This window comes from Meleagris gallopavo, chromosome 23 (genome assembly GCF_905368555.1).
Source record: "Meleagris gallopavo chromosome 23, MGAL_WU_HG_1.1, whole genome shotgun sequence".
Taxonomy (NCBI): Eukaryota; Metazoa; Chordata; class Aves; order Galliformes; family Phasianidae; genus Meleagris; species Meleagris gallopavo.
Genome location: NC_139426.1, coordinates 6,403,768 through 6,506,636, shown reverse-complemented (window position 1 = coordinate 6,506,636; position 102,869 = coordinate 6,403,768). Strand labels below are relative to the sequence as shown.

Here is a 102,869-nt window from a genome sequence, read left to right as displayed (position 1 = left end):
CCGGGGGAGCCCGTCGGGAGCCCTGGGCAGGTGCTGTGCGGATATGAGCTGCCCAAAGGGCCGGCTGCCCCACTGTGCTCTCCTCCTCTGTGCTCCATCTTCTGGAAGGGTTTTCTAGGAAACATCTCCTGGTGGTTGCTGCGTTGCTGTCGGCGCGGCTCAGCCCTGTGGTGGGCCCTGGGGGCTCCTTCCCATGGGGAGCACTGTTGCAAAGCCCCGTGGGGAGGCTGGAGAGGGCTGCCGAGCTGCCGCCCCCCATAACCGCCCATCTCTCCCCGCAGGATGGCGGAGCCTCGCTTCAACAACCCCTACTTCTGGCCGCCTCCCCCCACCATGCCCAGCCAGGTGAGACGGGTGTCTGGGGAGGAGGGAGAACGAATGGAACAGGGGCACTTCTGACCTTTCTGCCTCCATCCCTGCCAGCTGGACAACCTCGTCCTGATCAACAAAATCAAAGAGCAGCTGATGGCGGAGAAGATCCGGCCCCCGCACTTGCCCCCCACCTCCGTTGCCTCCCAGCAGCCCCTCCTGGTGCCCCCCTCTCCTGCTGAAAGCAGCCAGTCCATCATGTCCCTCCCCAAGCTGCAGCAGGTGCCAGGCCTCCACCCGCAGGCGGTCCCGCAGCCTGACGTGGCTCTGCACGCTCGGCCGGCCACCAGCACCGTCACAGGTACCGGCGCTGCTTCGGGGGGGATTTAGGGGGGTCTGCCTTGGATCCTGCTGCCTGAGGGCCACTCGAGTGTGGGGGAGGGCGTGGGGCGGGCAGTGTGTGCCCCACTGACACCCGCCTGTCTCTGCTGCCAGGGTTGGGGCTGGCATCCCGTGCGCCCACAGTCAGCACCTCTGAGTCCAGCACGGGCACCACCACCCCTTCCACACCCACCTCCACCAGCCAGAGCCGCCTCATCGCTTCCTCGCCCACCCTTATCTCAGGAATCACCAGCCCGCCCCTCCTCGACTCCATAAAGACAATCCAGGGCCACAGCTTGCTGGGGGCACCCAAGACGGAGCGGGGCCGCAAGAAGATCAAGGCGGAAAACCCTTCGGGGCCGCCCGTCCTCGTGGTTCCCTACCCCATCCTGGCCTCGGGGGAGACGGCCAAAGAGGGCAAGACGTACAGGTAGGTGGGCGCCAGGCGTGGGAGCCGGGCTGCGGCAGTGCTGTGGCGATGGGGCAAGGAGGAGGGGTGCAGTGAGGCGTCCTGCCCCAGCCCGGCCCCCGTGGGCTCTCCCTGCAGGTGTAAGGTCTGCCCTTTGACGTTCTTCACCAAGTCGGAGATGCAGATCCACTCCAAGTCGCACACAGAGGCCAAACCCCACAAGTGCCCCCACTGCTCCAAATCCTTCGCCAACGCCTCCTACCTGGCCCAGCACTTGCGCATCCACCTGGGCGTGAAGCCCTACCACTGCTCGTACTGCGAGAAGTCCTTCCGCCAGCTGTCCCACCTCCAGCAGCACACCAGGTGCCAGGAGGGGCTCTGTGGGGCTGGGAGTCCCCGGTGGGGTGGGGTGGGATGGGGTGGGGTGGGGTGTCCGCTCGGCACCACCTTCTTCTCCTTGGCCATCTCCGGCTGTGGTCTCCAACCCATGCAGCTCTTCTGGGTCTCAGCCCAGGGTCTCCTTCCCCTTGTGCCCCATCACTGGGTCCCTTCTGTGCACGTGGCTGTCATTGCTGAGCTCGGTGGCCGTGTGGGTGCTGGGAGCTTTGCAGGGTTTGGGGCTGTGTGGGTTCCCAGCCTTGCTGGGGCCGTTGCCTGACACGTTCCCCTCCCACCATACCCACATCCTGTGCAGAATCCACACCGGTGACAGACCCTACAAGTGCCCACACCCCGGCTGCGAGAAGGCATTCACACAACTCTCCAACCTCCAGGTCAGCAACTCCTGGGTGACGGCGGGGCGGGGGGCACTGAGTGCCAAACCGCACAGGGGGCGAAGCTGGGGGGACTCAGGGCTCTCCCGGCCCCGTACCCCCGTAACAACCCAACCCTGTGCCGCTCTCTGGCAGTCTCACCAGCGACAGCACAACAAGGACAAGCCCTACAAGTGCCCGAATTGCTACCGGGCCTACACGGACTCGGCCTCGCTGCAGATCCACCTCTCAGCGCACGCCATCAAGCACGCCAAGGCTTACTGCTGCAGCATGTGCGGCCGTGCCTATACCTCGGTGAGCGGGCGCTGGGGGCACGGCCCGGTGCAGCCCCCCGTAACACCCAGCCCCGCTGCTCACCGTCTGTCCCTCTGCCCCACAGGAGACGTACCTGATGAAGCACATGTCCAAACACACCGTGGTGGAGCACCTCGTCAGCCAGCACTCTCCTCAAAGGACCGAATCCCCCGGCATCCCCGTGCGGATCTCGCTCATCTAAGTGGGCTCTGTCCCACCCCGCTGCTGTCGGGGGGTGGCACCGTGTTGGCCCCCCCCCCGACCCGGCCCCCCCCCCCGGGGGGCTGCAGGTTTGGTGACATCCAAAGACGGTTTCAGAGCACTTTGAATCTCTGCAGTTTTCTTGGGGGGGAAGCGTGCGTGGGGGTTCAAGGGGGGGGTTCTCCTTCGGTCAGCCCCCCCCCCCTCCGCCTCCTCTCATTTTGGATACAAATATATATATATATTTATTGGCCAAGAAGTTGGTGCTGCTAACACAGAAACGAAATCAGACGTGGAACGGAGCGCGCCGGACCCCCTCCTCCCCCCCAGGACTGTGCCGGAGCAGAGCAGGGGTCAGAGGGGGCTTTGTTTTGGGGGGGAGGGGGGAGAGCTGCTCCGTTTGGGTCGCGTTTGATTTTTAAAGACGTTTTCCCCTCTGTTTCGCTCCCCCCACGCCGGACTCCGTCGCCGGGAGCAGCCGGGGGTGTGCGTGCCTCTGTGTGTACATAGCCCCGTGTACAGAGCGGGGGGCTGCACCCCGCGGAGAGACTCGACAGAAACTCATCTATATTATGTACTCCTTGGTTCCGTTTTGGATATTAACTGTGTTATTTTTTATACACTTTTTAAGCCTTAACTCATTGTTTTGCCAGGGTGTTTATTACCTTCTGTTTATTAATTTGAGTTCCCACAGCCTTTTCCCCCCTCCCCCACCTTTTAACCCCCCCCCCCCCCACCCGTCCATCTACCCTTTGGCTCCTCGTTTCCCCCTTGGTGTTGTACGATACTCAATATTGTAACCTTTTTTGTCAGCATGTTAATACCGTGTAAATACGCCTCTTATACACACTGTTAACGCCTCCCCCCTTCCCCCCCCCCCCCAGCCCCGTTTGGGGCCTTTTTTTTTAATTTTCCTCGATGGAAATCCAGGCCACGTGTCCCTAGAGCTAGCGATTACCTTATTAAAAAAGGAGAAAAAGAAAAAAAAAAAACACCACACCCCTCCTCCCCCCCCTTCCCTCCCTCCCCCCCCCCCCACTGTCTTGCATTGTGGCTCATGGAGAAGCCGGGGGGGCCGTGGCCACACGGAGCGTTTGCGGGCGGTTGGAAACAGCAGGGACCCCCCCGGACCCCGCAAAGCAGCGCCCGTTTTGGAGCAAAAAAAAAGAGAAAGAATAAAAGAAAACAAACGATGGGCTCTGCGTGGTGTCACTGCTGATGGGGGGACGGGGCGAGGGGCAGCGCGGTGACAAAGGAGCACTTGGGGGAGGGGTGCACCAAAAAGCCCCCCGGTGTGGGGACGGTGGGTGATGAAGTGGTGGGGAAGGCAGCAGCTCTGCTGTGCTGAGGGGGGCGAAGAGCTGTGGGAGAGCTGGCACTGCTGGGGCAACGTCACCGGGTCACAGCGCCACCAGCGCGCATCACCACCGCAGCCACCAGCTCCGAGGACGGTGTTTCCACAGCCACCATCTCCAGGGCCGCATCACTGCCGTGGCCACCAGCTCCAGGGCCTCCTCCCCATTGTGGCCACAGGCTCTTGGGATGCCATCCCCAACCTCCCCACCCCCCAAAGCTTTCGGACCCCCCTAGCCAGGCACAGTGCTGGGCCTGGGGACCTCACTGCTCCTCAGCCTCACCTCTGGGTGCCTACTGGGTACTGGTGCCAGCAGGATGGGGGGTGGGGGGGGACGCACGGGGGCACAAAGGGAACAAAAGGTGTCCCGGTGGTAGCAGTGTCCCCCCAGGGCGGCCACCAGCAGCACACAGCAGCCAAGTGTGTGACAGAGCTGTCCCAATGGGGGGGGAGGGGGTAGGGGGGAGTGACACAAAGCCCTTCGCCAGGACCCCTCAGTTTACCCAGAGGGGATGGGGGTGTGTGTGAGGAGGAGGCAAAGTAGGGGGATCAGTTTTCTTTTTCAGTGTTTATTAGAAACAAAAACGGGAAAAAAAGGGGTTGTGGTTTCTGTGTTTTTTTCCTTTTTTTTTTTTTTTTTTTTTTTCCTCCTTTTCTTAGAAAGACCGTGGCGGCTGACGGCATCCGTGTGGGCTGAGGGGAGGGGGGTCCTTACCTGCTGGGGGTATCAAGCCCCCACCACCTCCATCCTTTACCAAGGTGCCCCTGGAGCAGCCCTGCTGGGGGCAGTGCCATCTCTGTAGGCACCCCCCCACGCCCTCCCCCCACCCCAGGGCGGGCAGCCGGGCCCCGGCGGGGCCACGCATTAAGGCAACCATCCTGCTGTGCCCCACCGTGCCGGGGGGGCTCCCTGCCACAGTGGGGCCACTATCGCTACGGGCTATATGTACACACCCTGCAGCCGAGGGGGGGCTGCCCCGGGGCTGTTTGTGCTCAGTGATAGATTTCCCCACCCCCAGCCAGGACAGGCAGGGCTGGGGGGGGGGGGCGTGGGTCTGTCCCCCCCCCTCCCCACCCGGCGGGAGGGTCTGTGTGAGCCGGCGGCGCGGCTCTAGGAGTCCTTGAGCATGCTGATACGGGCATAGATCTTGAGGGCCGGCCCCAGTTTGATGTTCATGGTGCTCATCAGGTGATCCTCCTTCAGCAGCAGCAGCGCCTGCCCGTCGATCTCCTGCGCACGGAACTCCTCTGCGATCTCCTGGCAGCCTACAGAGTTGGGGAGGGAGGAACACAACAGGTCACACTCAGCACAGCCCCAAAGCCAAGAGAGCCGCTCTACGGCGCGACTTGATGCTCCTCACCCGGCAGCGAGCGGATGAACTCGTAGACATCCTCCACGTTCCACTTGCTGGGCTCGCTGGGCAGGAAGCGGTGCCCAATGCCCGCCAGCTCCCGCACGTGCATGTCGGGCAGCTCCATGTCACGCAGCTCCATGTCGTGCAGCTCCAGGTCACGCTCAGCCTGGCGCCGGCGGGAGGTGGACGAGCTGGCCGAGATGGGCGACAGCGGCTCCTCATAGCTCGAATTGTCCGAGCAGCGGCTCGAGTCCTCCTGGCTGTGGTTGAGCTGCAGCGACGCCGTCACCGAGAGCGGCCCCGAGCCCGGCGGGAGGGACACCGGCGTCTGCGGGATGGAGCCACCGGGCAGCACCGGCCCCGCGGCTCACTGCGCCCCTCGGGTCAGACCCACACCCCCCCCTCACCTGCTTCTTGGTGTCCTTGCTGAGCGTGGGCACTTTGCAGGTGCGGCGGCGGCTGTGGGGGGGCCCTCCAGGCTTCTGCAGCTTGTTGCGATCGGGGTGGAACAGCCCCACGCGCTTCGTACAGCCCACGTTGTACCTGCAGGCAGTGGAGAGGGGGTGGGCGGGGGGGTGAGAGCGGGGCCAGGGAGGGGCGCAGGGCAGGGGGTCGGAGCCCGGTACCTCTTGGCACACGCCATGGAGCAGAAACGCTTGGAGCGCTTGAACTTGTAGGCGAAGTCGACGCGACCGCACAGCTCACACTTCAGCTTTGGGGGAGCCCCCTCCTCTTTGGACACTGCTGAGAGAGCAGCGGGCAGCTGAGCCGAGGCGGGTCTAAGTCCTCGCGGGGCTCCCACCTCGGGATGCCCCCCTCACCTTGCAGGTAGGGCTCTTCCATCTCGGAGTCGGTGGTTGTGGTGTTGTCGTGCTGCGGGGCGCGCTCTGCCAGCAGCTCCTGCGCATACTGTGGCTTCAGGCCCCCCACCAGCAGCGAGGAGCGGCCCACCTGCGGGCGGCAGCGGTGTCAGCGGGGCCGGGGGACGGCCGGGTTGGGGGGGTGGGAAGGGGGAGCGCTTTGCGTTAAGGAGAGAGGGGATGGGGAGGGGGGGGGGACGTACCGGGAAGGGCTCGGCGCCCTCCTGGATGACGAAGCCCTCGATCACGTGCGTCAGGATCTGCGGCTTCACCACGGCCTGCGGCGGTTTGTTCTCACCATTGTGCGGGGCGGCGCCGGCGACGGTGGAGGCAGCGCTGCCGCTGCCCGAGGTCATGCCGGGGGCGGGGGCGGCGGGCGGCGCATCCACGCGCTCCGCGCCCGGCTCTGCGGAGGAGGGAGGGGGAAAACGGGAGGGGGAGGGGGGGGAACCGTCAGCTTCCACGCGGCACCGCCCGCCCCCGCCCCGCTAGGCCGCCCCGGGCCCGCTAGGCCGCGCCGGGCCGCACCGCTCCTCCCTAGGCCGCGCCGGGCCCCGCCGCCGAGCCCGGGCCTCACCTGACCGGGCCGCGGCGGCTCCGGGCCGGGGGCGGATGCGGAAGTGAGGTCAGCGCCCGCCGGGCCGGGCCGGAGCGGGGCGGCTCGCACTCACCGGCGGCGCTCAGCGGCGCGGCAGCCCCATGGCGGGGACAAAGGCGGCGGCGGCGGCGGCGGAGCGGGGACAAAGGCGGAGCGGGGCCGGGCCGGGCCGGGGCGGCGGCGGCGGCTGCGCGGGGCGGGGCGGGGCCGGGCGGTGACCACGCCCATCGCCCTCATTGGCCGCCGCCGCGCGCGCGCGCTCCGCTCGACGGGCGGGGCCTTGGGGAGGGGCGCGGGCGGGGCGGCGGGAAGGGGGCGGGGCCGCGCGGCGCCGCTCCCCGCGTGCCTCAGTTTCCCGCGCTTACCGTGCGCGGCGGCGCGCTCCCCCTGCGGCGCTTCGGGGCCGGGGGGCGGCGGGGGGGCGGCGGCTGCGGCGGCGGCGGGCGGCGCGGCGGCGGGGGGGCTCCTGGCGGCGGGCGGCGCGTCCCGGCGGGCGGCCTCCGCGGCACCCAGCGGCGGCTGCGGCGGGGACAACGTCAGCGCCGCGAGAGCGCATCCCGCACGTGGGCGGAGGGGTGTGAAGGACGGGGCGTCTTTGTGCGCGGGACACGCGCGTGTGCGCCAGATGCCCGGGTCTGGGTGACGCTGCTACACGCGCGCGTGGGCCAGGTAGAAATGTGCACATGGGGGCAGCCTGTAAGCGCTTGCATGCACTTGTGCGTGAGCCATGGACGTAAGCCCCGTGGACAGCCGTGCGTGGGCCATTGCACACACATGCACGTGGCGCGCTTGGACGCGGAGCAGGCACTGGTGCACGGGTCATGCACACATGCAACACGTGCATAGCTCGGGAGCGCACCGGCCGTGCATGCACACACACGTGGTCTGGTGCAACAGTTGCACACGTGCACAGAGCTGACATGCACACAGCACGTAGCGCACCCTCCCGACTGCACACCGGTGCCCCCCGTGCACTTCGCCCCCCAGCACCCTCTGCTCTCTGGGGCCGGGGGGGCCCTCACCGTGCTGCTGGCGGGCTGCAGCTGCAGGATGACGGCGGAGGCGTGCTGGAACTTGCGGGGTGCCCCGTAGCAGCCGGGGTGCCCGTTGGGGGCTGTGCCCTCTGTCCCCGTCCCGTGGGGGGTTCCTGCTTTGGACGGGGGCGCTGGGCTGGGGCTGGCAGGGGGCAGTGGCTGGAGCTGGGGGGCAGCTGGGCCCGGGGGGGGCTGCCCACGAGGTGCCAGCTGCTGCTGCTGCTGCTGCTGCTGCTGCTGCTGCTGCTGCTGGATGACAAACTGCTGCTGCATCGGCTTCAGTGGTTGCTGCAGGAACTGGGGCTGCTGCAGCGGGGTGTAGGCTGTGGGGGGGAGTGCAGGGATAAGGCCCAGGGGCTTTGTCAGCGATGCCATCCCTGAGCCCCTCCCTCCGAGGATGCTCCTGACCCTGGCAGCATTCACTCTTGGCTAGGGTGAGGCTGTCCTGGGAGGGTAGCAGCAGCACCCTGAGGTTGGGTAACCCCAGGGGGCTGGTGGGTGCTGGGGAGGGGGACAGCCTTCACCCCCAGAGCTGAGCTGTGAGGAGGAACCTCCTCCCCCTCTGATCCTCCAGCACTGGCACTGTGCACTATACAGGTCCCTGATACAGATGGGGTGCCCAGGAAACAGCAGGGAGGGCCATCATTAGGTTTCAGAGTGAACGCCTGCTGCCCTTTGCAGCACCTAATGGTCCAAGACCCCCCAGCACGGTGCCTTACCTGGGGTGACGAGTGGGTGGGCGGCAGCAGGGGCAGCGGCAGTGCGGGCCATGAGGTGGGTGCGGGCATCGGGGCCCTCAGCCTTTTTGAGGTGGTCACCGGGGTTCTCGGGTGGGGGGGCCCGGGGGGGTCCGGCCCGTGGAGTGCTGCCAGGGGGTTTCATGGCAAGGGCAGGGAGGTGGGGGCCGGCGGGGCGCAGCGCCAGGCTGTGCACCTGCAATGGCAGCATGTCAGTGGGGTGGGGGGACGGGGGATGTGGGGTGCAGGGGGGGCTCACCTGGGGGGTGGCGGGCGGTGGGGCGGGCGGTGGGGCTGGCGGTGGGACAGGTGCAGGGCTCTCGGGCCGGACGGCGCTGACGGGGCCCGTGGGCGTGAAGATGAGCTGGGGGGAGAGAAGGGTGAGTGTCTGTCTCTCAGGGTTGTTGGGAGCACCCTGAGTGTCCCCCCATGTCCTCATGTGATGGCAGAAGTGTGAGGCACACGGGACACTTGCCCATGTCCCTGCTCAGTGCTGCTGTTCCCCATGTCCCTTGGGTGACCCAGTGGGGTCTGGGCACTCCATATCATAGCAGCGGCCTTCTGTGGGGTCTGGGCAAACACTCCATAGGGTGTAGGTATCCCATGGGATCCAGATACCCTCCTACCCTAGCAGAGGGTACCCTCCTGGGGTGGGCCTCCAGCAGTGAGGGTGAGGGACACTCTATAGGTCTGGGCATCTCTTGGGGTCTGGGGACCATCCACTGGGTGGGGACACCCCATGAAACCCACACAGCCCATAGGATGGACAACCCATGTAGTCTGGGCACTCGTAGGGTGGGAACAGCGGGCACTCAATGAGTCTGAGGAGATCTCTGAGCAGTGTGTGGTTACCCTATGGGGTCTGGGCACCCCACAGTAAGGTGAAGCATGCCGTGTGGGTTTGGGCACCCCATAAGACCAGGGCACCTCAAAGTGTTCACCCTATGGAGTCAGGTGTCCCTTCGGGGGCCTTGCACCTCGCAGCCTGGTGATGCTTTGGGTCTGGTCACCCTAAAGTGGAGCAGTGGGCAACCTGGGAGATCTAGGCACCCCCCAGCAGCACAAAGGGCCCCCTGTGAACTCAGGCTCACCCTACAGGGCTCAGCTACCCCACAGCCAGGTGACAGGAAACCTACGAGTTCTGTAGGCTCTGGTTACCCTACGGTGGAGTGATGGATTCTGCATACATCCAGCCCACCCCGCAGCACAGTGATGGGCGCCCTATGAGCTGTGGGGCAAAGGGGACCCTATAGCATCTGCTTCCTGTGGGAATGGGCCAACTTGCTGCAGGGTGATGGCCAACCAGCAGCTCCCAGCTGCCCCACAGTGCCGTGGGGATGGGCGCCTCTTACCATCTGTGCCCGCAGGTACATCTGTGCCTGGCTGGCTGTGAGGGCAGGCGAGGCGGCGTTGCCCAGCAGGACAGCTTGCTGCGCGATGCCCGACGCCCCGGGGTTGACGCTCTGTGCCCGGTTCAGGAGCTGGGCTGCTGCTGGCGACGTGGCCAGGTTGATCTGCAATGGACAGTGGGTTTTGGGGCCGGGGTGGGGGCTGCGGGCTGCTTCTGGCGAGCCAGGGACTCACCGTGGGCTGCTGTACAGGCGCCTGCTGTGTGCCATTGCTGCCAGAGGAGCCGCTCTGCCTGTTGGCTGCCAGGCTGGCCTGGGGACGGGAGCAAAGCGTTGTGTGCGCATTGCACTGCAGCACCGATGGGTGACCCCCGGAGGGGGGTTTTACCTGCTGCACGGCCGCCAGGCTCTGGAGCTGGGCACTGGTGAGGTGCTGCTGCTGCAGAGCGGCCGTCTGCAGCATCAGGTGCTGCTGCTGCGCAGCATACATCTGCTGCAGGTACTGCGCTGCCGTGTTGGGCTGCCGGTGCAGGGCCTGCTGGATCACCTGTGGGACAGCAGCAGGACCATGGGACGCAACACCCCAAAGCCAACCGGCCACAGCACCCTGAACGCTGCTCTGCCTCACCCTGTATCCAGAGCTTCCCAATGCATGCAGCGTTTCTGCTCTAAACCCAAGGGGAGACCCAAGCACCCCAACCACAGGGCGAGGGGTAGGATTAGGGTGTGCAGCACAGCCCTACCTGGACGGTCTGGCGGTCAGGAATGCCGCTGTAGACGGAGATCTGTGGTGCGGGTGGGCGCGTGGTGCCAGTGCTGCTGGGCGTCGTGCCGGTGCCGCCGGCGCTGCTGGAGGGTGGAGGTGCCGGGAGCTGCTCGTTCTCCATGGTGGTGGCAGGGCCACGCGGGGCGGCTGGGGTGGCCTAGAGCTGGAGGAGAGCGTGGAGGTGGGCACGGGGGTCCCGTGGGGTGGGGGGATGGCAGATGGGAGCAGCCCCGCGTGCCCCCGGCCCACCCCTACCCACACCCAGCACACAGTGGCACTTCAAATCCTCAAGGAAAGGAAGGAAGGATGGATGGACAGACAAAGGAAGGATAAATAGACAGGCGGATGGAGGAGAGGGATGAGGGGAGGAAGTGAAGGATGGAAGGAAGCGGGATGGACAGAATGATGGATGGGAAGTGCAGCCAGGAAGGGTGGAAGGAGGAAAAGGGTGAAGGGAGGGAAGGAAGGAAAGAAGGAAATGGGAAAGGACAAAGGGCAGGATGGACAGACAGAGGGGACACAAGTATATGAATGGGATGGATAGAGGGATGGGTGGAAGAAAAGATGGATGGATGGAGGTAGAAAAGGGATGAAGGAACGAAAGAGGATGGAAAAAGAGGAAGGAAGGGAAGGTAGAACAGTTGGAAGGAATGAGGGGACAGACAGAAGGGACAAAGGGACAGAGGACAGAGACAGGAGCAAGTAGGAAAAGGATGGAAAGAAGCAAAGAGGTAAGAGTGAAAAATATAGGGATAGGTTGAGCAGAAGGACAAACAGAAGGAATTAGGGAAGAGGTGAAGGACAAGGGGGGAGAGAATGATAGAGCAAAGGAAGAAAGAGAAGGATGAACAGAAGGATGGGAGGAAGGACAAAGGAAGGGAAAGAGGACGGATGGAAAGGTGGATGCAAAGGTTGAGAGGGACAAGAGAGAAGGGAACAGAAGGAAAAAGGAAAGCAAAGGAGTGAGGGAAGGATGGACAGACGGTGAAAAAGTAGACAAAGAGGGATGAAGAGAGGGAAGGGTGGACAGAAAGATGACAGAAGGATGGAAGGAAGTAGGAAAGGTGTGAAAGAATGGATGGATAGACAAAAATACAAAAGGAGGAAGAGAAGGATGGACAGAAAGAAGTAGGAAATTAATAAGGGAGAAGGAAAGATGGACGGAAGGGAGGACAGAATAAGGAAAGGAGTGTAGGGAGGGAAGGACAGCCAACAGGATGGACGGGAAGAGGAAAAGGACTAAGGGAAGGGTAGGAGAAAAGGGTTCAAGGGTGTGACGGAAGGACAGAGGGACGGAGGGACAGAAAAAGGACAAGAATGGAGGGGGAAGTGCTGCATGGTGAGTGCCACTGGGGTTGGAGGTGAGCAGCAGGAGCACCACCACCACCGCCGCCACCACCGCTCCCAGTAAGGGCCGTGCCCACGCTGCCAGGCCATGCCAGCACCAACGTCTCTGTGGGCACACAGGCTTTGCTGCTCCCATGTGAGCCCACTGACCTCCGATAAGCAGCAAGAAACCCAGGGCCCCGTGCCACCATGGCGGGTGGCACCACGGCGGGCGCCACGGCCAGCACCAGGGACAGCAGCGCCGGGCGCTCCACCATGGACAGCAGCCGCGGTGCCCACAGCAGGTGGTCTTGGTGGCCGCGCCAGGTGACCCCGGAGGCCAGGCCACAGTCTTGCAGGGACAAACACAGCACGAGGCGCCAGCAGCGGGACAGCAGGACGTGGCAGCGCGACGTCCCCGTGCTCAACGGCGTGAGGCCGCGGGGCCGCATCCCCGGAGGGCGCTGCTGCGCCGGTGCGGCGGGGGGACACGCACGGGTGGGACGGAGAAGCACGCTGGAGGTGGCTGCCGAAATGCCCGCCGGTGGCCGCGTGCCCGCGGCGTGGCCGTGACATCCGCCGTGCTCCGCTCTCAGCGCCGCAGGGTTTGGACGCGTGGGCCGTGGCTTTATCCGTGAGCTGTGCCGTGACGTCCCGGCGGCATCGGGGCGTCCTCACGCGTGGGGTCGCGACGGAGCCGTGAGCGCAGCGAGGAGCGTCCCCGCCGGTCCGCATTCGTCCCCGTGTGAGGGACAGGGAGGCGGCGGGGCGGTGACACGCACGGCGGGGCTCCGCGGCCTCGAACCCCACGCGGGGAGGAGCGGCGCGCGGCGCCCCCGCAGCCCCGGGCGGCTCTCGGTTCTCCTACCGCCGCACGTGGAGCGGCCGCGCGGGTCCGGGCCGAGCCTCCGCCCGGGGCGGTGGGAGCACGGAGAGGGGGCCGGACGCACGGCGGACATCGGTGCGTCCACCTCCCCCCCCGCCCCCCGCGGCGACGGGGAAACTGAGGCACGGCGGCCGGGACGCGCGGACACCCGACACCCGGACGCGTGCGCGGCCCGCCCCCCCCGCCCCCCCGCGGCCCAGACAAAGCGGCGGGGCCCGGCGCTCGGTACCTGCGGCCCCGCGGCCCGGCTCCCGCCGGCCATGACGGAGGCGCCTCCCGGGGTTGCGGCCGCGCGGGCCGGCGGGGCGGGGCGGGGCGGGGCGGGGCGGGGCGGGGTTACCGGGGAGGGGCGTGGTCAGGGCGGAGGGGCGTGGCCTGCTTCCCTCCCGCCGGGGCGGCGCGGCGCTCCCTCGGGCGGCGGCGCGGCCATCGCTCATTTGCATTCCGCCGCTCGTCACGTGCGCCGCGCGGCCAATCGGAAAACGGGCCTGCCCGCCGGCCACGCCCCCCGCGCCAGCGGCTCGCGCTCGCTATAGCAACGGGGAAGAGGGAGGGGGAGGGCCGGGCGCCATGGCAACGGGGGGCGGGGCTGCCCGCGCGCTGCCCCGCGACGGGGCGGGGCCGGAAGCGGGAACGGCGACCCCATAGGGCGCGGGGGGCGGGGGGGCGGGGGGTGCAGCCTGCAGCAAAGCACAAGCTGACTTGCAAAGAGCACGGTGCCCGAGGTAAGCCTGCAAAGTGCAAAAAGCAGGCGTGCAAAGTGTGAGCACGAGAGAGCAAGAAATGGGGTGCAGGCTGCAAAAGTGGAAAGGAGTGGCGATGGTGGTCTCGCAGGGAGCGGGGTGCAAGAAGCTAGCAGGAAAAGAAATGGGTGCAAATAGCAACCCTGCAAAAAAAAAACGGGGTGCCAAGGGGAAGAATGGAAAAGATGGGGTGGATGGGGTTCAACGTGTAAACCCACGAAGAGCAGGGTGCACGTGGCAAGCTTGTGGAAAATGAGATGCATACAGCAAATCTGCAAAAATTATGTAGCCCTGGAAGCATGGAGCCTCAAAAACCACGAGCAGTGCATGCAACCATAGTGCTCCTAAAGGGCTCTTGGAGTGCAGTGGGACCCCGGGGTTTGCACGTGGAGGATTTGCAGGTGGGTTTGTAAAGGGGACTTGTAGGTGTGCACATGGGGCCTGGGTCTGCTGCAAGATGCTTCGATTTGCAGGAAGGGGCTGGGAGTTTGCAGGTAGCCACGAGGGCTTGCAAACGGGGCTCACAGGATCAGCTGTGACCGCAGTGTGCTCTTGGTGCTCGGGCACAACAGTGCTGCTCACACTTGGGGACGCTGCCAACCCTCAGGGCTTGGGGATGGAGTTTTGCCCGGGGTTTGGGGAACACTGGGGCTGCATGGCTGGAGCCACCAGAGGGCAATGGCTGCCCTGCAATGGAGCCCACGGGATGGGGCTGGGGCTGGGGCTGAGCATTATCCCTTTTCTTCCCTTTTTTTTGGCTCCTTTTCCTATGCAGGGAGCCAACAACTATCTCTGCGCAGCAAGGAGCAGCGGGGGTGTGGCCCCTAGCGACATGCTGGGGACGGGCTGCCACAGTCTCATAGCACTACATGTCCTAAACCACACGCTTTTCAGCCCAAAAAGGAGATGACTCGTGAGGCCATCACCAGTGTGGACACCAGGAGCCAAATGGCCGTGCTGTGCCGGCACATGGCAGCGCAGGGTCGGTGTCCCTCTGGTACCAGTCACCTTGTGCTGGGCGTAGCAGCAGGCCTCACTCTTGTCCTCAGGCCATGGCTGCCGTCCCCACCACTGTGCTGTGCGATGCCATTGCTGTGATGACACCCTGGGTACAGGGTGGCATGGAGATGTGGCTCCGTGCTCAAAGATGTACAGCATGGCCTAGCACCAGGCCTAGCACAGGACCCAGCACCAAGTGCAGCATGAGGCCTAGCACTGGGCCTAGTACAGGAACTGGCACCGGGCCTAGCACCAAGGCTAGCACGAGGCCTAGCATTGGGCCTAGCACAGGACCAAGCACTAGGCCCAGCACCAGGCCTAGAACCGAGCCCAGCACCAGGCCCAACATCAAGCCTAGAACCGAGCCCAGCACCAAGCCCAGCACCAGGCCCAGCCCCGGGCCCAGCATCAGGTTCAACATCAGGCCCAGCACCGAGCCCAGCACCGAGCCCAGCACTGGGCCAGGCCTTGTGCCTGATGCCGTCTCCCTTCTCGCACCGGGGAGCCGGGCGGGAACAGCTTGAAAGCCCAACTGCTCATTGTCTGCACCCAGCGGGGCGGCCATTCAGCCTGAGACGCGCCGAGGGCTGGGTTTCCACTTGGAAATTTCCCTCCGGACGCGTTTGGGGGCCGCTCGTCCCTCCCGCCGCCCCGCGCGTGGGCTCGGAGGGCACAAATATTTGTGTGGACACAAAGGCGCGCGGGTGCCGGGGGGGAACAAAGCACGGACGCGGCGCATCCCCACGAACAATGGGGCCGGATATTTGGTGATGTGAGCGGGGCCCGCTGCCGGAGCTGCTTCACATCCGCCTACCTGCAGCCCCTGGGTGGGCCCGCGGCATCCCGCAGCCTGGCAGCCTCGCAGGCAGTGTGTCAGCTCCGAGGGGGGGACAAAAAGCCCTTCTGGGTGGTCTCAGAGCATCCTGGGGTGCCCCCGTGCCTGCCCCGATGTGGGGTGCTGCAGCGGTGGAGAGATGTGCCGCCACGACCCGGTTCCATTGAGCACCATTTGTCCTCCTTTAAGAGGGCTGTCTCCCTGCTGTATGACTCCCAAAGCCCTCCCCTCCCCTCGTGAGCCCTAGAGGATATCCTCCCATGGGGATCACCGTGCTCCTCCTAGGGTTTGTGTTTTCCCTGACCTCTTTTCTGGAGCAAATCACTTCCAAATTCTTCCCTTTTGAGCTTCTTCCCCTTTGGGCTTCTTCCCCCTTGAGCACTGCAGTGGGTGCTAGTGGCATCCCCAAAGCAGTGCCAGCCCCCACATTCCCAAAGCATCACCCTCTAGGAAGGCTGTTGGAAGAGGTCCAGAGACAGCAGAGCCTTGGCGAGAAGGCAAGAGAAGGGAACGAGTGGGTTATGCAAGCGTGCCTTGTCACATTTTGGGTTTTGTTGTATTTCTGCACCTTGGATGAAGGTATTTTTCCAAAGGAAATCGCCCGGTGACGCAGCTCCTCCTGTGCCGACATCTCCGTCCCCGGCTTGTGCTAGGTCCCGGCAGGGGGCTGGAAGGAGCGGATATCCCGCTGGGGTTTGGAGCTTCTGGGGGGAGTTTGGCAAATGCTGGCTCTGAAAGGGCTCTGTGGGACTGGGCATTGAGAAAAGCCCCCCCGGGAGTTTTTATGGGGGTGCTCCGACTCAATGCGTGGTTGGAATGTCTGCAGGATAGGCTGTGGGAGAGGAAAGCTCGCCCTCAGGGCTCTGCATGGCCAAAACTTGTTTTTTTTTTGCTTTTTATTTTTATTTTTTATTATTTTTTTGCACGACTTCAGTGGGCTATGAGATCTGCTGACAGCTGGGGAGTTTTCTTGCAGTCCCCCAGCTTTTAACTCAAACCTTCTGTTTGCCGTCACTGAGCAGAACTTTCAGCTTCCATCCACTTGGTGTCAGCTCCAGCCTCTGCTCCAGCCCCGCTCGCCATCCCAAATCACTCCAGGCTTAGCCATGTTGACCTTCCTTGGAATGATGATTTAATCTCACTGCAATTAAAGCCTTCTTTTACCCGTAAAAATCATTGCCCCATCTTCTCCTCGCCACGAATATTCACAAGCCCACACTGGACCAAACAGTTCTCATTTGCTTGCAGTCGAGCTGATGCACATCCCAACCCCGTGCGCTGTCGGGTTATGCAGCGAGGTGGCAGGAATTGCATCTTGTCAGACGAAGCCTAGCTGATGCAATGTGAATTTTCTCCAGCACATGGAAGCAGGATGAGCCCTGTGCTCTTGGGGATGTTTGTGCACCTGTGTCCATGGCGGGGCACTTGGTGCATGTGAACACCTTGAGGTTGCAGTGATGGATAATGGGCACCAACGCTGGGCAAAGGCTTGCAGGAACTGAGAGAGGATCACAGTGCTGTGGGATTGTGGCTGCCTGCTGCCCATAATCCTCATCCTTGCCATTCCCTTGCCAGCTAGCAACAGGCTTTCGGTGTGCTGGAAGCAGAGATGTGGGTTTTGCCAATGATTCTGGACTGAACTGGAAACAAAAATTGCAATGTTTTTGCCTCATGGTGCAGCTGGGAAGGGAGAGGGCAGCAGAGGGGCTGAGGCAAAGATTTACGGGCAGAGTCAGCACCGGTAAGAGCAAAGAAAAAAAATATACTGTAAAAAAACTGGGTAAGCCTCTCTATTAAATTATTCTGCCCCACTGGAGCCGGACACTCACCGCCTTTGATCCTCCCAGCCCCGTCCTGTTCCCAGCCCATAGGACCCAACTCCTAATGGGCACTGACAGCTCAGGCCAGCAGCCCTTGCAACCGTGGCGAGACTGACGCTTCGTTAATGAGCTCTAACGAGGCCTGGAGAGGCTGTCGGTGGGCTCTGCTGACCCGGCCGGGTTGGGTTGGAGTTCTGCAAGTGATGGGATGCAGAAAGAACAGCTTTTATTTTCTCTTTCTCCATCGTTCTTCCAACATCTGGCAGCAGGAGCACAGCTGCACTGCAGGAAGGATTCATCCCTTCTCTCCTCCCCCCCCCCTTTTTTTTTTTTTCCTAAATTACTATGGATTTAACAAACTGCTGGCCAGGTCATAGGCTGGTCCATGTTTTTTGTGCAGCCTGGATCCCATTGGGCAAGGCTCACATGGAGAAAGGGCAGATTTGGTGCCCTGGGGGATGTTTAAAGTGGCCAGAGCCTGCTGGTGGCTGTCCCAAGCCTCTGCCTTCCTGGTAGTGTTGGAGATGTGGATTGGTGGGCTGGGGTCTTGGATGTCTTCTGCAATAGGTGGGATACAGGGAACTGGCAACACACCCTTGCATTGGGTTTGCAATGAGTTTACAATGGGTTTGCAATGAGTTTGCAACAGGTTTGCAATGGGTTTGCAGTGGGCCTTCAGTGAGCTTGCAAAGGCCTCTATTAGTCCTTGTCCTGCCGTTTTGATTGAAGGCAAAACAAAGTCTCAGGAAGCCCAATCCTAGCCCCTGGTTTTGGTGCAATGCCCTGAAGAGCAGCCTGGGCAGGGTGGGCACCAAAGCTGCTCTGGCATTGCAAAACCATCAAATAGGCTGAATCCTGACAATGTCTGTGATGATCTCAGCTACCTGTGCTGGGACAACAGCACTGTTTTGCACTGGAGCTGGGAAGATTTGCCTGCTCAGTCAGTCAGGAGCACCCAGCCTGACTGCAGATCGATCTAAATTGCATCTCTCCAAGTATCTGTGGCTGTGTGCAAGCTTGGCTATTAATAAAGCTCTTCCCAAGAGCAATGAGGTTTTCCTATTTGATGCAGCAGATTCCTGGAGGCTCCAGAAATTTATTTTCCTGTTCCCTCTAGCCTGTGGCATTTCCCAGGGATGGATGCCTCTTCTTTCAGGCCATCCAGGGGGAAGTTTTGCTTCGTGTCACCCTGGAAAGAGCTCTGCGTCAGCTCCCTGTGCCTTCTGCTTTGCTTTCAGTGATTTAAGGCAAACCAGCTGCAGGAGGGGCAGACGAAAGAGCTGCCTGGGAGCGGGGGGTGGGAGGTGCGATGCTGTGCGGGGCTGCGCCGGGGAGGCAGGACGGCCACGTTCCTTCCCCATATGAATGAAACCCTGCAGCTTCCCAGTAACTTGAACCAGCAGGGAGGGGGAATTGGGCCCAGGGAGGTGGTGTCTTTGCTCCAGGCTCCATGGGTCCTTTCCCAGCTTCAGCGGTGGGAAAGCGATGGGCTTGTGATGGACATGAAAGGGCTCACAGGGGGCTCGTAATGGGCTGGCAGGGGGTTTGTAGCAGGTTTGGGTTCTGGGTCTGCCTAGGATGGAGTGATCCTCCTAGCAGCCTGTGTGAGGACACACAGATCTGTTGGTGGTTGGTTTTCTTCTGCTTAAGAACTGCATGGGCATTGGTCTGTCCATGGGAGGTGGTGGGAGCTTGCCTTTGCATCCCTTCTTTTGTTTTGCTTTGCTTTCTTTCTCTCTCCTTCCCCTTCTTCTTCACTTACCCAACATTTGCCTCAAGCTCCAAGTTTTCCTGCTGTTGCTGTTCCCCTTTCTTTCCTCTCTCCCAAGCCAATGTGCTCCAGGGGAAAGCAGCAAGTGGCTGGGCACTGTTGGCTCTGCCAGGGCTGACCCACAGGAGCTATTTGGTGCCCAGTGGGGGGCTCTGAGATAATGGCAGAGTGTGCTGGATCGAACTGCTGGCTGCTACGCTCAGCCGGGGAAGTCGTTGGATTGGCCTCGTGATGCTGGCGTCTGTTTACTTTGGGTGCTGACGTGTCTGCTTCCTCGTGTGTTCTGCTACTTGATCCCTTTCTTGCCATACAAGGGCAAGGAGGACTCAGTTTTAGGGCCAGTTCTCTTTAATGTATTTATAAATGATCCGGTTGCAGGCACTGAATGTGTGCTAAGTAACTCGTGGGCAACCCAGTCAGGAGGAGCTGCACACTCCCTCGAGGACAGAGGGAACAAGGGGAAGGAAGCTGTGTCCCAGAGGGCAGCAGGCATGGCACAGCTCCCTGGGGCAGTGGGCACAGCCCCACACTGGGGACGCTGAGCACTCAGCCATAGGGTCTGTGGTTGGGCAGTGCTGTGTGCAGCCAGGGGTTGGGCTCAGGGATCCGTGTGGGTCCCTTCCAACTCGGGATGTTCTGTGATTCTAGGCAGAAAACTCCAAGAGCTGTTGCTGCCTGTTTTTGATGTTTGCTGTGTTGCTTACTGCACTGTTTTGCTTTGGGGGAGTTTTGATGGAAGCGCTGCCCTTGGGCCTTATGTGGCATTTGGGTCCTGCAGTGCTGCTGTCTGTCTCCTCTGAGAACCATCTCGTGGAGAAAATCAGCAATTGCACCTTTCCTCTTTTCTCCTCAGAAGGACTCTGTGGACAGGAGTCGCACAGAATTGTGGAGGTCCCTCTGGTCCCACCCAGCCCCAGCAGAACCCGGCTGCAAAAGCAACCCGTGCCACCACCCAAACCACCATCCTGTGCTTTGAAAAGCAAGTCTTGAGACCCTGTGGCACCCCAGAAAGAACAGGGTCAGTCAATGGGACTCATTTGCAAACCAATCTCATACATACCTGGGCTGAGGAGCACAGTGCTGCTGGGGTGTAGTGCATTCCATATCACACAGCTGCCTCCAGAAAGACCAAATGATCCCGTGGGCTGTTACCACGATGATGCTGAAGGTGATGGGTGCTGGGTCATAGAAGCAGTGAGATGCAAATCAAGGATCAGATAACCAACCCAGCCCTGCCCTAACAAAACCCCCATGCGTTGCTGGAGATAAGACTTGAGTTGTTCCTCCATTGAGAAGAGAGAAGCCTGCTTGTGGGATTGCTTTTGCTCAAAGTACTGCAGGAAAATGGGGAAATCCAATGTGTACTTAAAGCACGTATTTCTGTGTGTTGCATTGCAGCTAGAGGAAGCCAGTCCTTGCTGATCACAAATTGCTTTTTGTCCGATGCAAAAGCCTTTAGGGCCCCACTGTGACCCGGCTCAACGAACCATGCCCATAGTGCCATTGGCCTGTCTGGCTGCCAGATTTGGGTGAGAGCAATCCCAAATGGCCACAGTTGGGCACTGAGACGAAGGCTTTTCTTCTCTGCATTTCAGGATGCTTAATACATGATCAGTTTGTTTTCTGACAACTGTTAACTGATTGCTACGTGCACCAGCTGGGCTATAATCGAGCTGCAGCTCATGCTGATGATGCTGCCTTTTCTCAAAGCTTTGGTGTAAAGACAAAGTAGAAAAACTTCCCGGGCCAGAAGACATCTCCCCAACGCCAAATTTTCCATTACATGGATTTTCCATGGCCTCTGGAGCTGGTGAGGTGGCTGCCAGTCTTACAGCATCTCCTCCTGTGTGCAGAAGTGCCAACTTGGGGCTGGGGCAGCCATTCCCACTGAACCAACCCAACTCCCAAGTATTTTGCAACTGTTTCCTACAGTTTTTCTCTCTTTCTCCCCCCCCCCCCCCCCCCCCCCCGCCCTTATTCCCTGAACCAGTATTTTTGTGTAAAATTCCCCCCCAGCTTCACATTTCTCCCAATCATCTGTGCTCCTATAAGGATGCTGCTGCAACCATCTGTAATGCAGCTAAGCAGTAGCCTTCATCCTGCTCTAAAATGTTCATTAAACCTTCGCAACCCCACAGAAATAAAGGGCATCAACAAATTCAGGTGCATGGGAGTTTGATTTATCCAAGTATTCCATTTGGCTTCCACCATTTTGTCCCTTGCAAGGAGTTTAGTGCTTCTCTTCTAAGTGAATAAATGTGGCTTAGCCAACATTACAAATGCCCAGGATGGAGAGTAACAGGCACCGAGTCACTGGCAAACCCAGGTGAACGTGTTGGCAGGGATTTGCCCAAACTGGCAGGGTCACCTTGGGTTTTCTGAGGTTCTTTTCATTCTGGAGCAAAGCTGCAGCTGTGACGATACCAGCAAGAACGCCTGTAGCTAATGCTATGCATGCACTCTGTCCCTTTACCCTGGCTGTCCTGAATTTACTGCCCGATCCGAGGCTCCAGTTTACTGCTTTTTCACCTCTTTCATCATCGTATCACATCGACCACCACCCACCCAACTGCCGCGTCTCCATTTTCCATTGTTTTGCTCAGATGAGACAAAGTAAAGCAAGCAACATATTTAATAATAATCCTCTATCTGTCCATCCATCCATCTATCCATGTATCCATCTACCTGTCTATCCATCCATCGTTCAATCTATCCATCTATCCATTTATCTTTCCATCTATCTTTCCATCTATCCACCTACCCATCTATCAATCTATCTATCCATCTTTCCATTTATCTATCTATCCATCTATCCGTCCATCCATCCATCCATTATGCCTATCTTATCAATCTATTATCTAACATATGTAGTTGTGGATTGTCTCTATCAATGGATCTGCTCTACCACCGAGATTTCACATGAACTTCAAGCTCTTTTTCCCTATTTCCAGCAGGACCTGGTAACGTTTTCAGCTCTGACATTCCCGATTTGCTCAGTGGGAAAGGTTGCCTACCACTCTCTAGGAGTGTTATAAACATATCCAGATCTAGGTTCCATGGGTCCGGGGCAGCAATGCTTGATGCTGGGAATCACCTGCTCTGAGCAGCCCTGAGACCTGAATGCGAGCTGCTTTGCAGGCATTGCAGCAGCCATCCCAAAAGCTGTTGCAGGAAAATAAGCAGAGATGGAAGCATGGGGATCACTTTGGGGAGGGGGTTGGGACGAGGAATTGCACAGGCATTTGCATGGTGGCAGAACTGGTCTGAGAGGTTCTCGGCCCTTCCCAAATACGTGTTTTCATTCCCAAGATCCAAAGTAAAGGAGGGATGGGTTGTCTGCGATGGCTCTCACTCATAGGAAAATGCAGAGATTCCTGCGCAGCTCCACAACCACTTCTGTTGTTCCATCACCGTGAGGTGGGTGCATGGGGCCCTTGGGGAAGCCTGCCTGGCAGCCTGCTGCTTGGGAAAAGAGAATTTTATTTCCTAACACTAACAGATCAAAGAGTTCATCAGCAGAACAGAGCAGTGCGGCCATCCATGTTTGCTTCCCCAGCCTGAAGCAGCCTAAACCAACAAAGGAGTAGGAGGTGATGCAGTAAAAATAGAACCCCTGCAGCAAGACAGCCCTCGATTTATTTACACTGCGGGGACAAGCATCCAGCTTGGATAGGGAACAATTTTGGGAGGATCCCAGGAGGGTCAGAGCTGGGGCTGAGTCCCTGCAGTGGGAACACCCCGCCGACCCCAGGCGTGCTTCTACCTGTGTAAAACCCAGCACATCCCATCCTGCCCATCAGTAGTTACACAGACACCACCACCTCCAGAACACCCGCACGCTCCCAGCCTGGCTCATGCAGATGCCAGGAGCCCGAGAGGTGCTCACACCAAAATCCCAACCGTGTGCCTATTGCTGGCATCTGTCCTTGCAGCCCTTCCTGGATGGGAGCACCAGCAAGGGAAACAAACGTGGGGAGAGATCATCCCAGGTTATTTAGCGTGGCAGCGGGCCAGGCTCAGCATCACCTGGGCTGGCAGGAGCGGATCCGGATTCAGGCTCTTATCTCCAATTACAGAACGTAAACAGTGGATTTGGGCAGTAAGCTGGGCTTAGGTCAGCTGAGGCTGGTCCTTAGCACCAGTATGGGCAGGGCGACGCTGTGGTTAGCTGGAAATGCATCTCTGCTCTGCCAGGATGTGCATTCAGGCTTGGGAAAATGGGGCTGGTGAGAGGGCATGGTGAGCATCAAGCCTTCCTCCGTAACACCTCCAGCTGGGCAAAGCTCTGGGAACAGCAGAGCAACGGCCGCTTTGCTCAAATATTTGTCAACAGCTGAAGTGATAAGGCCAAGGGGGAAGGTTTCACATTGTTTCACTGTGAACTGAACTCTTCTAGCGGGGGCATTAATGTGGGCTGGTGGGGGGCACCCGTGGCAGGGGTTGGGTCTGGGGGCTGTGACGTCCCATCCAACCCAGCCACCCCATGGCTCTATGATCCCCATTGCACAGAGGTGAGACCCAGGGCTGGTGCAGAGCTTCTGCTGCCATCGCACACGCCCAAAGCAATGTGAGATGGCAAATGCCAGCTCTCGTTTTCCACGCTCTGGTTCTATGGCCCAACCTCACTGCGAGGTGCCCACGCCAGGAGCCAAGAAATGGGGCAGGGGGCTCCCTCAGGAGGGCAGCCCCATTCCCAGCACCGCATCCATGGGGCTCACATCCTCCTGCTTTGCTCTCTCTCTGACGGTGATTATTTGTGCACCACTTGGCTTCTTCCTCTTCCTTCCCTTTGAAACAGAGGGTTTGCTTCCTTTCGAAGCAGCCGGGGGAGTTTCTACACTTTCCCAGCAAAAGTGAAAAAAAAAAAAAAAAACCCCACAAAAACCCACCGAAAAACTCAGTTCCAACATAGTCCAGCATGTGATGGAGGCTGAGCAAGCGCCAGGCAATGCTATGCACCGAGCCTGAAGGCGTCATCTCATCTCCGGTCTCCTCACCCTCAGCTTTGCATTTTGTATCCGAGCAGTGATAAGGCCCCAGAAAAGCGGGTAACCCATTGAAGCCCCACGGATGATGTCAGCCCTGCAGGTCGGCAGGAGGGCAGGACGCGGCTGCGCGGCGCTGGGCCGGCAGAGCTGTCGCTTTGCATTTTCCAGCCCTTTGCACCGGCGGGAGAAATGAGCCTGAAAAAAACAGAAAGAAAGAAAGAAAGCAACAAAACCCACGTCCAGCTCAGCCTGGGGTGGAGTGCCACGGTGCAAACAGCAAAGCACAGCGCCAGACCCCACGAAGGTGTGCAATGCATCGGGTCCACCCCAGCATCAGAGTGGGCTACGAGGGGATTTCACTTCTGAACATGAATATTGCAGGAGTGGAAAGCAGAGCAGCAGAAAGGATGGGAGTAGAATGGGCCAGGAAGGGGAAAACTTGGGGAAGCAGTTTGCTGAGGGCAGAGCCAATGTATGTTGGGGCATCTTCATCTTATCGATATAAATTCCAATATTGATCTCAACATCACCTTTACAACCTCCTTCTCTGGTCTCCACAGGAGCTGAGCTGCCTTCAGCCTAATCCCTGCCAGCTCCCCACAAAGAAAGGGCTTCTTATTCGCTAAAGGGAGAAAGAAAACTGCAGATGCTCAAAAACATTTCCTGCTGACACCGCCGGGCCGACAGTGCGCCTGGCGTGGGGCACGTGCCCCCAAATCCCCATGCTTTCAGCTGGGGTTTGGGGCTTTTAAGGGTGAAACAAGCTTTCTCCCTTCCTGGAAATGACAGGAGAGCCTGCGTGCCCTCTGGGAACTGACGTGCATAGTGTGAAGTCGGTAAATAGCTTTACAGTTTTTAAGCTTGGCCCCATAAGCCAGAGTGCTTTGGGGGCTGTGGGGTATTTAGAGAATGACAAATGCCCCCATGGACACCTGCACTGGGGGGTCTCAGGGACAGGGACACCTCTGAGCCCCCTGCAGCTGGTACCAAGCGTTGGGACCCCCTTGGAAACGGGGCCACAAACCCATCCTTTGCAGTCCTGGAAATGCAAACGTCCCTCTGGGGCTGGATGTGACCTTTGTGCTGGAGATATTCCATGCTGAAGCCACGAGACATCCTACGGAGAGTGGGGACTCACAATAACTTTTGCTTTTCGCAGAGAAAAAGAACTGCTTGGCACTTTGCTTGGCCAAAGAGGAAGAGCTGCGCAGCGCTAGCAGAGGGGCTCCTGTGAGCTGCAAGAGAAGCAGGAAACTTGGAGAGGCAAAAATCCCCCAGGCTTTGTTCCCCATCTTACCAAATCCAGTGACGGTCTTGCATAAAAGGGCCCTGAGTTTGCAGAATGGGGTCCCACATTTGCCAAAATGTCTCCAGCTATGCAAAAAGGGACCCCAGGTTTAAGAAAAGGAACAACTAGGAGACAAACGGGGCCCTGGGTTTGTGCTAAGGGGTCCCGGGTTACCAAAAAGTGGGGAGGCCCCTCTTCCTCACACTCATCACCCTGCCCTACCAGGAAAACGGGTATTACCCATATTTTTAGCCCCGTGTGATTTCTTCCCAGCTAATCTGCTAAGAACTTGATCCCTGGGCTGGTATTTCAGAAAAAAAAAAAAAAAAAAGGCAGTTTTTTTGCAGCGAGTGCTAAAAATCTCTCCCTCTGGAGCAGAAACAGCTTTGCTGGGGCAGGGGAGTGCCTGTGCATCCTCCCGTGCCCTGTGAGGGGATTCTGATGTGAGGAGGGCCGCATTGGGAAAGAAATTCAATAGCAGGAAAACTGCTTGTTCTTCACTGTGGCCATGGAGCTGGTGAGGAAACATCGCCCTGCTCCAGCCCGGCACCGTACAGAACACTTCAAGATGGGTTGGTCCATTGATCCAAAATATATGAAACAGAGGAGAGGTGCTGTCATTCTCTCATAGCTGTCAGCAAAGCCTTCTCGATGCAAATTGAGATCTCTGGGGCTGGGCCAACCCAATTCTGCCTTGCACAAACAGCCAGGTTCCACCTCGAGATGTTCCATGGTTCCATGGTTCTGTGGTTCCACAGTTCTATGATTCTTTGCTTTCATGGTTCTATTATTCTATGATTCCATGGTTCCATGATTTCATGGTTCTATTGTTCCATGTTTCCATGATTCCTTGATTCCATGGTTCCATGATTCTGTGATTATTCGGCTCTGTGATTCTATGGTCCTATGACATCATGGTTCTACAGTTCTATGTTTTCATTTTTCCACAATTCTATGGTCCTATGATTTCATGGTTCCATGATTTTTTTTTGTTCCACGATTCCATGGTTCCATGGTCCCACGATTCCATGATTCTTTGGTTCAGTGGTTCTATGATTCCATGATTCCATTATTTCATGGTTCCACGCCTCCATGATTCCACGATTCTATGGAATGATTCACTGGTTCCATGATTCTTTGGTTCCACAGCTTCACAGTTCCACAACTCTTTGGTTCCATGGTTCCACGATTCTTTCATTCCTTGGTGCCATGTTTCCACAGTTCCAAGACTCCATAGTTTCACAGTTCTATGACTGCAGGATTATTCAGTTCCCTACTACAGAAATCTGCAGTGAGATGTCCCTGGCTGCATGTGCAAGGTGGAGGTGGGCTCAGGGTGATGCCTCTTGCTGGGGATTTTCGCAGCATGAAATCTCCAGCAGACACATTTTTGCAGCAAGGGGCCTCCAAGGATCCCAATGTTCTGCAGCCCTGAGCTCTGGATAGAGAGATGCTTTTGCAACACAGGGCCCCCAGGGAGAGGCCCTCTTGCAGTGCTAAGCCCCCACACAAGGCTATTTTTGTATTGCAGGACCCCAGAATGAGCAACTCCTGCAGTGCTGGGCCCCTGGACAGGAATATTTTTGCAGCACGGTGCAGATAACAGCAGCCTGAAGATATTTGACCTAAAGATAGTCCCAGCTCGCAGCTTCCTTCCTGCCCAGCAGCATCTGCGCAGGTCTGTGCAGAGCTGTGCTTCTTGGGGCTCTTTTGGAGATGTTTATTGCACCCTGCTCCTCAATAGTGATATATTTCGGACGTGTTTCCTCCATCTCCCCATTGGTTGGCTCAGAAGGGCCATTTGAGTTGCGTCGTCATTTTTTGTTTCCTCCTTCTGCTGCTGAGGATTCCATCCACTTTTGTGCAACGACAGTAATTAATTACGAGGTTTTTAAATACACGCCATCCTTAGGCTTACCTCACCTCCTTGGAGGAAAGCCACCCCATCCTAAACCAAAATTAAGGCCTTGAGAGCGTTTTTCCCCATTTCTGAACCAATATTGCCCCTTGCACGCATCGCCACAAGCAAGGTGTGTCCCTGACACAGCCCATCTTGAGCAAGCGGCGTCTTCCAATTAGTGCCCGAGACCCATTTCATTCCAGGAGGATGAAAATATTCATAGAATCACAGAGCCATGGAATGGTTTGAGTTGGAATGGACTCTGAAGGCCGTGTGGTCCAACCCCCTGCACTGAGCTGGGACACCTAGAGGTGCTCAGAGACACTCCAGCCTGCCCTTGGGTCTCCAGGGATGGGGCACCACCACGTCTCTGGGCAACCTGTGTCATATTCCCAAGCGCACAAACCCACTGCGCATCGCACAGTGCAGGAGGACGACCACCAGCACGTCCCATTGTGATTCATGGAAGCATCTCTCTTGGGCGCCCAGAAAATTCTTATAATCCCAGAAAAAAAAAAAAACAGCAGAAAAGGCATGAAGTAGCCACATCGTATTGCCAACCCCACGTGTTCCCATGGGCTCTTGTAAGAGCAGTGCCCAGGAGACGGCTCTGTGCTACAGTGCATGGGGAGCATCGCTCCGCTCCTCCTCACGTCGGGTTGGCATTTTCCACGCAGTTTCTCCACTCGGTGCTGATGGGGCTGAGCCCGGTGGGGGGCACGGCTGCTTTGTTCCCCCCCTTAGCGGGAAACCGGAGCAGCGAAGCGGGTCGGCACAAAGCACATCCCGGCTTCAATGGCACCGGCGCTTTCTCGGCCGGCGTTTCCTGAGTTAAACAAACAGCGGCTCGGCGCTTCTCCCACCTTTCTGCAGACCTGGAATTTTCCTCGCCCTGTGAATGCCCCGCTTGTGTGTTTTATTTTGTTATTGAGCTATGCACTATTCCGGGAAGAGGAAAAAAAAAAAAACAACAACCAAGACCAAAAAAAAGAAAACCACCGTGCAGGCATCAAAAAACGCCTTGGAACGTCTCTGCGGGTCAGGTGACAGCAGAGAATAATATCTGAAAAATGTTAATGCTTGCAGAGAGAAGAAATCCTGCTTGGATTAAAGCTCGTTAGCCTTTCCCGAGGAGCTCGGCCACGCGAACCCGCTGTGCTGGGATGCAGGAGGATGCTCGGGCCATTGGCCAACGCCACCTCCAGCCCTGCTGCCGGGCACAAGGCAACAGGAGAACTCCCAAAATGAAGGGAGAATTCCCAAAATGAAAGGAAAACTCAACTGCCTCTTACTAACGGCTGGGCCACCCTCGCATCCATGGCACGCCTTCAATCGGGGGCTGCGGTCGGTGCCACTCTGGCCGAGCAGTGATGCTCTATGGGATGAGGGCAGCTTTCCCTTCACCAAACGTTTCCAGCTCTCGTTTTTCCCCTTGCATTGGTGCAGTGATGCTCTTCCCACCCAACTCCATCAGCTCCTGGAGCGCTCTCTCGCATGGCACCCACACCTGCGCCCTGCAGCCCAGCCCTCGCTAAGCAAACACAGCTGGTGTCGGGCACGGCCGCCAAATATTTTCTCCCTGACGTGGGTTTGGCTCTTGAAAAAAAAAAAGAAAAAAAAGTAAAAAATAATAATAATTAAAAAACAAAACAAAAACCCAAACCTCGACAAATGCAAGAGGAGAAGCAGCAAACGGTGCTGCTGTGCCCAGTGCGTAGGGATGTGGCAACACGGGCTCAGTTCTGTTGGGAGTGGGAAGCTTTGTGTTGGGTGGAAGGCAATTCCTGCTTGCATCAGCCTGTGCCCACAGCAAAAAGCAAGGAGCGGTGCGGAAATAACCTCTTAACCCAACTTAACACCCTATTTCCTTCCCAGAGCACAGCCTGTGCGCAGCACTCGCCCACTGCCTGTTGTCCACCTGTGGATCTGGATTCTGCAAGGCTGTAGTTTCATGTCCCTATGAACTCCCCTGCATGACTCCCCATCTCCCAGCCAAGGGTTCCCATCTCCAGGATGTTTTGCTCCGTATCCCCTCAGAAAAAGTGCTGACAAGTCCTTTGCCATGGGAAGGGTTGGAAATATGGAGCGGGAGTGATGCTGGACTCTGGGAGGAACAGAGGAGGTTCTGGCAGAAGTGCTGTTCCATCAGTATTTGCAGAAGCACCCTGCCTCCCTCCCCAGCAGGCTCTGTTCTGCTCCTGGTGGGCCTGAAGCTCTTCCTTAGAAAGCCAAAGCTCTTACAAGAGAGAAAAAAAGGAAAACATCTCATTTCTAAAACCTACGGATCCCATGAATGATGTTCTTTCGTTCCATCTCATCTACTGAATTAGCAGGACCGACTGCTGCTGCTGTGGTTGCAAATACAGATTGCCCCAAGTGCTTATCTGGCTCATGTCCAGTCCTTTTAGAGCAGGGCACAACAGGGCTGGGTGGCAGTGGGTAAATACTGAGGTAAAACCTCCCATTTGGAGAGCACGGAGGCACCATCACACCGTGTGCAGAACCACTTGAGGTAGAGCCCTTTGGATTTGTTCTCCTAGATTTAGGGTTGGAAGTGGATGATCTTTGAGGTCCCTTCCTACTCAAGCTGTCCTATGATCCTGTGATGCTGTGATCCTGTGATTCCACGATTCAGTGATTCTGAGATTCCATGGTTCCATGGTTCCATGATTCTATGATTCTATGGTTCTGTGTTTCCATGGTTCTATGGTTCTATGATTCTATGGTTCTATGATCCATGGTTCTATGGTTCCACGATTCCATGGTTCTATGGTTCTATGAGTCCACGGTTCTATGATTCTATGATTCTGTGTTTCCATGGTTCTATGGTTCTACAATTTCATGATTCTACAGTTCTATGGTTCCATGATTCCGTAGTTCTATGACTCAGCAATTCCATGACCTCTACAATTCCATGGTACTATGGATCTATGGTTCTATGGTTCTATGATTCCACGGTTCTGTAGTTCTACAGTTCCATTATTCTACGATTCCATGATTCTATGACTCCACAATTCCACGATTCTATGGTTCTATAACTCTATGATTCAATGTTTCTATGGTTCCACGACTCTACGACTCATTTCCCCATGCAATAAGGGCAAAGTGCCCATTTGCAACCCAACATTGCACTCTTTGGAAACCACTGGAGGAGGAACTATCAGTGGACAGAGGAATGCCCACCTGGCCAAAAGCAGGACCATGATTTTTGCGGGATGCCAACCACGCCGTGCGGTGCCGCGAGGCGTCGGTGAGCTGGATGCAGCGGCAGTGATGGAAAATTACCAGGGGCTGAACAAAGAAATCAGGGGTTTGGGAGCGGGAAGCGAATAAACAGGCGGGCCAGGAAGCTGGGGCAAGGCGGAGGAAGTCTTGGGCAGGGGAAGGGAAGAGAGAGAAAAGCTTTCGCTGCGGGGCGCCGTCAAAATAGGCTCCCCCCGAGGGGCCGGAGCCGGGCCGGGAGCGCGGCCGTGGGAAGCGGTGCGGGCCATGCAAAGCCAGCGGGGAAAGTTCCACCTTTGGACATTTCTGCCCCAAAATTCCCCATCTGGGAGCTGTTGGGTGGGGGTGAGCCCTGCCTGCAGCCCCCAGCCCCGTTGTCTCCCCGTTCCCGGTGCAGTTTGAGGCCAACCAGGATACCAGCGTGAGAAACCACACCAAACTGGAGCTGCTCGCTTTGTTTTTGGCCTTCGGGTGGAAATGCCAATGGGGGCAGATGGCTTTGGCACAACGGGAGCGCACCGAAACACAGCAGTGCTGCCAGACAGCCCCGTAGCACCATGCCCACGCTCGAGGCTCCGGATGAGCCACGTATTTCCATTCTGGGGGCTGCACACCAGGGCTACACGTAGCCATGGGGCCCTCTCGCCCCCCCAGGACCCATTTTGGGGTGAGCACCGCGGTGCCCTGGGGCCACGTTTTGGGGCCAGGTTTTGGGGCCGGCTCTCCGGCGGCGCACGTAGGCAGGAGCTGAGCCTGCAAAGCAAACACAGACGTATAGCACAGCCCGGACACCCTGACTCTGCAAATCCAACACAAACACTGCGAGTGCCGGCCTGCAGGTCCCACGGGCTTCTGCCCCCGAAGGCAAAATATAGACGGGATTCTTTTTTTTATTATTATTTTTAACTCTTTTGGAAATATTAAAAAAAAAAAAAAAGAAAGCTGCTTTGAAGTCAGGCAGGCACCCGGCAGACACTGCCAGGGCTATAAATGCACCTTGTGGGGCTGTGGGTGGGCGAATCTTGGAATTTTGGGGGTGAATCTCAGAATCCAGCTCTCGGAAGGGCAGTGCTGAGCGCTGGGGACCCACACATTTGGTCAAGGGGAGGACAGGGCACAGAGCACAGAGTTCTCTTCTTGGCTGTGGTGCTGGGATGAGTCCCCTGAGTGGTGAAACTGAGGCATGGGGACACAAGAAAGCAGCTCCACATCTCTCAAGGAACAATGAGCAGGTTGATGGATTGAGCCGTCAATGTGCTGCGACACGTGTCTGTCGCCTGGGCCTCCCACCTCAATAGGAAACCAGGACAGGGAACCCGCTTGGGAGCATCCCTGGAGGTGGGAGATGGGGGTGCTGAGGGATGGAGGGAGGGAAAGAACTCTCCGTGCCCCAAACCCCACACGGAGCTGGGATCAGGGCACCGTGGGCCGGTTGGGACGCGGCTGCCGCACCCAGCGTGCCAGAGCAGAGCCGGGGTATTGCATCAGGAGGGACAAGCCCTGGCCTGAGCCAGCAATTCGGGGCTATTGGCCAGGCACGGGACCGCAGCGCGGGGTGCGAGGGCAGGTCCCTGCAGAGCCAGGGAGCAGCACCAAGCGGCAGGCGGGCGGGGAGCCACAGGTATTTGGGATCAAAGCAGCTGCGTGGGAACGCCGCAAGCCCCGGCAGCGCCGCGTGCCCGGCTCCGGCGGTGACCTCGCACTGACATCCACATGGCACCGCTGCGTGCCCATCCCATAGCTCAGCATCCCCGCTGACCCCATGGAAGCACCGCTGTGTGCCCATCCCATAGCTCAGCATCCCTGCTGACCCCATGGAAGTATCGCTCTGTGCCCATCCCATAGCTCAGCATCCCCGCTGACCCCATGGAAGTATCGCTCTGTGCTCGTCCCATAGCTCAGCATCCCTGCTGACCCCATAGAAGCACCGCTGTGTGCCCATCCCATAGCTCAGCATCCCCGCTGACCCCATGGAAGTATCGCTCTGTGCCCATCCCATAGCTCAGCATCCCCGCTGACCCCATGGAAGCACCGCTGTGTGCCCATCCCATAGCTCAGCATCCCTGCTGACCCCATGGAAGCACCGCTGCGTGCCCATCCCATAGCTCAGCATCCCCGCTGACCCCATGGAAGCACCGCTGTGTGCCCATCCCATAGCTCAGCATCCCCGCTGACCCCATAGAAGCACCGCTCCGTGCCCATCCCATAGCTCAGCATCCCCGCTGACCCCATGGAAGTATCGCTCTGTGCCCATCCCATAGCTCAGCATCCCTGCTGACCCCATGGAAGCACCGCTGTGTGCCCATCCCATAGCTCAGCATCCCCGCTGACCCCATGGAAGCACCGCTCCGTGCCCATCCCATAGCTCAGCATCCCCGCTGACCCCATGGAAATATCGCTCTGTGCCCGTCCCATAGCTCAGCACCCTCCTTGACCCCATGGAAACACCGCTGCATGCCCACCCTATACTCAGCATCCCCATCAACCCTATGGAAGCACCACTCTGTGCGCACCCAATAGCTCAGCATCCCCCACTGACCTCACAGAAGCCCCCAGGCCCATTGGTTCTTTGTCCCCAGCGACAGCTGGAAGTGCTGGGAGAGCCTGTTCTGCACGTGCAGTGAAGATATGGGGGATGCATGCTTAAGATAAAGGGGAATATTTCACATCCATGCAGTTTTGAGGCTGCCCCATTTGCAGCAGCCCCTGGGCGAAGAATATTCAGGGCTCTGCAGAGGTCCTGTTGCGTTTACAGCCCCTGGGAATGAGAAATGAAATGAAAATCAGCCCTCGATCGCTGGGGAGATATTGGAGCCAGTTTGGCCGTGGGGGACTTTCAAGCTCCATCGGAGCCTTTAAATTTGGCTTACAAGTGTAAAACCTTGAAAACGGTCCCGATAAGGCACAGCCCCGGGGTGAGGGACGCCCTGAGCACCAAACTCAGCAGGAGAAACCTCAAAATGTAGGGAATTCAGAAGGGAATGGCTCAGCTGTCCCTGTTTTGGGGCATTTCTCCCAAAGCAGACCCTCCAGCACGCTGCCCCAGCCCCGCATCGCCGCTTTCTCCTTCTAATGAGCGGAGAATTTCCCTCCGCCTTTGTGCTTCATCAGCCACTCATTAAAACTTTGCCTTTAATTGCTCCAGACAAGGTGCAGCAGGGCTGGACGCATTTCCAATTTCCTTTCTTTCATTCTTTTAATTGGGAGAAGCGGTGGGATGGTGACCCGGCTTCGAGGGCGGCCGAGGGCTTCGGGGTGCGTTGGCTGCCCAATGCAGTGAGCTGCTTCCCACCACCCCCAAAAAGGGGGTAAAACCCCCCCAGCCGTGGGCTTTGCAAACAGCAGCACCAGGATGGGGCGGCAGCGATGCTCCCTGCCCGCGCCTGGGGTTCATATTCACTCCTTCTGAGTTAGCAGAATCCCACGTCGGCACATTTGATGCGCAGGACCGCGTTTCCAACATGCCTCTGCAAAAGAGCTTTTTCATGACTGAGGACTAAGAATACCTGACTAATTATTATGTGGGGAGTTATTTAGGTAATGGGTATTAATCCGTCTTCCTGCATGGGGTAATTGCTGCAGCAAGCTTGCCACAACGCATCCCAGTGCAGGGAGCGCTTCCCTGGTCCATCAGGGTGAAGCCCACTCCCAAGCCTCCAGTTGGCCCCAAATCCCCTCCTGGCCCCATTTTCTGCTCCCCGTGGTGGTTTGGGCCAACCTCAGGTGGGACGGCACCGGCACGGCATTTGGGGACGGCATCGCCCAGCCCTGCCCGTGAGCCCAACTCCCCGCTGGATGTGGAGTTTCATTGCTTGAGGCCCCACATCGGTCGGTTTGACCCAATTCGCTGAGGATTGCGGATGGGTTGCCGAGGCTGCAGCTGTCAGCAGCTGTTGTGCAAGCAGCGATGGGAGAGGGCGTTGCATTCGGGTGTTGAAGCGCTGAAATGCGACATTGCAACCATGGGGTGACCCGGATGGGGTGAGACCGTGCCAGTATCAGTGTGTGGAGCCGTCCCTGTGCCGGGAGGGTTGGGGTGGAGGCACCGGGTCTGGGCTGGGGCGCAGCGCACACCCATGGCTGAACACCCCAAACACCCTTTTGTGGCAGCCCCGAAGGCCCGGATGGATGTGCAGCCTCTCTCCGTGACCTCCACCCCAAGGAAACCCGACGGCAAATCCCACAGCCCCCTCCCCACCCTCTCGGGGCTTTATTTACTCCGCCTCAAAGGGAAGGGAAAGGCAGAATCTCCCTTCACTCCCTTCAGCCCCTCAGGAGCACCGTGGCTGCTGTTCCCAGCAGCCCATTTCCTTCGTTTCTGTTCCATCAACTCTCGCTCCCAGACTTTTCCATTTGGAGCAAAACGTCCCTTCGTCTCAAAGCCCTTCGCTGGGATTTGGGGTTTCCATTCACAAAGAGGGGGAGAACAGAGCGCGGGGCCGCCGGAATGCGGGGTCTGCGCTGCTCGGACGCGAGGGTTCACCCGAATGCCCAAATTTGGAGCAAAGGAGGATTCCGGGAAGCGAACCTCCCCCCCTTCCAGCCCCCCCGCACCGATCGCGACTTTTTGCACAATTCCCACTTTTCCCAAAGCAAAAAGGCGAGCAGCGAGCGGCCCGCCGCCCCCAGCGCTGTTTGGGGGGAAAACTGCGCTTTTTGGCCTTTCTGCGACCGTGGCCGCGAAAGGGGGGAAGGGGGGGCTCAGCCCCGGCCACACAAAGCCCCCGGCCCCGACGCGGATGGAGGAGGGGCGGAGCCGGCGGACGTGCGCTGCCGCACATCGCCCCGCGCCCCTCCCGGCCCCGTCCCGCGGCGCACCGACACACGGGGGTGTGCGCGCATGGGGGGGGGCAGGAGCGCACGTGTGCACTCGGCCAGACGGACGCACGCGCTCGTGCGCGCGGTTCCATGTGCGCTCGTGCACGGCCTTGCGCGCACCCCCCACTTCCACGCGCGCACCCCGCACGTGCTCCCTCCGCTCCCCCCCCCCCCGCCGCCCCGCGCTCCCGCCCCCCGCACACCCCCGCCGGGCCCCCCAGACCACGCCCCCTCCCGAACGCCACGCCCCCTGCGGCCACGCCCCCTCTCCCGCTCCACCAATGGGCGCCTCCCCGCGCCGTGCCGCGCTCGCCCCCCGCGCCGCCTCTTAAGCCGCTCCAATGCCCCCGCGGCGGCCGCGCGACATCGCTCTGCTGCCCCGCGCCGATCCGACGCCCCCGGAGCAACATGGAGAGCGGCAGCAAGGTGTGCGGGGCCGGCGGTGGGGGGAGCCCGGCTCGGAGCGGCAGGGGAGGGAAGGGAGTTATGCAACGCGGAGCGGGGGGAGCGCGGGATGAGGGAGCGTGGAAAAACCCCAACGCGCCGCCGGGATGGGGGGTGGGGAGGGCAGCGCCGCCGGGATGGAGCTTAAAAAGGGTAAAAAATAGGGACGGAGCGCCGAGGGGAGGGTGGGTACGGAAATAGTTCGGGGTTTGTTGGGGGAAAGCAGCGCGGAAAGGTCGCCGTGCGATTCCCCTTCTGGGCTGAGCCGAGTTGGGGCCGGGAAACGCGGAGCGCTCCGGTGCGGCGGATCCTCGATGGGGGGGGAACGTGAAACTGACGCAACTTTTTTAGGAGAGGAAGAGAGCCGATGGCGGCGGCGGCTGACGCTGTCCCGCGTCACCGAGCGGCGGATCCCCTATTGCTGCTCTTCTGGGGTCCGCGGTAGCTGCCCCTGCGATGGGGGTGGGCGGGGGGGGCTCTGCTTTCCCGACCCCATTCCGGACCGGAATGGGCTCTGTGGGTTCAGCTTGTGCCGTGCTCTGATCCGCCTTTGCGCGGTGGTCCCGGGCTGTGCTGGTTTGGGGGTTGGAGGGGTGAGAGAGCCGTTCTTCGTGCTCGGGGCTTTGCGTAACAGAGCTCCGCGGGCTGTTCAAGCGGCGATCCCGCGCTTGGGAAAAGCCGAGACATCCGTCCATGTCCCCGGTTGACCTCACTGAAAGAAAATGTAACAGAGAGCGACGGCGCTGACCCATTTTCCTTTCCGTCGAGGAGGCCTTTCAGCAGCAGGAGCCCCCGAGCAGGAGCCTCCGTGGTGCCGCGGGGGGGGCTGTGGGGACCGCTGTGTCCCCGCATTGCTGTGGCTGAGCCCGGTGCCACATCCCGGCCATTGCCGACCCCAAATGGGATCTGAGCGCGGTCGGTGCTGTGCTGTGCTGGGGGGGCTGCGAAGTCTCCGGGCAGAGTTATTTTCTGCTGCCCACTGCTGTGCTCCCATCGCCCCACAGCCTCACTCTGTGACCTTGCTGGTGGCCGCCGGGGACAGGGGGGGATTTACTGCACTGGGAGGGATTTGTGGGATGCCGGGTCCCGTGGGACTGCAGTGCGTGGTGCTCCCGATGGCCGAGGGCGTGCGACAGCCCTGCCCCTATGGGAAGTTCCAGTCGAGATTTCTGTGCCATTTCCATCTTGGGACTTCTTTATTTTGGTTTTGTCTTAGTTTTTGAGTTGTTTGGAGGATTATTTGCTTCTTCATCCCGTAGTGCTCCCAGCTGCTCTCCAGTGCTCCATGCAGGGCGCACACCCAGGTGTTGTTCCCCGGCTTCTCTGTGCAGCACGCAGACCCTGTGCCCATAGAGGGCACGGGGACAGGAGCTTGGTCCCGCTGAGGGTTAACAAAGCAGTGCTCTCTGCGCAGCTTGACGAGAGTTTCCCACGCCAGGCGGCCACTAGAAACTGGCTTTCTTTTTTTTTTTTTTTTTTCTTCCCCCATGTTGAGCCTCTCCTTTCATGGCCAGGCTCTGTGCAGCACCCCTCATGGCCACTGACTCACGGCTGCCTGGGACCACGTCCAACAGTTGGGCTCCTCCTGAGCACAAATCCCATGATTTCTGCTGAAGTGTCTCACTCATTCAGGACAGTGAGTTAGGATCACTCTGGTTGGTTGGTTGTTTGTTTGATTTGGTGAACATTTTCCCTGCCTGGTGCAAGCCGGAGACTTTCAATCCTTGAATGCAACTGAGGCTGCGTGCCCCACTTCTTCCTCCTAGACCCCATGCAAATGCAGTGCTCTGAGCAGCACAGCTTCCTGCAGCACATCCCAACCCCCTGCCACAGAAACCCTTTGGGGGCTGCCAGCATCTTCCTGGAGCAAAGTTCATGGTGGCAGCCGGCAGGCAGCGCATTCAGCTCCTCTCACTCCCTTCCCAAAGCCTTCCCTGCCAACACAACGTGTGACTCACCGACGCTTCCTGCTCGTCGTGACATACGTGGGACCGATGGCACGCATTGCTAGACGTGCAGACTGGTGCTCGCCGGCCTGCTCCTGCTCTGGGAGAGCACTTCACTGTGTCAAATGGGTTTGGAATCGCCACCTTTGGGAGGGAAGGAAGCAAAGCACAGAGCGTTGTTTGCTTTTTTAGGTGTTGATTTGAGCACAGGGTGCTTCTTGCGTGTGCTGTGGTTGCACAGAGGTCAGCGCTGGGAGAGGCGGTGGCACCACATTCTGCTCTTAAACTTGTTGGCAGTGCTGCTCAGCCCACTCTCACCCCGTGTTGCAGCTCTGCAGCCTGGTGCTGAGCTCCTTTTGCCGTGGCTGCTGGGAGCTGGGCTCGCTCTGTTCAGATGTGTTGAACAAAGCCAAGTGCCCAAACCTCCCCGATTCCCTGGGAAGCCAATTGTTGCGTTCAGGCCAATCCTAATTAATGAACTTAATTAACGGCGTGTTGGCTTTATTTCCTGAGGCAGCCTGGGGTCCCGTTGCTGCTCTTCCCACTGAACTTCCTAATTCCTTGTTATGGCCGAGAAGGGCAGGTTGGCAGGGGTGCCGGTGAGCTGCTGCCAACTGCTTCGTATCACAGTGTGCACCCCTCGGTGTGTCTGTGTTCCCATCCTTAGGTGGGTCCTGCAACACCAGGCGTTGCTCTGTGCTGGAAGTGCGCAGGGCTGCACCTCTCTCGCTTGCTGGGCGTGTAGCAGGAGCTGGGGTGGGGATCCAGGGAGTGATGAGCAGCAGAGGGGTATGGGGGAATCTGTGGGAATGCCCAGCGCTGGATGGCTGCTGTGCTGGGTCACCTGTGGTTTGGGGACTTGTCTCAAGTGCACTCGGTAATCACAGAACCACAGAATGTTGTGAGTTGGATGGGACCCGCAGGAATCCCGGAGCCCAGCCCCTGGCTGCACACAGCAATGCCCAAATCTGACGGCTGCAAGCAGTCTCTGAGTGCTCCCAGCACGGGGCCATGCCCACTGCCATCTGCGGCAGAGCGCTTCCCTAACCCCCAACCTGACCCTCTGGGTGATAGCAGAGGGGAAGCCAGCAGGCTGACAGCTCTGGGGATGGAAGCAGGGGAAGTGGTCAGTCGGAGCGTGGCATGAGCTGAGCTGCTGGGGTTGTGCCAGGACAGCAGGGGAGGTGCCCATGCAGGAGGCGGATGGCTCCCACAGGGCGCTCACTGATAACCCAGAGATGGGTAGTGGCCAGCGGGAAGGAGGAGGAAGGCTGCTGTGGGTCCTGGGGCTGCGTGCTCCCGTGAGGCCCCTCGAGCCCTGGAGAAGGGGCTTTAGGTTCACGTGAACGTCCCTAAGCTGCTTAACCCACCCTGGGAACTTCAATCCCATTTCTCGGGGCACCGAGGCTGGGCTGAGCAGCGGGGAAATCTCCTGCCTGGATAATTGGGCCATTGATGGAGGTGTCCAAGTGCTGGCCTGCCCTGACCTTGCTCCAAGACAAGCCTCCGATTGTTGCCGAGCTTAAGCAGGAGAAAGGGGAGGTGGGCGAGGGCTTGCCAAACAGCCAGAGGCACTGAGGTGTTGGATAATTGCTGGGAAACGATGAGCTGGGCTCTGACAATGCTTTGTTAGTGGCAGGGCATCCTCACGCGGTGATGGGGTGGAGGTGTGGGGTTGACTCCAGGTTTGGGTGGCTCTGCTGCCCTCGGTCAGTTCGTGGGAAGCGCTTTTTGCCCCAGATCTGAGAGAGCAGGGGTGCAGAGCCTTATAGCACAGCCCAGGTGCTTGGGAGAGAGGCGGAAGCCACGGGCTGCTGCCATGTCCCCAGGAACGGAGGCAGGGACGGGCCAAGCCAAGCAGTGCCGAGCCGGGGACGTCGCGGTGCGCTCGGTCTGTGGTTATCTGTGCCTCTTGGCACGTGGATGTGGTGGTGCGTGCGGTCATGCCGACAGGGCTGTGCTTCTGGCCCCAATCAGGAGGCAACAATAAGAAAATAAATAAATCCCTGGGACCCCAAAACGGCGTCCGTCGTTCTGTTTGTTGTTCAGCCCACGTGTGTGTCAGGAAACCGTGAAAGCTGGGGAAAGCAGGGGTTGGGGAGGGGGGGGAGGGCTTTCCCTTTCATTTCCTCGAGGGCTGCGGGGCGCACATAACCCTCTGCTGCTTCTCTCTGCAGATGACAGCTCGCCTGATGCTGGCCGTGGGAGGAGCGGTGCTGGGCTCGCTGCAGTTTGGCTACAATACTGGTGTCATCAATGCCCCACAGAAGGTGAGAGCGGAGCGGTGCTGGGTGTAAAAACAAACACACCTCCATCCTGCCTTGTGCATCCGCCCTGAGCCTGGCCGAAATAGTACATCCTGCTAGGAAGCTTACCGCCCTAATGGGATTTGTTAAGGAGCTATTTAGCTCTTGTGTTCCTGGGAGAATTAGTTTCCTTTTTGCTTACTGTTTTGCCGGCTGTTCTTGGGAACTACATGCCTGTGCTTGAGAGGCTCTTGGGGTGGGTTGGTGTAACTTTTAACCTCAGCCTTAGCAAAGATTTTGGAAGCTAATTAGGATCTTGGTCCTGTCGAGCAGTGACTCCCTGCTGGGCGGCCGGGGGAGCTCCGGTGGCTGAGAGTCAGAGTCCGGACACGAGGCACACCATGAGAACTGCAGCACTTTCTCTGGTGTGGCTTTGCTGGGCGAGCAATGGAGGAGTTTGGGACAAGTCAGCCTGGGAGCACTCACCCACACGGCCCCACAGGTGCAGATAACAGCCCCGGTGGGCTGCCTGCGTGGGGAGGGGCTGATAATTACTGCTCCGGCAGAGGCTGTGGGATACCGCTGGGTTGGGGTTGCAGGAGCTGCCCAACCTCTTCCAAAAGAAAGTGAGGTGCCCCCGGCCTCCTGTGCCTGCCAAGCCTTCACCCTGCCCCCCCCAGTCCTCCACCCCCCTCCCCCACCGGCTCCAGGTGAGGGCTGCAGGAGGGCAGGCACCCGGCGCTTCCTCTGCCCGCACCCTTTCACCGCGGTGGGGGGATGCCCAAGAGCTGCCTCAGCCTTGACTCAGCAGGCGCCGGGCGGTGGCGGCCAGGGAGGGGGAAGGCAGGGCTGGCCGTGCTCTGGGTGTGGGAGCAATAACTCACCTGGGCTGTGGCGTGCCGTGCTCTATCCCGCTGCCGGGACCTGAGCCTGTCCCCCAGCTGCTGGGCTCTGTGGGGCGGTGGCGGTGGTCACAGTGGGGCGAAGTGAGATCCTATACCCTTCCCCCAAAGGGAAGCTTGCATTACCAACTAATCGGGGTCTTAAAGGGTGAGAGTGTCATGATGCTTGGGGGAGCTGATATGGGGGGAGGGGGGACTCTCCGCAGCCACCAAAGGCCAAATGTCCCCAGGAGGTGAATGTGTGTTTTGGGACAGACGAAGCACAAGCTGTGTGCAAAGGATGAAGAACAGCACTAGGAATTTGCTCCTTCCTGTACCACAGTTAGCAGGAGCCAGGACCCTTCTGTGGCCAGGCATCTGGTGGGGATCTGGGGGCCCTGAGAAACTTGGGCTCCCCTGAACTGCCTTTTGAAGTTTTATGGCCCTGGAAGTGTGAGCTCAGAAATTCTCTATTGTGCTTGTAACATGCCCTGGGCAAAGCTCGGTTGCCAGGGCAAGGTGTTGAAAGACAAACTGGGCTTCAGCTGCTGCTCTGCTCGAAGGAACTGGCTGTTCCTGGGCTGTGGGGAGAGCTGAAACATCCAAACCTCCAGTGCACAACCCCGAATAATTAAAACTCCAAGGCAGAATTTGTGCCATGAGAGGATTAATCCTATTACTGGTGGGATTGGTGGATGGGCTGCAAGGTCTTCTGACGTTGCATTGGAGCACAAACAGCAGCGTGACACCTTGAGCACTGAAAAATGTGTGAAGGGGAAAAGACTCTACGCAAAAAAACTTGCCAAACTCTGCATGTGTGGAAAGAGGAGTCCTTTTAGTGGAGGCGAGTGGCCTTGCCATTGTCTCCAGGCACCTCAGCCCACCTGTGCTGGCTGATGGACTTTATGTTGTGTGATGGGCTCTGCAGGGCAGGGGCTGGGGAGCACTGTGTGCCTCATGCCTGAGCCAAAGTGCAGCGGTAGGAGCAGCGTGGTGAGCTGAGGAGCCCTGTATGACATCTGCTCTAATTTCCCTATCCCCAAAGCCCTGCGCAGGGCGGCTCTTGATGCACTGCTGAGTGCTCAGGGACCTCGGGGAGCAGACGTGCTGTAATTACTGCATTGCATCAGTGCCCTACCTGCCTGCCTCGGTGCCTGGGACGGGGATGCGAGTCACTTCCTTACGTCTCTATCTTCCTGGTGGCTGCAGGGGCTGCTCTGCAGCCTGCCCTGCTGGCCTCCTGCCGAGCGGGTGTGAGCGCATCCCAACTGTCCTGTGGGGTCTTCCCTTGGAGCAGCACCAGATTTGGGGGGAAAAGCAGACAGATGTTTGGCAAGGGATGGGTAAGACCTTCTCACAGGATGTGCTCCCCCATCTTACAGAGCCTGGGGGATGGTGCCCAGCTGTGCCTTCAGTGCTGGGAGCTCTGCTTCGTGCAGACCTGTGGCACACAAAGGTCTGTGTGCTGTTTCAGTTTCCCGGGGCTGTGCTGGGGGTGAGCCTTCCAGCAAACTTTGGGATGCAAAAGAGCTGGGGAAGCACTTTGGGATGCCCTCTTACTGCAGAAATTGTGCACCAATCTCTTGGCTTCAGCAATGCATGCACACATGGTTTGCTTGCACCCATTCCCGGTGTCCAGCTGCCTCACCAAAAAACAGCCAAGAAAGGGACCTTTCTTGCTGCAAGGGCTGAATGCTGGTTTTGTGGTCCTCCCAATATAGTCCATGCTGCTGAAACAGCTGCTTGTTCCTTGCGGGGCGGTGGTAGAGGTGATGCGTGGAGGGGATGGTGTGAAAGCAGGTGAGGGCTGGTGAAAACACCCATCTGAAACGAAGCGGGGGAAGGAGGAAGGCAGGGAGGCACAAACAGCCTTTGCAAATTGTAATGCCCCCCTCGTTCTTCCTCTCCTGTTAAGCTCAAAAGGGTTTTTCATCCCCTCCCAGCAATCGGCTCACGGTAGGGTTCCCCACTGGCTTCTTTTGCACAGGGAAAGGGGCTGGGAGGAGGGATTTGGAGTGCTGTTTGTTTGACCCCTTGGGCCTTCACAGTGCAGGGAGGAGCAGCAAAACCACAGCCCAGAGGAAGCCGGGCTTGGCCAGCTCTGGGGCATCGGCCATCACTTGAATTCCTCTCTGCTTCTGGGGAAGGCAGGCAGGCAGGAATTTGGTGCGGCCTCTCCCAGTCACGTTTGTCTTCCCTGTGAGGCTGTAAAGCAATGAATCGGGGCTGCTGGTGATAAAAATTCCACTTGTGGTGTTCTGGAGAAGATCCTCTGCAACCTGATCCAGCTTTGTGTGGAGCTGCATCCCAGGTCCCATTGCAGGCCCTATTTTTAGCCCACATCACGCTGGTGCGTTCATTACATAAATTGTTAAATAACTGCAGCCACTAAGTTCCTGCTAGAGAAGGCAAGCTTATTGCTTCTCTGCCCAGCTTGAGCTTTAAACACAGCTTCCCTTCAACCATCTTCCTCCCTAACGCAATTTTCAGGTGTCTAATAATCAGGATTTGGAGTTTCAGGCCCTCCTTTATCATCTGGGAAGAGAAATCAAGATCTTGAAGGATGAAACCTGCTCTTTGCCCTGTGCATGGCAGGGAGATGGCAGCTCCAAGTTGTGCTGCTGCGTGCAGCTCAGTTAAGGCAGTGGGTTTTTCTCTTTTTCTGGTGCGTGCTCCAAATGTAGTTACAAATGTTTTGGTGACCTTAGGTAGGGAGAAGCCTCAGGACCCATCGCTTTGTCAAAGAGCTGCATGAAGCCCTTCCTCCATGTGGCCAGTGGAGCTCCCTATTAGTAAGGACAGTGTCGGGGCCCTTATTTCTGCAGGGCACACGTGTTGCTCTGGGAAGGAGCTAGCGTGGCTCTCGCTGGCTTGCTTGGAGCTCTCTGGAAGGCTGTGTTTCTTTAGAAATACACAGGGACCCAAGCAGCTCTTGCAGCCCTGCTCAGCCCCTCTCTCTCGCTGTATCCCTGTCTGCCTGCGGTGACCCGAGGACGGCCCGACCTTCCTGCGATGGCTTTGGAGGCGTTTTGGCAGCGCTGAGCCTTGGCAGGACGAGCCCAAACCTGTCTGGCTGCATTTTCGCTGCGCATCCCGTCAGGTTTCCTCCCAGATCCGAGCCGTGCTATCAGCTTGCTGCCAGCCTGCAGCTGGGTGGCTCCCAGCTAGTGGAAAGCAAAGGAGCACTGGGTTTAATGGGAACGTGCCGGCAAACCAGGGCTTGCTCGGTGACACATTGTCTTGTGATGGGGAAGAGATGGGCCAAGCCTTGTGACTGAGGCTTGCAGGGCGGTGGGGAGCTGCCCGCAGTCTGTAGGTGGCTGGGCTGAGGCTGAGGAATTCATGGCACTGGTGATGAAGATGAAATCTCGAGCAGCAGGAGTGGAGGAGGACTTGCCCAGCCTTAGCAGAAGGGTGCGTGGGTAATAGCTAGGGAAAGCTTTGAAGGGCGCTCGGCTCTGTGCCCACGCCAGCCTGGGTGTCAGCAGTGAAGGTGCCCTGCTGCCAGGCAATCCCAGCCTCCTTGTTTGTGCTGCAGCACCGAAATCATGGCAGGGTTGCTGCCCCAGGTGTGGAGGTACAGCTGCCTGCGGGGAGGAATTAGGATGGCAGCGGCTGTGATGAGGCCAGGAGTCTCACTCCTCACCGAAACTGGGAATGGGAATTTCAGCCACTGGCGGAGGATGTGAGGCTCGACAAAGTCCATCTGAGCAGCCGCATGTGGCTGTGGTGTAGGAGTTATGCCTGGGCTGACACCAGGCTGTGCAGCCAGGGCTGGAGCCTGTGGTGTCTGCTCCACTTCAAAGCGAGCCTGGGCAAAGCTTTGCATCCTGCAGCTGGTGAACCCTGCCCTACGGTGCCAGGGCGGTGGGAAGGGCCGCAGTGTGCCCGGACCAAGGTACCTATGTTGGGCTGTCACATCCTTCCTGAGCTGACAGTGCTTGGGGTAAGGTGTGCTGGGGGCTGTGCTGCATTCACCGCTGCAGTGGGATGCTGTTGGTGCCGTGGGTCTGGCCATATGCTGCTCTTCCTCAAGGAAATGGTGTGTGTTGGGGCAGGCTGTGAGCGTGGACGTGCCCAGCCCTGCACAGCACAGCCCTGTAGGCAGATGTACCTGAACCTCTTGGCGTGATACAGCCTTACCCTGTGGTTTCATTTCTACCCCCTTGCAGGTGATTGAAGACTTCTACAACCGCACCTGGCTGTACCGATACGAGGAGCCCATCAGCCCTGCCACCCTCACCACTCTGTGGTCCCTCTCTGTTGCCATCTTCTCGGTTGGAGGCATGATTGGATCCTTTTCCGTGGGACTCTTCGTCAACCGCTTTGGCCGGTGAGCACCAAGCGTGTGCCACCTCCCCTGGTGGCAGAGCCTGGCTCTGGGGCTCATGCCTTGCTCATGAGACCATTCTTCCACCCTCTGTAGCTCGTTACTGCCTGTGCTGGGAGTTGGCAAGCCTTCTTTCCTGGCCTCCCCAAGGCTTGGCCTGCTGCAGAGCTGAGCCCTCTGAGCGAGCCAAAAGCGTGTAGTCTGTCCCTTAATAGCTTCCCTGTTGGCCTTTTCAGAGTCTGCTGTTTCAGCTAAGCGTGTATCAAAACGGCACCGTGTTGTGCTCCTTAGGGCAGCATCTGTTTAACTGTCTGGCTGTCACGGGGGAGCATCAGCCTTATTCTACCCAACTCTGTGAGTGTCTCTGCTTCCCAGCGGTGTGTGGCCATGTGCCTGCACTGCCCTGAAGGCTGCAGAGACAGATGGTGAGCCCTGTGTGGTGCTTACGCTTCAGCCTTGGATGCTTTCCTGCATGGGGAATGACTGTGGACACCTCCCTCATGCATAAGTGTTGGCGTTTGGTTTCACGTGGCTAAACAACCCCTCCCAATACTCCCTTCAGCCTGATGTTCTCATCGCGTTCCCTCCTTGCCTCCACAGACGTAACTCCATGCTGATGTCAAATGTCCTCGCCTTCCTGGCCGCCGTCCTCATGGGCTTCTCCAAGATGGCTTTGTCCTTTGAGATGCTCATTCTTGGCCGCTTCATCATCGGCCTGTATTCCGGCCTCACCACTGGCTTTGTGCCCATGTACGTGGGCGAGGTGTCACCGACCGCGCTGCGGGGCGCGCTGGGGACCTTCCACCAGCTTGGCATTGTCTTGGGCATTCTCATTGCACAAGTAAGTGCTGTCCAGGGGGTCTGTCTGTCTGCAGCACTGTTTCTGGACAGTCAGTGGGTTGTTGATGCTGCTGTGGTTTCAAGTGGCCCAGGAGCATTGCTCTGTACCTCTGTACAGCTCCTCTGGAAGAGCAAGGGCTGGAGAGATGGAGCAGGGCTCAACAGGCACAAGGATGAGATAAGATGTAGGGTTTGAATGCCCACCATGTCTATAGGCTACTTGGACACAGCATGGTGCTCTGCCCCTCTGGTAGGCACGCTGTGAGGCTTGAGTGTCTGTGTATGCCCCACAAAGCAGAGCTGGATTGGGCTTGCAGTAAACTGGATTAAAGGAGAAGGGGAGACTCTGCAGCACTGATGAGGCTCAAAACTTCTTGTTCTCAGGTGTTTGGCTTGGACTTGATCATGGGAAACGAGTCGCTCTGGCCGCTTCTCCTGGGGTTCATCTTTGTCCCTGCCCTGCTGCAGTGCATCATCCTCCCCTTTGCCCCTGAGAGCCCTCGCTTCCTCCTGATCAACCGCAACGAGGAGAACAAAGCCAAGAGCGGTGAGTGACTCTCATCCCTGGGCTCATCTTGCCGTGCATGGGGCCCTCAGCCACTCCTGACCTGGACTCTCTGTCCCCCCTCAGTCCTCAAGAAGCTCCGAGGCACGACAGATGTCAGCAGCGACCTGCAGGAGATGAAGGAGGAGAGCCGGCAAATGATGAGAGAGAAGAAGGTCACTATCATGGAGCTCTTCCGCTCTCCCATGTACCGCCAGCCCATCCTCATCGCAATCGTGTTGCAGCTGTCCCAGCAGCTCTCAGGGATCAATGCGGTGAGTGTGGGGCGGGGACCCACTGTGGGTCAGCTTGTTCCACCCAGCCACAAGAGCATGGGCTCTGCTGGGTGCAGTGTACACGGCTTGTGGGTGGGTGCCAGCCCCAAGCTGAGGCGGCTCCTTTCCTCATGGCACATCCTTTCTGTTTGTAGGTTTTCTACTACTCCACCAGCATCTTTGAGAAGTCAGGTGTGGAGCAGCCTGTCTATGCCACCATTGGCTCTGGGGTGGTGAATACAGCTTTCACCGTTGTTTCGGTGAGTTGAGGCCTCCACCTCGCCTGAGAGCTTTGTGTCGGGCTGGTGGGCTTTGTGGAGGTGGGGAGTGGTGAGTGTGTGATGTGCAACCTGAGGAAGTACGTGCAGGTAGGGAGGGAGAAGGGAGGAGGAGATTTTCCCCAGCTGGAGGTGCTGACAGATGTCTTCCCACCTGACAGCTCTTCGTGGTGGAGCGAGCTGGACGCAGGACCCTTCACCTCATCGGCCTGGCAGGGATGGCAGGGTGTGCAGTGCTCATGACCATTGCTCTGACGCTGCTGGTGAGTGGTGGGGGCTGGGGGTGGGTGGGAGGGAGGATGCCCTGCACACCACTGCTCACTGTGGTGGCTTGTGGGGAGATGGGGTTGGAGATGAGGAAGGATGTCCTCTCCCCAGGGATCTGTGTGATCTTCTCTGCAGATCTCTCTTGGGGTCCCGGAAACGCCATTTCCAATCCAGAGAAACCCCATGGCTTCTGCTAGCGCCGTGCTTGTCTGCAGCCTCACCTGTGCTGGCCGCACACTTTGTCGATCCCTATGAGCCGCACTCACTGACCTGTTTTCTCCTTCCTTTGGATAGGACCAAATGCCCTGGATGTCCTACCTCAGTATCGTTGCCATCTTTGGGTTCGTGGCCTTCTTTGAGATCGGTCCAGGCCCCATCCCTTGGTTTATTGTGGCAGAACTGTTCAGCCAAGGCCCTCGTCCTGCTGCCTTTGCTGTTGCTGGGCTGTCTAACTGGACCTCCAACTTCATAGTGGGCATGGGCTTCCAGTACATTGCGGTAATCATCTCCTGTTCTCTGGGGGAGTGGGTCTGGGGGTGTGTGCAGGCAGCCTAATATTACACCAGTTGGATTATGAATATAGACAAGATTCCTGAGCCCTAAAACCTGTATTAGGATTGTGACATGGGTTTGCTTTCAGATTGGTATGGGAAATGCTCCTAGGGATGAGGCATAGGGAAGCCACGTCGTGGAGCAGGCTGGCACTGTTCTTGAAGCAGTGGGTAGGGGCAGGACGGTCACTAGATGACAAGTCCCTCGGGTGGGGAGGGCACAGGCTGCGGTGCATTGCTTCGTGCCTGGCACTGGTGGGTGGCTGCACTCTGGCAGCCCCAGAGGGCCCCAGGCTTTGCCGGCTCTGTCCACGCACTCACTCCTTCTTGGCGCTCTCCTTTTCAGCAACTCTGCGGCTCCTACGTCTTCATCATCTTCACGGTGCTGCTAGTCCTCTTCTTCATCTTCACCTACTTCAAGGTGCCGGAGACCAAGGGCCGGACCTTCGATGAGATCGCCTCCGGCTTCCGTCAGGGGGGTGCGAGCCAGAGCGACAAGACCCCGGATGAGTTCCACAGCTTGGGTGCTGACTCCCAGGTCTAACCAGCTGCGGCGCGTCCCGTCTCCTCCGAACCTCCTAACTTCTCTCCTGAGTGTTTTTAATACTTGTACAGAAACGAGGAAGGAGGGAGCGGGGGGTCTGGGCTCTTCTGCATACGCTCCTTCTCCAGACTCCCCCACCGGCCGCCTGGCTCATCAGTGACTGACTGTATTTTTGCTAGGAACGATTTTAGCTGGTTTCAAGTCCAGGATTTCAAAGCCGATAGATTCAGCAACAATGACTAATGTTTTAAAACCAACCAAGCAGCGTCCTCCAGCCTCTGCGAGCAGGAGGGTGGCTCCCTTTTTAATGAAGAGATAGGTTATTTCATGCGAAAAATCACGTAGAGGAAGTTTTTAAAGCTGGAAACTTTTTTTTTTAACATTCTAATCATAGAGAATTCGTGTAATTTGATTAAGTCTAAACCAAGAATTTTTTTTAAAGTTATTTTTTAAAGCAGTCTAAGATTTCAACCCCCCCATTGGGATGGTGGATGGGGATTCCTTGCCCTCCGGGAGCGCCTTGGGGCAGCACTGAGGATGAGAGGTGTGGGCACAGCCCTGCTCCTCTGCGGGTGCCGGAGCGGAGCGCTTCCCCTGGAGCAGGTTGGGGAGGTCAGTAGTACTGGAGCAGGTGGCAGAGCACCGTCTCCCCTTGTGCAGGCTCCTGGAACAGCTTCTCACCTTTCTGAGCAGAGGGCTGCGTGCGCTTCCTCGCCTGGATTTCATCCGTTCTCGTGCTGGCTGTGCGCTCGGGTGGGCTGAGATGGGAGGGGAGGGGATCTCTTGGTGTATTGTTGGCAATATTTGCCTTACTGGTCAACCGTGGCACGAAGTGCTGGCGGAGAGGAGCAGGGGTTCAGCAACAGCACAGAGCTGTGGCCTCAGCCTTCCGCGGCACCACGCTGTCCCCCGGAGCCCCGCGGAGCCGGGAGCGGGCGGCGGTCCCACGCTGCAGCACACCTTGCCCATCGTCACCACATGGATCCCAGAGTCACCGAAAGTCACCACGCGGATACATACATTTCCTGCTCTGTGTATAGACTGGAAGATATTTATATTATATATATTTTTGTTCAATGGTGTTAATAGTAGACGTTAAGTTATAGTGCTTCTGATTGACAAGGAACTGTACTGTAAATATTCTTGGAGTATATTCACAGTGTATAATGTATACAAAAAGGTACAGATGCAAAGGTTTAGTCTCTATAGCAACTCTAAGGAAAGCTTGTACATGGTTAGGATGACTTTTGTATAGTTAATTACCTGCACTGTAGTTGTATCTATTGCACTGAATTTTAGTCCTTAGTATATTAAAAACAAGAAATACTGTCCTTTTAAAACAAAACTTAAAAAAAAAAAAAAAAAAAAAAAAAACCACAAAAAGCAGCCCTTCTCCCCTGAGTGCAACTGTTGTAGGAGCTACTGGCACATTCCCAAAGCCATGTGCAGTTATTTAATAGTGTTTTTTTTTTTTTTTTTTTTTTATATTTATTTGTCTGTTTTGGAAGTGAGTACATTGAAAATAAAGGTAGAAAAAAAAAAAAAACCATGACAACTCATCACATATCTGTGCAGCATCCCAGAAACTGCACGCACTTTTTTTTTTTTTTTCCTATGTGCATAAACATAAGTGCCAAGAGAATGGAGAAAGGCGTGTGGCGTGCTACCAATAAACAGGAATGTATGCAGCGACCCAACCTGCTGTGCTGTGTGCCTTTATTTCTGGGAGGAGTGCTGGTGGATGGAGTGCAGCGGGTCAGAGCTTCAGCAAGGCCACCCCTGGGTGCAGCTCAGGTGCTGTTCATGGGGTGTTTGTGTCCTACCCCTCTTCTGGGAGTAGCAGTGAACTCCCCAGCGTGTGCTGCTCCTTGCCAAAGCTTTCCCTCACAGGGATGCAAGGCTCCTTGTTACAAAATGCCCATGCTATGCTCCTGGCTGTGTTGTTGCCATCTCCTGGCTGCTTCCTGGGGGAATTTCTCCTTTACCTAACCCGGTGCCAAGGGCTGCAAGTCTGAACACTGCTGGGCAAAGAAGTGCTGAGCTTGTTCGCTTTGGCTTTCTGCTCTTTGTCGAAATAGCTCTTTGCCCTGAAGTGTATACAGTGGAGATGGCTGTTCCAAAAGGTCATAGAGAAAAGCTCCTGTAAAAATCTTCCAACTTTCCCTAAAATATTCTGTGTGTGGGACATTGGGTTGCTCTGATCACCCTTACTGGTGCTTCCATTCCCTTCTGGTTGCTGTGCAGGCCCTGCTACCAGAGATGCCCAGCCTGCAGACCTGTGAAAAATTAATTTCCATACTGCTTTAAGCACCCAACAGTGATGCTGTGCCATTGGCAGCGCTGTGGAAGGGACGCCGGTCCTGGTGTGTCACATAGAGCCAGCCTGGCCATGGCATGTCTTGGGGGATTACTGCCACAGCTCCAGATCCTCAGCCACAGTGACCCAAATCCTCCACATCCTGAGGCACTGTGCCAGCAGGCGCTGAGCATCCCGGCAGCCAGCATCCCCTGTTCCCACATGTGTTCCTACAGTCTCAGGGAGCTGTTCTGGTCTGCCACGGGGCCCTTGTGTGCACCAATCACAGCTATTCCGCCCTGTGCAATTAAAAATCAGTTGGATTGGAGTGAGCAACTTTCCTTTTAGCAGCATCATCAATCCCTTCTAATTGCTCAGGTCCCAGCTCGACGAAGCATTTAAAAGCGTACTTGACTCCAACCCAATTCAGCAAGGCAATTAAATGCATTCATAAATCCTCCTGAAGTAAATGAGACTTAATCGCAGGCTTAAAGCTCAGCTGAATCCAGACCTTAGCAGCAGGGCAAGTTTCCCTTAACCTCTTTCCCAGCGGTGCAAGTCTGTCACATGCTCCAGAGTCTGAACCAAGTTCACTGCACAGCTCCTGCCGGCCTGCACCCATCCCGTTCCCAGGGACTCCTCTAGCCCTTCTCTAGTGCCTCCTGGCCTTCACTCCCAGGGCCGTGCGTGCCCTGTGCCCTGCCTTTCTTCCTCCTCTGCTCCCAGGGGCGTTTGAAACCTGTGGGGGCTGCAGGGTGGCAGTCAGCTTGATGGAGGTCTGCAAAAAGCGAGTGTGGATTTGGAAGTGGAGGGGCACTACAGAGAGGTGCAGCGCCTGAACAAGCCCAACCAGGTTCTGGGGAGCAGGTGTCAACCATCCAAGCTAGGAATGTAGTGGACACATTCCCCAGGCCTCTCCCATAGCCTTCCACCCTATCTTACTCATCAAAGTGAAAAGAAAATGGAGGAAAACAGTAACAAACACATTTCAGCTGGTCTTAACTTCTTGTTAGACAATGTGAAGAGATAAGAGGCTGTTACCCTTATTTACATTAGCAAGTAGGCAACAATTTATGCACTGGTAGTGCTTTTGTTTCCCATCCTCATGTTGTTACACCGTAACAGCCTGCAGAGGTGGACAAGCGTGTAACAAAATAGCACGAGTTTAGCTTTCAAACTCTTCCAGACGGAAAGGGACACTTCTAGAGAAGTGACAACAGCAAAAAGGACTTACAGCTTGCAATGCATTTTCAATGTTTTCAGCCACCTAGTTAAATAACCTGGCCAAGCACCTGGCTCTGGTAGAAAGAGCTCCTTATTTTGTGCAGGAAGCCCGGGAGTCAATCAGCTTTAACAAATAGCCGATGGCTTCCAGAGGCTCTTGCTGGGGTAGTTGTTTCAGCAGGTCAAAGGCTTTCATCCCTATTTCACAAGCCTGGAGTGAAACAGAAAAGACAATGTAATTGTGAAGAATTTGGCTTTTCTCAAAGGGTACTTAAAATACTTGTAGAGACTCATTGAAATGGCTGCGCTGGATCCGATCCAGGCTCCAATTGCTCAGCCACCTGTTTCAGAGGGTGACCTGTACAAGCTGCTTTAGAGGAGAGAGTAAAGCTGCCCACAGATTCATATTTAGGATCCAGTGGTGCAGACAGAAGAGATTACCAACCCCAGCTCCTCCTGCTGGAGAGCATTACCTGCCATCTGACACACCAGTTCTCTGGACATTCTGAAAGCTATTTCAGGAAAAACCAGCTGCACCAACTCTGAACTAAATCCCTCATTTTCCTTGGTAGCCCTTCCAGTGACTAGACATTCTCACATTTACAAAGCTTTGCTTTTTTTTTCCTTTTTCTTTTCTATTTTGAATTTCTTCCTTTGTGTCTTCCAAACACTTATTTGTACTATAGCTTTCTCTAACACAACAGAGACCATTAATAATCTGTACTTCCATCCTTCAAATCACATGCAGAAGAAACCTGAGATTCTGACTGCTCAGCCCAAACAAAGAGGTCTGATTTCCAGACGGTTAAAGCTCAGCACTTTCTCAAAATTAATTCTCTTAAGTGCAGAAAATTGCACGCTGAAGTTTGCAGTTGCATCTGAAATTTTTATCCATAAACTCTCAAATACAGCAGCACAAATTCAAAACTGAATTACAGGGTCCCACTGTGATAATTACAGGGAGCCTCGCTCATGGAGGCATACATGCAAGGCCTCTTTCTCACTGCATAACATCCAACCTGATGTCTAAATGTGGCTTGTGAGAGGCACCTACATTGCCAGGATGAAGGACAAACCTAGAAAACGTGAGTAACTACAGGATCTGCTTTGGATGATGAGGCAGAGCTCGAAAACCAGTGGGTTTTTTAGCCCTGACAGAGTGCAGAGCACAAGCTGGCTTTGTGCAGAGCTACCGAAGCAGCTTTGCCTTGAGTCATCCAGTGCTCCAAGGCAGTCGAGCTCTCAGGAGAGGAGCCAGTGAACACAGGCAGCTGGCTTACCTTCATGCCTTTGTGGAATGGGGCCAACACCTTCCTGCACCCTTTCAATAGGTGAAACTTACCTTTGATAAATCCATGATTAGGTAATAAAGCATTGCAAGAGCATGCAAGACTCTGGCAGTTTCCCCAGGTTGTTGCTTTGGTGCCTTTTCTCTGATATCCAGTACTGCATTCAGGACCTGAATTGCTTCTGCTTGCTGGGCTTCAGCTGCATCAAGAATGAAATAATCTTGTTGGATGCATGTATACAAGATAATATAATCAAAACTGCCCAATTATCTCTTCTAGACATCAAAGCACTTCTACAACAAGCATCAGCGTGGCATTCCAGCTCCATGCAAATTCCATACCCATTAACAGATATCTTTTCATCCAGTCTGTAATAGTGTTGATTATCCTTTAGTAAAGATGTGAAGTCATAACAGCTGCATGAAAAGAGCAACTTTCATACTCCTGTCACATCTGAAGATGGATTCATGTAGACCTGCCTTGTTTGGTTCCTACTGCAGCAACTTAATTGAGAGAATGCCAGCTAAAGGGATTTGCAGAAGCATTTCTTCTTCTCTGGCAACATTCTTATGAGTGTAGATGGTAGAAGGAAGACAAAGAATGGAATCTAGACTGACTTCATGGACTGCTGAAGTCATACCATGCACACTAGCATATTTCCCAATGCTTCATGCACCTTCCCCTAGTGCATTCTCCAGATTAATACATCCAGTTATCGACACATGCTATTTCATTGTGTCCCACTGCTTCAGATGGTAGAGCTGGAATTACCTAAGTGAGATGAAATTTCACCTAATTAAATGAAAGGAAAGGAGCTGCTGAGAAACGAGAATGCTGAAGCGGAATTGAATCCTGAAAGGCACCATCTTGTATTGCTGAAATCACTGCCAAGGATACTGTGAAAAGGGAAGGGTAAACCAAAAGGGCAAGGCTGTGTTTCCACTTGAACACTCTCATTTCTAAAGTGGCCTCATTTGTTTCATCCAGCACTACCTACTGGGCACAACTATCAGGAACACCCATGACTCTGATTAAATTCGGTCTACAGAAAGACAGTGCAAAATCCAACACAGTAAATATGAACACTAAGATAGATGGATTTTTAAAATTCCTGTCTCCCAAACACTCCTGCACAATAGTGGTGCTTACTCATGGTGTCTTCACCGACTTCCACTTCCTTGTCCTCAGTGAACGGAGACTTTTCTGCTCTCAACTTGTGAATTTGCTCCTGTGTTTGGACTGACTTCACAAGAAAGGTGTGCCAGATGTCAGTGACCTACCAGGAAGTGAATGAATTATTTCACGCATGTGAACACGTGGTATTTAGCAACTGGCTGCTCTATAAGCAATGCATTCTGCAGTGCACGTCCCTTCCGCAACAACCCCAGCGCCTACTGCTTGGTGGGCAGGCAGCTGCCAGCTGGATGTTTTGCATGGAGATCTGATGGCTCTTCTCCCAGTGGGAGCCTGAGTTGGAAGCTCATTTCTCTATCTGAATATTAATTTTCATCAAACTTGAACAAAACTAACTCAACTGATAACTCAAAGCAAATTTGGTGGACGTTTGTGAGTGGAGTGGAGGCAAAGCCTCATTAAATAGTCAGGCTAAACAACTGGAAGTTCATTTTTTCCCCAGTTGTTATGGTCATTAGACAACTGTCACTTCCTTTGTCTGACAAGCAGTGTGACTTTTCACTGATATTCTGCTTAAATTTTACATGGCTTGTTTGCATCCCACCACTGCTCGGCCACTCTTCCTTGGTTATGGAAACTCCCTGGCCACCTTCTCTGCCTGTGGGAATGTTTTTAGCCTTTGGTGTGGGGCTTTGGGTAGTAAAACTATTTTTTAATGAGGTTTACCTATGAAAACTACAACTTCAATGCCTTTTCCAGAATTTATTTGTTCTGGTTCTAACTCGGGGAAATGTTTGGATATGAAAATGTTGATGCTAAAACAATGATATGGTTGCCATCACATTAAAGGCAGTCAGAAACAGGGAAACATTGAAAAGCACACAGGAAAAAAAAAAAAGTTAATTGAGAGATGGAAAGAGGATGAGTTTTGGATTTACCAACCTCAGCGTACAATGAGTTTGCTATGTCCATTTTGTTCTGGTGAAAAAAAACATTAGCCATGTGGAAATACCCTCCAGAGGCCTCAACAGATTTTACTCCAAATGTAGAACTAGCGAGGTAAATCTGAAAACAATATTAAAAGAAAAAGCAGGAGTTCAACATTCATATAAACCCTGAGAAATTTTTCATTATTATGGATTAATAGTACTGCAAAATTCTGTCTTTTTCTGGGTAACTACAGCATTAGTTACACTTGATTGTAACTGTACAACAGGGTACCTGAAAGCAGCATTTTGTGTGTTGTACACAGGAATGCAACACGCCCAAATGCCCTGCTAGCTGGTGCAGAAGGTTCCTTCTCATGGTGTGCTGCCCTGTTGAGGCACGGGGCAGATTCCTCACACCTCTTCCTCTTAGTGCACATCCTGCAGGTCTCTCGCCTTCAAGTGAACAACTTGCTGCTGCTTTTCAGAGCTCCAGACGTGCCTGTGGAGGCTGCTTCCTCCCCAGAGCCCCAGCCAAAGCGAGGGGAAGGTAGTGGGAAGGCAGTGGCACATTCCAGCTATTCTGAGCTGGCATGTGACTCTCAGCAGATCTCAGACACTCAGTCAAAATCCAAGCAGGTCCTGCGCTGCTCTGATGCAGCCCAGAGACTCACTAGTAGTAAAAAACCTACTGTGCTGCTCCTTTTCAGGCACCAGACCAAGGCAAGCTAAAAAAACCATAAAAGTGGCATAGCAGGGAATCTCTCCCAGTAGGTTTACAGTAGGTTTACAAACTAAATGAAGACAGAGTTGTGTATGTTATGATAGAAAGCCTCTAATCCTCCTCCATCGTATGTCACCGCTTACGCCCACAGAAAGCTGTTGTAAAAAGTGACTATCAAATTCAACAGCAGTGGGTATGCATCACTCTGCACTGGGTAAATTTAGGCGACGTGGGACATAAATAGGAAGTCACAGAGTTCATCTGCCTTTGGGCTGTTAAATAACAGGCGAAGCATTCCCAGGAACACTGCTGGCAGTAACCACTTCGCATTTCTCGAACCACTGTTGTGGCTAAAAAGATTGAACTGGGGAAAAAGGCACTGAACCAGACACTTACATAGTTAAGCGAGGCGTTCATTAAAGAATGGATGATAGAAAATTGCAATTGAACAGAAAAGTATTAAGGAAAATGACAGCCAAAATATACAGTCACTTATCTGCTGAACAAAAGGCTGCTACAGCAGTTTGTGGCAGGAATGTCTGTTGATCTTAACAAAGCGGCAGAAAAAATTCTAAGCAGATGTAGAAAGACAAATTATATATCACTTGAGAATAACCAGAATTGGAAAAACACAGCTTTGGCTAACACATACAGGTGTCTAAGACTCATGCAGTTCAGGTGTTCTTAATGTGTACAGTCCTGGTTCCTCAACTCAGTGCCACACCTGTCTGTTGGGGTGTTCATATTGCTCAGAGCAGCTGCAGAGGGAAGGAAAACTGAAAGGCTGCTGCATGGTTACTGGCTTACATCATTGGCCAGGTGATATAAAGCCTGATCGAAGTTTCCACCAGCAGCACAGAGAAGCCCCAAACTGCGATGCAATCTATGCTGGAAGGCACCGCTGCAATCTGGAGTTCTGAGGACAATCCACTGAGCCTGGGAGAGATAGTTAGATGCCTGCTGAAGGTTGCCAACACCTGAAATGACATACAGAAATAAGCAGGATGCAGAGCACTTTCTGTTTAGAAATGTAGGATATTGCCTGCTATCCCTTCGCAGCAGTTTGACACAAAGACACAGTTTGTGGATTCCCCACTTCTGAGTTAAGCAAGTGCTCAGAATGTAACTTACAGACAGCTACAAGAGAAACCAGAAACTGCATTGCATTCAATGCCTCTGACACACGTGTCCAAACCAGGTAACATCCAGGCAGAAGCTAACAACTGCTGTATTATCACACTCAAAATACTGATGGGATATTTTTCCTTCCCCATTTTACAACAATTTTTGACATTGCTCAATTTCACCAGCAGAGCATTGTGTCTACTCCTGTAACAGCAATGGTTTACAATCATTTCTCAGTCATTTATGTGGCAGCTGAGCCATACAATCAATGAGAAAAACCTTTGCTCCAGGCAGAACTTGCTTCTGCGAATGAACAGAGGTGCTCCTCTGATGGGATGGCCTCAAAAGTGTGCTGGCTGGGAATTTAATGCTTTTGTGAGCCATACGAAGCCACAGAGGTAAGGAGCTGAACTTCATACCCCTTCTCTTGGGAGAATCAGTTAGAGATGGAGAAAACGCTCCATTTTGCACTGATCTCTCACCATCGATGAGAAATCCTTTTCCCTGGCCAACACAGAAAACAGGAGGTGGCACCTTGAATCTCCCTGGATGCCCTTCAGGCTGGGCATAGAACAGACATGGCACAATGACTGCAGAGCTGGCCTTTCCCTGGAACGCTGAGAGGAAACCAGAAACCTGACCCAGGGGAGCTCTTGCCCTTGCCAAAGTTACTGTTCAGACCAGTGCTTACCAATGCAGGCCTCAGCCAAGAGGAGATAGGCAGGTACCAGTTGCACAGAACTTGAGCCATATACTTTGGTGCTGAAACGCAACGCATGCAGAGCTGCAGGTAATGCTTTTTTATGCTCTCCATCGAAAATAAACTTCTGGGCTGTGCTGGATGTAAGATCGATGATGTATTTCTGCCAAGAAAAATAATAATGGGGCAAGGTGAGCAAGGGATAAGGAGAAATAATATGCTTGGTCTCTTTTTACATTCCAGTTTGCGCTGTTAACAATCACTGTGTAATTTTATTTGTGTCTGTAATTAATAGATGGAAATTAAAGCTGTCATATTAGTGCCTGGATTTCATTCCTACTTCTGGTAAGAACAGCTCTGGGCATCCTCTTAGGTCATGTGCTGTCTTATGAGACAAAGAATCCTTCAGGCCTATGAAAAAGGACTAACAAGGTTGTAGCAATAAAAGCTGTGAAGCACAGAAAACGATCATCACAAGACCATAGAAAAGATCAGACAAAGGGGTTACAGCAGGATTTTGCTGACGATAACAGTGACTCATAGCAGGCAGCAGAGCGTATGGTTTACCAGGCTGGTGCCAGCATGGCACATCTCCAGTTGCAGGAGACACTGTCTGGAAGCAAGGAGAGAGCTCGTTACATCGTGCTGCAGCACACTGCCCCACAGCACCGGGTAAGGGCAGGTTCGGGGTGGGACAGCAGTGTACCGCATGATTCCTGCGGCTTGGCAGCTTCCTCTCACCCTCTGCTGGCCAATTCTGGGCTTTGAACGGCTGACGGTTTGGATGCAGAGGCTGGAAAGTTGGTCAAAATCAGAAAACTCCAATGCACTGCATTATATTCCTGTATCTCGGATGGGGCCCTGGGCAAACTGACCTAGTAGCTGTGGCGGTCTGTGACAGAAGGTCAGAAGGGGATGGGCTGTAAGGTCCCTTCCAACCCAAACCATTCCATGATTCTGTCATCTCCATAACGCAAGCTGAGTCTGGTCATCAAGCAGCTTTGTAGGATTTCTGCTTGTCAGAAACCATAGTGTTTGCCATAGGTACAACTGCTTCCTGCCCTTTGCTGCTCCTAGCAGTCCACACCACATTTGGTCCTGTCACCCTTTGCAGTACCTGATCATCAGCCCCAAATGTTTCTCTATTTGAATGCCTGCTCATTGCCAAGAACTCTACAGCAACTGCAGATGGTGTGCTCTTACAACGTGCTACGGGATGCCAATGAAAAAGAGCCAGGATGCTTACCTATCTATTTCTCTTAGCTTTCATCGCGATTGTTGCCAACTCCCAGCACTTCTCTGTTGGCTTTTCGCACAATGCAGAGCAGAGGGAAGGCTGCCTGCAAACAAATCTCATTGCTGGTATGCCTAGCAGGGCTGCATGGTAGGTAGCAAAGCACTCTTCTTTGGCTAGAAGGCACAGACAGGCCTGTGCAGCGAGTGCCTGCAGAAAATAATGTCGTACCTCTTGGCAGGCTGCACTTTGTTGCCCGATGTTTCCCAGTTGCAGCAGAGCAGAGGGCAGAAAAAGCAAATTTCAGTGCCTTTAGAGGCCAGGTTATGGTTTTAGCATTTTACTGAACTCAAAGTGCTCAGAAAGGCAGATAAAAGTGAAGGAATAGCTCAGGGGCAAGGAACCACAAAGGACAGGGCATGAGTGCGTACCGGAGATCCTGGCTGAGATAAAGGAACATGCCTTCCAGATAAATGAGAGCTTCACAGAATGCATCCCAGAGTGACCTGCAGCAGCAAGGACATCCAGGAGCGCGGAAGCACAACCATCATCCTCCTCTCCTGCACCTGTGCTATCAGCACATACAGGAGGAGAAGGACTGGAGACAACAGAAGCCCTGCAGCATGGAATATTTAAGACAGCGCAGTTGCAAGCCTTGGAGGCATCATTGGCTTTGGCCCTGCACTGTTTTGCTCGTAGCGCTCTTTTCACGTGTGCAGCAATTACAGAAATTTCTCTGAAGATGCTCCCATGAATTTTTCCCCTGGTTGGGGTTTAAGGAGGCAGAGGAGCACAGCTCTGCTGCAGGTGGGAGCAGGGGGTTGGGCAAACACCCGGAGCTCTGTGTCACATCCATTTCCACACTTGCAGGCACCCGTCATGACGGCATGCTTAAGGAAAAATAGTTTAAAGAGGAAGAAGGGCTTTCAGTCAGTCTGAAAGTGGGTCCTTGGAGCTGGCATTGATGCTGGAGGATGGCTGTAGCTGGCCAAGGTGCAGATTTTTTCCCATCCCCAGAGGCTGTGGTAAGCTGACATCATGCTTGGTGCAGGCAGTGAGGCTATTCCACAAACAGAAACTTGGAGTTTTTTCAGTTTGGAGGTATTGTCTGTAGGCACCCCCACGGCTATGTTGACAAAAGCAGATTTCTATCAACAAAGTTTTGGAGCACATCTGAGGTATGAAACTCATAACCTCCTGGCTCCCAGCTTAACGCACCTTCCCTTAGGCCAAAGGGCATTCCAGTGTGCACAAGCTTTCCTGTGTCCTGACAGAGGCTTGAGTTCCATGTTTTCCAAATAAGCACAGCACAAGAATTTGTGAAGTGCAATAGAAAAGTTCAGAAAACAATAAACCCACGTGCAAGGGCTTTTTTCTGTGAAGAGGCTGCGTAGCTTTTCCCTGAGCATCAAAGACCTTTCAAGCATTTTTGTTTGCCCTCTGAATAGGAAAGCAAAGATGGGGCATTGAATAATCTCACCCTCTCCATACTGCTCTTCTGATGCTCGTCAGTCAGTCTAGGCCAGTTTCCCTACACCTTACTGCACATAAAAGCAGACTAGGAGGTACAGTCTTGATGTGTAAGAAAGCAAGTAACAAACAAAATGTTTCTTATGGGAGAAGAAAGACAACATGCCCCTTCATATAACACTCTGAGAATCTGCTTTGTTTAAACAGTTTGGAGTATATACTAAGATCAAAGAACAAATGCAAGGAGAGTTGTTAAAAATCCTGTAAAAATCTTCCTTTAGAAAAACAACTGGAATCTGCTCTCTGTACCTTTTCCTATGAGGTCAATCCAAGCCTTGACTCAAGCTGCAGTTCTGTAGTCACTGTGTGCTAACCTAGAACTCCAATCAAGAGCAGTGACTGCTCCTTTGCCTACTTCTCTACCAGTTTTATGTTCCTGGTGCACTCCGTAGAACCTTATAAAAACAAATGATTAGCTTCCAGCTGAAGTACTGCCTTGGTTCTGCAGTCATGTGCTGTGTTGTAATGTATATAGCATAGTTTTAGTTGCTACCAAATCAATAATGTAGTAACAGATGCTTTTGACAATGTTTGATTTGTAGGCAAAGTGTTTTGGAAAAGCTTTAAGCTGTAAATAAGCACAAGAACTGCCACCACTCTGCATTATTCTTGACACTGTGTGATGGAAATACTCCTGACATACAATTGTGAAACTTAATGGCTTGTGTGTAACATGAGCGAAGCCCGTTTTTCCTATATTCAGGATGTCTTTCCCACTTCCAGACTCCTTCTACATGTTTAGATAATGAGCCACAGCCTTCACCTCATCTCTACCACCCTCTTAGCTTTGACAATATATTGTCATAACACATTTTTTCTGTACTTTGATCAACAATCTTGTTTGTGATTTTCCATCAGGTGACATTTTCAAAACAAACTTGGGTGCCAGTGCCTAATTGCTACAAATCTGAAAGGAATCTGTTGCCTAAAGCCTCTCACAAGCTTTCACCATGCTCAACTTTTGTCCATGCAGGTTCCATCTCTCTTAGGCTTTTTCCTTCTGCGTGCTCACAAGAAAGGTAATGACTTCAGCAGTGAGCCAAAGTGCTAACACCTGACCCAGAAACAATTTTAAAAACAATACATGATGTAAAGCACCGAAGATTAATGATCCTCTCAGTGGCACCCTTTGTTTGTTACCATTTCACTTTCAGTTGTTCTGTTGTCCTGCTATTCTGCGATTAGGAGTTTTGCAACGACAGAAGGATGATTTATTTTTATGGGAAAGATCGTTCTAAGTAACAGAGGTATTTGGGTGGGTTACTTTCTTTTATCAACACCGTGGAAAGGCAGATCCTGCATCCCATAAACAAACACAAAAAAACCAACCCACAACAGTTCAAAACTTCTCTGACTGGAGCTGCACATCTGCACCTCCAAGGAGGCCAAAAAGCAGAGATAAAAAAACCACACTTAGTGGGAAAGAGCATTTAAAGTTGTTGAGGTAAACAAGGGGAAGGGTTTTATTTCTTTGCTCTCTGCTTTGAGAAAGGGGAATCCCTCTCATCAGTGAGGGATGAGGACACTCTCGTAAGAACCAGAACTCAGCTGGATCCCAATGGACTTACTGCTGATTGTATTGCAAGGTAGGAGATGCAGGACTGCTGCTGTCGGGCCAGCAAAGATAAGGAAGCTCAAGATTTGGAGAAAGGGCTGCCAGATGGCAAGAGACTTTTAGAATTGGAGAGAGAACATTCCTGCTCCTTTCATTGGGAAGTTTTAGTTGCAGAGTCTTTAATACACTTTTTTTTTTTTTTTGTAAACAAAGTACTGATTAACAAACTACATGCCCTCTCAACACGACGCACATCAAAATACAGAAAGAGATCTAATCAAATTTCATTGGCAGCACTTTGAAGTGGTATTCCTTCTTCTTGTACATACCTGCCTCTTCACCAGCTGTTCCATTCCGTGTTTTCTTTCTTCTTCAGAAATGAGAGAAGGGAGAGATGTGCGGACTGGAATCAGCAGTTGGCATATCTTCTCGTGGATACTAAGCCAGTCGGCTTTCTGATGATCTACATCACTAACAAAATAAGGAAAGAATGATATTTTTGTTTACTTGGAAACAACATAAAGAAAGATTATTGCTTGTTGTTTCTTCTGGACTTTCACCGCAAGAGTTACAACAGCCTCCACTCCATAATTTCTTAGAACTGCTGAATCATTCAGGTTGGAAAAGACCTCTAAGGCCATCACTCCAGCCATTAACCCATAAACCACGTCCCTAAGTGCCACATCTCCATGCCTTCTGAGCACTTCCAGGGATGGTGGCTCCACTACTTCCTTGGGCAGCCTGTCCTAAAGCTCCACAACCTTTTTGGTGACAGAATTTTTTCTGATATCTGACCTAAACCCCCCTGAGAGCAACTCCAAGCCGTTTCCCTGTCCTGCCGTTGTTTGGAGGAGCCTGACCCCAGCTCACTGCAGCCTCCTGTGAGGCATCCGGGGGAGCGGTGAGGCAGCCGGCTGATACTCAGCCTGGCGTCAGAGGGGCACACACAGCTGGCGGGATGTCAGCACACTCGCGTGGCCCGCAGGCGGTGCCGCCGTGCTGTGCATTAAGGCCTTCACTCGCGGAGCCCCCCGCCCCACTGGGCTCCTGCGAACGCCTCACTTTCAGCACCAGAGCGAAAAGCCCACCGAAGCCAACCCAGCCCCGAGCCCGACTCGTGACACCGGTGAGATCTGTCCTTAAGCGTGGCCGCACCGACAGCCCCGGGGGGTGCGGACAGCCGAAGGCCCTCACCAGTAATGCGTGAGGCGGCAGCGGGAACACCGCAGCCGCGCCGCCGCCCCGCACAACTCGCAGCGGCCGGACCGCTCCAGCGTCCCTCAGCGCGGCGGCCGCGTTGCCGTGGCGACGGGGCGGCGCGTCCGGCGTGGGCGGTGTTTCCGGCGGAAGTAGGAGAGGGCAGTGTCGTCATGGCGGCGAAGGCGCTTCCGGCGGAAGTAGACGGAGGTAGGGCGGGCATGGCGGCGGCGAAAGAGGAAGCTGCGGCGGCGGCCGCGGCCGCGGCGGAGGAGCGCGTGCGGGTCTGGGCGGCGGCTCAGGTGGCGAGCGGGCGGCGCGTGGCGCTGGTGACGTCGGGCGGCACGCAGGTGCCGTTGGAGACGCGGGCCGTGCGCTTCCTGGAGAACTTCAGCAGCGGGCGGCGCGGCGCTGTGTCGGCCGAGCGCTTGGTGAGCGCCGGGTACGGCGTCTGCTTCCTGCACCGCGCGCGCTCCGCCTTCCCCTGGGCCCGCGTGCTGCCGCCGCCCGGCCCCGCGCTGCTCGACGCCCTCCGCCTCACCCCGGGGCCACCCCCTGGCGTGGTCGCCGACCCCGCCGCCCTGCCCGCCCTGCTGCCCGCCCTCCGCGCCTACCGGCAGGCGGCCGACGCGGGTGCGCTGTTGTCGCTCGAGTTCACCGGTCTGAACGAGTACCTGGCGCTGCTCCGCGCCACCGCCCGCGCCCTGGCGCCATTCGGTACGAGCGGGGCTGGGATCGGCGGGAGGGGAGTGGGGGGGCAGCGGGACCGAGGGGACGGAGGGATCTGCTGTGTGGGACCCCTGCGCTATGGGAAAGGAGACCCCTGCGCTTAGGCGCTGAGGGGCTGGGCCCACCTCACCGATCAGCTCTGTGCTGTTCTGAGCCCCTCTCGGAAGTGTGTGTGAGGGGCTGCAGCTCTCATGGCATCAGGTGGTGTTGGCAGCGCAGCCTGCTGCAGAACGGCGGTGCGGAAGGGCCTGGCTGCTCCGTGCAGGCTGCCAGCAGTGATGGTTGTGTCTCTTGCAGGCTCCAGCGTTATGTTTTACTTGGCAGCTGCAGTGTCTGATTTCTACATCCCTGCCTCGGAGATGTCTGAGCACAAGATCCAGTCCTCAGAGGGAGCCCTGCAGGTGAGGTGCACCTGGGCAGAGCTCCTGCCCTTGCCCCACTGTGATGTCATGGCTGTGGTGGCAGGGGACTGGCAGTAAGATCTGGGAGAGGTTGCAGAGCACTGGTTCATTAATCAGAAACGTACATTTTCACAATTAATTCCTACCACAATTAAGACCCTACCTGATTCCCAGTGGCACACCCAGATGCAAAGAGGTTGGAGAGTAAAAAGGCAATTACTCCTTTTCCTCATACTTTGGCATATGTATCTTTCACATGCTTTAAAGAGGTGATAGAAGGGTTATGATTTGATAAGGTGCTTGGATTTTTGAGAGCTGAAAATGCTGCATTTTGCAGTTCATGTTCTTCTCTTATCTAACTTTGCTGATGTTTACAGTAGCGGAGTGGACTTAAACAAAAACAAGCTCATGCAGTTACTGCAGGCCTGCTTCATGGCTTAAGAACAGCCTGGTTATTGTTAGCAGCGGGTAGGCATTTGAATTCAGTTTTGCAGTACATGCTAGTGACATTTTACCCTGTTAATGAAATCTGACAAAACAATGTCTTGAAAATCCTTCCAGTGTAAAACTCACATGAAGTGAAGTGGAATTTCCTTACTTCCCTTGTTTCAGTGAGTTTTTTTTTCTTATTGTCTTTTCCTGCTGTAGATTACTATGAAGATGGTGCCAAAAATGCTGTCTCCTCTCGTCAAAGAATGGGCTCCGGAGGCTTTTGTTATTTCCTTTAAATTGGAAACAGATCCCTTGATCTTGATCGATAAATCACGCCAGGCTCTGGAGAAATATCGTCACCAGGTGGTGGTGGCAAATATCCTGGAGTCACGAAGAACCTCTGTTATTATTGTAACCAAAGACTCACAGACTCCATTGACTCTTTCTGAGGAGGAAATAGCGCAAGGCATGGAAATAGAAGAAAAAATAGTGAGCTATCTTCAGGGCCAACATACCTTATTTATGGAAAAGAAAATCTGATGAGCAGCTCTGGATGAAGCAAATGAAATTGTACTAGAGAGGACAGAATTGGAGCAACTCGTTGTCCCATGTGAATGGAATAATGATCAGAGCAACCCTACGGAGAAGGCTGCCGTCCAAAACTCTGCACTTTTCTACTGCTTGGTAATAGTTGCTATAGCTTGCTTTAAAAAAAACAAAACAGTAAAGTGCACTGAAGTGAAAGCATTCCAAAGGATGGTATTTTGTCTAGTCTGTAAAGAAGGAAAGGTTATATTGTATTTCTGTCCCATGCCCTGGGAGAGGGAGAAATGGTACATATAAAATGTTTTCTCAAATCTGCTTCTTCAAAGTTTCTTTCTGGATGGAAGGAACAGAGCTTTGTGGTGCTCAGTCACAGGCTGGAGTGGAAGCGCAGCGCTGCCAGTCAGCTGGCATTGAGAGGGATGGGGAGACTGCCGGGGCACATGGAATGAGAACAGGGTGGTGACACCACTGGAGGGCATCTGTTGCTCTGGGATGGATCCTGTGCACCTACACTGCGAGAACTCTGCTCACAAATGCAGTCAGAGCAACATTGCAACACCTGCTGCTGTGATTTATTTTCTTTGAGTGTATTCTTCTTGACTGTCTGCTGTCTGTGAACTGGTACCTGGTGTAGGAGGCACCCGTGTGAGGCTTCAAGAATCATAGAATGGCCTGGGTTGCAAAGGACCACAGTCCTCATCCGGTTCCAACCCCCTGCTGTGTGCAGGGTCACCAGCCAGCAGCCCAGGCTGCCCAGAGCCACATCCAGCCTTGATGGGGGCATCCACATCCGCTGTGGTTGACAAGCTGTGGGCTGCGAGGAAATAGAGAATAGCTGCGGTGAGCAAAGTAGGTTTTTGTCGCGGTGTCCTTCCAGCAGCCGTCGGTCGGTCTGCGGTGGGATGGTTTGCGGTGGGGCTCCGTGCAGCGCTGTTTGACCCGAATTGGGGGAGATGCGCCCGGAGCGCTGTGTGACGGAGCTGAAAGGGACGCTGCAGGCGCAGCCCTGCTAGAGAAGAGCGCGATCCCCGGGCTGGGAACGTTCCTGCAGCTTCCTCGGGGAGTCGTGCGGTGAGGAGCCGCCGGGACGCGGGCGGCTTGGGGAGGGAGCGGGCGGGGCTGTGACCCCTGGGCCCAGGTTACGCGGGGGCGGGGCATCGCGGCGCCATGGCAACGGGCAACGACGAGCGCGGCGCCGATTGGCCGACATCCGGAAGTCCCGCCCCAAAGGTCTGAGTGACGTTTCCGCAGCCAATCGGCGCCGCGCTCGGGGCAGCCCGTTGCCATGGCGCCCCGTCGTCCCGCGGCGCGTGGAGGCGGCGGCCGCCGCGCCGGTGGGTTCCCGGGCTCCGCGGGCGGGCGCCGGCGGCGCGCCGCGCGTCGTTCACGGCGGGTATCGCGTATCGCTTCCCTGCAGGCGGAGCCGCCGGTACCGGCGGAGGACGTACGGCGCTGGCTGCGGGCGGAGGGCGCGGATCCCGGCGACCCGGCGGAGGAGCAGCTGGACCTGGCCTGGCGGCTGCTGCGGCGCGCCGAGGCGCGGCTGGGGGACGCGGAGCGGCGGCGGGCCGAGGAGCTGAGAGAAGTAAGGGGTGAAACTGCAGAGCTCTGCCCCGAGGGAGCCGGCGGGGAGAGGAGAGGCTGGGATTGCGGGGCGGCCGGGGCCGCAAGGGGCTCACGGAGCTGCGTCCGCAGGTGGAGCGTTACGTGGGTCACGTCCGCGGGCTGAGCCGGGAGCGGGATGCGGCCGTCGCGGAGTGCGAGCGGGACAACGAGCGGCTCGGGATGGAGCTGGCGCGGCTGCGGCTGCAGCAAGGTAATCCAACGCAGAGGTGCGGGCGGCTTTCCTGCGGGGCTTTGTGAGACCGGTGGTGTTTGGGCGTAGGGGAATTTGATGAGGTTCAAGAAGAGCGAGCGTAAAGTTCAGCAGATACGGAGGAATAAGTGCGTGTACAGCTCCTGACCTGCACTGACATGGCTGGGGAGGAGCTCTGCTGAGAAGGACCTGGGTGTCCTGGTGGCCACAGGCTGATCGTGAGCCAGCAGGGCGTTCTTGAGCTGATGGGACCCGGGATGCATTGCACAGAACGTAGCCTGCAGAACGAGGGAGGTTCTCCTCCCCTCTGCTCTGCCCTGGGGAGGCCATGCAGGGCTGCCCAGTTCAAGGCAGGCAGGGAACTGCTGGGGAGAGCCCAGGAGGGCTACAGAGAGACTGGGGCCTGGAGCTTCTCCTGTGTGAGGAAAGGCTGAGAGCCCTGGGGCTGTTCAGAGGATCTCATCAATGTTTGTAAATATCACAGGGCAGGTGTCTAACGAATGGTGCCAGGCTCTTTTCACTAGTGTGCAGGTCATCTGGTCCAACCCCTTGCAATGAGCCGGGGCATCCACAGCTCATTGTGGATGGTGCTCAGAGCCCCTCCAGTCCCTCTCCAGGGATGGGGCACCATCACCTCTCTGTGCATCCCCAGCCCTGAGCTAACTGACAGCAAACTCCTCTGGTAGCCAAGTGCTGAGCTGTGTTCCTGCTAGAGGTGGTGAAGCAGCTTTGCCATTGGATTTGGTTTAGAGGAGGCCCATAGATTTGAAGACAACTTTGTAGGACACTGTTGTATGTGCATTGGCAATTCAAACTCTGTGTTTTGTGTTTAGTTTAGTGCCATCATTTTGTTTGGAATATAGTCTCTTCCTTTAAATAATTTGCTTTTCTCTCAAACATAGGGTCACTTCATTCTTGACTTAGTCCCATCTTTTGTGCGCTGAGCGCTGCTCAGAGCATGTTCTTGCCATTAGCTCTTTCTTTTGTGCTGTGCCTTATCCTGGGTCTGTGGTGCAGGTAAGGGTGAGAAGCACAGCTGGAACAGTTTCTTTGTTACATGCACTTCATTTTGGGCAAAGAATAGGAGCTTGGGGAAGTTAATTGCTGTTTTGAGAATTGGTTCTGTGCAGCCTGCAGATCTTAGGGAACATGTAAAGTCACACTGACAGACAAGACGGGTGAGTTTAAGCCCAGTCTGAACATCTCACTCCTCTGTGGCCCCTTTGGTTTCCTGGAGCCACTTGCTACTGCAGCCACTTGCACAGGGGTTTGTAATGATGGAGTGACTTCTTGCAAGCATCGCTGTGGTAGAAAACTTTACTGATTTTTTTTTTTTTTTAATTATTTTTTTTCCCTTCATTTTCCCCACCAGGTGGCAGGCAGGAGATGGAAATGTCCCCAAAGCTTTGTTGGAATTTATTTCTCCTTGGTGGCTCTGCTCTTTTCCACTTTTTGTGTTTTTTAAGGATTCTCATGGCCGTTGGGCAATGATTAACACTCAGATGAAAACTGAGTTCCGTGCCCATTGGCTTGCTATTTGAGAGCAGGTTGCTCTCAGCCTGCCATCCATGAGGGCTTTCTCTGGTTGTACAGCGCTTTTATGCGCTGGGGGGCAGTTGGAGGACTGGAGCTTTGCTGTCCCATGCGTGGGAACAGCTTTGAATTGGAGGCTGTGGAATACCTCAGTAGCTGTGTCCTGGATCCTTGAATGTTTGTGGCTGCATGTCAGCCTTTCCTCTGAAAGCTCAGCCTTAGGAGTGGGTGTTCATGTTCTCATTTGTCAGTGCTCGCTCCAGCTGGACGTCTGTGGCTCTGGACAGGATGTGCCCCAGCTGCTTGTTGTTCATGCAGGTCATTTCTTGGGCTGTATTTTTTTTTCTACCACTTTTATTTTTCCCTCCTGGTCCCTCCCCAATTATTCTTCCTCCTTTACAAAGAACACTGCCCATCTCTGTGCCTCTGCTGCCCATTGTGTGGCTGCAGGATTTGGTGCTGCATCACTGCTGGCTCTGTTCCCTGGGCCTCTGCTTCTTGCTGGAGTGTGTGCAAACCAGCCCAGATGATTCCTCCCAAGTCCTGTGGGCAGGCAGAGGGTCTGGACCTAGAGGCTGGCTGTCCTCCAGGTCTCACTGTGCCTCTTGTTTTGTTTTGTTTTTCTTTAGAAGGCACAAGATGATACTGCAGATCAGGCTTTATCAAAACAGGGCTGGAGAAGGGGTCTTGTGAAAAGGAAGACCCCCAGCCCACTGGGATTGTTAAGCAGAAATGTGAGTAAGGCGAGTCCAAAGGGCTGGGCCTGGAGGATCACTGTAGCCATGCCTGGTTTTATGTTGAGCTATTGATGCAGCTTTACCTCATTTGGTACCTCTGCCCAGATTGAAATTTTTCCTGTCCTCGAGGCAGCTCATAATCCATTTCTGATGGTTCTCATCTCGTGTGCCTCCGTGTTTTTGGAGGGCAGATCGATAACTCATGCACTGAATTACCAAAGCTTTTATGAAAAACAAATGTACCAGCAGTAAAACGCAATGCAGTTGGAGCCTACAGTGATTTAAGAACGAAACAAAAAAGAATAGTTGTAGCCTGTTTGTTGTAATAGCTGTACTGCTCACATGTAGGCAGCATGGATGAGTTCCTGTTGTGGGTGTGATAGCTGTGAATTGCTTGTCCTGTGTGACAGGGAGGGAAACCTTGTGAAAGCATATACAAAGCTTGTTTCCAAAGAAGTGGTTGTGCAGTGGGTACTTGCTTGTGGGAACTCATCAGTGCGCTGCTGTGACATTGATCATAGAGGATGTTTGCTGTCCTCGAGCGTGGGTATGTTGGAGAAGGGTTTGTGAGATGCTGTGAGAAATCAGGAGGATTTACAAGCAGCAGTCTGTGCTGTATACAGCAGGCTGCCCTCATCTTCTCAAATCTTTCTTCAGCCTATGCAAAATGTCTAGATCTTCTTGCCACAGGCTAAGTCATGTGGTGTCGTTTTTGCAGATTGGGTGGAAGGCAAATTGGTGCCCCATCCCTGGAGGCATTCAAGGCCAGGCTGGATGTGGCTCTGGGCAGCCTGGTCTGGTGGTTGGTGACCCTGCCTGTGGCAGGGGGGTTGAAACCAGATGGTCACTGTGGTCCTTTTCAACCCAGGCCATCTATGATTCAGATACCTTCAAGCAAGACTACCAGCCAAGAAGCAGCTGTGGGAGGTCAGAGCTGTCAGTCCCTTTGACCTGCTGTCCTATTGCGGGCTGTACTCAGAGCAGCTTTCAGAGGAGCTGTAACCCTGGCTGGGAGCACAGGTGGGATTTGGCAAAGCCAAGGCAGGAATCTGTAAGGCAGGTTGGTGTTAGGTGGGCTTTTTGATTCAGTACGAACTGTGGGCTCTTCCTAATGCATATGGAGCAAAGGGGGAGTTAGTTTTTCAATTGCAAAATGCAATATTTTGTGGTTTGCTTCAAAGTGGGAAGCAGCAAACGAGCTGTATTTGACCTCTTTGTGGAACAAGCTGTAATTCATAACCACAGGGAGGGCGAAGGGGAAACCGCAGGGTGTTTTCCATTCATAGGACTGAACAGAGCTGGCTGCAAAATGCAGAGTGGAAACATGGCATTGATCTGAGCCGTAGGGTGCGATTGCGTTGGGTCCCCTGTTAAACCCAGAGAGAGGCAGTGTGGAGCAGACGTGTCCAGAGCAGTATAACTATCCTAAGAGTACTAGAAATGCTTGTTTCACTTCCAGTGCTTAGTTTTTTAAGCAGCACAACAGTGTGAAGATCCCTTCTTCCTCCATACAAACCCACAACTCCCCTTGATTTCCATCCGAGGGCATGTGTCAACTTTTATCGTCTAGTTTGGGCTAGAAATTGGGAGAGGTGGTTGTTTTCTTCATATTCATCACATTACTGGAGCAAAAGTGATTGTGAGGCTGATGAGAAAGGAGCAGTGAAGTCAACTATGGCCCTACACACCACAGTACTTAGCCATAACCAAGCACCAGCTTCTCTTGGGAATGCCATCACTTTCCATTTGCTTTGAAAGCCATTGAAGTCTTTCCCAGTGCAGTCTTCCTAGCTGGAACTTTGGGAGAAATGGTGAAGAGCTGTCAGTTTGATTCTAAAAGGGATTTTTACACCTTTAATCCTACAGGAGAGGCCTTGGAGGTCTGTTACTAGAAGAAGTCTGTGGGATTACAGCTGGTTTTGGATGAATGTGCGTGGGGGAAAAAGTGCTGCTCAGATCCACCTCCTCACTGCACACTGAACGATATGGCATTTTGTCTGCTCTTTCAAAGAAAATGTTTGTCATCGCCTGCCCCTCTGTTTTGTTTATCTCGAGGCCTTTCTAATCTGTTGTTTAGTTCCCACTGAACTGTGTTAGGAGTTAAGAGGCTCAAGGATGATGAGGTTGGTGAAGCTGAGCTGCTGGGTAGAGGGAAATGGCCTGAATAACTCGCCCCTCTTAAAGGTGAGAAAACTCAGATGCAGACAGTCCTATTGCTTGCTTGACAGGCAGGGTGGTGGCTATGAGCAGGAACACCAGGACAGTGGGATTCGGGCGGGAGCAAGGGATCTGGAAAGCAGGTGGAGAGGCTAAAAGTTCAATGAGCCTTTGAAGGGTACGGGGAGAAACTGGGGCTGTTGTGAAGGGGAGTAGTTGGTGAAGCTGGGATGAGATCTGCAAGAGATCGGTCGGGCTTCCTTTCTTCCTTTGCTCACAGAAGCCTTGCCTTGCAGAAGCCCAGCTGAAGGAGATTCGGGAGATGCTGGAACAGGAGGGCTTGTCCGAAATAGCTCACAGTAATGCCAGTGAACAGATTGCTTATTTACTGGTGGAAAGAACGGCGCTGCTGGAGAAACTGCAGGTCGCAGATCAGAAATTGAACTCGCACAGCTGTGTAGACAGGCTGTGTGCTGCACAGCTTCAGGTAAGCCCTGCTTCAGCTGCTGAGGAAAGCATGCTGGGGAAGAGGATGTCTTTGTGATCATTTCTTTTTAAGTAAAATTCTGCAAATTCTCAGTGCTCATATTGACTTTTTTTTTTTTAGTAGGTTTTCACACTTGTGTTTTTCTGTTTGATTTGCTCTCACATCTTACACAGGGTTAATAAGCAGGGCTATCTTATTTCTAGTTAGAGTTCCTGTCTTGCTGTTGTGGGGTTGGTTGTCACTGCTGGTACAAAAGCACCTTCAGATGTAAGCATCTTCCTCAGAAGCAAAGAAACCAGCAAAGGAGAGCTCCCTGAGGTGCTGCCTCCCACTCCCTAATAGAAAATGTCTCTCTGCAAATCCTGCATGATCTGCCTGTGACTTTCTTGATACAAACAGTTGCAGAAAATTGTCTGTTTTTCTAGTGAAGCATTGTAATAAAACTTAACTTGGTTAGGAGGAAGCAGAGCTGTAACTTCCCAGTGAAATGCCAGTTAACCACACCTGCCCCTGGGCATTTATACACAGATTCACTCTTCCTTCAGTATGATGGCTGAGTAAGAGAAGTAGAGCCAGGTCAGCTGAAAAATGCAGATGCTTGTAAGTCTTATGTTGAATCCAGACCATCCTGCATGGAGCTCATGCTTCTGAAGGTGCAGCTGATGCTCACCCCTGTTAGATGTAAGTGCAGGTTCCATCCATCACTTTAAAGAGCAAGCAGGCAAGGAGCACGACTGCAAGCAGGGGTGAGAGCTAGAACAGGAATTCTGCATTGATGTCCATGCTTGTAAGATAGAAGCTGTTGATTAAGCACTCTGCTCCTTTTGGTAGCATCACACTTGTTCTACACAATCATGAGTCACCATGGTGTTTCAAGGCAATAGAGCAATTAACCTTTTACTGGAACATGTAATCTTTCTAATCCTCAAAGGAGCTGCTTCATGCTTGTTCACTCTTATGCTGGAAGCCCAAAAAGTCTGGGTGTAAATGTGCATTTTCGTGTAGCTGCCTCTGATGCATATGAAGTATTTTCACAGGGATGTGGGATATCTCTGGTTGAAACCTGTTCTTTATAAGGTATGATTATAGCACCCTGCTAATCAAGGCATGTTAAAACTGAAAATGCAATGTGCTGGTGTCCAGGGATATATGGCAAGATGTTTTCTTGTGCTGATTTTTAAAAATTTCTTTCTGTACAAGGATGAATTTGCTCACATTCATCAGGAGTTGGAAGATGAACTCCAGCAACAGTGTGAATCCATGCAGCAGACTGAAGATACAGTAAATGAGGTAATACACTGCCATATTCGATTGCTTGATGGCATGGCACGTAGGTGAGATTTCAAGCAGTGGGTCTGCTCTTCAGCACACTGTGAGGTTACTTAGAGATTTGTGCTGGTGAGGTGTGAGTGAGTTTGGAAACACAGCCAGTGCAATCATGTCAGGTTGGTGCTACTTAATGAACTGGATTGTTTCAAGGGGGGAAAAGCAGAGCTCTGTAGGAAACAGCCATAGCACACCGTTTGATGTCTGCATTTTGGCATATTCCCCTTGCAGCATGCTTCTATAAGCTCACCTGATTTCTGTTTGTGTGGCCACTAATGTTGCAGCGGGTCAGGAGGAGCCTGGAGGGGCCATCTGTGGTCACTGAGAGTCATCTCATTTCCATTGCAGCACTAGCTTGTGTGTTTCAGCCCTACAGGGAAGAGCTGGAGAGGGAGCGGGCATCACGTGTGAGAGTAGAACAAGACCTGGATGAGGCCACGCAGAGGCTGCTGATGGCTCACAAAGAGATCCAGAGGCTGACAGATGAGCTGGCTGCACAGGGAAAGGAGCAGAGCAGAGAAGGTAAGAGCTCCTATTGTGGCTGCGTGCCACTCCTTGTTACTAGCTGGCATTTAGCCCAGCCCTGTTTACTGCAAGTCTTGCACTTCTTTGATAGGATAGTAGGAGAAAGGCTGTCCTGCTGGTAATGTGAAAAAATCTGTCAGATTTTTGCCCTGGTACTGAGGAGATCTGAATGCGTCCAGTAAATGAAGTCAGGATGAAACCCTGTTTTCTGGATACAATACCTAAAGCCAGATGCTTCACTGCTGCATCCTGCAGGAGCCCCCCCTGGCAAAACACGGCCCTTAAATGCTTTTTCTCTGGGCTACTCCAGTTGTCCCCAGCTCTGTGATAGGGAATGCCAGCGGTGAGCAGCGTTTGCAGCAATTAGCTTGCTCAAGGGGACTGCTAGCACCTGGGCAGTGTTGCTGTGCAAATCATAGATCATGATTCTAACCTTGCAGCTTTCACAATGTTCGGATGTGTCCCTAATCTTCCTAGCCAGCCTCCAAAGCCATCGTTACAGCTTTGTAATCACAGGCACTGAAACGAGTGCTGTGCAGTTATCTGCTCTGTGTATCGACTGATACACGTGCATCTGTGGGCACAGTGCCTGTGCTGTGTTGCAGCCTCCAAACGGCACTGCTTCCCCAGATTTTGGACAGGATGCAGCGTGACTCCTCTCAGTGGATCTCCCTAAGTATCAAATGAATCTAAGGCTTTCCAAACTGTGAGTAAGGATTTGATGTTTGCTACGTCTGTGTGGTTTATTGTGCTGCGTTAGAGTGCAAGATGAGTGAGTTCTGGTGCTGTCTGTCCTGCATGCCTTCTCTTCCCTAAGAGCTGCAGAGCCACGAATAAATAGATTCTTTGAATAGAAACAAAATCTCTGATCTTCAGTAAGACTCCACTGGAGCGGCGTATTTTGGTTCAACCTGCAGCTGCCTGTTGTGTTAATGGGAAAATACAAGATTGCTCCTGGGCACTTTGTAGCCCCATTATTGAGTCTGTAGTGACGGAGATCAGAGATTTTAAGTCATGTGCAGTAGTTTAGCTGCCTACCCCTTGGCTGACTCTTTCTTACAATTTTGTATTTAACAGAGAAGTGCATCAAAAATGCAGTTGAGTTTTGTGTTCAGAAACGTGTAACCAGAGCAAAACTGTCTTTCCTGTTCTTATAGGAGCTGCCCCGTGGTCAGTGCTGCAAGATTCTGGGAGCCAGGGAGAAGGCATGGATGAATGGAGGCAGGGTGGTAAGTCACCCAATTCACAAACAGAGGAGATCCAGAATCATATTAAGGCTTTCCTTAGCAATAAAACAGGCTTTTTGGCCAAATGAAGGCTTTGATAGAAGGTTTTTCTTCTTTTTATTTTTTTTCATTTCAAATTACAGAAAGTGAAAATTCAATTGCACAGTCCTTGCTTGGAAGTGGAATTTGAGGTTATGGTTAGTTTTTTGTTGTTGTTTTTTGCTGGATTGGAATAAAGACGGTGGGTATAGTTTTAGTTTTGCCTGAGGAAAAGCCAAGATTAAGTTGAAAAGGGAAAAATCTTTGTTTGTTCCTTTAAGGAAAACTGGCTAACCACTGGTTATACTTAGAAGTAGCAGAGCAGTGTGCATGCACTTGGTAAACCCATTGCTATCAGTGTGCTCCCAATACAGACATATTCTCCTATTTCTTGCAGGTGAAATACTGTTCTGTGTTAATTCATCTGATGGTTACACGTGCTTATTGATTCAGGCTTATATGGCCATAAGTTTTGCTCTGCTCATCAGTTCTAAATATCAATACATGAATACTGTGGTTCTCTTTCTGCTCATAGCAAATAGTGAATGTTATGCTGCAAGTTTTCACTCGTAAGGAAGCTTCTTCCAAACTGTTTTACTCTGAAGTACGTTTTGTGGACAGACACCAGATCTGTCCATGCTGCTGATTCTGGCTGTAACTCGAAATAGAACATAGCTCGTGTGTGGTGGATGGTTGGGGGATTTGAACTCGAGACCGCTGTGCTCCTGCACTAAACATGGCACAGCTTGGTAGTGCTGGTGTCAAACCTGGGTCTCCAGAATCATAAGCCTCTTTCTGAGTGAGAGAACTGTGCTCCCACGTGCATCTGCCTGCACTCTGCTGTCACGCACTGTGCGTAAGGGCAACGCAGTTTCAGAAATTCATGTGATAGCTCTGCTCTGAGCTTGGCGGGGGCGAGGGGCTGAGGCAGTGTTAGAGCTGGTGACCGGTCCGTGTGCTGTGTCCAGACAGGACAGAGCTGCAGAAGGCCATGGAGCACAACAGCAGGCTGGACAAGGAAATTCTGGCACTGCGTGCACGGGTCCAAACACTCGACTTGGAAAGAAAAACATTCCTTGATCTGGTGAGTGCCCATCCTGTCTTGGTTTGTTCTCTGGGTCAGCAGGTTGCTGACAGCTGGCATTCCTGGGCTGATTGCTGATGTTCAGCTGGATTCCTTTCCCTGCTCTGCCTCTGTTTCCCCTCTCTTTGCCGTGAGTCTTTCCAGAACTGCAGTTCTGATGTCACGTGGCTCATAAACATCCTAAGTCAGAGTCATTGCTCTTAGCTAAATGCTTCACGTAATGAGATCAGAATTCTCTGAATGCAGCAATCTTTCTCAACAGGATATTTCCTTAGTGAGATGGCCAATGGGGAGTGAATATAACATCTAATTTGGCACAAGTTTTGCCTCTGTCCTTAACTCTCAAATTCTCTGTTAGTTATTCAGCAGCCTACAGCTGGTTCTCTGGAGTTTTAATTACTTATGTCATCCCACATCTTGCTGTTCTCCTGGATTAAAGCTAGTAGTTTAAAATAATGTAAGTATCATTGAGAATACTGTGCCCATCTCTTTCAGCCAGTCTCAAGGACTTTCTTGAATGAGATTTATTAACATTTGAGGACTTCAAACTTTTAGTATGCAGTTCTGCTCCTTGCATTCAAAACATGCTGACTCTTAGTGTTATGCTGCCATCTAAAACTTGGATTTACAGATTGGATTATATACACATAAGTATATAGATACTAGAGATGCATCTAAGATTTGAGATTGACTTCTCAACGCAAAAAAGAAACATAGCCAGACAGATCACTTCCAGCCAAACATGTTGTCAAGCTAACATTTAAGAATCTTTATTTCTTAGGAAGATGAGGTTTATTGTTGATGTAATAGAATCTAATCTGTAAAAGCTGTGAGCATACTTTGTTATGAGCCATGGGAGCTGTGTGTCCTGAAGTCATTTTTCTGTCTGAGAGCAGCATGGGCAGTGGCTGAGCTGCATGCTGACCTCCTATTGCTTTCACCTCTCTGGTCTGAGGCCGCCTGGCAGTACCAGCCATGTGATCTCAGCCAATCCCTCAAGCTGAGCAATTAATATTAATAAATCTTCAGTTTATCAGCTTGAGGATGATCTTAATCCCATAAGACAGAAAGATGAACATCCACCAAAAGTACAAGCATTTTTATTTTGAAGGTTGAACAGCTGAAAGAGGAGATCAGTGAGTATCAGAAGGGTGAGAAACGAGGATTCCCCCTGCCCACACCAGGCAAGACTGAAGAAGCTGCAGCTTGCTCACTGCAGGTATTTTCAAGTGCCTTCTGTTTGCCATCACTGGAAGCAAATTGTCTCTGTGTGTGTGTAGATGTGTAGAACACATCTGTTGGTGTAAGCTAATGCCCACTGCTGCCTTTGTAATCGTTTCAGGTCTGGGGGTTTTACTCTTGTGCCTGGTGGATTATCTTAATGCAGGCAGACGTAGCTCGTGTCCCATTCATTTGTTAGAGACTTGGGCAGCTTTAAAATCACATCATGCCAAGATATTTCAGTCTTAATTGCATGCTAACTTCTCATTGTCTCTTGATACACAGGGCACAAAGGATGAAGGGAGAGCTGAAGGGGATTGTATTACAGGCAAAGCTGGCTCAGGTCAAGAAGACAGATGTCAGGGTAGTGAAACTCTTCATAAAAGGTTTGCGATGTAGAAATCCTTAATACGTTGTGTTTTTGTATGGCTTGTTTTGCATTCTGGTTGCTGCTACTCTGTCCTACAGAGTGCGTTTAAGAGTGGGGTTCATTAGAGTATCCTTTGGTACCAGCTTTGTTTCTTTGCTCTTGAATTAGAAAGTCTGGAGATAATGCAGTCCTGAGTGGATGTGCATCAAGAATGCAGGCTGTTTTCTGGCACTTTCTCCTGTTTTTTGCTTTCCTAAAAGAGTAGATGTCGGGTTTTTGTGGCTCCCTGCAGGCAGAAGTGTTGTTTTTGAGATTGTTTTGCTGCTGGGAGGATTTTCTCTGGTTTTGATTGCTGTGCAGGGGATGTACCAAGACACTTGGCTTTCACACTTAAATACGTTAACTGGGATTTTTAAGGGACGACAAAGCTTCATTCTCAGGTGGCCTGCTCAGGATGTGCTGCTGCTAAGCCTCTTCTAAGGGCTTCAAGAAGGAAAGGATTGTCTGATCCCATCCCACATAGCAGTTCCAGTGGTGATGTTTGTTGTTGTTGTCCAGGTGTCGAGAGGTGATTGAAAACATCGAGGGCAGGAATTCACAGCTCCTTCACAAGCTGCACAAACTTGAGCAGGAGCACGAGGATTTGGTAGAGCGCAATGAAGAGCTGGAATCAATTCTGGGAGAGACACAGATCCAAACAAAGCAGGACAAGGAGCAGTTTGAGAGTGAGGTGGAGGGACTTCACCGGAAAGTAAGTAAGGAATGGGAGAAATGCTGTTTGGTTTTGTTTAATTCTAGCTGCTTGTCTCTCTGCATACGGATTGGTAAAATAAAATGCTGCTGGACCTAAAGCTGCATGCTGCTTTGTTTAGTTTGACAAGAAACACTACTTGCAAAGTCTGTCAGTCATACGATATTGACACTTGCTTGGAGGTATGCATACCCCTAAGGAAGTACAGCAGCACCGTCTTTTCCAACTTCTCCCTTCTTGGCACTTGAACAAACACTGTTAGCAAGCTAATTTGCTGTCCTGCACCCACAAGATCAAGCAACATTCCTTTCACAAACAGCCCTTCTGTATGTGTGGGCTGTGCAGCCTTCAGTTTCTTGTCTGAGCTGAAGCAAAGCCTTTACAATTCAAACTTGAATTGTGTGATGTTTTCTCTGAAGGTATTTCCTTTGAGCCTCTTGTATCTTGGAAGCATTTATTTCCTCTGAGAGGCTGTCCCAGATAGTGTCAGTACTCCTGCCAGACTTCCGTGTCAGGCTCCTTGAGGAGCTGCGTTTCCAACTTGGGTGGAAGTTGCTGCTGCCCTCAGTTCCTGCTGAAGAGCAAATTTGAGGCAGCCAGGAGATCTTTGGGGGCTCAGAAGAGGCAAGAGGTTTTTCTGATAGAAGGTCATGATGGAAGGCCTGGCTTTGGCTTCAATTCCCATTCCCTCTCCAGACCTGCCTAGCAGAAGAAATTGGTTACTGTGGGGCACTGGTGCCACCTGGTCTGAAGAAAGATCACTAATTAAGCATGCTGGTGATGAAAAGTTGCACTTACTTCTTGAGCACAGCATTATGGACACCTGCCAGTTGCAAACACTGAAGCACTTGGGAGTATGGGGGCCAGGATCTGTGTTGTCTGGAGACAATAGTTTCCTTTCTGAAACTATTGGATTTGAGAGGACAGTGAGGTTTTCCTCATCATCCCTTCTCTCATCCTGCAGCATCTGCTGTTGAATAGAGCAGAGATGGCTGGACACATCTTTCTGAAAAGCTCTAGTAAAGCTGATGTGTTTGGAGAGGCTCTGCTTCACTTTGATCAAGAGATGATCTCACTGGTGCCTTCCTAACGTGTCCTGCTTGGTTTTTTGGGCACCCTCAAATGAGGGCAATATGGGTCTTTTCCTGTTAGCAGGACAAGGCTGTTCAAAGGATCCTTTGACTTGAGAAGGTTAAGAAAGTCTTTATTTCCACTTATTTGCATGTGACAAAAGTCTGGGAGTCTTTAGGACACCACTGATCTGAAGCACCATGGTGGTTATGTCATTTACCAGAGCTGTGGCAATGTTAGAGACTTCCTTGCAAGACCTGCTGAGTCATCTCCATTGTCATCTTGAATGTGGATTAAATGATGGGTGAAGCTTCTCAGTCTGAGGCTGCCGTTGTTGGAGTGGTCCTTAGACCTGATGTGATGAGGGCTCCATCCTTCTGGAGGTGGCTTTGTGAGGAGCACTGCTCCATGGCGTTTGTGGAGCACTGCTTAGCAGGGCATACAGTCCACCTCAACTGGGCAGCTGAAAGCTCTAAGGACAGGTCTTCTCCTCTAATCTCTAGCCAGAGAGCAGAGGAAGCCAGAAAACGTTTTTGCTTCTAGGTGGGTAGGGAACAGAAAAGCTTTACTCCCAAAACAGGCCGTCAGGGACTTTCAATTCCCTTTGGTTGGCAGAAGGCCTTGCTGCTTGGCCAAGAGTTCCTCCCTTGGGCTGAGCAGCCCTATCCCCTCTGACTGAGGCCAGGAGATGTTCTCTGGAGTTTCCAAGCAGCCAAGGAGATGCAAGGCTGCAAATGGCAGTGGAGGAGAGGTCTGCAGGATGAAGAGGAAGGCTAAGCCTTGGCTAGATCCACTGTCTGTACAAACGGAGTGCAGCAGAGCTGCGTTATTCATCTCTCAGGCTTTTGGGTGCCTTGGCTGTAGTGAGAGAAGAGCTGCACAAAGGCGAGTGCGTTGGAGCCTGGAGAAAGCAGCACCCCTGGGTGTTTGCCAGGCTGCACCGTGTGAAAAGGACTTGGGAATCTTTTCTGCTTTGGCACACCTACCAAAGTCCTGGCTGTATAGGTAGCTGACACAGAACGGGGACGCGGGGATACAATGTGAGTATTGTTCTGCCGTTAGAATGGGACTTACCTGCCCAGCTTAAATACTGAAAAGTTAATGGCTTGGAGGAAAAGTAAGCTAAATAATGGAGATTTATGGTGTATCAGCTTTGGGGGCAAAGGCTGGCGGGAGGCTGAGGAGAGCAGGTTTGCTTTGTTCCCGAGATCCCTTCCACAGCTCCAACATCCTGTTAGAGCTGCAGGCTGTCATCTGCTCATGGAAGGGGTTTCTATGTGAGCCATGAGTGTTTCACCCCACTGGGTTGCTGTTAACTCCTGGCTTGGTAAAATTAAAAAACAGGCTTGCTCAGCCTTTGAAACAGCAGGATGAAAGGTCTGCTGAAGCCAGCCTGCCTTGGCAGCAGTCCATATCCACCCCTACTCCTCGCTTCCAAATGTGGGATTTGTTCAGAAGTTGCTAAGTTCACTGCCTTTTGTAAGGGCTGGTTTGGCTTTAACCTGTGATTTGTGTACGTTAAGATCACGAGTTTAGAGACGGAATTGCTTGAAGTGCAGAAGAACAAAACAGAGATGAGTGGGGAAGAGCAGGCATCTGATGGAGCACAGGAGATGCAAGAGGTAAGGGGTTTTCTTTAGGAAATGTGTCATTTTATTTGGAAATGTATTAAATGAGCATGTCATGTGAATGCTCTTTATCAGTTTCTTCTGAGAATTTGTACCCTGTCAGCTCAGCTCATGCCAGGCAGATAGCTGCTTTCCCCCAAAGACATGCAACAGCCAGAACTATATCCACAGTAGCTCGTTACTGTGAGTGTTCTGTTAGGAGATTTTCTTGCCTTCAGTGCTACAAGCTGAGGAGCATGCTGGCTTCCTTATGAGGGGTGAAAGGTTTACACCTGTAGAGGAGCATCAAGACCTGAAGTTCTGTAACTTGCCAGCTAGACAGCTCCCCCAGCTTTTGTGGGGAAGTCAAAGCTTGTAGTATATGGGAAATCAACTTGCCTAGGTATCCTGCATCAGGTGAATGCTCCAGAAATATTCAGCCAACTCGAGGCATAATCCTGCTGGCAGCTTTTAGGAAACATTCTTTTCAGCCTCATCTTTCTAGAAAGTGGAATTTCTGCAGTTTGTTTCTATTTTGCTAGAATGAGTGGTGCTGTGAAAGTGACTCATGATCTCATTTGTTCCAGATGCTGCAAAGCTGTCAGGAGACGATAGAAAAGTTGGGAAGTCAGCTGGGAGAGCGTAGGGAATGGAGAAAACAACTTGCATCTGAACTTGAGCTGTTAAGAGAAGATCTGAAGGCTGAGAAGAAGGTACTGAGCAGCCAGATGTGTACCAGCTACAGGTTTGCACTGCACTCCCAGGAAGAATGCTGTGAACATTCCAGTTTGGGAAGTGGGTGGGAAGAGCTGGAAGCTCTTCCAGAAGGATCTGCATGTAGTTCCTGAAGTGGGACTCCCTGCAGGGGAGGGATGCCTTTCTGACTCCGTAAAACATCCATGGTTGCCCTTCAGTGGTGTTGCTTGAATTCTCCTGACCCTTTGCTCCAGTCCAGTGGGTTTCAAAGCTTTTTTTGGCAGCTAGTTTTAAATCCAGCTACTTTAAGGGGACTGTCTCTAACTCCAAAGTGCTGCTCCTATTGCTGAGTGCTTCAGGGTACATTTCACTGGAGGCTGACTGGGGAGCTCAGCAGGTTAGGTGCTGAAAACCAGGTTGAAAACTAAGAGCTGCAGATCTGCAGCCTGGGTCAGACAGAAGATAGGACCTCAGGGAAGCTGGCGAGGAGTAGCGGTGGTTGCATCTATTACAAAGATATTCTTGCCTCCCTGGGTGACCTTAAACCAGCTGTGAGTCATAATCACTTTGTTAAACATAAATAGAAACCAGTGGAGGTTTGAACTGTTGGTGGAACTGCACATAACCGCAGCCTTGCTGGAGGAATGGTGTCACCTAGAGGGCAGCTCTTTCCTAGTGCTGTTAGAAGCTCACCTTACTGACCAGGCCTTGCTGAGAAGTAGGTTAGAAAGTGGTCACTCTGTATGCCAACGTATGAAAGGAGTTGTCGGGTTTGGACATGATGGGAAGAGCAGGAGGAGCCACTCTAACCTCTGCATCCCAATAGTTCCATCCACTCATCATCTGGGGACCTCGTGATGAAAGTCATTTGTCCTTGAAAGTTTGTTTGTGGTTCTGCTTAAGCTGCAGAGGAAACTATTTCTCTGTCGAAGGGATGATGAAGTGAAATCCAATGGCCTGTGTTAGGCTGGCAGGTAGTAAGTGTTTCTCATGTATTTGGTAGGACCCTTGAACTTCACAAATGCATTAAATTCTCTCTTTTTAGAGCAGCTATAGTGGGAGAAATCACTTTCCAGCAGGGTGCTGGGGAGTGAGCTCTGCATGAATTCCTGGGCTGTCCTGATTAATACACGTCTGGATGTCAAGACTTGAAGTTGTTCAGTGTTTTGCCAGATGCCCAAAACACAGCAAATTGGGCAGCACTCTTGTTCTTATGGGTTTTAATAATGACCGTGTAAGAAATGTTCCAAGAACTGATGCTCTACAAAGAGCACTTTCATTTATTAGAACTTCTTTTTTTCCCTTGGTTTTAAGGTATTTCTGGATGTTGCAGAGGAGAAAGCACTTTCTCTGAGCTTATAATTAGGGATATATTATATTACTAACTCCTTTCTTCAACAGGGCTTGCCTAACACAAAACCAGAGCTTAAAAGCCAGAGTGTCCAAAGAACTTCAGCAAGCGGAGATTTCATTAATGCTTCCCCCGAGAGGCTACAAAAAGATAATGCTCTACTAGAAACAGAGGTGAGAAGTGTAAAGGAATCACCATCGTTCTAGTGTCTGATGCAGGTATAAGCTCCATGTTTGCCTTGCTCAATAGAAATAAATGCATCTGTGTGTGGAATCAAAATATTGGTGCTAGCATACACTCAGGAAGCATTTGCTTTGGATCTGGTCTCACCAGTGCTTAGCAGATACACCAGACTAGGCAGATGCTTGTTCCAATCCAGTTGAGAGTTCTGTGTCCCTGTGTGTTCCTTATCCCTTCTTTTCTTGCCCCTTCTGCTTCCTGTGCATGGTTGTTCTGTGTCCTGGGCTTTGGGTCTGTCAGTGCCAGGTGTTAAGGCAAACGTGACATTGGAAGTGGAAGGCAGCTATCCTCAGCAAGCTGGTTTGAGTTGATTTGGATGGAGGAATACATGCCTTGTACTTCTGCTGTTTTTCTGCAAGCTGCTTTGTAAGCTACAGTTTTGTAAAGAAATATGGCACGTGATGTAATGCACTGAGAAATAGAGATAGCCAGCAGGAGGGTGGGATCAGATAAAGCAATGGGATTTGGTGCTAGCTGACACACAGCTGCCTCCCATGCAGATTTGTTTGTGTGTCTTCATGGGAGAAGAGCTGCAGAACGGCGAGGCCAAAGAAAATGAGTGGTGGTGTTTTCTGACCTTGCAGGTCTCTGAGCTTGTCCGAGAAAATGAGCAGGTTAACAAACTTCAGCAGCAACGGGAAGATGTGAGTATGGATGGAAGGGCGTATGAAGAGCAGATGGCCAAAGTGGTGTTTTTGGAAGAACAGATCCGGAACCTGACAGATGAACAAGAACAGCTCTGGTAAACCCTCACAAGGGCTGTGGTGCTTTCTGCCACTCACCTGTGCTGGCTGATGATGCAGTCTTTTGAAAACTTCATGCCCTGTTTCTTTTGGGAGGAATGGACACAGCTGTTTGTGTCTTTTCTAAGATAGCGGGTAATCAGCTCTCTGTAGAGAGTTTTGGTCAATAAGCACCTCCCTCAGCACATTCAGGATAAGATGTAAGTTAGCTCATGGGGACACAGGTTGGATCAGGATAAGTCAGACGGATGGTTTGGGGGGGTGTGAGCCCTGACTTCCATACAGCAGGTGATGGTGTAAGTGTTCCTGGGGTGCTTGTGAGTCCAGCTCATACAGACCCACACAAGTGCTTCTTTACCCAGTTGTGTTAACCTAGTAATGAATGACTGGGAACTCACCCTTTGGATCCACACCTCTTGTGGATCGGTGTCTGTGGGAGCCTGACCCTTATCCAGAATTGATTGACCCAGGATTAAATCTCCTTTGAAGCCTCCAGAGGGCCTTGTGTATTGCCCAGAGCACAGCACAAGGTTCTCATAGCCCTCAGAGACTGATTTCCCTCAGATATATATAGTTACCACTTTCCTGTACTATTTCTTTTTCGAGTTCTGAATTACTTGAAAGCAACAAGAAGAGGGAGGAGCTAGAAAAGCAGCTGAAGGAGAGCAATGAAGAAAAACAGTTGCTGCTGGAAGAAATTGCCCAGCTAAAGCAAGATATCGTGACTACCAGGGAGCAGCGTGACAACACATTTGAGGAGGCTTTGAGGATGAATCAAAGCACAGTCCATAGAGACAACAGGTTTCTTACGTCACAGAGCTCTGCAGGCAGTTTAGATGGGAGCATCAAACAGGTATGGGCAGCTTTGCCATCTGCACTTGACTTTTTTTTGCTAATTTAGTGGCAAAATTGGAGTGGAAGCCAGTGCCTGAAGGGCTGCAGGACTGACAGACAGTGAGTCTGAGAGACCGATTTCCTTGGGTATGCAGCTTGGGAATGTGCAGTGTCATCATGTCCCTCTGTCATGTTTTCAGACATAAGGGGAAGAAGAGATTTTGAAGATAAGATAAGCGAGGATTACATGCAGGGGTTTGGAAGAGATTTGAGGACAAGAGGGCCTGCAGGCAGGAGTGAAAGCAGAAAAGAGAATCAGAGCTGCAGTGATACCAAGACACGTCCCATCTGTACAGTCAGAGAGGTTGTGACAGCAGAGAAAAGCATGTGGTTTGCCAAAGCAGGTTAGAAGATGTAGGGAGGGTGCTGAAAGAAATCCTCATAGGAGCAGATGGGGAAACAAATCCATAAGTGATGAGAGCCCTGAAAAGGGGTTCCCAGCCAGCTGGGCATCAACATGGGGAGGTACCTTTGATCTTCAGTAGATTTCATTTGTTCCCGAGAGCAGAGGGTGAAGAGAGAGAATGCAGATCAACAGGTGGCTGAAATTGATGCTGGGAAGAAGGATTTTGATAAAGCAGATGTGGGAAGAGCTTTTAGTTTGTGTACAGTGCTCTTGCAAGGCTGAAGAGCTTGCTTAATTTCTGAAAGCTCCTGTAAATCTGTTTGCCTGTAACAGAAGTGGGGGACCACCCCGTGGAGTGCAGGCTGCTGTGGCAGTGTGTCTGTCCCTGTACTGCTGCCAGCACTCACTTTATGGATCTGGGTGTCACCTGCACTTAGAGACCGTCACAGAACTGTGGATGCTGTCAAAAATCACTCGGGGTCTGAGTTGTTTTGCTTTTGTTTGCCAGGTTAGTTTTAACAGGGATTTGTTTCCTGATCCTTGTTCCTGCAGAGCCTGTCTGAAGAGAGATTCCAACAGCAGGAGGAAAGGCTGCAGCAGCTGCGGCACGACCTGCGTCGGGTGCAGAACCTGTGCAGCTCAGCTGAGAGGGAGCTGAGATACGAAAGGGAGAAAAACATTGACTTACAAAAACAAAATCTCTTGCTTCAGCAGGAATGCACCAAGGTAGGAAGAAGCGGGGAGAGGAAAGCGTTGTGTTATTTCACAAGCTCTGGGAGGTCTGAAGTGCTGATTTCAACACACTGGATCTGGTTTACGTTCTTGTCTGGGCTGCTGAATGTTGGGGTCTGTTAATGTCTTGCTCTCACCCCAGTTTTCCCCAGGACATGATTTGGCCAAACAGTGTTTCTCTCATGCATGCACTGCCTCCAAACAAAGCATGGTGTACTTGCTTGCTGTATTTAGCTTTTGTTCTTGTTCAGTAGCTGGTAATCCTGTTGCCCAGATTCTATATACTGAAGTGCAAACTTGATTTCTTTTTCTTTTGAAACTCAGGTCAAAGCTGAACTGAAGCAAGCCCGGACAAAACTCTTGGACACGACTGAAACGTGCTCCTCTCTGTCAGCAGAGTGGGAGAAGAGCCAGCAGAAGGTCAAAGAACTTGAACAAGAGCTCTTGAAGTGCTCACAGGCTGAGAAATTGCAGAGCAGTCTGCAAGAGAAACTTGTGCAGGAGAAATCCAAAGTGTACGAAGCACAAAAACAGGTAACTCATCAAGGTGGACTAATTTAACATCAGCGATGATTTTAGCAGTTACATGTGGCCGTAGTTCAGAAGAAGATGCATTAGCAGCTCATGAATCAACTTCCTGAAGTGCATTTCACTAGGGTGAGATTGCATGAGAGGCTGACTCTGTATTTTAGAAGACAGGTCGGTCATTAATGGGAGTATAATTAAGGCAATAGAAGGCAAATTGGTTACCTTAACTCCTGTCTCTAAAGCTCAGTATTTCAGAGCATACTGCTGGGATGCTGGCAGGTGTAGGGAGCTTGGATTGTGCACTCAACTCTTGCTGCTGTTTGCAGCCTGGTGAGTTGCAAAAACTTTGATTTCTTTATGGCATTGATCCCTGCATTGATTGCTAGATTTGGTTTTGAAGTGTGCAGGATCACATTAAGTGTAAAAAAGATTGTTGCTAATTCATGCCATGATATCTGATTCAAAATCTGAGTCATTGGAAAGAATTTGCTTTTAGTGAGTGCCCTTTGACACAAAGACCTGCAGAAATGAGTACTTTGCATAGAAGTAAGCAAATCTTCCTTTCCCTTGACTCCTTTGATTCCAATACCAGCTTGTTAAATTTGAAAACTTTAATCTATATCCAATTTTAATCTGAGCTCTCAAAGATCCAGCAAAAGCTGAAAGATTCACAGCACCAACTCCTGCTGGCAGAAGCCCGTGTTTCTGACAAGAAACTCCTGGAGGAGGAGCTGAAGGAAGCTCGAGAAAATGAGGCTCGAGTGCAGCAAGAGCTCCGTGAGGAGCTGCTGAAAAGGTACACAGAGCTGGGGGAGACCCACAGCATTTCCTCTTTATGAAGCGTAAAAGATTGGCGGAGGTTTCGGCTGACTCAGAAGGAGCACCAGCCTTCCTGCCAGCCCAGTGATTTGATGCAGTGCTAATTTACCTCTAGGTGCCAGCATTGTTGGTCCAGCTGCGTCGCAGCACAGCTCTGTTCACGCAGGGTTTGATGTTCCCAGTCACAGCACTCACCTTTTGGCGTGGCGCTGGAACACGGGGACATCCAGAGCACTCTGATTTCTTTCTACCCCCCGAGTTGTCCGGGCTAGATGCAGCACACTGCGTTGTTTCTGGACCTCATGGTGGCACATGGTGAGGTGACCTCGGTGTCAGCGTCTCACTGTCACGCCAATGTGCTTTTAGGAAGCTCCTGGAGCAGCAGGTGGAGGAACTGCGGCAGCAGCTGCGGCATTCCCACGAGACAGAGGCATCGCTGGCCAAGATGCACGTGGAGCTGCAGGCCAAGACTCTGCATGCCTTGGAAGATGACAAGAAAGCTGACTCAGGCGAGGTGAGCTGCAGCACACGCATGTCCTCATCACCCATGGTGAGGCTGAGGAGCAGAGTGGATGGGAGTGGTGATGGAGAAGCTGTGGAGATCGGACTGAAAGGAGGCGGAGAGCCTCTGTGGCTGAAGGATGCGCAAAAATAGAGAAAATATTTGTTTTGCAGCACCTCCAGTGTCAAAAGGAGAGCCAGAAGCTTTCAGAGCAACTCTCACTGCTGAAGGAGGAAAACAAGGCTCTTTATGAGGAAGGAGTCCGTCTCCTCAACCAGAAGGATCTGTATGTCAGGTAGAGACTTAAGTGGGAAGGGATGTGAAGTCAAAAAAAAAAAAACAAAAACCCACAAAACCACCCAGGAGCTGCTCTTTATTTGCCTGATAGTGACACCGGATTTGACTGTTCTGCAGCCTTTCATGTCTCCCCTGTTTAGGACACATTAGCACTGAGAGATCTGTCTTAACCCAGGGAGGGCTAACCCAGAAGAGCTGGGGCTGGGATTTGTGAAGCTGGGAGTCAGTTTGGGGGATACTTTGGGTCCTTTCCCCAATCAGTTTCCACTTGGTTGATGCTTAATGCAGTCTTGCAAGAAAAAAATGAACAACCAAATGATCAGACATGACAGTGAAAGATGCAGTCTAGAAAATCAGTGCGCTCATTCTGCCTTCAGCTGTTTGGACAAACAGAGCTTGGTAGATGGCTGCAGCTCCTGGTTCAGGCTTTGAGATACTTTGGTAAATGCAGAACATCTTCTGCCTCATTTTTGGCTTAAAACACAAGAGTGTTTCACATCTTTGTGTTTGTGCCATCTCAGGAAATATAATGAAATGCACCTCCGCCACAAAGACAAGATCCGCAGAGCCAAAGCAACGTTTATCCAAGAGGTGAAACAAAGGGACAGCAGAATTAAGCAGCTTGAAAATGAGCTCAGTGAATCAAAACTCCAAGTGGAAAAGGTAAAAGAACTCATCGGGGGCTTTCCCCACAGGGAAGGCAGGGAAAGCTGAATGCAGAGTAGCTCTTCTCCTTACAAGGAGGAGATTGCCACAATAAGCTTTGCAGAGCACCTCCAGCAGAGGTGGACTTGCCTTGCAATGGTAGACGGGTCTTGAATAATTAGAGCTGATGGTGTGAGAGCCACTTCTTCTAGCAGACCTCCTTGAAAGGGACAAAGCAGCCCTGAGAAAGGCACTTTGGAGCCTGTGGTGTATTGGGAGAGACTGTGAGGTTTACAGAAGATAGAGAAGAGCAAAGCGTAACTTCTGGTTATTTCCTTCTGCAACGCTGCTCAGGGGAAGGCACTGATTGCACAGATCACTACTGAGAATGAGAAGTTACTCCAGGAAAGAAGACGGCTCCTCCAGAGGATAATTGACCAAGAGGAGACCCCTTGGAGCAACAGGTCTATGGTTGCTGCCCTGCAGAGCAGGTAGGCACCTAACGATGTCTTAGTGGGATGCCCCTGGGAGCCTGCCTCATCCTTGCATGTCTGCAACTATGCTTTCTATGAAGAAATCCTTAATTTTGCCTGGAGGAAAGCCCGAATTGTGCCTCGCTCGTTAGTGCTGGGACTGTTGATTGCTGTGGGATATGATTAGGCCCTCTGCCCAGCAAAACTCTTGGCATACAGCTGAAGTCCATGGAGGCAAAAGGATCTGAAGTTGAAAAAGGAAAGGTCCTTTAGGAAGCATAATGAGGCTGGAAAGGAAATAACCTGTGCCTTGTTTGTGCAACACACCCAGAATGAAGATCCTGGATGAGGAGAACATGCGGCTGCATGAGAGCAAACTCCATCTCTCTGGCCACATGCAGCCCTCGCAGCGCGCGCTGAGGAGCATCCACACTCCCAGCACAGAGGTGAGACCTTCTGGGCTGTCCTGATCCCAGCAGACAGGTGGTGGGAGCTGATGTCCTGCTGGGAGAATCAGTGTCTGTAGCTGCAGTTGAAGTGCCAGAGAAGGGCTGAACCAGTCCTGTCCTTTGGGTGGAAAGGAGATGCCAAGCATGCAGCAAACTGCAGTGGCTTGTTGGTGAGGAGGAACTTCTGGGGTAACTGGTATGGTGCTCAGATTATTATCTGGTCTTGCTTGTTAAGCAATGAGCTTAGGATGAGAAGTCCAAGGGTGATCAAAATATCCCTTTGAGGTACTGGTAAAGAGATCAGGAGCACAGGTAGCATTCTCTAACAAAAAAGCTTTCCCAAGCATGTTACCAGCAAAGGAGGACTAAAGAAAACAGTGGTCTGATGTTCGGTGAGGTTGGTCACCTCACAAATGGAGATGAAGCAGAGACATTTAATGCCTTCTTCACCTCTGAATTTAACACCAGTGATGGGCCCTGGGATCTCCAGAGCCCTGAGCTGAAGGACTGCAACCAGGGGGAATGAATGACGAACCCCAAGTTGACTTTGAACTTGTATGGGATTTGCTGCTAGAACTGAAACCAATTGGAAACAAGTGGTTACAAATGAAAAAGGGCACTTTCAGGACCTGTTTGTGCAGTCTGTTGTGTTTTCTTTCTTCCTGGTTGTTTGACCTGGGCTTTGGGGTTGGTTTGCTTTTAAGTTAAGATTCAGACTCAAAGGACAGATTTATGTTTAGTAGCACTGTAGAGCTGGGGAACCTGCACTGGAGGGGGGACACGTTCAGGTCCAAGGCTGTACATTGAAATTCAGGGTCTGACACCCACCTCCCCCTTTGAAAGTCTCTGTTTGTCGTTCCAGGACTTGAAGAGTGCCAACTTCTCTGAACGGCAGCTACAGAGTAAGGTGCCGGCGTCGTCTCCCCGTGCCAGGTATTGTGGGGTAAAATGAGAAGGAAGGGGATTTCTCCCTGCATGTGACAAGGCAGGAATTGAGCATTTGGGCTCAGCCGTAGCGCTGTGCTGCCTCACAGAGGTACACTGTGGTTGTGCAGGTGGCAGGAAATCAGATAATGCTTTAAGAATGACTTAAAGGCGGAAATGTGTTTTCAGTTTCCCACCACGAGAACCACCAGAGTCCCTCAGCAGCCTGAAGCCCGTGCACGACTCCAAGCCTGAAGGAGGAGCTGAGAGCCAGGATTCGTCCTTTTGCTTGTCCCCCTCTCAGCCTTCAGAGATTGGGTACCTGAATGTAGCCTCACCTGGAGACACCACAGCCTCCCAGCTGCAGGAGGAGAGTCAGAGCATCAGCTCTGAGAACTTCTAACCTGGGAAAGACATTTGTAAAGTACAGACTGGTAGGGCTGCCAGGATTTGGACTCCAGATGCCATGCAGTGTTAAGGATTGCAAGAGGGAGTGTTGCCAAATAACTTGATGATTTGTGTGGTAACTAAATTATTCAACAGCTTTTTTTCTTTTTTAAATTAACTTAGCCAACAATAAATGTGCGTGTCATCTCAGACCTAGCCAGAGGCTGGAATTTGCAGACAAACTCAGTACAATAGAAGAAGGGGGGTGGGGTGAGACACGTGTTTCCCTGAATCCAAATTCCCTGCAAACTTTGTAAATAAAACTTGGAGAGATTTTTCCTGTGCTTGGATGTGCATCCGGGTTTCTCCGTTCCCCTCTGTGCTCAGGTGCTGCTTTGGCATGCTCTGACCTCTCATTTCAGCTGTGTGCAAGCATAGGGAGGGGGACAGGAGGGGTCTGAGATTTGAAGGGAGAAAACTGTTTTACAGGGGGAGGAATGGAGGGCATCTGAGCACAGTATGGGGAGTGAGAAGGGCCACTGAGGGAATAGGAAGGAATTTGGCTGCAGATGGGAGTGGGGGGGAGCTCTGAGTGCAAGGAGGAGGGGAAAAGGAACCAGAAGGAGCAAGAAGGGAGATGGCTGAAGAAATGGAATTTGGAACACGGGTGGTGAAAGGAGAGGATCTGAATCTGCAGAGAGGGAAATAGAATAGATCTGAATGCTTACAAGCAACAATGGACGGTCTGCAAGGATGCACCCACAGATGGGTGGGAGTGGAAGGAGCAGCTCGTGTACAGGGAGCAGGGAGGGGATCCGTGTGTGCAAAGAAGGAAGCAGAAAAGTTTGGGGCAGGTGCTGTGAGGAAGAGCAAATGGTATCCTGGGCTCATCAGAAGAGAGGAGGCCAGCAGGGACAGGGAGGTCACTGTTCCGCTCTGCTCTGCTCTGCTCTTGTGAGGCCCCATCTGCAGTGCTGTATCAGGTCTGGAGCTCAGAGTACAAAAAAGATGGGGAGCTGTTGGAGAGGATCCAGAGGAGCCACAAAGATGATCAGGCTACGAAGACAGACTGAGGGAGCTGGGCTTGTTCAGCCTGGAGAAAAGAAGGCTGCGGGGTGACCTCATTGCAGCCTTCAGTACCTAAAGGGAGCCTACAGACAGGAGGGGAGTCAGCTCTTTGAAAGGTTTAGGTTGGATGTCAGGGGAAGTTGTTTGCTGTGAGAGTGGTGAGGTGCTGGAACAGCTGCCCAGAGAGGCTGTGGATCCCCGTCCATCCCTGAGGTGTTCAAGGCCAGGTTGGATGGGGCCCTGGGCAGCCTGGGCTGGTGTTAAATGTGGAGGCTGGTGGCCCTGCATGTGGCAGCGGGTTGGAGATTCGTGATCCTTGAGGTCCTTCCAACCCTGGCCATTCTGTGAGTGGGGATGGAGAAAATCTGAGCATGCAGGAGAGCTGAGCCCAGGAGGGATGAATGCGAGTCACTGCTGGAACCGAGGGACTCGAAGCACACAGAGGACGGGATTCATTATCTCTGAGGATCTCATCCCTGCCCCGAGCGCAGTAACACGGCTCACAGAGCAGCACAGGGCGGCACACACGGCTCCGAGCCCCGCTAACCTTCCCGCTGGAATTCAGCACCCCGCGGTTGCCCTCGTGTGGCTGAAGGGGAGAGAAGTAGGCAAAAAGCGACGAAAAACCCGCACACCCGTTCAGGTTATCGGGTTCCGCGCCCTCTGTCCGCTCCCGTTGCCGTCATGTGGCTCAGCAGCCGCACGCTGCGCCGCCTCCCCTCCCCCTCCCAGTCGATCTGCACCCGCAGCCCGCGCAGCGACTCCCAGGGCGCACTGCGCTACGACAGCAACGCAGCGCCGTTGCGTGACGTGCGCGACGTGATGACGTCACACGCACAGCAACTTCCGCCCGCTCCAGGGCGCGTAGCCCCGCCCCTCCGCTCCGCTTCCGCTTCCGGGTGAGGCGGCCGTCATGTCGGTGCTGGCGGCCAACCCCAACAACCCCGTGGTGTTCTTCGATGTCACCATCGGCGGGCAGGTGGGCGGCGGGAGCTGCGGGCCGCCGCTGTACCCGCCCTCGGGCTCCCTTTCTCTGGGCCGAGCGAACCACGAGGCCGCAGCCGCTCATCACGCGCTGCGCCCTCCGTGCCGTGCCTCGTCCCCTTGGGTGCATCGGCGGTTGCGTGACTTCTCGCGGCGGGGCGGCGGCGGGTGGGAACTGCGCTGGGGCGGAGGGAGCGGGGCGGAGCGGGGCGGGCTGAGCTGGCTGCTATCTCTGCAGGAGGTCGGCCGCATGAAGATCGAGCTGTTTGCTGATGTCGTGCCCAAAACCGCAGAGAACTTCAGGTAGGAGCAGCTGGCGGCGTCACCGCGGGCCCGGCTGGGCGCCCTGACTGGAAGCGGGCTGCGAGGGGCGCGCAGGGGTGCGGTGGTGTCGGTGATCGCCGCGCCGCTTCAGTTCTGTCCCCATAGTGCTGCCGTGCAGCATCCTCATCAGCAGGAGAGTCCATCTGAGCTGAAGGGGAAGGGCTGAGGCCCCTCTCTGCTCCTGTGTGGAGCTTCTGAAACACTCAGTTCATAAAGGCGATACTTTCGTGTCATGATAAAAACCTCCTTGCCACCCCGTTCTCTGACAGCAGAATGTACCACCTGGACGTTCCAGTTCCAGGGAAGTGAACAGAGCCTGTCCTCTGTGAGACATGGTGCCCTGCTCCATACTTTGGGATTGGTTTTATTTAACAGTTTGTTAAATATCCAGACTTTCTCAATATCTTCTCAAAACTCCATTTTCAAATGGAAGCATTGAGTGGTTATCAATGATTCTTGTTTCACTCCCACTGGAATAAGCCAAGTCCTGCACAGCATTCAGTGCACGTTTGCTGAATGCCACACTTTGTGTCTTCAAAATTCAGAAGTGGCTTACGCTCAGCTTTTCTGTGTTATTTGTTTTCCAGGCAGTTTTGTACAGGTGAATTCAGGTATGCGAGTTGTTTTTTCCTTTTACCTACATTCTCAGACACACTGGGCTGGGTGGTTGGAAAGATGACCCTCTTGGAAGTTTTCCTCACTGTACCGCTGTGAAATGGAAAAGTTTCAGAAATCTGCTCTGCTGAAAGCACGACTGGCTCAGGGAGTCACAGAAGTGGAGTCTTTTCCTTTTGGGCACAAATTTAGTCATACTCTCATTGTTCTAAAAATGCCTTGCCTACCAAAAAAAAAAAAAGAAAAAGGGGATGCAGCACGTTGTGGCACAGATGTCCGTACTGCAAATTACGGTGGGATTCTGTTGAGATGGTGAAATGCATGTTGCAAACAGCTGTGCCCATCCGAGGTTTCCCTTGGCCTCTGGTGGCATCGGTGCAAAATTAGGATCCAGGATGGGCTCAGGGAGGTGGGTTGGGAGGTGATATATTAAGCCAGCTCCTAATGTACAGGGCAACCCTTTGGGAACGTGAACTCCTGGGAGGGTTTTGTGTTGGGATTTCCAATGAGTTGTAATGATTTTCCTTTTTATTTCCTTGTAGGAAAGACGGTGTCCCTATAGGTTATAAAGGAAGCACTTTCCACAGGTGGTACTTCTGCTTTTGTTTAGAGATTTAGTAGCACTAAGTGGTTCTGAGATCTGCCAAGGTGTAGCTCCTGCTGCCTGCCCTTTGGGTGCTGTCAGATACTGTTAATGCTCACTGTTTGTAGACTGTAGCATTCACAGACATTCACAAGGCATTTTTCTACTGGGAACTAAGTATTGCTTTACTTTTTTAGGGTAATAAAGGATTTCATGATCCAAGGAGGTGACTTTGTAAATGTATGTACTACTACATTGCTTTTGTCTTTTCCCTATGCTGTACAGCATGCAGCTCATCCTTCCCCATGTTTTCTCTCTCTAACAGCATGACTTTATAGCTAGGGGCTTTCAAACTTGCAGAGGTTTTTTTTTTTCACTCTGTTGTCCTTCCCGTTTCTCCTTTCCCCCAGTAAGAGGCAGAGATCTCCACTGTATGTGTGAGAAGAGATGCTTAAGTACACAAACCAAGAATCTATTCCAAGAGATTATTTTGAATCAAGTGAGGCTTACTAAAGAAAGCATATGTTAAGAGGAAAGACAATAAAGGGAGATGGCTGCAGACAGAGTACGTGGGGCTGAAATTCATGATCCTTGAGGTCCCTTCCAACCCTGGCCATTCTGTGATTCTGTGGTAAATTTACCTGACTGTGCTAGACATCTGTTTGAATTGCTCCTGCAGCTTTCTCTGGAAGGTCCCTCACTGCCATTGTGCTGAAGGCTCTCAGTCCTTTTGGCAATGCACAGGAGTCTCTCTGCAGGGCAGCAGTTATGGGTCACACTTCTGTGATTTATAAATCAAGTCTTGAGGTCTGAGTGCTTGTGCTTGTAGTAAGGGCAAGGTGTGTTGACTTGGAGGAAAGGAATGAAACATCTGAACGTGTTCCCACTGGTATATGTAATGGCAGTGCAGCATCTCTTTTGGGCTGAGTTTAGCACTGTGATTTTGCTTAGTTATTTCAAGTTCATGCTACAGAACTAATGCTGTGGCTGACCAGTTGCCTCTCTTGTGCAGGGAGATGGCACTGGAGTAGCCAGTATATATAGGGGTCCTTTTGCAGATGAAAACTTTAAGCTGAAACACTCTGCTCCTGGCCTGCTTTCTATGGTAAGTATAAAATGAAGACTGATAGCTTTTGGTATTTTCTCTCTGCCTTTCTCCTAAATGTATAAATTGTGTTTGGCAGACAGTAGGAATCTGTACGGTTGGATGGAAAGTGTGAAAGACCTGTGTTGTAAGTACTAGTTGGAAGATTGCTTATGAATTGAGCAACACAGGATGCTCAAGCCTCCTTTCTCCTTACCTGTTGGAGTTCAGGAATGTGTTTTGTTTGCTCAGCTTTCAGAATAACTTGACAATTGCAGATCTTGTACAGTGATGAATGAAGGGTCTTTTTCTTCCCTTATACTTTTGTTGAACAGTGACCTTAGTGAGGAGAAAGCAAAGCCTGTGGAGTTTCAGAGTCATAGCAGTGTTACTGTGGTATCTTTTACAACATTTTTTCCCCATTGTGATGTTGTAGCCACTAAAGATGTTGTGTACTTGCACAGAGCAGCAGGACCTGACTTGATAATGCACCATGTCCAAGCACAGGTGCTCTCTTGCAAATGTCTGTCTTGTTTCCTTTGGTTTATGAAGCAATAAGCTTAATAAAAGGCAGCTGGGCCATTTCTAAAGCAACAGCTCTTTCCAATGTGAGATATCTCTGCCTTCAGCTCTGGGAAGTCCTGTTTTGTAATGCTTTGCATTTTGATGTTTTCAACCTGCAGGCAAACAGTGGTCCAAGTACTAACGGGTGTCAGTTTTTCATTACGTGCTCCAAGTGTGACTGGTTGGATGGAAAACACGTTGTGTTCGGTGAGTACCTGCCATGCAGGCCTGCCATACAGAGTCTTGGACAGTTTCTATGGCACAGCTGCTAAAATAAAACAGCTGTTGACTGCTTTTTCCTTCCCCCATCCATTGTGCCAGCAGAGGTATTTGTGCAGCCGGTTACTGAGATGCATCATCAGAAACATTTTTTTCTCAGCTTAACTTTAATCCAGATCAGATCCTTGATCATCGTATCACTGTTAGTACATAAATCCTCGTGCCAGTGCAGATGGGACAAAGGATGAGGGGATACCTTCCTACTGTCAGAGTGGGGCTGGCATCCAAATGGAGTTTTCAGCTGAGTTTGTAGGTATGAGATGTGCTTTCCTAGGTTGACTAACTTTTCCTGTACTGCCTCTTGAGCTATAAGATTTCAAGGCCAGACCTTAAGCTCCTGTCCTGCTCACTTTTATCAGTTTAGAGAACTGTGCCCAGGGCTCTTCAGGAGGAACAGGAATTATATATGCTGGGGGAGGCAGCAAAGGTTAAAACACAACACTGAAGTGGATACATTTCTCATTTTAGGTAAAATCGTTGATGGGCTGTTGGTAATGAGAAAAATTGAAGTAAGTGGAATTTGCCTTTTTTCTCTGTGAAATCCGTGTTGGAAAGTCATGGGATGGCAGCAGTGGTTATTCTGTTCTCTCCTGTTTAATGAATACCAGGGAATACCACTGACAATAACTGGTGTTATCAGTTGTCTTCATTGTAAGATAATAGGAAATCCGTTGTGAAATAGTCTGTCATTCAGATTGACTTTGGAAATGCTGTGCTCCCATGGTTGCTGGTTAGGCTTTGAGCAGGGATTTTATTCTCCTGGCTTGATTTGCAGTGCTTTGCATTTGTTCAGGAAGCTGAATTGAAAAGCTGTTCCATCAGACAGGAGTGTAAAGCAGATCACTTCCGTGCCACTGCCTAGGATTATTCAGTGGGTGTTAAATCATCAGTTCTGCTGATCTGTGATTGGCATATCTAATTAGAAAAGTTAAACCAATCTTTTGATGAGCTGCCAGGATAATATGTTCTGATAAATAGGAGCACACCGTCACGGCAGGATGCTGAGCAGGTTTAACAAAGAGCAGTTACTGACATCGTGGCACACTCCTGGTTTGGGTTGGGAAATGTGCACGAGGGCCTCTGCCATCAGAGAACGCAAAAAGCAGAGCTGCCAACCATTAGGTATCTCTGAGTTTGCTGTTTTGGTGAGATGTAACGTTATATATCCATCTGTCCCCAGAATGTGCCCACAGGACCGAATAACAAACCCAAGCTGCCAGTTGTGATCTCTCAGTGCGGGGAGATGTAAAGTAATGGAGTAGGAATGGGGTAAGTCTCAGATTTCTGAGGCATCCACTGCAGCTGAACAGTGGGTTTCTGTGCTCCTTCCTTCTCTCTTGATTTGTTTCCACATTCATATGAGCTTGCAGAAAGTTGGCTCAGCTCACTGAACCATCACAAAATGCTGCTCTGATAGCATGATTTTTTCTATCAGCTCAACTCCCTGAAGCAGTTTCCCTTCGAGCTACATAAAGACCAAAGGCAGCACTAAAGGGAAAGGATTTTGTGGCTGCAGTCTGAGGGAAGATGGGGTCAGCCCTGCCTTGAATGGGGTTAGGTTGCCTTGAAGCCTCAGCTTCAGAAAGCAGTGGATGAAAAGGGGTCTGCAAGAGGAATTCAGCTGGTGTTACTCAGGCAGGAGGGAGAGGACGGGTCATTTAACCTGCAGCTAAGTGCTCTCTCCTGATGCTACAGAAAGCAGAGCATCCATGTGTGGTGCAGGCAGGGATCAAGAGTAGTGCTGCAGAAAGAGAGGACTTAAGCCTTTCTGCTCACTGCAGCCATAGGGCAGCCACCATGGGAGGGCTGAGGAATTGCTGTGTTACGGAGCCTTACCTTAATTGAGGAGAACACCGCTGTCCTCATGCAAAGGGAAATGTTTCCAGCATTACCCAGGCTTCATTTTGGTCAAACCAAATAGGTACAAGGCTGAACTCAGACTAACACAGAGCATTCTGTTTGCATTTTTCATTATAAAAATACCACAAGCATTCAAGCAAATCTGACTAGATTTCAATGTGTCAGGCTGCAGCTTATCAAAAATCTGCTGTATGAGCCATTTGGTTGCTGACTTTTCAAATTTCAGCAGGCAGGCACTGACAAAAGCACTCCACACAGTTTTTAACCTTCCTTTATGTGATTTCCAAAGATGTCTGGAATTGCCCATGAAGACAGATCCCTGCTGGCATGGTAAAGCCTTTCAGATTTGCAGTGCTACAAATACTTCTGTGTGAAGAAGTGACAGTATGGAATGCAGTCACTCGGTACTTCTGCTGGCATTTATAGGCTTTTGGAGATGGGGCGCAGCTTTGTTAATAGGCTTTCTTGCTGATGGAAAGAGCTGTGCTGATGTGTTGGGTCCCCTTCAGGGCTGCCCTCAGGCCCAGACCTATTGATCATTTTTCTTTGGAACCTTTATGTACAATCTCCAGTCAACATCCAGCCAGATACCTTCAGTTCTAGGCATCTGCTTTCTTCCTAGCCAGGTCTTAGGAAACATCTTTCTGCACACTGCTGCCTTTCAGCTACATTTCTTGACAGGAATGGGGTTCGTCTCCCCCAGCTTCAGACAGTTAAATGAGTTATTTGTAAAGATCCTTTAAAATCAGCCTGGAGAAACAGGCAGTGTTGCTTATAAATCCAGAGCCAGACGCAGGCGCCTGGAGTGGAGACTTGTTTGACATGAGCTGGTGCATGCAGCAGGTAGTGCCCACTTCAGCACCCAGTGCTGCTGTTGTAGGATGCTGAAGGTGGCTGCTGAGCATCTGGGACAGTTTGTTCTCCTTTGTTTCAGTGCTCCCTTGTGGGTGGATAGGTCTTTGCCAGCTCCACGCAGCTCCAGTTCCAGCCAGTTCCCCTGCTGTTCCTGTCCTCCTCACAGACGTGCTCCTGAAATCATTGAATAATTGGCATATATCATTTTTTTAAGTATGTTGAAATGTAAATAAAGGATTTTGTTAAATATGTGCATAGTGGATATCAGTGAACATGCTTGGGAGTGGATTCTTTGGGCAAAAAGGCGTACTGCTTCACTGTGGTGTGTGCATTACCCCTAGCTGATTCGGTACAGAATGTTTCCTGTGCGTGGTGGTGAGAGGCATTGCTGCAGGGCATTTGCTGAGGGGAAAGCAGAAATGAGAGGAGCACACCTGAGCTGTGCTGCAGCAGCTCTGGCTGTGAAGCTGCTCTGGCAGAGAAGTTCTGGGGGATGTCCTGAACCTTTCTACATGCAACTTTATTGAAGCTCAGGACAGGATAAAGGCATGATGGCCAGGATTTTCTGGGCTCTGGAGTGAGTTTTGCTGTTAGCCCTCACCTGGCACATCCTGGGCCAAAAGTCATTGGGCTCTTTTATGCCACAGGTGTGAGAGGAATTGACATAGGTGTTAGAAGGGTGTTGGTGGAAGGTCTTTTGGCTAGCAAGCAGAGAATGAGCATGCCATAGAATTCAGGGCTCCTGAATGGTTGCAGAGAACAAAGGTGAGGCTGCAGGTCTGTGGAAAAACTGTCATTGTCAGACTGGGTTTGCAAGCTCACCTGCTGGGCAGCTCGAAGTCACCCTTTGTGGGCGCTGGGCTCCAAAGTGAGTTTTTTCTGCAGCAGATTAAATATCAGAGAGGTTGGACAAAGTCTGTTCTGTCACGTGCAGTTGCTTTGTCCCATCCTGATGTGCCCCGTCGCTCCTCGCACAGCGGAATGCTTTATGATCTTTGCCTGAGGTGCAGTGTGTGGGGTGTCGCAGGGAGGTGTGGTCTGACGCTGACGTGTCAGAGGACAGATCCTGTAGGCATGCTTTGGTGTCATCTCCTATGTAACAGCTGCTTAAAATCTTTAGGACAGGCTGTGGGATTGCACAGCTGCTGAGGATGCTTGCAGTTTATTCTCTCCTGCTCAGCGTGTCTCACTTGTACCTGCGCTATGCCAGGTGATGAAGGAAACAAAGCATACCAACCCATTCCATCCTGGCTTTGCATAGCCAAGATTTCTCCTAGGAGACAAGGGTTGAAAATTCCTCACATGGAGGAGAAAACTGGACCTGGGTAACAGCTGTGAAATAGAGGTGAGCAAAAAATGAGACATTCAGCTGTTGCTCGTGCTCAGGGAATGCACCTAGATGCCCTTTCCCTGTGGGGTTTAGGCATGAGCTTGGTTCCAGGCGGCTCAGGGGAGCTCTGCCTCCAGCTGCTGTGCTGAGGTTCACAGTTCTGGCTGCGGATACCCAAATTCACTCTGCTTTCTCACCAGGGAAACCAGCCTATTTCTGGGTCCAGGCTCAGCAGCATTTTCTCAGCCTGATGTATTTATATCACCGTGATCAGCCAGTTGTACTTCCTGCATAGCAGGGGTCACAGCTTCCCCAAATTAATATCTAACAGTGGTAAATCCATTACAACCTCTTGAAAGTTGTTCCAGTGGTTAATTATATCCTGTTACATTTATCTACCTTGGACACCGAATATATTGAGTTTCAGCTTTGCAGCCTGTGGATCTTGCTGTTCCTTACTTGCTGGCTAAAAGTTCTCTCAAACACCATTATTTTTGGGTTTAATTTCCTGCGATGAAGTCACCCTTCAGTCATGTGTGAAGCAAATTCTGGAATCTGCTGCAGAGCAGATGATCATTATCCTCTATCTGAGCTCCAGCATCTTCCTCCAACTGTGGACACTGCAACTGAAGGCAGTTTGACTGCCTGTTACTCATCTGAACATCACGTTCATCTCCAGCCCCTGCAGTGTACCTTTCCTCAAAAGCTGTCCTGAACTCATTAGCCATCAGGGGGCACATCTTTGTAGGTTTTGTCACTGAGATTTGAAGATTCCTCCCCAGTTATTGCTAAAACTGATAAGCAGCTCTGACTCCTTTATTTTATATGACTCTCTAATTGATGTGCCATTGTATTTTCTGACATTTCATAGAATCACAGAATGCCTTGGGTTGGAAGGGACCTCGAGGATCATGAAGGCTCCAGAGGAGGGCCACGGAGATGATCAGGGGACTGGAGCACCTCCCCTACAAAGACAGGCTGAGGGAGCTGGGCTTGTTCAGCCCGGAGAAGAGAAGGCTGGGGGTGAGCTCATTGCAGCCTTCAGTACCTAAAGGGAGCCTACAGACAGGAGGGGAATCAGCTCTTTGAGAGGGTAGATAACAGCAGGACAAGGGGAAATGGTTTGAAGTTGAGGGAGGGGAGATTTAGGTTGGATGTCAGGGGAAGGTCTTTACTCAGATTGTGGTGAGGTGCTGGAACAGCTGCCCAGAGAGGCTGTGGATGCAGAGGGGGGTTGGAGATTCATGATCCTTGAGGTCCCTTCCAATCCTGGCCATTCTGCGATTCTGTGAATCTCCAACCCTCCCACTGCATGCAGGGCAGCCAACCTCCGCATTTAATACCAGACCAGGCTGCCCAGGGCCCCATCCAACCTGGCCTTGAGCACGTCCTGACCTTGAACTTTCCCCTGACATCCAACCTAATTTGAAGGAGGGAAGATTTAAAGCCATTTCCGCTTGTCCTGCTGTTACCTCCCCTTTCCAAGAGCTCCCTTCCTGTTTGTAGGCTCCTTTTAGGTACCGAAGGCTGCCATTCGGTCACCCCGCAGCCTTCTTTTCTCCAGGCCGCGCACACCCAGCTCCCCCAGCCTGTCTGTGCAGCCCCTCCAGCTGAGCTCAGCACGGTTTGATCGCCGTTTCCCGGCGGTGTCGTGGCCGAGGGCAGGGCTGTGAACCTGCGGCCAACCACGACTGGAGGGCAGGAGGAGAAATAGGAGACAGAAGGGCTCCGTCACAACAAACGCAGCGCGGTGTCCCTGCGGGCGGAGGCACGGAGGTGTCGCTGGGAAAAGGCTAATTAAAAACCAGGCTTTGAAGAGCCCTCGGAGCCGCGGCCCGGCTCTTAAAGAGCTCAATTAGAGGCGTTTGCCTTGAGGAAATGTAATGAGAGCAGCTCCTCGGGAGCGGTGCCACCGCGGCTCAGCTGTCCCCGGGGCTCACGGGCACTGCGCTCTGGTGGCACCGCTCGGTTCGCCGCGGCTCGGCGCTGTGAGGGGCAGCGGCTGGGCGCGTGCCGAACGGCCCCGGCTCCAACGCCGGCCGCGCCGCGTGGCCGCGCACGCTGCCCCCGCCGGGCCCGCAGCGCCGGCAGCCTCGGCCCCCTCAGCGGCGGCGGCCAATCAGAGCTCGGGGGCGGGGCGCGG

The 102,869-nt window shown here is 53.1% G+C and overlaps 7 protein-coding genes across 19 annotated transcripts in view; 5 read left to right on the top strand and 2 right to left on the bottom strand.

The window, feature by feature from the left end:
- ZNF362 (zinc finger protein 362) overlaps nt 1–3,560 on the top strand; it is a 10,739-nt gene extending 7,179 nt beyond the window's left edge. For all 4 annotated transcript variants that reach the window (XM_085242154.1, XM_085242156.1, XM_085242155.1 and 1 more), the window contains 7 exons: nt 282–345; nt 424–670; nt 805–1,120; nt 1,238–1,462; nt 1,794–1,872; nt 2,008–2,166; nt 2,252–3,560. In XM_085242154.1, coding sequence (XP_085098280.1) covers nt 282–345; nt 424–670; nt 805–1,120; nt 1,238–1,462; nt 1,794–1,872; nt 2,008–2,166; nt 2,252–2,368 — 1,207 coding nt within the window. In that variant the 3' untranslated portion in view covers nt 2,369–3,560. The remainder of the gene's footprint in view (nt 1–281; nt 346–423; nt 671–804; nt 1,121–1,237; nt 1,463–1,793; nt 1,873–2,007; nt 2,167–2,251) is intronic.
- A 710-nt stretch (nt 3,561–4,270) lies between these two features.
- Nucleotides 4,271–13,013, bottom strand: PHC2 (polyhomeotic homolog 2). Of its 3 annotated transcripts, none has more exons than XM_085242130.1 (15): nt 12,862–13,013; nt 10,398–10,583; nt 10,043–10,201; nt 9,890–9,967; nt 9,658–9,819; nt 8,565–8,669; nt 8,288–8,501; nt 7,557–7,891; nt 6,900–7,053; nt 6,140–6,342; nt 5,898–6,027; nt 5,703–5,820; nt 5,484–5,619; nt 5,083–5,404; nt 4,271–4,987 (listed from the first exon to the last, which is right to left on the bottom strand). In XM_085242130.1, exons 2-15 carry the CDS (start codon nt 10,539–10,541, stop codon nt 4,833–4,835), a joined length of 2,415 nt encoding a protein of 804 aa, XP_085098256.1. In that variant the 5' UTR covers nt 10,542–10,583; nt 12,862–13,013; the 3' UTR covers nt 4,271–4,832. The 3 variants fall into 3 exon arrangements, with proteins under 3 accessions (XP_085098256.1, XP_085098258.1, XP_085098257.1); XM_085242132.1 differs by having other exon boundaries at nt 5,083–5,347; XM_085242131.1 differs by having other exon boundaries at nt 5,703–5,817.
- Nucleotides 13,014–35,287: 22,274 nt separating this feature from the next.
- Nucleotides 35,288–49,545, top strand: SLC2A1 (solute carrier family 2 member 1). The gene is made up of 10 exons (XM_085242161.1): nt 35,288–35,442; nt 39,584–39,676; nt 44,706–44,866; nt 45,464–45,704; nt 46,088–46,250; nt 46,335–46,522; nt 46,678–46,782; nt 46,962–47,063; nt 47,362–47,565; nt 47,965–49,545. The coding sequence occupies exons 1-10, from the start codon at nt 35,425–35,427 to the stop codon at nt 48,160–48,162; spliced, it is 1,473 nt and encodes a 490-aa protein (XP_085098287.1). The 5' UTR covers nt 35,288–35,424; the 3' UTR covers nt 48,163–49,545.
- A 79-nt stretch (nt 49,546–49,624) lies between these two features.
- On the bottom strand, nt 49,625–63,271 carry ZMYND12 (zinc finger MYND-type containing 12). Its single transcript, XM_085242655.1, has 10 exons — nt 63,220–63,271; nt 63,094–63,178; nt 62,229–62,370; nt 57,572–57,743; nt 57,363–57,497; nt 56,563–56,732; nt 55,048–55,170; nt 54,121–54,247; nt 53,025–53,170; nt 49,625–51,893 (listed from the first exon to the last, which is right to left on the bottom strand). Exons 1-10 carry the CDS (start codon nt 63,269–63,271, stop codon nt 51,774–51,776), a joined length of 1,272 nt encoding a protein of 423 aa, XP_085098781.1. The 3' UTR covers nt 49,625–51,773.
- PPCS (phosphopantothenoylcysteine synthetase) lies at nt 63,255–65,515 on the top strand. Its single transcript, XM_085242169.1, has 3 exons — nt 63,255–63,813; nt 64,123–64,226; nt 64,875–65,515. Exons 1-3 carry the CDS (start codon nt 63,270–63,272, stop codon nt 65,196–65,198), a joined length of 972 nt encoding a protein of 323 aa, XP_085098295.1. The 5' UTR covers nt 63,255–63,269; the 3' UTR covers nt 65,199–65,515.
- A 145-nt stretch (nt 65,516–65,660) lies between these two features.
- On the top strand, nt 65,661–91,524 carry CCDC30 (coiled-coil domain containing 30). 6 transcript variants are annotated; one of them, XM_085242122.1, is made up of 26 exons: nt 65,661–66,044; nt 66,622–66,789; nt 66,900–67,020; nt 71,744–71,934; nt 73,135–73,224; nt 73,629–73,782; nt 74,943–75,014; nt 76,019–76,134; nt 77,246–77,353; nt 77,641–77,741; nt 78,284–78,476; nt 81,071–81,169; nt 81,742–81,867; nt 83,252–83,374; nt 84,026–84,183; nt 84,791–85,037; nt 85,977–86,150; nt 86,481–86,690; nt 87,323–87,480; nt 87,870–88,017; nt 88,179–88,300; nt 88,824–88,965; nt 89,302–89,438; nt 89,752–89,866; nt 90,732–90,802; nt 90,983–91,524. In XM_085242122.1, the coding sequence occupies exons 3-26, from the start codon at nt 66,990–66,992 to the stop codon at nt 91,194–91,196; spliced, it is 3,300 nt and encodes a 1,099-aa protein (XP_085098248.1). In that variant the 5' UTR covers nt 65,661–66,044; nt 66,622–66,789; nt 66,900–66,989; the 3' UTR covers nt 91,197–91,524. The 6 variants fall into 6 exon arrangements, with proteins under 6 accessions (XP_085098248.1, XP_085098249.1, XP_085098247.1 ...); XM_085242123.1 differs by having other exon boundaries at nt 65,661–66,053; nt 87,332–87,480; XM_085242121.1 differs by having other exon boundaries at nt 65,661–66,053.
- A 1,545-nt stretch (nt 91,525–93,069) lies between these two features.
- PPIH (peptidylprolyl isomerase H) lies at nt 93,070–99,645 on the top strand. 3 transcript variants are annotated; one of them, XM_085242175.1, is made up of 10 exons: nt 93,070–93,227; nt 93,471–93,535; nt 94,144–94,167; nt 94,714–94,758; nt 94,952–94,994; nt 95,767–95,859; nt 96,522–96,609; nt 97,150–97,190; nt 97,862–97,950; nt 99,476–99,645. In XM_085242175.1, the coding sequence occupies exons 1-9, from the start codon at nt 93,162–93,164 to the stop codon at nt 97,928–97,930; spliced, it is 534 nt and encodes a 177-aa protein (XP_085098301.1). In that variant the 5' UTR covers nt 93,070–93,161; the 3' UTR covers nt 97,931–97,950; nt 99,476–99,645. The 3 variants fall into 3 exon arrangements, with proteins under 3 accessions (XP_085098301.1, XP_085098302.1, XP_085098303.1); XM_085242176.1 differs by lacking the exon at nt 97,862–97,950; XM_085242177.1 differs by lacking the exons at nt 94,144–94,167; nt 94,714–94,758.
- Nucleotides 99,646–102,869: the final 3,224 nt, after the last annotated feature.

Coding starts and splice junctions, on each gene's coding strand:
- PPCS (XM_085242169.1), top strand. CDS start 63,270: ATGGCGGCGAAGGCGCTTCCGGCGGAAGTAGACGGAGGTAGGGCGGGC. Junction 63,814..64,122: donor CCGCGCCCTGGCGCCATTCG/GTACGAGCGGGG, acceptor TGTCTCTTGCAG/GCTCCAGCGTTATGTTTTAC. Junction 64,227..64,874: donor CCTCAGAGGGAGCCCTGCAG/GTGAGGTGCACC, acceptor TTCCTGCTGTAG/ATTACTATGAAGATGGTGCC.
- SLC2A1 (XM_085242161.1), top strand. Junction 46,783..46,961: donor CAGCTTTCACCGTTGTTTCG/GTGAGTTGAGGC, acceptor CCCACCTGACAG/CTCTTCGTGGTGGAGCGAGC. Junction 47,566..47,964: donor TGGGCTTCCAGTACATTGCG/GTAATCATCTCC, acceptor TCTCCTTTTCAG/CAACTCTGCGGCTCCTACGT.
- ZMYND12 (XM_085242655.1), bottom strand. CDS start 63,271: ATGACGACACTGCCCTCTCCTACTTCCGCCGGAAACACCGCCCACGCC. Junction 63,179..63,219: donor AAACACCGCCCACGCCGGAC/GCGCCGCCCCGT, acceptor CGCCGCGCTGAG/GGACGCTGGAGCGGTCCGGC. Junction 51,894..53,024: donor TAATCATGGATTTATCAAAG/GTAAGTTTCACC, acceptor GTTTCACTCCAG/GCTTGTGAAATAGGGATGAA.
- PPIH (XM_085242175.1), top strand. CDS start 93,162: ATGTCGGTGCTGGCGGCCAACCCCAACAACCCCGTGGTGTTCTTCGAT. Junction 94,995..95,766: donor AAGGAGGTGACTTTGTAAAT/GTATGTACTACT, acceptor TCTCTTGTGCAG/GGAGATGGCACTGGAGTAGC. Junction 95,860..96,521: donor CTCCTGGCCTGCTTTCTATG/GTAAGTATAAAA, acceptor TTCAACCTGCAG/GCAAACAGTGGTCCAAGTAC.
- CCDC30 (XM_085242122.1), top strand. CDS start 66,990: ATGGAGCTGGCGCGGCTGCGGCTGCAGCAAG. Junction 87,481..87,869: donor CGTGAGGAGCTGCTGAAAAG/GTACACAGAGCT, acceptor ATGTGCTTTTAG/GAAGCTCCTGGAGCAGCAGG. Junction 89,439..89,751: donor GTTGCTGCCCTGCAGAGCAG/GTAGGCACCTAA, acceptor CAACACACCCAG/AATGAAGATCCTGGATGAGG.
- PHC2 (XM_085242130.1), bottom strand. CDS start 10,541: ATGGAGAACGAGCAGCTCCCGGCACCTCCACCCTCCAGCAGCGCCGGC. Junction 9,968..10,042: donor GCCTGGCGGCCGTGCAGCAG/GTAAAACCCCCC, acceptor TCCCGTCCCCAG/GCCAGCCTGGCAGCCAACAG. Junction 9,820..9,889: donor CGCCTGTACAGCAGCCCACG/GTGAGTCCCTGG, acceptor TGTCCATTGCAG/ATCAACCTGGCCACGTCGCC.